The sequence below is a fragment of the Stegodyphus dumicola genome, chromosome 11, assembly GCF_044657685.1.
Source record: "Stegodyphus dumicola isolate Sdum_Otavi_A_Nest chromosome 11, ASM4465768v1".
Classification (NCBI taxonomy): Eukaryota; Metazoa; Arthropoda; class Arachnida; order Araneae; family Eresidae; genus Stegodyphus; species Stegodyphus dumicola.
This window is the reverse complement of record NC_140778.1, coordinates 148,414,533-148,558,711: the sequence shown is the minus strand read 5'-3', so window position 1 is coordinate 148,558,711 and position 144,179 is coordinate 148,414,533. Positions and strand designations below refer to the sequence as shown.

Sequence of the window (144,179 nt, the reverse complement as noted above, 5' to 3'; positions counted from 1 at the left end):
ATTTGCATCTTATAATACATTGACGCATTTGTAACAGCAGAATGATGTTGCTAGATTAATTCATACATGATTTAACTCAAAATTTTCGAATAAAAATTACGTTGGAAAAAAAACCGTTACATAATCACAGTAATAAAAAAGAAACTGTTTTCTTACCTCAGGTTAAAAAATATAGAAGATAGTCAAATAGCATATTGCCCTCTAATATTATTTTCTATAAAAATATTTGTTAAGAATAGACGCAGTGACTTTCAAGAAATAGTGTATTATACAAATTAACTGCAACCATGTAGTGGAAGATTTCGCTCTGGTTCATATTGTACGTTTTTTTTTAGCCCGAAGGAGCAATTTGTCCAGAAGGCCTATTTTCACTTTTCAAATTGTTGCTACCAAATATTAGAGCCCTGCGTTATATATAAAGAAATTAAATAATGAAGGATCTGAATGAATACATGCATGTTTTACGCATTGTGAAAAACAACGATATTTACAGACATCAAATTTTGAATAGCATAGTCCTCCACACGAATATGGGCATCTTGAACCTAAGTTTAAAATTTGTTTTACTATCTATTTCAAATAGTGTAAAACTTTTACTAATCTTTGATTAACAAACTTACCAATTTCAAAGCGATTAATGGCAACACTATGCGGGAAAAAATTTTTATCTCCAGCGCGCGAGAGACTATGTATCGGAAATTCTAAAGATATACTCTTTTTAAATATTTTGTCATATTGCTGTTGAACTGAATTTTATGGTTTAAGAGAGAAAAACATGACATTTAATAAATGAAGATAATACACAAAACGTTTAAAAGAAAGGCCCTTTGGGCGTAATATGAAATCTTAAAGCTTTGCGACTCCCCCCCCCCGAAAAATGTTTGGAAATGATACTTCGCTTTGCAATCAGCGCTCGTTTTATTCTGTTTCCAGTAAACTTTTACGTGCAAATATATAAATAAAGTCTTAAAATTCAATTTATTGAGATACTTTATTATCGTTTGCTACGAGGAATTTTTAGATATTCGAAACATCTATAAAAATGTAAGAAGAACAAGAAGAAGTAGAAACGCTTTTTATTTTCAGATGTGGGTTTTTTTTTATAGGTTTAATTTCAACTTAGCAGTATCATTTATTTACGATAAAAATCCTTGTTAAAAATCTATTTCTTAGGCATTAAGAATTTCGAATCTTGAACCTGAAAATTGTGTTTTTATTTATAATTCTAAAATCAAACCTTTTTGGTAAACTTTTAAAAAAAAATCCTCTTGCAGATTTATTAGGATTTTTCAAGCTGGAGACAAGAAAAATGAGCAATGCCCTCGCCGGGATTCGAACTCATCCCTCTCGAATACGCGCCGTTACACCCCGAAATTGTGAAGAAAGGAGAGAGAAAATGCCTCATATACTCATATATACCTCTTTATATATATATTATAGATTTAAAATTCAAGAAAAAGCAAACTCTTTACTGCGCGGAATGCTGAAAATATCAAGCATTATGTGGAAGAGTGTAAATTAACAAAAGACCTTAGGAGTAGCAAAAAGGATTTTAAAGATTTGACAATGAAGCAAAAACATAGCAAAAGAGATCATGGAAAGAATTAATATAAATCTGGTCGTAATTGCAATAATAGACGGACCGGAAAGTAATGTCGTTTCTGCGCATAGCGGAAAGTAATGTCGTTTCTGCGCATAGTTCTGCGCATAGTGCGCATGAGTTCCGCGCATGAAGTGGAAGCAAATCCATGTCAAACACTCTTAACCAACCTTGGTCGACCATCCAATAACATTTAAAGCAGAATGGAAAAACAAGCAAAGCAAGTGTTTGAGTCCCCCATAATCTGTCCGAAAAGAACAAAGCCAACCTATCCATCGCATGCAACGTATTGCTTCAACGGCACCCTCCCTACAGAACCGTTTTTTGATCTTTGATTAGTGGAGACAAAAAAATAAATCCTATGTGATAATCCAAAACTCAAAAGGCAGTTTTAATAGGGGTTACAAAGGGTTTACAAAAGGCGCTTCTGGGTATTTGAGGGAGTATTCGCGGAATTGTTCATTTTGAATTGCTGAAACCTGGACAAAATGTTAATGCAGACTTTTATTGTGAACAACGGGATGGAGTGAACCAATCTTTAATCGAAAAATATCAATTGTCAACAGAAAAGGCGTCATTCTGCAACACGACAATGCAAGACCGCACTGTGCAAGACGAACACTGAAAAAAAATGAATGAATTGGGGTGGGAGGTATTGCCATACTCACCCACCATACTCGGCCGATATTGCAGCATTGGATTTCCATTTATTCGGATCCTTACAACATTTTCTTAGTGGCAAAAAATTTGAAAATTTGAATGATGTCCAAAATGTCCTCTCGAGATATTTTACTCAAAAACCAATTGATTTTGATCGGTCCGGGATTGAAAATCTGAACACTAGATGGCAAAAGGTTGTTGATAACGAGGGTGATTATATTATTGATTAAAAATAAAAACTTGTTAAAAATGTATTCGTTTGAATTTAATGTAAGAAAGCGACATTACTTTCCAGTCCACCTATTAGAATAATGTCAAAAAATGCCCAATATGGGACTTCCGCTGGAGACTTCATTTATTTACGTTGTGTTGTCCTATATGTTTCTTCCTTCGTGGCTGCTCTAGAAAAGCCATAATGCGAGTTGTGACTTGCTAGGTGGGTGGACCGCACCTTAGCTACATACCTTATATACACCCCCTTTGAAGGGCGACAGGGAATTAAGGGACCCAATCGCCAAATTCTGGTGGTGAAGAATAATCATTCACCAGCTTTTAGTTCGAGCGCCACTGTAAGGTTATTAGGATTTTTGAAGGAGACATTAAAAAGGGGAAATGTCCTTGCCAGGACACGATCCTGGACCTCTAGAATACGCGCCGAGTGTGCTACCGTTACACAACGAAGGCAGGCCGAAAGGCGGGAGAAGATACCTTATACCCTAGGTGACCCAAACGAGATCATAAGGTATATTTTTAGACCAGGTGGGTCGGGTAGTATTATTCTCATTTGTAACCTTATGCCCTATTCCTCCCTAGGGAAAAAAAAAAAAAAACTTGACTCAGTGGAGAAGTGGCCTTTAAGAACTTGTCCAATTACTTCATAAATATTATCTGATAAATCCAGAAATACGGCATTTCATTTTAAGTCTTTTAACTTAGAGATTTAAATTTTTAATTAATTATCGTATACGCAATTAAGATTAAAATATATATCAACATTTCAAATCTAGTAATATTTTCTTTAAGATTGATTTTTGAAGTAAAATTAAGTACTGCTTCACTTTGAACCGATTTGCTGTTTGCAGTGCGTAAGAGGAAATTGCTACTTTGATGCATTAAAAATTCCATCAAAAGTCTCTTTTTGGTCTTCCTGTCCTTTCTAGGGTTTCAGTCATAAGCCCATTAAAAACTGTGATCAAAAATACAAAAATAACATTTGAGATTATTGAGTATTTAAGATTATTGATTTGAGTGTGAAAAGTATGAATATTTCATCAAAGGTTTCTAGCTTAATCTAAGAGTTGTGCAACAGAATATAAAAATTGCCTTTTTCCCCCTATAATCTACGAAGTAATAAAATGAGAATTGTAATCAAAAACTATAGCATAGATTTGCTTGTGTGGATTCACTATAAACGACGAATCACTTTTCAATTTGTTGCCACCAAATATCAGAGCTTTTTATTATATTTAAAGAAATTAAATAATGACTAATATGCTTTAAATGTACGTATGTTTCTCACACTGCGATAAAACAGCGGTACCTAGAGCCATCAAATTTTGAATAACGTACGACTCCACTCGAATATGGGCATCTGGAAGGCGGAATTTGGAATTTGTTTTATTATCTATTTCATATTTTGTAAAGCATTTATGGGTTTTTGATTAAGTAGCTTACAGATTTCCAACTGAGCAATGGCAACACTGTACAAAAAAACATTTTCATCTCTATCGTGCGAGACTGTGTATCGAAAATTCTGAAGATCTGTTCATTTTAAAATTATTTTATGATGTTGCTGTTGAATTGAAGTTTATGGTTTAAGTGCGAAGAACATGATATTTAATAAATAAAGGTAAACACAAAACGTTATAAAAACGCCTCTTGGGGCGTAATATAAAATCTGAAAGCTTTCTGATTTTTGTTTATGTTTTTATTTTCAGTTACATGCTTCTATAATTATGTATATAATTAAATAAATTTTTATACTCAAAATACACATTTAAAGAAACTTTTTTGAGTTCTTCAGTTGCGTTAGATATGCAGTAAATATGCAATATTATTGTCAGTAGAATATGACAATAATACATGAATTAATCAATTATGTTGATGTATACAGTACAACTCTGTTATAATGAGCTCTGATTTAACGAAAAGCCGGCTTTAACGAGGAACTCAAACGTGCTTGTTTGCTGCAATATTAACTCTATGAGAGCGTGACTCGCTTTTAACGAGCAAACCCTGGTTATAGCGACCAATACTTTGGTAATTCATAAAGTTTCTATTGACTTCCACCTCTCCAGCTCAACCAATCATTTCTTTAGAAAAGTTCTTTAACATTCCGATGCCAACCGAAAAGTGATGATTCATAAATCCTGGGAACGTGTGACGGCGGCCTTTTTTATCTTGAGGAAAGATTAGGATTGAATTTTTTCCAACGAATTCTACAAGTGTTATCCAACCCATGGACCAAGGGTTCATCAGTAAGTCTTAAATAAAATTTTCGGTAGCACTCGATCTTAATGCTTCTCGATAGAAACAACCTCAAATGCTAATGTAAATGTACTCGAAGCAATGCGTTGAATGAACGACGCATGGTAAACCGTTACATAAGCATGTATTATCAATTGTTTCCGTAAGGCTGAATTGGACAAGAAGGGTAAATCACTGAAGAAGGATGTCTTGGAAAAATTGGAAATGAGTAGAGAAGAAGACATGAAAATGTGCAATGCCTTCGTCGAAACTCGAACCTGAACCTCTCCAATACGCGCCGAGTGTGTTCCCCGTTACACCAGGAAGTCATGCAGAACTGTGATCTTCCTGTTCTTAAAGGATTGTCCGATTGGGGATTAGGGGGACCCAATCGCCAAATCCTGGTGGTGAAGAATCATCATCCATCACCTTTTTTAGTTCGGGCTCCCCTGTAGAGTCATTAGGAATTTTTTGAAACATGAAATATGAGCAATGTGCTAGCCGGGATTCGAACCTTGACCCCTCGAATATGCGCCGAGTGTGCTACCGTTACGCCACCAAGGCAGACAGAGTGTGTGTGTGTATTTAATTATGGCAAAGCACACTAGGGCTATCTGCCTAAGGGGAAGGGTGCCTTCGTGGAGGACTTTTTAAGGGAAACTGGCTCGTATACACGTTACACATGGGGAAAACCACGAAAACACCCATGCAGCCAGCCCGTTCGCGGGATTCGAACCTCGGACCGAACTACCAGTGTTCAGCGACTTTATCGCTCGGCCGTCCAAGGCAGACAAAAAGGAGAGAAAAAAAATGCCTTATAACACTTCCGACTTTCCTACCCCCGAGGATATTGTAGCTAAAGTAGACACGATGATAACGGCAAATGTGAAGAATTTCAAGCTGAACAACCCCCAATATACTCAATGGCTTCGGAGGGCGCAGAAAAATTTTCAAAGCCAGGGGTGCAAATGAGAATGTTTTTGGGTCATGAGAGTTCTCCGAAGAACAAGTAACGCAAGAAATAAATAATAAGGCAGTTTAAAGCAAATTAACCAACGTCTTTTGTGCAGTACAAAAGTAAAAAGTAAATAAAGTATATATAATATAGTAAGTATGCATGAATTTTTATGACGAACACTTTTTTTTTACGAACTCTCGGTTATAACGAGCGAATATCGCCGTCCCTTCACCCTCCTTATAACCGAGTTAGATTGTATTACCTTTTTTTTTCCAGTCCTTAATAAAGTTATATTCAGAAGCTATTCCAAATATAATTTTCTTATTTCTGAAATTTTGAAGCGACATTTTCATACAGGCATTCTGACGCAACAGTTTCGCGCAATTTTAGCCTGTGCAGTTTTCATATGGCACTTTTCGTGTAACTTTATCTTATTTATCTTTAATAACGTATGATATAAATTTCTCCTAAAATTTGTATTGCGAATGTAAATAAAAATTTGAGATAAATCATCGCTTATCATGAAATTGTAAGCTTATCGTGAAACTGTACAATTTGAGATTTTCGCTTATCATGAAATTGTAAAATTTCATGAAAAATTGAATGAAATTTCATGAAATTAAAAAATTTCGCTTATCATGAAATTGTAAAATTTGAGATAAATTATCGCTTATCATGAAATTGTAACATTCCGGAATATGCTAGCCAATTTAAAATACTTTATCTATCATTCAAGAGATTTAATTATTAGCAAATAACAACATTTTAGTTACTTTAATCTATTTTTTACATTAATGACAATTTTTTACCTTACATATTTTACATATAAGTATACCTACTTTCCACGTTTAGAAAAATGGTTTCTCGATTTATTAAGCATGAGTACAACGTTATTTTAAAGCATAAATCATGTAAAAAAAAAACGAAATTTGATAGTGATATGGTATTCTAAAATAAATAGTTTTGTAAGATATAAATAAATAGCATTGGTATAAAGATGCGGTTAAGTGCGTTTTAATGTAATTTTAAAAATTTTGTGAATTATTTTTTGTTCTCTCAGAGGAATAATTTAAATATCTTATTTTAAGCATCTTAAAATTTTCTGCATACAAGTTTTAAACTAGATTCTGCTTCCCTTTTAATAGGAAATATTGCATAGAATATGCACTACAAGAAACGTTTCAAAAATTCTTTTTACATTCCATATGACCGGATGAAATTATTGTAGTCTTTCCTGCAATGGAAAAAATCCATTGGAAAATCAATCTAATGGGAATAATGCAAGTGTAAAAAGTGTTCTTTAAATTAAGAACACTAAAATAAAATTTTCAAAACTAAATTATACACTGATTTATAATCAACTACGAACTAATTGGAATTATTGTTTGATGGTCATTAGAATAAGCAAAACCATTAATGCATTTTTTCCCAAAACCTGATTTAGGAAACAATTCAAAAGTTTAAATGCTTTGATCGAGAGGGGGGAAGGAAAAGTTTCGCATATTGCTCAAATATAGCACAATTAGCGACTTAGATATTGACAATTTTACGTAAACGCTTTGGTTTTTGCGCCCGAAAATTGTTGATTTTATTTCATTAGTATGTAAGATAAAATTTTATTTATTTACTGAATTTGATAACCGAATTTTCCCAATATTTAATTCAAGTTCTTATCTATTAAATGCAATTTTACAATAAAAATTGAAAACGTTCCACTAATTTGAATTACTGGTGGTCGTTCGAATAAAATTTTATTTATTTACGTAATTTGATAACCGATTTTTCCCAATATTTAATTCAAGTTCTTATCTATTAAATGCAATTTTACAATAAAAATTGAAAACGTTCCACTAATTTGAATTACTGGTGGTCGTTCGAATAAAATTTTATTTATTTACGTAATTTGATAACCGATTTTTCCCAATATTTAATTCAAGTTCTTATCTATTAAATGCAATTTTACAATAAAAATTGAAAACGTTCCACTAATTTGAATTACTGGTGGTCGTTCGAATAAAATCTTATTTATTTACTTAATTTGATAACCGATTTTTCCCAATATTTAATTCAAGTTCTTTATCTGTTAAATGCAGTTTTACAATAAAAAATGAAAACGTTCCACTAATTTGAATTACTGGTGGTCGTTCGAATAAGCAAAAACATTGTTTGCTTTCTAGAAACTCATTTAGGAAAAGACTCGAAAGTTCTAAAGATCTGACCGGGGGTGAGACTTGTTTGCCATATTACTCAAACATAGCACAATGAACAAGACTTAAATATTGATTAAATTTTCTGTAACAGCTTTGGTTAAATTTGTACCAGAAAATTGTTAATCTTGTTCCATTAGTATGGAAAACAATCTGTAATAAAATTTTATTTATCTATTTAATTCGATAACCGATTTATCCCAATATTTAATTTAAGTTCTTAATGCAATTTTACAATAAAAATGGAAAGGTTCCATTAATTGGAATTAGTGTGTGTCGTTCGAATAAGCGAAAACATTATATGTTTTCTAGAAGCTAAATTTAGGAAAACGTTAAAAAGTTTTGATTGCGGGGAAAAATATTTATGCATAGAGCTCAAACATAGCACTTGACTTAATTTTTTGTAATTTTATATTTGACTTTTCTTGACTATTTTGATATATTGACTTAATTTTCTATATCAGCTTTGGTTAAATTGTACCAGAGAATTGTTGATTTCTTTCCATTAGTACGTCAGGCAGTTTGTAATAAAATTTTACTTTTTTACTTAATTTGACAACCGATTTATCCCAATAATTAATTCAAGTTCTTTATCTGTTAAATGCAGTTTAACAATATAAAACTAACTGGAATTACTATTGGTCGTTAGAAAAAGCAAAAACATATGTTTCTAGAAACTCATTTAGGAAAAAGTTCAATAGTCTCAAAGATTTGATCGGGGGTGGCGTAGGGAAAATTGTTTCCCAGATTGCTCAGATATAGCTTAATTAATAACTTAAATATTGATTAAATTTTCTGAGGTAATTGCGGGTAAATTTGTACCAGAAAATTGTTAATTTTGTTCCATTAGGGTGTAGATAATGTGTAATAAAATTTTATTTATTTACGTAATTTTACAACCGATTTATTCCAATAGTTTATTCAAGTTCTTTATCTGTTAAATGCAATTTCACAATACAAAGTGGAAAAGTTACTGGAATTATTGTTGGTCGTTAGAATAAGCAAAAACATTATATGTTTTTGCTTATTTAAAAACATTATATGTTTTTGCTTGTTTGCTAGTTTGTTGGTCGTTAGAATAAGCAAAAACATTATATGTTTTTGCTTATTTAAAAACATTATATGTTTTTGCTTATATAACGACCAGCAAAAACATTGTTTTTGCTGGTCGTTATATTTTCGTTAGAAATATTTTCGTTAGAATAAGCAAAAACATTATATGTTTTCTAGAAACTCATTTAGGAAGAAGTTCAAAAGGCTAAAAGATTTGTCCGCGGGGGAAAGGGATTTTTTTCCAGATTGCTCAAATATAGCATGATTAATAACTTAAATATTGATTAAATTTTCCGTAGCAATTTCAATGAAATTTGTACCAGAAAATTGTAAATTTTGTTCCATTAGGATGTAAGATAATTTGTAATAAAATTTTAATTATTTGCTTAATTTGAAAATCATTTATTTTCCATCTTCCACTTACTAAGATTGTACCATTCCTTATGTATAATTTGAGACAGCTTTTGTGATTTTGGAAATCAAAATATTAAAAAGCCATCTTCATTATTGTGATAAAGAACGTAAATTCGTAAAAGAAAATGCACTAGTTATGTTTTTGATTGTAACTTTTCCATTTTTTAATGTAAAATTTCATTAAAAAGATAAAGAACTTGAATTATATTTTGAGATTAAGTCCGTTGGCAAAGGCTGTGAATAAATAAGATTTTATTACAAATTATCTTACATACTCACGCAACAAAAGCGACAATTTTTTGGTATAAAATTTAGCCAAAACTGCTGCGGGAAAGGTGTAAGTAATAATTTACATTTATGCGGTAATATATGTACAAGAAATGTGATTCGAAAATGTGAATATAAATAATGTTAATAAAACATAAATTCAATGATCCTCAGGTAACTATGAAATTGTTTCAACAAATACTAAGTACATGTTAAATAAGACATTTTCCAATTTTAAAGTTCATATCATCTGACAAATAAATTTCTGCAACTTCACCAATAAAGTTCTTAATATTCTTACCTTGAGATAGCTGGCGTAATCGTAACCGTATCGATTTTTCGTCTGCAGAACTTCTCAAGCAGGTAAAGATGCAACACATTAGGAAAGGTAGGTAACCAACTAAGATGCTTCACAAAGCGATTTTCTTATCTGCAATTCCGGCATATCACGTGGGTTTTTTATCTGCCACCGTAACTGCTTGGTGTGTGCTGCAAAGAGGGCGATGAGAGTTCTATCGTTTGCTGATCGCTCAATGATTGTATTTAGTTAGCTTCCAAGTGTCATCGCAGAGATGTTCTCCACAAGATTCGGTTCAACGATTTTTACATGTGTGCTGCCATCTAGCGACAAAGAAAATTATTCCGATTTTGAAGCAATTATTTCATTTGATCAACATATCTAATTTGAATATTATTCGAATTGATCTCATTTTGTCAAAATCATATCATATAGCAATAAGAGAATGCCAAATTAGTGATTTTTAGTATTTTATTGTAATGAGTGTCAACATTTTAAGAAACTGAGCTTGTTAGATGAGAATTTGAGTGAGAAAAATTATTCTTATTCAGGTTCTGTTATCTAATATTAAAACATAAAACAATATTATTTATTTAATGTTTTTATTAAAAGAGAAAATTTTGCTCAGTTAATTATTAGCCCAAAGGACGTTAGCCCAAAAAGGCTATTAATTTCGTTTGGCATTTTGAGTCAATTCACTATAAAAGGCTTATCACTTTTCAGACTGTTGCCACAAATATTAGAGCCCTGCATTATATTTTAAGAAATTAAATTAGAAAGAATCTGCATAAGGGTATGTATGTTTCTCGCGCTGTGATAAAACAGTGGTACGTAGAGACATCAAATTTTGAATAATGTTATCCTCCGCTCTAATATTGGCAACTGGAAGCCCTAATTTGGAATTAGTTTTATTATCTATTTCCTATTTTGTAAAGCTTTAACGAATTTTTGATTAACAAACTCAACGATTTCAAAGCGAACAATGGCAACACTGCACAGGGGGGGGGGAATTATCTCTAGCGCGCGAGACTGTGTATCGGAAAATCTAAAGATATGCTCTTTTAAATATTTCCTGATATTGCTGTTGAATTGAATTTTGTGGTTTAAATGAGAATAACATGCAAAATGTTAAAAAACGCCCCTTTTGGGAGCAATATAAAATCTGAAAGCTTTCAGTTTTTTTTTTTTTTTTTTTGTTTTGTTTTGTTTTAAATATTCTGATCGGTCTTCCGTCACTGAATGCTTACAAGTCTCCCGTTCTAATGTTAATACTTAACATAAATGATTTCCTAATTGGTACACACAGAAAATGGCAAAGATTGCAAATTGTTGTTTCAAATCCAATAAAATCTAACTACATCAAAATCTGAAAATGGTTACAAGGCGACATGGTAAAACCGAGGAGACCAGTGAAAGTTTCAACGGTAATATTACACAAATATAGAGTCTAAAAAATCTTTCTGATCATCCGGGCATTGAGATTTGCTTTCAAACACAATAAAATTTTATTTAAAAATATGTTTCCTAGTCTATTCCTCATGCCGTATGGCGGTAGCATTTCCTTGGCTTCAGTTTTGTGACGTCCATCTATTGTAAACTCCTTGGTGAATGCAATATTAATCACGAAACGGTATTTTGTGCTGAAATCACTATAAACGGCTTATAACTTTTCAAATTGTTGCTGCCAAATATTATTGCTCTGTATTATATTTAAAGAAATTAAATAATGAATAATCTATATAAATGTATGTATGTCTCTTGAATTGTTAAAAAACAAACTGTAGCTCAAGCCATCCAGTTCTGAATAACGTAGTCCTCCACCCGAAGAGGGGCAACAGGAAGTCCAAAATTTTGCATTTCGAATTTGTTTCAATACCTCTTTCATATTTTGTAAATCTTGAACGAATTTTTTATTAAAAAAACTAAATGATTTCAATGGAAATTCTAAAGATACGCCGATTTTTAAGTAATTTTAGCCTAACGGGAGTTAGTCGAAATGCTCTCGAAACATGTTTGTGTTATGCATGTTTGTCTCGAAACATGTTTGTGTTATGCATGCTTGTCTCGAAACATGTTTGTGTTTGTGTTATGCATGCTCGAAACATGTTTGTGTGTGTCTCGAAACGTGTTTGTGTGTCTCGATTAAACGAGAAATAGTCCAAATGCTCTTGAAACATGTTTGTGCGGGTAACTGAAAAGAACGCTTCTTTGGAAGTAATATGAAAGTTGAAAGTTTTTCAAATTTTTTTTGACTTCACTGTAATGAAATGCCATTTAAATGAACACTTTCTTTTTCTACCATATTTATATGAATAATTTTATCTCGCTTTTACTTCCTTCTGCGAAGTGAAGGATATATTGTAATCGCGAAAATTTTCGGGTATCATATTTGAACGAAAATATCCATTTTGGCCGATCCTGAATCCATTTCAACTACGTTTTTGCGTGACATCTGTACGTACTGACAGAATAAAGGGTTGTTTCTTCCAAAACGGATTTTAAAATGAATTAAAATGGATTCAGTGGAGATCTTTTCGTTACGTCTGTACGTACATACGTACGTGGGTACATACGTACGTACCTCGCGTAACTCAAAAAACGAGTAGCCTCAGAGCGTTGAAATTCTATGTAAGGGACTGTTATAACATGTAGTTGTGCACCTCATATATTGGTTGCAATCCTACGAACCAAAAGTATATATATATATATATTATTTAAAAAAAGAGAACAAACTAAAAAAGACCTTTGTGGTCAAGAATTTTGCGCATTGATCTGCAAAAATTAGAAAACAAGCTAAAAAGAAAATTCTTTGTGCATTTGCTTAAGAGTCGTTGTGATAGTCTGGTTCCGGTGAATAATTTTAACACAAGTTAAAATAAAGTGCAATGAAAAGTGTAAATACAAGATAAATGAAATTATCACTAGAATACTTACAAATTTAAAACTCAAATCAAATTGGAAGTAATATGTTGATTAAAGTTAAAACCAGCTTTAAACATTTGAATAAAAATACAATGGTTATATAGGACATAAACAAAAAATACAAAAAAGAGGTAAATGGTAAATTAGTTTAATTCGAATCTCAACTCTTCAAGGGAAATGCATAATGGTTTTCGAATTGAGCTAATTCCATATCGCGTTTCGTCAAAACAAGAAACCGAGACTGTATACGAAACTTTTTCTTTATTTAACGGATAAAATAATGTTATCCTCCGCTCTAATATTGGCATCTGGAAGCCCTAATTTGGAATTAGTTTTATAATCTATTTCCTATTTTGTAAACACAAAACTAGCTTTTGTAAAGCTTTAACGAATTTTTGATTAACAAACTCAACGATTTCAAAGCGAGCAATGGCAACACACCACGGGAAAAAAAACCCATTTTTATCTAGATAAAAACTTTAGTCTCAATTATATATACTATATATATATATATACAGAGGATGGACAAAAATATGGAAACACCTTGTGAAATGCATGTTTGAAAAGAAAGATTGATTTTAATGAAATATGTAGGTGGCGTTGGTGTTTTTGACTACTGACGCCACCTATACAACTTCGTAAATGTGCTAAACAGTTCAGTTGTTGTCGGAGTACTGTTATGTGAGGTTGTCATTGCATTATGTCAGAGTAAACAGACTTCGAACGTGGGCAAATTGTTGGAGCACGTATGGTAGGTGCTTCCGTAAGCAAGGTAGCCGGTATTTAGTGTTTCAAGAGGTACTGTATCGAAGATTTATTTCGCATATTTGAAAAGCGGAAAAACATCATCTGCTAAATGACAGCGCGGACGAAAGTGTGTCCTGAGTGATCGTGACAGACGATCATTAAGGGCAATTGTGACGAAAAATAAGAACACCACAGCTGCAAAAGTTACTGCTGAAATGAATGTTGTGTTACCGAACCCTGTGAGTACCAAAACAATTAGAAGGAAGCTTTATAAACAAGGAATTGCTGGCCGTGCTGCAATTGAGAAGCCACTCATCAGTAATGCTAATGCCCGTAACAGGAAAAGGTGGTCGTAACAACAGTCATAAAGCCTGGACTATAGAGCAGTGGAAGCGAGTAATATGGTCTGACGAGTCTTCTTTCACATTGTTTCCCACTTCTGGCCGAGTTTACGTCTGGAGAACGCCATCTCAAGCCTATAATACAGACTGTTGTTGCCAAGAGTGAAACATGGCGGAGGTTCTGTTATGGTTTGGGCAGCCATATCGTGGTTCTCTGCTAGCCCCATGATAACTGTGTCAGGGCACGTGACTGCCAAGACTTATGTGAACATTTTGGCCGATCAAGTTCATCCCATGGTACAAACTTTGTTCCCCGATGGTGATGGTGTCTTCCAAGGCGACAAAGCCCCTGTTCACACAGCTCACAGTGTCCAGGACTGGTTTTCTGAGCACGAGGATGAGCTGTCCCATCTCCTCTGGCCACCACAGTCACCAGACCTGAATATTATCGAACCTTTGTGGTCTACATTGGAACGGAAAGTGCGTTCTCGTTATCCACCGCCAACATTGTTATCTGAACTCGCCACCGTTTTGCAGGAAGAATGGTATACTATTCCCTTGGCAAACATACAGGAACTGTATTTATCCATTCCGAGAAGACTGCAAGCTGTTTTGGATGGCAACGTGTTTCCTACACCATATTAAGCAAAGAAACATGTTTTTTTAAAGGTGGTTCCATATTTTTGTCCAACCCCTGTATATAAAATGTAATGATTTCGAAGCACAGTCGCGAGAGCTGAGTGATAGAGAGGAAGATCCAGATCATCTTTATTTCCAGATTTCCAAGCACACTAGAATAATCCCTCGTAGACAACATACTCTTTAATCATACAATTACGATACTTTCTAATACACATTGGTTTTTTTAAAAAGAATGTGGCAGGCATTTTAAAGAAGCAAAGCGGTAAGATATTAGCAATTTAGAAGCTAGCAGAATAATGACGTAATTAGCTCACCAGAGGTATTTGTACCAGTATAGGTGCGATTCTAGAGACAAACTATGATTGGTTAATATTAGGTTTAGTTGCGTTTTTCCAGCAGCGTTACATAACGTAGAAAGATCTCTAATTTGGGAGAACTTATAAATTTAGGGGAGATCACCAAATCTAGAATTGTCAATTTTAAGGCCGCTAATCGTATTTTGTTATATCTTACATATCTATATCTATATCTATATATACTATATAAAACACTCTGTTACCCGACTCAGTAAGCTCAGTTTATTTATTCTTGTATATTGGTAAATTGTACATTTTTTGTTTTAGAAGTGATTGAATTATGTTCTTCTTATGTTGCGTTTAAAGTTTTTATTCCTTTAGTTAAAACCCTTTGTTGCATACAAATAATCTAGAGAAGTTAAACGAAAATGTTTGTATTTTTTCTATTTAAAATAACCTTAGTAATAATAAAAAAATTAATTTTATTCAAATTTCGTTTTAAATAATGGCTACAGTTTGTTCATTATAGTGGTCAGCAAGCATATACGTACATGCATACAAATCTCTTCCCAACGATTTACGGTTATTGCATTTGAAATCATTTCCTGCCTTGTTTGCAGTGATCATTACCATCTTCTAAATGGTAAATCTACAACTGATATGTACATTTCGTCGATTGTGATTAAATTCCTTTTGCTACGATTTTGTAACCTGTACCTATTGGATTCAAATGTCAAATGTTCTAGAAATTCCTTGCCAAACATAAACATTTCCAGTGGTGTTTTGGCTTGTTAAGCAGTACATTTGGGTTTCAATTCACTTTTCGGTAGATCTGTATCTACCCACTCCACAATTTTCTCAAACTGACATTTAAAATAAAATGTCTAAAATTACTAATTATGAATAAAAAATGGCAATATAAGAAAATGTATGTCATTTTCAACTTGCCCTTAGGGATGGGTTAATTAACTTCGAATAATTCGAGGAAATAAGTTTAAATGACGTAAAATGTGTATAATTTAGTAGGTCGTACTATTATAAGGCATGTCTCCCACTTTCCTAGCGTGCCTTCGTGGTGTAGTGGTTCTGCACGCTGGGCCGGTACTCCAGAGGTTCGTGGTTCGATTTCCGGCGAAGGCGGGTGCTAATTTTTCATCTCTCTTGTTCCCAAAAAATCCTAATGTCTCTACAGTATAAAGTCAGGTAATGTCTACATTAGACTTTTTAAGGTAAATATTCCATTCTAATTTGTTTGAGTTCGTTATTCTCAAAGTTAGTTTAAGCCTCTTATAAATGTGCTGCACTTTACAGGAAAAATCTGATGTGTACACCACATGAATTCCTTGTACGGAATATTAAATTATATGCATTTTTTCTTGCATTTCGTTTAAACTTATTGGATTGAATTAAATCTACTTCGCCGACAGCGCATAAACCACAATAGAATAAATGCATTCTTTAAAATTCACTCTAGTATTTGTTTGCCATAGCGACACTCTGGCGCTAGATTCACTTAACAGTACTATATTTCGTTCATATTATAACTCATAATGCACAAAATTTATATCATTTAAAGAATTATCTAATTGCCACATGTTCTATTCAAATACTATAATAAATCCAGAACGATGTATAAAAGAAATTAAGCAAACAAAACAAAAAAGACACAGTTTTTCACAGACGATTGAGTATTTTTCATTCAATTAATTCAGTTCTCACTTCGCGAGAAGGCAAAAATACATAAAAACTCAAAATATCTATATTAAAAATTACGAAGTAGATGTCAAACGCTTATTTCCTAGAAAAAATTCCAGAAAGGATAAGGATGATTTAACTGGGACTAATAAATGAAGGCGTTATCTTTGTTGTTGCGAAGCTAAGTTTCTTGGCAACAAATCCACTAGTCTGCTGTTTCAAATGTAAACAATCAATGGCCGCCATGAAAAAAAAATGGCTTAGCGGTACTTAAACAACTTTAAAGTTGTTGATATTTCTAAAAATATTGCATACATATTTACTAAAGGCATAAAAACCTTAACCGGAAGATGAAAACAACATAATTCAATTATTTTTAAAGCAAAAAATGTACAATTTACAAACATATACGAGTAAAGGAACTGAGCCAGGTAACAGAGTGGATATATATATAAATATATTTATATACGTTTGGTGCGGCCGATTGCAACCAAAATAAGAGGTGCACATCTAAATGTTATAGCAGTCCTATATACAAAATTTCAACGTTCTGAGGCTACTCGTTTTTGAGTTATGAGAGATACATACGTACATACATACGTTCGTACAGACGCCACGAAAAATTCTCTTCATAATTCATTTTAAAGCAGTTTTATAATTTTTTTGAAGGAAAAGAGTATTTTATTCTGTCCTTACGTACAGATATCGCGCAAAAACATCGTTAAATTGCATTCGATAGCGGTCAAAATGGATATTTTCGTTGAAATATGCTGCCTGAAACTTTTCGCGATTACAATACTTCCTTTTTACTTCGTACAAGGAAGTAAAAAGGGTGGTAGGGAACTAAACGGCAATTAGATATCCATTTTGGTATAAATCTTTTATTTATGCTTCAATTTATACAATGGTTCCCATCTGTTTATCAGAAGTTACTCAATGCGATGATGTCAGAAGTCAAATCAGTTTACCAAACGTGAGTCAATGCAACGATGTCACCGCTGCATACAGTTTAGCAAAAGTGAGTCAATGCCAATTGATATGGAACAGTTCGTTATAGTTTGGAAGAGCAAGCGTTCTCCTAAATAATTTATTAAGGCGTATATCCATCCAAATTATAACAAATTTAAATATTACTATAATATATATTTTGCAATGGAAACATGCTTTGTTAACATTTATGCTGCCCGTCTATGTAATGCTAGAAGCTTTCAATGCTATCTAGTATATGCACTTGTGGTATACAGTCCGGTTTAGTAGTTTTGCTTTGTTGAGAATTAGCGACGTTCTCAAAATTAAAAGATAATTATAATAGTAAAATATTGTAAAAACCAAGGTTTAATTCAGTTAGTAATATCATATCTGATAGCGTAGTTTTCCCTTTCGCAAATATTAGTAAAAATATAATATAGACATCACATGACTTATTTGTATGGGCTATTAAACTCTACGTATTTTTTTGCTACATTTCATTTAAACTTATCTACTCGATATATTTCTCATTCAATTAATTCGGTTCCCACTTCGCAAGGTAAAAATACATAAAACCTCCATTAAAAATTAAAAATTACAGAAAATCGTAAGATACCCAATACGGTTAAAACAATTAAGAAACAGTTTTTACAAGTAAAAATGGGAGTTTCTACGCCAAAACAGGCAGCGGGCAGGAAGACAGATCCACTGGTGCACATATCTGAATGTTTAATTTTGGTGCCAATAAGCAAAAAGATGGTGCAGAAACTGACTTGATTAAACATTTGTTGCATCATATCCACTCTAGTAGACAAAAGTTTAAATTTGTTTAGTCTTCTGTAAATGCCTTAACAGATTGCATTCCTGTGTTTATTCATTCTGTATTATTAGAACTTTCAACTATCGATCATAGATGGCTGTATAGCATCACTAAGTAAAGAATTGCTATTTGGAAAAATTCTGATAATAAATGTTCCAGTCAATTTTGTGGTACGGGGGACAAACTTCTTGTATTTTTAGTTTTTCAAAACGAGTATAAAACTCCTAAATATAAGTATAGGATCCCGTACACAGCATTAATAGTTGAAATTCAGGAGATAATATAATCACTTAATCAATATTGTTTAGGAAATAAATTATTATTAACTTACTTTGCAGCAATTGCGCAAGTAGTAGTAACGTGTTTTCGCACTAAATGAATTTAACATTATATATATATATTTCATATAAAATACGATAGCTGTTTTAAAAAAACATAATAATTGGTGACCCCAAAATTAACATTCTAGATTTGGTGATCTCCCCCTAAATTCATCTGTTTTCCCAAATTCAAGATTTTTCTACGTTATGTAACGCTACTGGAAAAGGGCAACTAAAACTAATATTAACCAATCATAGCTTGTCTGTAGAATCGCACCTATTTTGGTATAAATACCTCTAGCGAGCTAATTCGCTTTTCTAAAATGCCTGCGTCATTTCTTGTTAAAATCCAATGTATATAGAAATTTATCATATTTCATTACGATTGAATCATAGATATGTCTTGGATTTCATTATGATTGGATAACTATCTACTGAGGTGTTTTTATATGCGTGGAAATAATGACTGTGAATTCGGCAAGTTCATGTTTTTGTATCTTCATCTGTAAGCCACACTGCAACCTGATTCCTCTTCTGTGCTTCAACATTAGAACATATATATATATATATATATATTTCACGTAATATATATATATATATATATATACTGCCGATAGCTATAAAAAGGGAGATGCACAAATAGCTGTTATAGCAGTCCTATCGTTTTCTACAACTAATCGTTTTTGAGTTATGAGAGATACATACGTTCGTATGTGCACACGAAAAGATACCTTTTGAATGCTTTTTGACATAAATAGTCCTTTATTCTGCCCGTGCGCAAACATCACGCAAAAAATAGTCAAAATGGATTTAAAAACGGTTAAAGTGAATATTTCTGTTGAAATCTATTAACCGAGGTTTTTTTTTTTTTTTTTTTTTTTTTTTTTTTATAAATTAATTTATAAATTTTAATAAAAACAGTATTTTTTAAACTTACAATTCTAGGGTTTGCTCTCTCGGAAAACTGATAATAAGTTACTTTATATCAAATTAACCCTTCATCACTTTTCACGTAATATCTAATCAGAAAGTTCGTCAACAGCGTTGCAGCTCATACCTCTATGAGTTTTAGGCAATTACGTAGCGTATTCGAAAACTAAGTACCGTTTCATTCTAGCGCCGTCGCAGCGCTGTGGTAGGCGTCCCGCGCATGCGCACTAGTTTTTCTTGTTCACTGACTTTCAATTGTCGCCATTTTGGTTGCTCTATGTTGTGTTTTCAGTTTGCTGTGCCCATTCAAAATGTTTAAGGCAATTAGTTCTCCCGCTGACTGTGAGATTCGTGCCGTGAATAAATTTTTGAACTCGAGGAATGTTAAACCGGCCGAAATTTATCGTCAAGTGACAGAAGTTTACGGTGAATACTCGATAAGTGATGGAATGGTGAGAAAGTGGGTAAGAATGTTTAATTCAGGTCGAACAAATGTCCACGCCGAGGCTCGGAGTGCTCGGCCTTCTGTTGTCACCCATGATTTGGTAAGGAAAGTTGATGAAGCAATTCATGAGAACAGACGCTTCACAATGACAACTCTTTCAGAGGCATTTCCACAAATTTCGCGTACTGTTTTGTTCGAAATTGTGTCTGACCGCTTGAATTATCGCAAACTCTGTTCCCGATGGGTTCCAAAAATGCTCACTGGTGTTTACAAAACAAAGCGACTTGGTAGTGCCCTGACATTTCTCACGCGGTACAGTGATGAGGGAGAAAACGTTTTAAACCAAATTGTGACAGGTGATGAAACTTGGGTGTGTCATTTCACACCAGAATCGAAACAACAATCGATGCAGTGGAGACACACTCATTCTCAGAAAAAACAAAAGTTCAAAGTGACAAAGTCATCACAAAAAATCATGTGCACTGTCTTCTGGGATAGGAAAGGCGTTTTGCTTACTCAATTTCTTCCCAGAGGTGAAACCATTAATGCGGCACGATATTGTGAGACTTTAACAAAACTAAGGCGTGCCATTCAAAACAAACGAAGAGGAATGCTCAGTAAAGGAATTGTGTTGCTCCATGACAATGCTCGGCCCCATACTGCTGGTGTCACTCATTCTCAGAAAAACAAAAGTTCAAAGTTATTCGACAGTTTCATTGAGAGCAATTCGATCACCCGCCTTACAGCCCGGACTTGGCGCCGTCCGACTATCACTTGTTCCTGCACATGAAGCGCGAGCTTGGTGGCAAGCGCTTTGGATCTGACGATGACACGAAAAATGCTGTGGTGTTCCTGGTTATAGAAACTGGCGGGAAGTCTCTTTGACGATGGTATACAAAAACCGGTCACCCGCTATGACAAGTGTTTGATTATTGGCGGAAAGTATGTTGAAAAATAGGTTAAGACATGTATTTTCATGTAAAAATAAAATTGGATTCGAAAAAATTGTTTCACTATTTTTTTTTTTTTTTTTTTTTTCCAAAACGCTACTTCGTTTCCGAATACGTTTCGTATTATACTCTGTATATTGATATCACGAGTCTCTTAACTTGTATCATGCTAATGCTATGGAACTTATACTATTAGCATATTATTACATTATATTGTTGCTTGCGTACGAGTTTGTAATAAATTGAACGCACAAGTTCGATGAAAATTGAAAAACAAATTGTTATTACTACAAAAAATAAAACAAAATGCTTAAATTTCCTCAGATATTCGTACAATTTTGCAATATCTCACAGTAGTTATCTTTTAAACTGCTCAAACTTTCAACAAAGCCTTATTCAAAACGGAGAAAGCTAATCAGATTCTACCACGAATTGGCTACAGTAAACGAAACTGAGTTGAGATTTCCTCTCTCTGCCTTTTAGAGCTTTTTAAATCGGTCGCACGAGAGAATTCTAGCAATTTCTCGAAAGCAAAAAGAATAGAATTATGTTAGCAGTTAAATACACTAATCAATTACATTTATTCGAATTAAATATAAATTAAAAGAGATAAAAATTTAAATTTAAACAAATTTAAATTTAAATTTTAACAAACACGTATAAAAGTAAAAAAAGGAAATTTAAAGCCAAAATAAAGAAAAAAAGAAAAAAAATTTTTTTTAATTTTTAAGAAAATGTGCAAACATATAAAAGAATTAATTCTCGAACTAATCTACAATACCATTTAAATTCAGAAGCATAAGCAAATCAAGTGCAAAACCAATCCATGAAAATAAATTCACTAATTTAGCAAATTAAAATTAAACCAAACAATTTTTTTTTAAATGCATAAGTGAATGACTGTTGAGTAGGCAGGAGACAGACTTATCAAGGGGAAGTTGCCTCCAAACCTAACTCTCCAATCATTCAATTCGTGTTTCGTCATTCATGCAGGCAAGGGTAAAAGTCAAAACCAAAAGTAAAAAGAAGTACCAATAAAGTGGTACCCTTAGAAATTAGCATTTAAGAATTAAAGTTCTAAAAGGAAAATACTAATGAAGTCTTTTGAGAAACAAGCAAGTAAAGTCAAGTATTAAATTAAACTTTTTTTAAATTAATTTTTTATAAAAAATAAAAAATAATCTAGAAACCAACGTATTTTAGAAACCCTTGTCTACAGAAACCTCCCCGACACGAATATGCATATCAAAAAAGATTAATTAAAATTACACGAATATGCATATCAAAAATATTAATTAAATTAAAAGAGATATTTATTTATTAAATGTTAAATGCGCGTTCTCTTGTATTTTAAATTTTCCTGTTTAGCTTTTTTAAGATTCGTCACGCGCTGCACTGCACGGGAAATAAAACAATTTAGTTTGTAATTCTACTAACATTAGCTATTTAAATACTAAATCCGTAATAATATTATTGATTATTATTTTTGTCTAAAATATATGTAAAATATTGTACTAATGACAGTCAGTTTATAGAGCCATTAGGATTATTTTGAAGCAGCAGACTTGAAAAATGGGCAATGCGTTCGCCGGGATTCGAACCTCGGACCTATGCTCCGAATACGCTCCGAGTGTGCTGCCCATTACACCACGAAGGCATGCTAAGAAGGCAGGAGAAATACCTTATAAGATTACTACCTTGCGCTCTGTGTAATAAATTCGACCACAGCGAAAGGGTTAAAAATAATTTAATTGATTTTTTAGAAACGCGTCATTATACAGGGACGTTGCCGAACTTAACAGGCTGGTCTGTCAAGAGATTTATATAGGAACCTGTGTCCGAAAATGGGTACGGCGATGCTAGAATGTTCGCAGGCTTATAGGAGAGTGGGAGGTGTAATCATTTCAGGATGATTTGGTTTAAAGAAAAAAAAGCAGAAAGATGAATTGGTTTTCCAACTCAGTTCTTTATGGACATTTTGTGGGAAAAGTATTGTCGGCTCTGGTCGTTAAAGTTCCAGCAGCTATATGCCTAAACATCTGCTATGAGCGCCTTCATATTAGCAGCCCTCTGCGTGAATACCTCGACAGGATACATCCTGATCGCTGAGTTGGCAAAGGCGGATCATTCGCATGGCCACCACGATCTCCCGACCTGACTTCTTAGCAGTCTACCTGGTAGGATATGTGAAGGCCATAGTGTACGAGACGACAAGAACATCGGACATGGATCTCGTCGCCAGGATCGTGGAATCGGCGACACGTGTCGGTGACACACCTGCCCATTTTGAATGGGTCCGTGAATCCATGGGTCGATGTTGTGAAGCATGTATTGTGGCGAATGGAAGGAATTTTGAACATCTTTTGGTATTTATCCATGTTCTTTAATAAAATGTCATATTAACAAGTCTTTCGACATCCTTTCTTTCTTCCCTCTACCCTGGCGTTTCGCATTTTCGGACGCAAGTTCCTATATAAATTTTGTTTGCGATACTATGACAGGCCAGCATGTTAAGTTTGGCAACGACCTTTTGTGGCACCCTGTATATGTGAGTGAAAATCCTATAAAATTAAAAATTTGGATAATTAAATGCTCTTTAAAAGGTGTATAAGCAAATTTTTGCTCTAGTCAATCAACCAAATTTTTGCTCTAGTCAATCATGCAAATTCTCTCTCTAGTCAATCAAGCAAATTTTTGCTTTGATTAGACCAAATAGACTGTTAGGAAAAGGCATTAGAAACCAATTAATAGGTTTCTTGTATTATATAGGATGGATACTTCTGCGATGTTTTAATGTGAATTCAAGTTCAATCAGGCAAATTTTTGCTCTAGTCAATCAAGCAAATTCTTGCTTTGATATGACCAAATAGTTTGTTAGGAAAAGGCATTTTAGAAACCAATTACTAGGTTTCTTGTATTATATAGGATGGATATTTCTGCGATGTTTTAATGTGAATCTAAGTTCAATCAAGCAAATTTTTGCTCTAGTCAATCAAGCAAATTTTTGCTCTAGTCAAACAAGCAAATTTTTGCTCTAGTCAATCAACCAAATTTTTGATCTAGTCAATCATGCAAATTTTTGCTCTAGTCAACAATGCAAATTTTTGCTCTAGTCAATCAAGCAAATTTTTACTTTGATAAGACCAAATAGACTGTTAGGAAAAGGCATTAGAAACCAATTAATAGGTTTCTTGTATTATATAGGACGGATACTTCTGCGATGTTTTAATGCGAATTTAAGTTCAATCAGGCAAATTTTTGCTCTAGTCAATCAAGCAAATTCTTGCTTTGATAAGACTAAATAGTCTGTTAGGAAAACGCATTAGAAACCAATTAATAGGTTTCTTGTGTTATATAGGATAGATACTTCTGCGATGTTTTAATGCGAATCTAAGTTCAATCAAGCAAATTTTTGCTCTAGTCAATCAAGCAAATTCTTGCTTTGATAAGACCTAATAGTCTGTTAGGAAAACGCATTAGAAACCAATTAATAGGTTTCTTGTATTATATAGGATGGATGTTTCTGCGGTATTTTAATGTGAATCTAAGTTCAATCAAGCAAATTTTTGCTCTAGTCAATCAAGCAAATTCTTGCTTTGATAAGACCAAATAGTCTGTTAGGAAAACGCATTAGAAACCAATTAATAGGTTTCTTGTATTATATAAGATGGATATTTCTGCGATGTTTTAATATGAATCTAAGTTGAATCAAGCAAATTTTTGCTCTAGTCAGTCAAGCAAATTTTTGCTTTGATAAGACCAAATAGTCTGTTAGGAAAAGGTATTAGAAACCAATTAATAGGTTTCTTGTATTATATAGGATGGATGTTTCTGCGATGTTTTATTGCGAATCTGAATTCAATCAAGCAAATTTTTGCTCCAGTCAATCAAGCAAGAATTTGCTTGGATAAGACCAAATAGACTGTTAGGAAAGGACATTAGAAAACCAAGTACTAATAAGTTTCTTGAGTATAGGATGGATGTTTCTGCGATGTTTTAATGCGAATCTAAATCAATCCAGCAAATTCTTGCTTTGATAAGACCAAATAGACTGTTAGGAAAAGACATTAGAAAACCAAGTACTAATAAGTTTCTTGTTTATAGGATGGATGTTTCTGCCGTGTTTTATTGTGAATTTAAATATTTCTGCGATGCTTTATTTACGGAAGATCTTATGAACCAAGAAGCACATAATTCTTTGGAAAGGGAGTTTCTTTCTGTTATAGATTATTGCGTCGCATGCTTTTTATTTTGACGTATTAAACATCATTTTCCAAATCTTCATGCGAGGTTTGTTCTTCCCGACAAAAACTTTTAGAGCGTATGACGTCACTAACGCATAGTCTGATTCAAAGCAACTGCCTTTGTGTTATTATTTCACTTCTATAAGTCAAATGACGTCATTGAACTCAAACATTGGGAAGAGCATAATCTTGTTCGCCTACTGAACAGGGTCAGCGCCAGAGCCAGGCGCTTGCACTGAGCAGCGGTTCAAAGAAACAGGATACTTTTTAGAATTTAGAGAAGCACGGAGCACCAAAATTTAGAGATGACAAAAATATTAAAACTTACGGAGAAGGCTAGCCTTCAGTTTATGCGTAGAAAAGTTATCAAAAAGTAATTTTCATATTGACATTTTTATTTTGCTATCAGCTTGCCATTTTGTAAATTAGAACAGGAGGTTTTCTGATTAGTGTTAGTTGGAAGAAGGGCGAGATAATGCTATTATGTTTTCCTCTTTTGCAAACACCAATCCTACTAACACAGCCATTACTAGGTGACCAACCTATTAATCTAATTCATTAGGAGCATATTACGCAAAAGGTGTGTAGAATTTCCATCTAGGGAATGCAGGCAGCCGGAATATTAATTTTTGTTTTGTCTGCGGCGCAGTGACCAAAATCAAATGAATACTTTGGTAATATATGTTACAATACCTATAAGACTTGCTGTTTTTATTATAAGCTGAATATAAATGGGAGTGTAAACATATGCAAATCACAGAAAATTCTTGATGTACTTCCAAATAGAATTTGCAGATTTCCTTACTGCCTCTGAGTTAATGAGATAAGAGACAGTAATGCACGCTACCTAGCGGAATTGAGTACAGCATACTGATTTTTTATCTTTATTGGGGTTTAGAATGAAACACTGCAGGCTTCCAAAGATTTCCAAAGACTTTTTCATACCACCAACGGGCGTCAAATTTGCTTGCTTTAGGTGCGGAAATTGCTGTTTTCGGTCCACACAGATTCTTGCCTAAATATCTTGATTATAAGCTATTTCTCCCATTTCCCTAGCGTGCCTTCGTGGTGTAGCGGTAGCACGCTAGGCCGGTATTCCAGAGGTCCGTGGTTCGATTCCCGGCGAAGGCGGTTGCATGTTTTTCATCTTTTCTGCTTCGAATTAACCTAATGACTCTACAAGATGAGAGAAATCTTCATTAGATCTTAAACTGAAAAATAAATAAATAAAATAAAAACGTGGAAAAATATTTAAAAAAATCAAGAGAAAGGTTTCAGATTTTAAATTACGTCCAAACTGGCGTTTATTTAACGTTTTGTGTGTTACCTTTATTTATTAAATATCATATTCTACGTACTCAAACCATAAAATTCTGTTGAACAACAATCTCGCAAATTAATTTTAAAATGAGCATATTTTTAGAATTTCCGATACACAGTCTCGCGCGCTGGAGATAAAAAGGTTTCCTTTTTTTGTAGAGTGTTGCCATTGCTCGCTTTGAAATCGTTTAGTTTTCCAATCAAAAACTCGATGAAGTGGTACAAAATCTGAAATCGATTATAAAACAAATTTCAAATTCAAATTAGGGCTTCCATATGCTCTTATTCTATGGAAGATTATGTCATTCAAATTTGGGTGGCTGTAGGTACCGTCGTTTTATCACAATGCTAGAAACATACATATATTCATGCAGATTCTTCAGTATTTAATTTCTTTAAATATAAGACAGGGCGATAATATATGGTGGCAACGATTTGAAAAGTGATATAGCCTTTTAATGTTTTCAACGCAAAATGCCAAAACGAAATTAGTAGTCCTTCAGAGCAAATTGCCCCTTTGGACTAAAAAATTATATTACGCCCATAGAGGCATTTTTTTCATTTACATCCACATATACCTTTTGAGAACATTTGGGCTAATGTTCCTTTGGTCTAAAAATATTTAAAAACAGCCTACCTTTAGAATTTCTGGTAGACAGCCGCGCAAGCTGGAGATAAAAATGTTATATTTCATACAGTGTAGCCAGTGCTTGCTTTGAAATCGTTGTTTTTGTTAATCAAAACTTCATTAAAGTTTTACAAAATTTGAAATAGTATTTAAAAAGAGCATATCTTTAGAATTTCCGATATGCAGTCTCGCGGGCTGAAGATAAAAATGTTTATGTCCCGTACAGTGTTGCCTTTGCTCGCTTTGAGATAATTTAGTTTGTTAATAAAAATTCGTTGAAGTTTTAAGAAATACGAAATAAAACAAATTTGAAATACAAAATTTGGCCTTTTCGGTGTCCATATTCGGGTGGAGGACTACGTTATTCAAAATTGGATGGCTCTAGGTACCGTTGTTTTTTTCACAACAAAGCAAGAAACAAGCATATATTCATGCAGATTCTTTATCATTTAATTTATTTAAATATAATACTGGGCGATTATATTTCGTGGCAATAATTTGAAAAGTGATTCAGACTTTTATAATGATTCAATGCAAAATCCCGTTTTGCCCTTATGCTCTTTCAGGTTAACACTCTTTCAGGTAATAGCTCTTTCAGGTTAACACTCCTTTGGGCTGAAAAAAAATGAAAGTAAAAGAACATTTTCACAGTCGTCCATAAAATATAATAGCCGTCATTTTTGTCACAGTTCTATAACGTAAAAGCCATTAATTGCATTTTATATCTATAGAACAGGGTTTGGCTGCAGCCAGTCGGAGGAGATAAAGTTGCACATGCGCAAATATGCAACTTACATTGCGAAATGGTCGACCGAATGTCAGTTTGTGTTCCTTTCTAAGAGAGGTCGGTTCTTATTTTCGGTTGGCATGAAACTGAACAGCTATAACATATAGAAAATGTCCTTCTGACAGTTTACGAGACACAATAATGTCCTGTTGTTTAGCAACGAAACTCTGCTTAATGCACTTGCACCTACTAAAACTTTCAGACGAACATACTAAAAGGAATTTCCATTAAACCTCATTATAGTTTGTTACTTTAGAAAAGACACTTCAAGGTCATTCTTTCCGTTCCTAGCTTAGCTTGTAAAATTTGGTAACGACTAGATGGTGGAGTCTTGTAATTTGCTAAAGTCGTGTAATACCCTGTGTGCTGTGATTACGACACACATTACGATCGTAAATGTTGGGAGGATTGATACGACCTTGAGGCGCCTGTTTAATATAACAGAGTATAACAACAACAAAAATGTTTCGTACGCATTTTAAGCAATAGAGGATGCGTTTTTAAATAATTAAAATACCAAAAATCAATGATTACATTACATCACATTACTGTGTTAGTTTGCATTTATATCAAGGTGAATGCGACGGGGAACTGTGTTTAGGGCGTATTGAAATACAAAATTAACTATTTTAAAATGTTTACATGAAGTGAGGACACTGACTGTATATATATATATATATAATGTTGTATGATCTTAAATCCATTTAGTGCGAATACAAGTTATTATTACTTCGCAATTATAAGTTGGATGACTGTCAGTTGGAAGATTTGTATATAGTGTAATTACTCAATTGTATATATTGTAAAAAGCTAATTGTCTTCAGACATATACTGTTACTATACTGTTACTAAAAAAATGGGCCTATTTCATGCCTTTAGACTGTCTATTAGCTCTTGGACAGTGAAAAATGCCTTTTTCCTTTCTTAAATTCTTAATCATTGCGACACGACAATTAGCCGAAAATTAATTAATTTCCATTCACTAGTATTTTCAAAAAAATCTTAACAGACGGTCTCTCTCAGATAAAAACTCCACAAAATACATCCCTCAAGAATTCCAAGTCCCACCCACTACCATAAATTACTTTACCCAAGTCTTACCGACTGATATTATTCAAAGCCCCTACTGCCGCTAAGAATTTTCGGACACCCTACACTTCTGAGTCAGACACGAAGAGAACACTTTGCCAACTCCCCCACTAGAAAGAATGTAAGTTACTTAATACCTTTTCTGGCCTTTATATCTTCATGTACATTCACTGATCTTATTTATATTATTTTCTATATTATTTTTTATATTATTTTTATATTGTCTTTGATTTGTTTTTACAAAGTTTGCATTATTTATCTTTTTTTATAATCTTCTATGTTTATTTCAACTTTACTTTGAATTCGATTTCATAATGACAATTTCCAATGTTTAATTTCTACAAATAATATAGTACTCAAATGCATAAACATGAAAGTGTCGGGGACGGTTACTCGAGTTAAATAGGATTTCTCTACAGTAATTGATTTTTACTCCAAATTGAATTGACTAAAATGCTTCATAAGAATAAGTTCTTTGAGTATCAGCATTGGTTCATAATTCCTTCTATTCGCGGAAATATTTGGCCTGACTAGAATTGCCGGTTTGGCTTTAACTTATAACTCGAGTAAAGACGAAACACTTTCGTATTTACGTATTTTTATCAATTATTGTTCATTGAACGGGAGTTGGTTTGTTCCCCTTGAAAAGTCAACTAATTTCCGATCAATGACAATAATTACATGTTTTAATTTTTCCTTTTACAATTGAAATTTTATTCTTCGTGATGATTTAACTCCAGTCCCCGTTAAAACATTATTAACATTTTGCTTTCAAATTACTTCAAAACATCTTTCAAAATATAACTTACCAGTATGGATTCACACTTTTAAAATAATTCTACTTTACTTAAACTTAGGAGATAATATAATCAATTAATCAATACTGTTTAGGAAATAAATTATATATATATATATTCTTTTGCTAATTAGAGTTGATTTAGATCAATAGTTCGCAACCTGTTTTTGCTCCATGCACGTCATTGCTAAAGATCTTGCCTTCCTTTCCAAAACTCGAAAAATGCATATGCATATGGTTTCATTTAGAATATTTTTTAATATGTTTTATAAATTGAATAGCAAAAACTAAAGAAAATGTTGATAAATAACCGAAATTTGAATGAAAGTAGTTTTTTATAATCATAAACTAAACTTAGTTGCTAACAGCTAAACGGCTTAAAAACTTAAACAGCTACAACCAAACAATTCCAGCTAAATAGCTAAACGGTGTAAAAAGTTAAACAGCTGCACCTAAACAATTAGAGCTTTAACTAAACAATTGCAGCTAAACGGCGTAAAAGCTAAACAGTTACAACTAAGCAATTACAGCTAAACGGAGTAAAAGCTAAACAGTTACAACTAAACAATTATAGCTAAATGGCGTAAAAGCTAAACAGTTACAACTAAATTACAGATAAACAGACAAACAGCGTAGAAAGCTAAACAGCTAACAGCTCTAAACAGTTACAACTACATTTTAATGGCTAAATTTCCAGCTTATTAGCTGACGGTCTACGCCGCCTCCCTGAAACTATGAAATTCCCTCCCCCGAGTAATATTCCTTGGTTGAGAATTTCTGATCTAGATAGAGTGTACTTAGAATGTGTTCTTGGAAACTGCAGCTACAATCGCGCAATTTACCATTGTTAATAAAAGATCATTTGCGTCCGCTTTATAATTGCTTCTTAATTACAACTGATCGAATATCATTGCAACTTTGAAAGGTGTTTATTTTAAACTCGTACTCTATGTGCGTGTACTCTATGTGTTAGTTTCCTACCAGCTCTGATAGTTGTAATTATTCGGCTTTGCATTCTATCGCTGCCGACGCTTTGATTTTGAAGCTGTTGTAGAATTACTGAGCCAGCCTACGGTAGTATTTAATTGTGTAGTGTTTGACTACTCTTCCCCGTTTAACTTAAATTCCGTTATTCCATTTAGTTGCAAACACCACGAACTGTGGCTGATATTGTTGCACTACAGCGCCTTTATGTTCTGAATTATATTTAAATAAAAAGGTTAGTTAAACCTACTCAAAACTTTGTAGTTACTTCAAACATAGTGTTAATTAGGCATAACATAGTGTTAACATAGTATTAACTTAAAAATAGTGTTTTCTGTTTATTGGATTAATTAACATTACAAGAGCAACACAATTTGATAATTTCTTCATTGCAATGTCACGGTTGCCTTGAATCATGTTCCCTGAATCATGTTCTGATAAACAATCATAATGGGACTAATTATTATGGGACAAAACCCTTGTGCAAGATATCTAGTAGTGACTACTATACTAATTGTTTTCGAAGAAGTTCATTTTAGGAATGGTGTCGTGGTGTTGTTTCAGTTGAGTTTACAAAGAAAAAAAAAATGTACTTACTTTTTTTTTCAGTTCTACGGAAGAGTGAACTTGGAAAACTCAATTTATTAGTTCCGCTGAATGATTTTACCCAACTGGGCTACCACAATCATCATCATTTACTTCAATTACGTTTATTGATAACAGATTGAGTAACCGCTATAGATTCCTTGATAATGAACCCTTCAATTCTTCACCTACCTTGTATAGTTATGCTAAATAAAACGATAGGGCACTAATAAAGTTACTGAATTCTGCAGACGATCATGAAGCATAATATGAATTTAATATGAGGGAATAACCCAAACCGTATTTCCTTGTGCATTTTTACCCCTAGCTGTCGAGCGCCAGGTTCTGAAAACATGAAAAACGTTTTCGTAATTTCCTCCTTCTTCAGTGCGTTCAAAGAAAAAGCTCCTCCTAAATATTAAAAATGGATTTGCCCGTGTAGTCATTCTACTCATCTTACTTGCAAAGACTAACCCTCGTAAACTTACTGCAAACGACATGTTGAAACTTTCCTTTTTAACTGTTGAACTTTATGCCAGCCTAATATAACAACCGACCTGTGGTTCGAGCTACGCATTTTGCCACCCAATGCAGTATTTGTGGTTTCTAATTTCTGCGGCCAGTGCTTCCATATATTACAAAACTTTTCTCGCCCGGTTCTTCCGTATGGCTACGCTGGCTGCGGCGCCGAGCCCGAATTTGCCAGTTAAAGCGAGGCAAACACGCACTAACATTCAGTTTACGATTTCGCTGAAGCAGCTGCACATTCACCGTCAACCAGCTGCATCATTAAGTAACATAAAATGCTATGTATGTATTTTGTATTTTTATGTTTCATGTATAGGAGCTGTCTTACATACAGTATGTAAGACAGCTAGTAACACGTATTATTGTGTACACATGGTGGTGAATTATTATATTCTAGCCATGTATTTTCACGTCTTACCTATAATGAATCACCATATAGGGTTCTAGAATAACCCTAAATATTAGTATCACCCTCGTGTAACATGTAAAATGTATAGTGCATGTGAATTACATATTATATTTTCACCTTATACGAATGACATGCCATGGTCATGTGTAATCAGTTTTCATGTACGTATTATGTATTTTATGTTTCATGAATAGGAGTTGTATTATGTATACTGTATGTAAGACAGCTAGTAACACATATTGTTGTGTACATTGTAGTGAATTTTTATGTTTCATGAATAGGAGTTCCATTATGTAGGTAAGACAGCTAGTAACACATATTGTTGTGTACATTGTAGTGAATTTTTATGTTTCATGAATAGGAGTTCTATTATGTATACTGTAGGTAAGACAGCTAGTAACACATATTGTGTACATTGTAGTGAATTTTTATGTTTCATGAATAGGAGTTCTATTATGTATACTGTAGGTAAGACAGCTAGTAACACATATTGATGTGTACATTGTAGTGAATTTTTATGTTTCATGAATAGGAGTTCCATTATGTATACTGTAGGTAAGACAGCTAGTAACACATATTGTTGTGTACATTGTAGTGAATTTTTATGTTTCATGAATAGGAGTTCTATTATGTATACTGTAGGTAAGACAGCTAGTAACACATATTGTTGTGTACATTGTAGTGAATTTTTATGTTTCATGAATAGGAGTTCCATTATGTATACTGTAGGTAAGACAGCTAGTAACACATATTGTTGTGTACATTGTAGTGAATTTTTATGTTTCATGAATAGGAGTTCTATTATGTATACTGTAGGTAAGACAGCTAGTAACACATATTGTGTACATTGTAGTGAATTTTTATGTTTCATGAATAGGAGTTCTATTATGTATACTGTAGGTAAGACAGCTCGTAACACATATTGTTGTGTACATTGTAGTGAATTTTTATGTTTCATGAATAGGAGTTCTATTATGTATACTGTAGGTAAGACAGCTAGTAACACATATTGTTGTGTACATTGTAGTGAATTTTTATGTTTCATGAATAGGAGTTCTATTATGTATACTGTAGATAAGACAGCTAGTAACACATATTGTTGTGTACATTGTAGTGAATTTTTATATTCCAGTTATATATTTTCACGTCTTATCTATAATTAATCATCATGTAGGGGGTAGCATTACCCTAAATATTAGTATCATCCTCATGTGTAATATATAAGGTGTGTAGTGCATGTGAATTACATGTGATATTTTCACTTTATACGAATGACATACCATTTTTATGTGTAATCAGTTTTTATGTACCTATTATGTATTTTATGTTTCATGAATAGGACTTGTATTATGTATACTGTAGGTAAGACAGCTAGTAACACATATTGTTGTGTACATTGTAGTGAACTTTTATATTCCAGTTATAAATTTTCACGTCTTATCTATAATGAATCATCATGTAGAGGATAGCATTACCCTAAATATTAGTATCACCCTCGTGTGTAACATACACTGAAGTCACAAAAGTCATGGGATACCTCCTAATATTTTGTCGGTCCTCCTTTTGCCCTGCGAATTGCAGCAACGTGACGTGGCATAGACTCAACAAGTCGTTGGAAGTCCCCTGCAGGTATATTGAGCCATGCTGCCTCTATAGACGTCCATAATTGTGAAAGTGTTGACGGTGCAGGGTTTTGGGCACGAACTGACCTCTCGAGGATGTCCCATAAATGTTCGATGGGATTCATGTCGGGCGATCTAGGTGGCCAGATCATTCGCTGGAATTGTCCAGAATGTTCTTCTAACCAATCGCGAACAATTGTGGCCCGGTGACATGGCGCATTGTCATCCATAAAAATCCCATCGTTGTTTGAGTACGTGAAGTCCATGAATGGCTGTAAGTGATATCCAAGTAGCTAATGGTATCCATTTCCAGTCAATGATCGGTTCAGTTGCACCAGAGGACTGAGTCCATGCCATGTAAAAACAGCCCAGACCATAATGGAACAACCACCAGCTGGAACAGTGCCTTGTTGACAACTTGGGTCCATGGCTTCGTGGGGTCTGCGCCACACTCGAACCCTACCATCAGCTCTTACCAACTGAAATCGTGACTCATCTGATCAAGCTACGGTTTTCCATTCGTTTAGGGACCAACCGATATGCTCACGAGCCCACGAGATTCGCTACAGGCGATGTCGTGCTGTCAGTAAAGGCACTCGAGTCGGTCTTCTGCTGGCATAGCCCAAGGACTACAAATTTCGCCGCACTGTCCTATAGGACACGTCCCTCGTACGTCCCACATTGATTTCTGCGGTTATTTGACGCAGTGTTGCTTGTCTGTGAATATTGACAACTCTACGCAGACGTCACTGGTCTCGGTCGTTAAGTTCAGGTGGTCGGCCACTGGGGTGTCCATGGTGGAATGTTATGCCTGAAATTAGATACTCTCGGCACACTCTTGACACTGTGGATCTCGGAATGTTGAATTCCCTAACGATATCCGAAATGGAATGAGCCATGCGTCTAGCTCCAACTACCAAACCGCGTTCAAAGTCTGTTAATTCTCGTCGTGCGGCCATAATCACGTCAAAGCCTCTTCACACGAATAACTTGAACACAAATGAAAGCCCTTCCAAAACACTTCGCATTTATACATTTTCTACGCGATACTACTGCCATCTGTATATTTGCATATTGCTATCCCATGACTTTTGTCACTTCAGTGTATAAGGTGTGTAGTGCAGAATTGCATATGATATTTTCGCCTTATATGAATGGCATACCATATTTATGTGTAATCAATCGTTATGTAAGTATTATGTATTTTCATGTTTCATGTATAGGAGTTGTATTATGTATACTGTAAGTAAGACATCAAGTAACACTTATTGTTGTGTACATTGTTGTGAATTTTAATGTTCCAGCTATGTATTTTCACATCTTATCCCTAATGAATCATCATGTAGGGTGGTAGTATAACCCTAAGTATCGGCATCACCCTGTGTAATATATCTGAAAAATGTGTAATGCCTATAGCCTTAGTATGGTACTGTATTATATCGTCTAATCATTATAAAATAAACTCCCAATGCTGTTCTTGTCCGGGGGTCCTGTCCGGGGCACAGGGAAGGTTCAAATCAAGACAGCTAGGGGAATATTTCGGAGGTTTCCCGAATAGTCTATGAAAGCCGCCCGGACACTGCTTTCACCTGTTCACTGCAGATACACCTCTTGTAATATTTTGTCCCCCTTTTAAAGGGAATTAGGGGGCTCAACCGCCAAACACTAGTGATGACAAATTATAGTCAACCACCTTTTAGTTCGGGAGTGTCATATAGTGTCTTTTAGAACGTTTTGGTACTAGGAAACTGAAGAAATCCGCAAAACACTCGCCTGAACTTGAATTCCAGAGACTTCCCAATTACCAGACGGACATACCTCCTTTTATACCACGAAAGCACGTGAAAAGGAGGATGCAAGTACCTTATATGTAACACTTTTTGAATGATATGAGGCCTAAGCAGTAGCAGAGACAACAATAAGGGCGGACGGAATCCGGAAGTTATAGACAAACAGAGACGAAGATATCTTATAAGATATTGTAATGTTTATTAATATTACTATGTGTTTATCCTTATTGGAATGATGTATGTTTTAAAAATATAATATTGTGACAGTTACGTATGGTTTATCCATGACCACTTATATTTCGTTATGTGCTTACTGTAACCGTGTCCTTCGGGATTCAATTAGTCGCATAATTTTCCTGTCTCGATTTTCGTATGATAAAATTAATAAAAACAAATCTGATGGGGATGTTTCGAAATTAATTACTGGGTTAGTTTTTGTCGTATGGGGTTCAAACTTGTTACAAATTTACTCTTTCATAATGAGGATAAGACTTTTCCAAATGTAAATTTAATAAGATTTAGTTTATCAAAAGAAGCACGTCAGAAGTTCAGAAATTTTCTCCAGGAGCACACGAATAGGTGTCCACAATATCAAATAGTAAACTCAATAGTTATACTTCAAACTACTAAGAACTTTAAACGCACTTAAAGAAGCGCGCTTAAAGAGAAAGCTAGTTCTGAGTTACCTCAGCCCACATTAAACTAACAAATCCCAGTAACAATGATTCAACTACCACTGCTTTCTCTCCGGCCTTATACATTCTTCAGCCGGCCACCAAGATATTTCTAGTACTTTCTGCTTCTCGAACTTACTGGAAAGTAGTATGACGGTCGAATGACGGTTGCAGCTAATATAATGATCAATGATATTTATTCAATTACCTATTGTGGTGGTACAGGGACCGGACTAAAACGTGGCCAAATTCTCGCCGAATTTTGGGCGACATTTCGCCGAAATTTGGCGTCGAAGTAGTGGTCAACTTGGCGATATATCGCCAAATTACCGAGATAACTATTTACTCATTGTTAAATGGGCTTGCCCTTGTACAGTCAAAAGTCTTTAATCCGAACTCGTCGGGACTTCGGCGATTCCGGATTATCGATTTTTCCGGATTATAGCTCATCAGTTTAAATCTGGTAAGATGGCATGCAGAAATTATAAAATTAAGAATATGAAACCTTAATTTATGAAATAAAGAGAAATTATGGTCTAAAGGGTATCAAAATTTACAAAAAAAAGGGTTTAATATTTATTTGTTTACTTTATTAAACATTTCTTTCAACGCGCGCATGCGTAAAGCATACATTAAGCATAGCCGAAATTAGAAAATTTCAACCGGAAAACTATTTGATTTGTATTCGTGATATTTATAATGATGAGGAATTTGATTTAAATCATATCAAAGACAGAGTACATCGAGATGAAATACTACATTTAGTAAGGAATTATAAGCCGAATAAAATTAAAACATCTGCCCTGAAGATAAGGATAGTGCTGACAGATCAACTTCTAGTTCATTCTGCCCCACGACGTTCCCCCTCACCCCCCCTAGAGCAGCGAGAAATTGATAAACAGATTTCGGAAGGGTTAGAGAAAGAAAGGAGCCTTTATCCAATTTATGCAGCAATTCCACTTTTTGTTTGGTGGACATCGAAACCTGCTTTCCCTTTGTAGATCCTTTGGCAGCTCCAGGCATCAGAAATTCTATTTGGCATAATCGAAATTTTCCAACTTGCTTTTATAATTATAAAATTGCTCTAACAGTCTGCAAAAAATAATAAGCCGGATCCAGTTCGAAGATGAAGGAACAACGCAATCTGCAACATTAACTGAAATAGATAATTAGATAATTTTAGCTTAGCTTATACCGTCCGTTATACATTAAACGCGCATGCGTAAACGTATTATGCACCTGCATAAAGGTATTACGCGCATGCGTTGACGCGTGCGCAGAAAGTTTGTAGCTTTAAGGTCCGGATTATAGATCATTCCGGATTATGGGTATCCGGATTAACGACTTTTGACTGTATTGTTACCTTTCCGACATCTTGGTTTTTTTCATGTTACATTATCCAGCAAAATACAATAATTTCTCATATAATTGCACTAAAATCATCTATATATGTACAAAATAGGCAACAATATATATATAGATAGATAGATAGATAGATAGATACTTTTAGTACTACCTATTGTAATAAAAAGGTTAGGTTCACCAACTAGATGTTATAGAAGTCCCATAAACAAAATATGAACATTCTATGGCTAATCATCTTGTTTTTAGTTATGCATGACACATACATACATTATCTACGTACGTAGAGACGTGACAAAAAGAATATCTTTTGAATCAATTTTAAAACGTGTTTTGGGAAAAAGAGTCGGTTATTCTGTGCGTACGTAAAGATGTCACGGATTAAATTCGTCCAAATGGATTCGGAAATATCTGAAATTTTTCATTATTACAATACTTGTTTTGTACGAGAAAGTCAAACAGGGTGAATACATGAGGAAATATGGTATTTGCAAATATTAGGAGATATTTGACCTAGAACTTGATAAATTGCCTTACTCTTCTACATTATATGTTCTATGCCTTACTCATGTATTTAGATAAGATGTAGTACTTTAAAAAAATTAAGTTTTACACTGTCGCTTTAATTTTTTTTTTTTACACTGTCGCTGAGCTTGCAGTCTAGCAGGCTGCTGTTACATTCATTCCTACTAACCCATATTTTTTTGTCATTTTAGCTTTATTATTAAGCGTCATTTTCTTTCAACAGCAAAATTACAAAACCTTTAATGCAACATAGCAGTATACATTTAGAATACCCGATGCAACATCAAGTGTTGGCATACATTTTCTGGGTTTTTTTTTTTTTTTTTCCCAGTCTTTTCTTCTTAGTTCATCGCATCAATGTCCAGCTTTCTTACTAACATGGCTTTAGAAAACTTCTTTTATGTCTTTTTATGATTAACGTTTTGTGCGTTTAGTTATTAAATGTCACGTTCTTGTTAGTTATTAAATGTCACGTATAAGCCACATAAAATTCGCTTCAACAGAAAAATCCCAAAATATTTAAAAACAGCACATCTTTAGAATTTCTCCGGTAGACAGTCTGGCGTGCTGGAGATAAAAATATTCTATTCCGTACAGTGTTGCCCCGCTCTCTTTGAAATCATTAAAACATTCGCCAAAAAATTTGTAAAATATGAAATAGGTAATAAAACAAATTCGAAATTCAAAATTCGTGCTTCCAGGTATCCGTGTTCGGGCGGAGGACTACGGTTTTCAGAATTGGTGCTTCTAAGTACCGTTGTTTTTTCACAGTGCGAGAAACATACATGCATTCACCCAGATTCTTTAATTTCTTTAAATATAATGCAGGATAATAATATTTGGTGGCAACAATTTGAAAAGTGATACAACACATTGAAGTTTTTCGGCACAAAATGGCGTTCGGGGACTAATATTCCATTCCGGAATAAAGTCTCTTTTGCGCTACTAATACGAAATCTTTAATCAATACCTGATGACACAATTTTCATCGAGCGACAACATCACTGTTGAGTGAGTCTTGGTTTTTTTCCTTTTTTTTTTTTTTTTTTTTTTTTTTTTTTCTAGTCCGAAGGGGAATTGTCCCTGAAGGATTATTGTTTTCCTTTTGCGATTTTGCTTTGAATCACTATAAATGTCGTTTTCACTTTTCAAACTGTTGCCACCAAATGCTAGAATCCTGCATTGTATTTGAAGAAATTAAATAATGAAAAATCTTCATAAATGTATGTATATTTCTCGCATTGTGATAAAACAACGGTACGTAGAGCCATCGAATTTTGAATGACGTAATCCTCCTACGAATATGGGCATGCGGAAGACCCAATTTGAAATTTGGAATATGTTTTATTATTGATTTCATATTTTGTAAAACTTTAACGAATTTTTGACTAACAAACTCAACGATTTAAATGCGAGCAATGGCAACACTCTACGGGGGGAAAAAACCTTTTTATCTCCAGCGCGTGGATATTCTAAAGATATGCTCATTTTAAAATTAGTTTGCGACATTGCTATTGAACTGAATTTTACAGTTAAGTGCAAAGAACATGATATTTAATAAATAAAGGTAACACACAAAATGTTAAAAAAACGCCCCTTTGGACGTGTTAACATTCCACAATTTAATTTTTTTTTTTTTTTTTTTTTTTTTTTTGGCCACTAACAAAACTGGCAAAAAAAAAATTGTGACAAAAACAACGTAAAAATCTCTGAAAACACTTTAATTGCCGCTTCTGCACGTGATTACCCATGCTATTCGCCAAGCTTACACATGTTGTGGTCATTGAAGTAAAGCAAAGTTATTAAGCGTTTGACGTCATTATGACGTCACGAGGAATTTCGGAATCGTAAGTAGCTCAGACGATAAACGGAAATGATTGTTTGGAACAGCAAACTTGAAAACCTTTCGTGTGCCAAACTGAAAAAAAAAAAAAAAAAAAAAAAAAAAAAGAGTTACAAACAACACCTGTCACTTGACATGTCGCAAATACGTTACAGCAACAGAAACTCAGAAAGTTTCGCGTTAAATAATAAGTGTTCTATTTAAAACCATAATACGTTGACATTAAAATAATTAAAAGATTAAAAGCAATTCAAATTTTTGCAGTGTTTGATGATAAAGAAATCAAAAAGTAATATTTTTAGATAATGGAGAGAAATCATAAAATTGTGCAGCAAACAAGGAATAATTTCCAGCAAGCATTTAATATTTCCCTGCTCGGTTATCACGTTTCCTAATTATCAGTCAGTGCGAAAATGGAATACCATTAAATTCTAACTATCCGGAGGCTTAGTAACCGAACTTCGAATAAGCAGGCACTGCCTCCCCACACACACACACACAAAAAAAAAAGAAAGTGTTAAATTTATTTATTTCGGAATGACGGAAAAGTTACTACTAAACAATTGTGTGAAGCAACGGATAATACAAATGATAATAACACATTATATATAGAAGGTGTTTTTATTCGCTATATTAAATAGTTTAATTGCATGTAATTCGGAATGCAGCCAACTCCATAATTCAGATTTGAGCTCGGGCCGAACTACTAGTATTCAATGGTTTTACCATTCCTCACACACAAATTTTCTTTATAAATTCTGTAAATATTTTAACAACAGTTGAAACAATATCAAGAAAGATTTTAGGTAAATTGGAAATGGTGTGGAATTATATATATAATTTCTTTAGAATTTTCTATCAAGTTTGAATAAAAGATAAAGAAAATAATTTTTAAAAAAGTCTGTAAGCATTGAAATTTTAATTTTACGCCAGAAGTTTTCTAAGACTCTGCTGTGATTCTCTCGTGTATATATTAGCTTTATAGAAATAAGTTTTAAGAGCTATAAGCGACCTACGTTATCATCTGAAAAGCCAACATCCAAGAACGTGATGTTTTTAACGTTATAAGCATCCTTCCATTATTTGAAAAACGTGATTCGATAAAGTGATGCCGCGTTATAAATGTTATCAGCACTATACGTTTTCGTCCAAAAAGCAAATTTTGGGGTAACATGGTATTTTTTGAGTTATGAAAATAAGTCATAAACATCATAACAAGAAGTTGTACGCTGTAAACGTGATTGGAAGCAAAAGTGACAATAAGTGATAACCGTTATATGCATCATTTGACTAATCATTTGACGAAAAATTTCTAAAACGTTATAAGTGGTTTAGGTGTTATAAGCGATACTATCATCCGAAAAGCAAGCATTCAACAGCCTGATATTTTTTATAAGGCTTTATAAGGCCCATACGTTAAGTATTATAGTTTAGGTTAAGTTATTTTAATATGACAAAGCAATGAGAGCCATCTGCCTAAGAAAAAGGATGCCTTCGTGGAAGAATGTCTGAGGCAAATTGCTCGTATTCACGTTACCCATAAAAACTATACAAACCAACTATGTAACTAACTCGTTTGCCTACATTCGAATCCAAGCCAAGTAGAACTACCGGTATTCAGCTGCCTTAACCATTCAGCCACTGCTGTGGTCTGATAAGGGTTATAAAAATAAGTTATAAACGTTTTATGCATTATAAGTATCGTTGATGAAATTGTAACATTTACAGAAATTTAAGAACAATATCGATTCCATTAGTGATTCTACAGCGCGGGAGGGGTGGTGAAATATAAGGAACTAATAATTAAATCAAAAATTAAATCAAAAAAAGGGTTAACAGTCTAAAGGGAAGTCTAACTTTTCTGCATTAATTATTTTCAGAATTTTTACTTATTTTACTTTCAATAAATTTCTTCTAAATAAATATAAAACATAAATATAATACAGGACGCTAATATATAGTGGCAACAATTTGAAAAGTGAAACGACAATTTATAGTTTTCAACTCAAAATGCCAAAACGAAATTAATAGCCCTCTTAGACTAACGACCTTTGGGCTAATAAATAATAATGTTATTATAATAATAATAGAAAAATCATATAAGAATGGAAGGTTAATAGATTAAAAAGAAAAACGGAAAATTAAAAAAAAATGCCTAAAATTGGAAAAAAATAAATAAAACTTAGTTAAGCAATTCAAATAAAATAATTTCAATGGAATCTGAAAAAGAAAATAAAACCTTTATGAAGCATAACATCCACATAGCCATGTACCGAGTAATCCTCGAGAATACATCTCAAAGGAAAGAGTCGAGTTGAGCTGCACCTGGGAAGTCTGAGTAAATGTGGGGAGGAGAGAGGGTATGAAGTGAGTAGAGGTGCAACAATTTTAGTCTGTAAAACTGAAAAAATGAAAATATTGGAAACTGTAAACTTAATGTAAAATTGGAAATTGTATAATAATTAATTTTTAAAAACAGATTAGTTTTTAACAATAAATAAATTTAAAGTAATTTAAAGTATGAAAATCGAGGAAATAAATTTCAAATTTAACTTTTAAATTTGATTAAAAGATGGAAATAAATTTTTAAATTTTGATTTAATTTTTTAAATTTTATTAATATAAGAATAATTTATTCACCGCAAAAGTGACTCATCACAAAAGCAAGAATCGAGAGCAAAAGCCCCTCTGTTGCCAATAAAAATTCACCAATTAATCCAGTTCTTTTTATCTACCGAAAACAAAACAAATTTTGCGATATTCATTTTCGATGGACTAATTTCTAAAAACAGAAGGAGTAGAATATCTTTGATAGAACAATAGCTTTTAGGTTGGACAACGATTTCATTTTCCCCAACGTTTTACACCATTGTTAACTTATGTATCTTCTAAAACATTTCGTGCCTTGCTACACAAGGAAAAAGCAAAATCAAAACACTTCTAAAAGCACTTTTTCAATCCAACAAAACAAAAAAGATTAGCAAAACAAATTCATTTCTCTTCCTACCGAGATACATAATCATTGCAGAATTTTTATCCTCGCGAAATTTAATAAAATACCAATAAACGAAATCCAAGCAGCTTTCGACCTTGAAATAAAACTCCCGCACCAAGATGAGAGGAGAATAGAAGACGCCGCAGACGATTCGAAAATGGAATGAAATATTCAGAGCATAAAATCTGGAAATCACGGCTATGCTTTCTGTTAGCAGCAGTAAAAGTTGTATGGCATTGTGACCTGAATTCTAAAGTTGTCCAAGCACGCAGCAAGGAGTGTGGTATTTATCGATCTTCTTTTGCGGGGTCCTAGAAGAACGTTAAGCTAGTTGTATTTTTTGGATTCGCTTCGTTGGATAGTATATATGTTAGCGTAAAAATTCGTAATGATGAAGTAAAAAAGAATTAAACAATAACAGTATAAGAAAAGCTTAATGATGATCTGTTTTTTATAGCGTGGAATATATTGCAGCAGCCGCCGTCTAATGGTCCAGGACATCATGATCAAAATGGCTTAGAAATCAAATTCCGGAGTTATTCAGAGATTACATTCTGCAGAATGTTTTTGGAGTAGTATTTTACATAAATCGGAGTTTTCCTGGATTTTTATGCTATATTGTTGACTGCGAAAACTACTGTGGACCAATTTCGAGTACCAAAAAACGCAAGTAAAAGGAAGAACTGGACAATTTTAGATTTTAATTTTTTTTTCATTGGCTTTGATAACATACAGGAGAGGCAGAAACAGATGTTTTTCCAATGGCAGGCACTTGCCTATAACGATATTGGGCACTCCTAAAGGTAGAAATGGTGGCCATTTTATTTCACCCGTTTTAATATACATTCATGCTCGTTTTTTGTAATGTTTCACCTATTTCAAAGGTTATAGGTGAAAAAGCAGATCTGAAATTTTGCAGCTATGTTTCACAATATAACTTCCCATCCTTGGAACAGTTAAGACTTTCAGAAGTCCTAAGCACTTAACAGATTTTGTCGCCCCCATATATATTTACGATATAACGTCTTTTTCCCCCTCATTACTACTCTTTCGTCTTGGTTTGGGGCCCACCAGCGGCCGAGCGGTAAAGACCCTGAACACTGGTAGTTCGGTTCGAGGTTCGAATCCCGCGAACGGGCTGGCTGCATGGGCGTTTTCGTGGTTTTCCCCATGTGTAACGTGTATACGAGCCAGTTTCCCTTAGAAAGTCCTCCACGAAAGGCATCCCTCCCCTTAGGCAGATAGCCTTAGTGTGCTTTGCCATAATTAAATACACACACACGTCTTGGTTTGGCTGCACGGTACGTATATTTCACAAGTGCACATCAGCGTAGCGACTGAGGAAGGGGTTTCGAAAATGAACCAATGAGCTGCTATTGCTCTTGTGACGCTAAATCTTCTTGAGTGTATGTTGTTTACATTTTAATTTGCATTTGTTTCGCAGTTGTAAATATATGGCGTAACAGTAGAAAATCTCGTAGTGCTTTCGCTTTCTGAGTTTGATTAATCGCTGACAATTCACTTTCGCGATTTTTATTATGCATTAATATTAGGATTGATGTCCGCGGCATATTATGTGGATTAAGAGAATTCAAATGTATATATATATATTTTAATTCATCTGAGAATGACTGAGTGTTACAATGAATCTAGCGTGTTCTTATTTCAGTGCTTGCATTCTTTTGATTTTAAAGTGTAAGATTCAGAATACATATGATCTGACTATATTTATTGTTAACATTAAAAGTTATATGTGAATAAATTGAATATATTCGTTGTGAATACGATAAATTCACTCTGTTTCATAAGTTTTTATTGTGTAGACAGTACATTTAAGAGTGAGCAGTTATTAAATGCGAAACTTAACACACTAAATGAATAAGAATGCAAATTAGTAAAGTCACTTTGAATAAAATTCTGCATTGGCTATTATTATAGAACAGCTTTTTCATATAGACTTCAATAAAAAATGCTGACTTCTATTTACATATATAATTGGTATAAATATTTTTCTCATATGCATAGTTTTATATAAAGATAGCATTTGGGCACAGATGTTTAAAACATATTTCTTTCTTCATCTTATTTATCACGTATTAAGTACTATTTCACGTGGATATTATTTTTGAGGAGTATCCAATATGTGGTTGTATTTTTCTCAAATTTTTTCAACCAAGTAGTGAAATCGTCACAATTGGTTATATTTGTTGCACAATAGTCACAGTTGCTTGTATTTGATCTAAATTTTCAAAAGAAAGCGACGATGCTTTAATTATTTTGTACAGAAAATTGCGTGGCAAAATATTTTCAACGATCTTGCTTAAATCTTAGAACGCGATAGGTAATGTGACATGATAAAAATATTACTGGATGCCCATTGGTCCATCCTATAAGCCACTGCCTCGGTGGCTATACACATGTGCGTTTGGGAAATATGCCTCCAGGTGCGGATTTTTCGTGAGTTGCGGAGCTCAAACAGCTCACACTCAACGCTATACGTGAGGGTGTGAGAAAAACAAACACATGCTAGTCAGAGCATGGTCGAAAAAACGCTGAATTGTGTCTTTAGATTTAGTTTCAACAATTCCTCGTACAATTCGTCCTGCATGTGTGGAAGTCGAAGGTTTCATTTTAGCTTAATTACTGAGATTTTTTTCTCATATGTATTTTCTTTCTAGTATTTTAAAATTTGATTTATTTGCAGTAAGTATGAAGAGAAATAGTGTTGTTTTAACAAAAATCAAAAATTACCATAAAAATTTTTTAAAAAAATTATATTAACCAAAATATTTTAATATTGCTAATCGAGTAAACCTCGCTGAGGAATATGAAATTGGCGCATAAACGTTTCGTGATATTGTTAAGAAAAAGCAAGAAGTTAAAAAAGAATTCATATAAAAAAATCTAACTTCTTTCAGATTTTACATTCCGCCCAAAGGGGCATTTTTTAATGTTTTCTGTGTTACCTTTATTTATTAAATATCATGTTCTTCGCAGTTAAACAATAAAATTCAAATCAACAGCAATAAGCACTGGAGATAAAAATGTTTTTTTTTTTTTCATGCAGTGTTGCCATTGCGCGTTTTAAAATCGTTGAGTTTGTTGATCAAAAATTCGTTAGAGTGTTACAAAATATGAAATCTGTAATAAAACAAATTTCAAATTCCAAATTAGGGCTTCCAGATGTCCATATTCGGTGGAAGATTAAAGTTACTCAAAATTGAGATTTTTAATTCTTCAAAAATCTGATTTTGATGATTTTGAAGCTTAGTTATTCAAACTTTGTTGGCTCTAGGTACCGTTGTTTTATCACAATGAGAGAACATACATAGATTTATGCAGATTCTTCATTATTTAATTTGTTCAAATATAATACAGGGCTATAATATTAGGTGGCAACAATTTGAAATGTGATTGAGACATATAAAGTGATACTTATACATGAAAGACCACTTCAACGAATTTTTGATTAAAAGGTTCAACAATTTCAAAGCGAGCAGTGGCAACACTGCAGGGAATAAAACAATTTTATCTCCAACATTTTGCGAGACTCTCTAGGGGAAATTCTAAAGATATGCTGATTTTAAATATTAGTCCAGACGCTCTTGAAACATGTATGTGTCTGTTATAAAACCCATTTGGGAATAATATATAATCTGAATGCTTCAGATTTTTTTTTTTTTTTTTAATATAGTTATTTGTTTTGAGCCTGAGAAAATTTTTCAGTTTATTTTGAAAGACATCGTAAAGCTAGAAACGATGTCAGTATTTTTTCTCTATTATTTGAGCTTTTAATTTTTCTGTTTATCTTACATTACTTAACTCTTCTTCCCAAAAGATTATGATTTTAGTAAATATTTGAACGGTTTATTTTTAATCTTATTATTCATGTATTTTTCAATATCATCAAGCCCCCCCCCATACCAAAAAAAAAAAAAAGGCGTGAAAGTCAGAATTTTTTCTTTCATTGACAAAAGTGAGCCTCTAATTTACTTTGCCCTTAAAAAAAATAATAAAGAAGGTTTCAAAGATAATGCAGTTACGAAAGACCACAACAATTTGTCTTTAGAATCGGGAATATTAATCTCATAAATACTAAAACTTTTAGTTTTTACACTCAGTTAATCAGCTAAATCAAAATTTTAATTAAAATCAAAAGAATATATTCGCATTCAATACTATCGCATTTCTTGTAACAACAAATCAAAGCAAATAAATAAAAATAGAAAAAGGTAGATTTTTTATTAGTATTTTTTATTCGTGGCTTCTTATTCTCTTCTTCAGATCTAACAAAATTTTAAGTCAAAAAACTTGAAATTCTCTTATTAACAGGAATCAGTCAAATTGCGTTACCTCTATTTTTAAAATTAAAATAAAAAAATAATTAAATTCAAGTTTCATTTATTTTAAGTTATTCCTTTTTTAAAACTTTCCTTTAGGTATAATTATTTTCAATTTACTCCTTGAAATATGCAAAGTATTTTCTATCTCCTTACGTGTGCTTTTGTGATGTAATTGGATAGCACGTCCAACAGACAATCGTAAGGTCCGGGGTTCAAATTCCAGAGAAGACATCGAATATTTTTCGTACCTATTGCATGCCCCCCCCCCCAAAAAAAATACAAATCTGAAAGGATTCAGATAGTAGAATTCGTTAGAGAGTTTATCTGCTTTATTTCGCAAAGTGTTGCCATTTCAAATCTTAGAACCTTTCAAATCGTAGAGTTTGTTAATAAAAAAAATGTACATTTTACAAAATATGAAATAAAAATAGCATTGCCAAACATTTAATATTCCAAAAATTCCAGATTTCAAAAATTCCGGATTCCAAAAATTCAGCCATTTCGACTGTTTCCCATCTTCGTACGACTTTTACTCAGCCAAGATATTTGTTAAAAACTTTGAAAAGGCTAATTTTCGCGCTCATTTTTCCGAGTGGCAACATTCACGCGAGCTGCAGATAAAAATCTTCTCTATTTCTAAAGGTGTTGCCACTTCTCGCTTTCAAATCCTAGAATTTGTTAGTAAAAAATTTGTAAGCTTTAAAAATATGAAATTTAAAAAAAATCTTAAAAGATTTCAGATTTTATATTACACCCAGAGGGAAGTTTTTTTAACCTTGTGGTATTTTTATTTTTAAATATCATGTTTCTTTTATTGAATTCTTTTATTGAAGTTGAGAAATAGTTGTCATATTATATAAAATTTAATGCATTGCGTCATTCGTATTAACCAGAAGAGTCAAAAGTTTTGTTTTCCGGTTTGGCAACATAAAACGTTTACGAATTGGTTGTTGCTTGAAAAGAATGAACTGAGTTCATTCATATTGAAATGTTTTTACATATTTTTGCTTTTCAAGAGTACATAGAACTGATAAATTTTGCTTTATCTGTAACCCGCTAGGTTATGTTTAAAATTTGCAATTTTTGATGTCATTTTCAAGTTGCCGTGAGGAACCGGTTTATTAAGTTAGAATAATTCAAGGCAATAAAGTTAAATGAAGTGCAGCAAAAAGTATATATAAATTAATAGGCCATAAAAGGAAGTCAGTAGTTTCCACGTCATTTTTTTAACATTATTTTTATGGTCAGTCATTATTGGTTGTCATATCTGTCGAGAGAAACAGTAGTAATTGATACAAACTACATGTAAGCCATCATCTAAGCTTGATAATTTCCCACAAAAGGTGTTATTACGAATCTTCCAGCCGTAAGGTTCAGTAAACTGTCTCGGTCTGGATGTTATCGCCGTCTCATCAAATTAAGGTTAATGCTTTCATCGAAATGTTTTAAATAGGAAGCATAAAAATGCTGAATTGAATTTAAAAGTAAGAGAAGAAAGGTGATTTGTATTTTCTGATGGAAATTTCCTAATATTTTATTCATAAATAGGAATGTTGAAATTATTTCTTTTTTGCTTCGATGGAGTCATTTTTTCTTTTATTATTTATCGTCTGTCGCCGACTAGGTCACGTGACCAGCGGCGGAGAAAGAATGTAATAATAACTTTGTTTTGAGTGTGATGCTTGAAAATGATCTGTTCTTGACCGCATAGCGGTAATGAACAGTTATAATATTTGTTTTTAATAAAACTAATCTTGGCCCTATGGTGGGGAATTTTATATTACAGGTGAATTTCGTGCTTGAATAATGTACATATTGTAAATAGTTTTTTCATTAAATCTTACTGTGTTGCAACTGGAACTTTTCATTCTTGAGTTCTTTACTTGAAATATGTTGACTCTTGATATACTCGTATGTTCTCGAATAATTTGATGCTCTCAAAACTCATGAATAAAATAGAATCGTGAAACGGGATCACAATGTTTAATTTTTGCATATTAGAAACTGTTTTAAATTGGCTTTATGTTTTTTTTTTTTTTTTTTTTTTTTTAGAATTAAAAAAATAAAATTTAAGAAGGAGCTGTAAATATTCCAATTCTAAGTAAATGGAATTTGGAGAAATACAATCGTAGAGTGAAAAATTAATACGGGTATTTTGCTTCTTTTTACTTCATTGTGCGAAGTCAAAGAAGTATTGTAATCACGAGAAATTCCGGGTACCATATTTCAACGAAAATATTCATTTTGACCGCTATCGAATGCAATTTAAAGATGCTTTTGCGTGACAGATGTACGTAAGGATAGCATAAAGGACATTTTTTTAACCCAAACGAATTATAAAACTGACTTAAAATGAATTCCAACCTACATATGCACGTATGTACGTATTTCGCATAACTCAAAAACGAATAGCCTCAGAATGTTGAAATGTTGTATATACGACTGCTATGACATGCAAATGCGGTCCTCCCGTTTTGGTAACAATCAGCCTCACAAAAAGTATAAATGTATATATATATGTACATATATCCACTCTGTTACTCTGCTCAGTGAGCTTTATTCTTATATGTTTGTGAATTGTGCATTTTTTGCTTTAATAATGACTGAATTATGTTGTTCTCATATTCCGGGTAAGGTTTTTCTGCCTTTAGTTAACCTGCATGCTATAATTGTAGAATTATCAACAATTTAAAAGTTGTTTAAGTGCGGCTAAGCCTATTTTTTTTACTATAGCAGCCATATTTGCTTACATTTAAAACTTAGCAGAATAGTGGATTTGTTGCAGAATAGTGAATAGTGGATTTTGAATAGTGTTGCCAATCTAAAGAAACTAAACTTCGCAACAACAAAGTAACGTCTTCATTTATTATTCGAATTAAATTATGCTTAATCCACTCTGAAACTATCATTTAAATTATTAATATATAATAATAATTTAAATTATTAATATATAATATATCCCATATATTGACTAGCATAGCGTCCATAAGGAATTAAGTTGGTTTCTGCGCCTTCAGTGTGTTTTTGCCGAGTGAGACCAACTAAAAGTTAACTTCATTTTTGTGCACCGACAAATCTGCCTTTTTGCCCGCTGGCCAAATTGCTTGGTTTTGCGTAGAAACTGTAATTTTAATTGTAAAAAAAAAAAAAAAAAAAAAAAGTTTTAATTGTATTTCGTGTTTTATGTTTTTCTATTTTTTAATTTTTAATATAGATATTTTGAGTTTGTGTGTATTTTTGCCTTGTCGCGAAGTGAGAACTGAATTAATTGAATGAGAATATATCTCTAATGAAATTCGAGGAAATAAGTTTAAATGAAATGCAGGAAAAATGCGTAGAATTTCATATTTCGTACAAGAAAACCATGTAGTTTTTTCTAATAGTAATTTTTTTTTTTTTTTTTTTTTTTTTTTTTTTTCCTAGCCCAAAGGGCGTTAGCCAAGAAAGGCTATTTTTGTCGAAACGACACTTTGGGTTTAATCACTAAAAGAGCGAAATGACTTTTCAAATTGTTGCCACCAAATATTATCGCCCTATATTATATTTAAAGAAATTAATCATAGAATAATCTGCATGAATGTATGTATATTTATCGCACTGTAAGAAAACGATGCCATCTAATTTTTAATAGCATAGTCATCCACCCGAATGTGGGCAACTGGAAGCTCGAATTTGGAAATTGTTTTATTAACTATTACATATTTTGTAAAATTTCAACAAATATTTGGTTAACAGTATTAACGATTTGAAAGCAAACAGTGGCAACGCTGCAGGGGAAAAAACACTTTATCTCCAGGGCGCAAGACTGTCGTCAGAAATTGTAAAGCTATATTGTTTTTAAATATTTTGTGATATTGCTGTTGAACTGAATTTTATGTGGTTTAAGTGCGAAGAACACTATATGTAATAAATAAATTTAATATACTGTTGCGTACGTACTGGTTCGTAATAGATTGAATACACAAGTTCGATAAAAAGGTAATAAAATGTATTCCTATCACAAGAAATGTAACAATGCGCTGGATTTTCCCTCTGAGATATTCGTACATTATCAAAGTATCACGCAATATAATCTGTGGCTATATTTTAAACTACTGAAACGTTAAATCGAACGCAATCCAAAGCTCAGAATCCGTTCATCTATCCATTCATCTATAATAACAATAAGCTAATCCATTCATCTATAATAAAAATAAGCTAATCCATTCATCTATAATAACAATAAGCTAAGTAAACAGCTGGAGCTAAGATCTCTCTCTCGGCTTTTTAAAGCTTTTTAATCGGTCGCGAAAAAGTTCTGGTAATTTCTTTTTTCTCGAGATTTCTGGAAAGCAAAATTGTAGAATTACGGTTACAGCTAACACAATATTCCATTACATTTATTTAATTTATGTATAAATTATGAGATATCTATTTATTAAATGTTAAATGCGCATGCTCCTCGTATTTTTACTTTTTCGGCGTAGCTTTCTCTTAAAATATATCTCGTGATGCGTTGCATGAAGATAAAACAATTTTAATTATAATTCTACTAAAAATAGCTAACTAAATAGAAAACTCATAGCAATACGAAAAGTTAAAAAAATGCTCCTTTGGGTGTTAATATGAAATCTGAAAACTTAAGGATTTTTATTTACTTATCTCTCTATATATTTTTGCTCGTGAAAAAGAGGGACTTGAGTTTAGTTCTCCTCAAAATGGAGAGTTTTATTTAAATTCTAAGCTTATCTAAGGATTTTGTTCACTTTAAAAAAAGTTTTTAAAAAAAATCAAGTTCAGTTGCCGGTTACAGTTTAACACCTCAGAAAACTGTTTTCTGAAGTACAGTCTAAAAACTCTCGTAGAGGTACTTTTATTATAAATAAATACAGTAAACAATACTATTAAATAAATTGCATTTAAACTAGAGATCACAGTATTTTAATGTATTTTAAAAGTTTTATGAAGTAGAATTTAACAGGAATTCATACAGGTACTTTCTAACAGTAAATACAATACAGTTTAACTCCTGGAAGAAGTATTTTCTGAAATGCGGTTGATCAGAAATTTCGTACAAATACTATTTTTCATAATGAATCCAATAAATATCTTTTTTAAAATTAACAGGTTTTTAATAACAGCTTAATACGAGTTTTTCAGCTTTATAATTTAGTAGAGAGTTTAAAAAGTTTGGGGTGAATCTTCGGATTATGGTAACTCGGCGATTTTTTGACGAAACTTTGGCGACCAACCCTGCTAGTTTTTTTTTTTTTTTTTTTTTTTTTTTTGACGCCATTTTGTTTTCACGAAGGGAAGACATGTTTTTTTTTTTTTTTTTCCAACATTTTTTTTTAACAATCTGCTAGCCGAATTACGCTTATGCTAGAACTTTTATGGAACAAAAGTGCTTAATCATGACGAAGATTAGGTGCGAAATTGGGAGAAAGCGTAGAATAGCCCACTGCTTGCCGCGTTTTTAAGAATTGCAGATACACGGTTTCCATGTGCACGTCGACCTATTTTCACTTAAAAAAACAACCCAGAATTGTACAAATATGGCATAGCGCACACTCTTGACTTTATCCATGTACACATCGACCTATTTTCACTTAAAAAGTCAAAGAAAATTGACAAAAATCCAATTCTTCTTACTCTTGTAAAAAGCGCTAAACAAATAAGTGGGCTATTCTGCACCTTTAGCAGCGAAATTGTTTCTAAGTGCTTATTAGCTAAAATCCCGATTGGAATTTTCCGGAAAATGTCACATAACATGTCTCATGATCTCTCATTTCTCTGAGACAAAATAATCTGTGATTCGAACTGTGTACTTCTCCGATTATTGCTAAAGTCCTAGCTGGTAACCTTTATCGCCTTACCAAAATGTCGCCAAACTACCTGTTACCATATTCCAAAGATTAGTCAAGTTTGGTATAGTTCTTTTTTTGTTTCATTGAACAATAAATAAAATAAAACCTGAAGCTTACAGATTTTACATCACGCCCAAAGGGAATGTTTGTTTAACGTTTTGTGGGTTACCTTTATTTATTAAATATCATGTTCATCGCACTTATACCATAAAATTCGGTTCAAGAGCAATATCGCAAAATAATTTTAAAATGAGCATATGTTTCGAATCTCCGATACACACTCTCGCGCGCTGGATATACTTTTATGCGGATTCTTCATTACTTCATTTCTTTCAGTATAACACAGTAACAATTTGAAAAGCGAACCGATATTTATAGTGAAGCAACGCCAAATGCCAAAACGAAATCAATAGCCCTTCTGTTTTAACACCCTTTGAAATAGTACGAAAATTTTTTTGGAAACAATTTTTCTTCATTTAACAATTTATTCAGCTAATTTAATTTCAGCTGACAGTTTAACATCTAGTCAAAGAGAATATCCACCCAATTTTGAGCATACATTTTCCTCCACTTGAACGTATCCACAGAATATTCAATTTCGATTCTGTTTACGTCGCATTGTGTGCAAATTTATTTAAATCTTGAATAACAAATTCCCTTGTTTAAAAGTAGTGTATTGCCAGACGGCGAGCATAATATATTTATCTTTAAAATTTAATCGGAAAACTTGACGATTTAAAATAGATGTGTTGCCATTTAGCAAACGGAAAGATATTTTTTCTTTCAAATTTCATCATCAAACTCGAGTGATTTAAAATACATTGCTCTTGCTTGAAATGAAATATTTGTATCTTCCACGTAGCAGTGTGTTGCCATTTCGCAAAGCTTAAGATATTTAATTTTTTTTTTTTCAAATTAAATCAGTCTGTTTTTTATCAATTAAAACTCAGTTTCTTTCGATTAAGTCGAAAAGTCTAACACCTCGAAGTTTTCTGAAACACCTCGAAAGTCTAGCCGTTAGAAGTTTTCTGAAACACGATCTAATAGTAATTCGTACACGTATATTTTTGAGTGATAAATGCAATAAAACATTTTTTAAATTCCAGTTCAACTATAAATTACAGTTTGACTGCTGTTTTTTCACAAACATTAGTGCATTTCATAATTTGTAAAACTTTAACGAATTTTTGATTAACAAACTCAACGATTTCAAAGTGGACTGTGCGGAATAAAACATTTTTATCTCCAGCGCGCGATACTGTGTATGGAAAATTCTAAAGATCTACATTTTTTAAATATTTTTAGCACAAATGCTCTCGAAACGTATATGTGTGCGTAAATGAGAAAAAGAAAAAAAAAAAAAAAAAAAAAAAAATAAGTAATTAAAAAAAAAAAATCTGAAATGTTTCAGATTTTAAATTACGTCCAAAGGGCCGTTTTTTAAGATTTTCTGTGTTACCTTTCTTTATTAAATATCATGTTCCTCGCACTTAAACCATAAGATCCAGTGCAACAGCAATATCGCAAAATAGTTTTAAAACGAGCATATCTTTAGAATTTCCGATACAGAGACTCACGCGCTGGAGATAAAAATGTTTTTTCTGCACAACGTTGCCATTGCTCGCTTTGAAATCCTTGAGTTTGTTAATCAAAAATTCGTCAAAGTTTTAAAAAATAGGAAATCGATCATAAAACAAATTTCAAATTTCAAATTTGGTCTTCCACATGCTCATATTCGTTGGAGGATTACGTTATTCAAAATTCGATGACTCTATGTACCGTTATTTTATGACAATGTGAGAAATATACATACATTTACGGAGATTTTCATTATTTAATTTCTTCAAATATAATGCAGGACTCTAACATTTTATGGCAACAGTTTGAAAAGTGAACCGACATTTATCCGTCCGACGCAAAATGCCAAAACGAAACTAATAGTCCTTCGGGATTCAAATCCCTTTGGACTAAAAAGTCTTTGGGCATAATACAATATCTGAATAGCTTTCAAATTATTTTCTTTTTCTTGTTTTTCTTTCTTCATGTATTGTTTTCGTATTTCTATGCGTTGAGTTTTCCTTCCACTGTTTTGTATCACTTATGTTTTGTTTTCCACTGTTTTGTATCACTTATGTTTTGTTTTCCACTGTTTTGTACCACTTATGTTTTGCTTCCATTGTTTTGTATCACCAGCAATGCGATTTGAATTTCGTACTTACTCTTTAAATGTTCATGGATGTATATATGTATATATATAATTCAAAAGCTAACAAGTACTATGTACATATATATATATACTAAAGAAATATTGATTATATTATCTCCTAATATAAATTTAGAGAGAACTAAGTGAATTTAAGATTATACAACATTTTATATATATACATAATTTATTTATTAAAGAAATATTGATTATATTATCTCCTAAGATTAATTTTAGTAGAATTATCTAAAAATAGTGAACCCATAGTAAATTTAATTCCGAAAATTGTTTTAAAGTGTTAAAAATGTTTAACGGGGACTTGAATTAAATCATGAATAACAAAATTTCAATTGTAAAAAGAAATTAAATTAAAAGCAAGGATTAAATTAAAAGCAAGTAATCATTGTCATTGATCGGAAATTAGTTGACTTTTCAAGGGGAACAAAACAACTCCCGTTCAATGAACAATAATTATGAAATTAATACGAAGGTGTTTCTTCCTTTACTCAAGTAATAAGGCGATCCCAAACTGGCAATTTAAGTTAGGCCAAATATTTCCGTGAATTGATTACTTGCTTTTAATTAAATTTTTTTTTACAATTGAAATTTTTTTATTCATGATTTAATTCAAGTCCCCGTTAAACAATTTTAACAATTTACATTCGAGTTACTTTAAAACAATTTTCGGAATTAAACTTACTATAGGTTCACTATTTTTAAATAATTCTACTAAAATTAATCTTAGGAGATAATATAATCAATATTTCTTTAATAAATAAATTATTATTAACTTACTTTGCAGCAATAGCGCAAGTAGTAAAATAACTCGATTTCGAACTAAGTGAATTTAAGATCATACAACATATATATATATATATTGTTGCGAATTTTGTGCTTAGATAGTTAATTTTAGTAGAATTATAAGAAAAATTGTTGTATTTTCTGTCCAATGTAGCGCGAGACAAATTTTAAGAGAAAGCTATGCCTGTAAAATAAGAATACAAGGCAAGTGCATGGGTATCTCAGTAATTTGACGAAAAATTGCCAAATTTGGCGACATTTTGGTCCGATCCCTGTATTACCGTAATGGGTCTTGAAATTAAAAAAAAAAAAAAAAAAAAATGCAATTGATCGCTATGTTAGTTGCAACCGTAATCCCACACTCTTATTATTTTCCAGTAATTTCAAGAAGCAGAAAGTACTAGAAATATCTAGGTGGACGGTTGAAAACTATAAAAGCCCGAAGAGAGAGCGTCTGAGTTCAGTTGCTTCGTTACTGAATTTTTTGTTTTTTACCTGAATCGTAAACCCACAAAGCTTATAATACTGATCTGAAGTTAAGTATTCACAATTTCTCTTTTAGCAATAGATGAATTGAATTTCGTGTAATGATAACAATACCATTCTTCCAGACGTTAATAAAGAACACATTTCTGTTAGAACAATTTTTTATATACATTTTTACTTTTGCATTCAATAGATGGCGCTACGTGTCAAATATTTACTTTGCAAGAAAAGGTGTGCTTGATTGTGGTTCTCTTACACTGATTCGAAAATTCATATTATTTAATAATAATCATAGAGCATAGACTAGCCGGGGACCCCATGCAGCCTATCGAACTTTTGTTATCTTTTACTCAATGGTAGCAACTGTATAGATGTAATTCAAGTAAGGCTACTTGCAGAGTCGTAGCTAGGGTTTTCAGCGCCCAGGGACAACTGAAGATTTCGCACCCCCTACTGCTTGCCAAGAATGGAAAACATTTAATTCTAAAATGTCGTAACATCAGTTTGGCACCCCTTCGACTCTGCGCCCGGGGATAGATGCCCCCCTTGCCCCCCCTAGCTACGGCCCTGGCTACTTGCATATTATCACAACCACTCTAGTTGAAGAGGACAAACGTTCAGAATAACCCAAATATTAACTAACGGTCATGCTCATAACATTCCTTGACTAAAGCAGCATCGGTATTTTCTTATTTTTACTTTTTGTTGATAAATCTATAAGTTTCAATAGATTTTGTAAACAAATCTTAATACTTTTTTACCGTAAACTATACTTTTTTAACATGCGCTTGGGGAAATTTTCAGTAATGAAAAAAACTGCTGTAAATTTTCTGTAGGAATTCAGTATTTTGCCGCAAAATTGCTGAAGGTGATTATTATGAAAGCCGTTTGTTAGATACTCGGTGCACAATGGCAAGACTGTCCGCTATGCGCTGTGCCGAGTTGTGCAATTCTTTGATGTTTTTTGAGAGAAAACAGATCGTTGAGTACATGGGCAGAAGAATACCCCCCCTAAAAAAAATACTTCTGAAGGAATTCGCGAAAAATGTAAATATTTTATTTTTTAATGTATCACATTAAATTTTATTAGTAATTAATATTTGCAATAGCTGTAGTGTGTTTTTCCTTTGATACGTTGATAACGTTTGCGACTTATAATAAATATGGATAACTGAAAAAATAATTTTTTTTTAAAGTAGCGAAATTCACAGTTTTACATTAATCTTTTACTTTTTCCATCAGAAAAAAAAAAAAATTGCCAAATTTCCCTAAGGTGGTTTCATTTATACGCAAGTATCTATTATTATCTATTATTATTATTATTACTTTGTATTTTATTTTTTTAATAACTCGAACTTTAAATGAGAAATTAAAAAAAATTAATAATGCCAGAGAAATTGAGAAAAAACCTATGTAACACTTGAGAATAAAAATATGCAAAAGAACATATTCATTCAGAATTTTTTTTTCCCTTTGAAAAGGAAGAAGATGGAATAAATATGAATGGAATAAATTAAATAAATTTCATAATTTTTAATGTCCTTTTAAATCTTTTAAACATTTTCTAATTTTTAAACATACTGTAATACTGTACGTTTTTAGTTTGAAATGTAAAATTTTAATTCAAAGCTAACATTTCAAATACGAACAGTTTTGAGTTAGAAAATAAATAAATGAACTTATTTATTTAAAAAACTAAACATCCGCCTATAATTTCAAAAATTATTCTCAAACAATATTTTTTATTTTTATTTTTTCTTTTGTTTATAGAAATCAAATGACAATCAAACTTACTTTGGTACTATTCGGTTTCGAGGGCCGTAAAAAAATTGCAGCGAAAATGTACGCGCAAAAGCGCCAAATCTAGCAAACGCGCCCATTTTTAACAGCGCGCCAAATCTAGCGTACGCGTTGATTTCAGATTGCGTAAGTTTATATAGTTCTACATTTCTTAAGACCCCATTGAAATGCTAGTTTAATTTTTAAATCCTTTTTTGATTTTAAATCCTTTTTTGATATTCTATGGATTAACAATTTGGGAGTTGCCCATGACGAAAACTCGGCAATAGAATTTTGGGTAAAGTGCAGAATCACCCACTGCTTTAATTTAATTTAAAATTAGTTTTAAATTATTTAATTATTTATTTTAATTTAAAATTAGCTTTAATTTAAAATTAGTTTTTAAGAATTGCACATACTCGGTATCCATGTGCACATCGACCCGACATCACTTAAAAAAAAATCCTAGAATTATACAAAAATGGCACTGCGCACACACCCTTGACTTTATCTATGTACACATCGACCTATTTTCACTTAAAAAGTAAAAGAAAATGACAAAAATCCAATTGTTTTTACCCTTGTAAAAAGCGGCAAACAAATAAGTGAGCGGTTCTGCACTTTACCGAGAATATTTTCAAAGAAAAGAAATCATTCATTATAGAAAATTACGTTTGAACAACGAACGAGATGAAATTATGCTTTAGCGATAAGTCGGTAGCGAAATAGCGATGCAGGCATCCATTCAGTTATGTTTAGCAATTTTTATATAAATTATAATAATGATCTGAAATAGTTATTTATGCTTCCATTCAGTCATGTTTAGCCTTTTTCATATAAATTATAATAATAAAAAAGTATTATATGAAATTAACCTTTCATCTAAACTAAAACATCAATCTTAAATAGTTATTTACTATTATACTTCCTTCTTGTCGCAATTATTAGGCTTGCCGCAATTATTTTTGGCAGCATTGGCATCAACAATAGTTTGGCGATTTTTTACGGCCCTCGAAACCGAATAGTACCCTTACTTTTAACGCATTTATAATTATATACTGAATAATGAATTTATATATTTAATTTTTGACATAAAGATAAAATTGAAATAATTTAATGAAAAAATATTAAGGAAAGAATAAAAGCAACATATCTTATCATGGTTAAATGAATTTAAATAGTAGTGTACATAAAAAAAAAAAAACTTCATAACATTAAATTTCAAAGATACTAACTTTTAGAAATTTAGAAACAGGCCAAATTCCTAAATGCGGGAAGTATACCATCAAACGAAATAGAAAGAATTCTGAAAGTAGAAGTTTACTTTTGCATTCAATAGATGGCGCCACGTGTCAAATATTTACTCTGCAATAAAATGTGTGCTTGATTGTGCTCTTATACTGATTCGAAAATTCATATTATTTAATAATAGTTATAGAGCATAGACTATGCAGCCTATCGAACTTTTGTTATCTTGCAACTCAATGGTAGCAACTGTATAAATGGAATTCAAGTAAGGTCTAAAAATATTCTTAATGTCCTAAAATAAAACTACTTTTTGTTAATTTTTAAATGTTCTAAGAAAGAAATAATCAGAATTATTTTATTTTTCAAATAAAAGTTTGAATATGAGAGCAATTTAAAATGAAAGAAATGTAGCATGATAAACAAAAAACAATGTAATGATGTCAAATGTAATTGCGTATTAGTGTGGATTATATTTTCGATCCTGAATGTGTTCCCATGTGGTCTAGTGGTTAGGATTCCTGGCTTTCACCCAGGCGGCCCGGGTTCGATTCCCGGCATGGGAAGTTGGGTTCCATGGTGTAATGGTTAGCACTCTGGACTTTGAATCCAGCGATCCGAGTTCAAATCTCGGTGGAACCTGAATTTTTTGATAATTATGCTTTTAATTTATATTTTATTAATTATTACTTGCCTATATCCTTTTTTTTTTAACCTATGTAGTCTCGAAACGTAATTTTCCATTGATTCGCTGATTCGGTTCTGTCCGTTGTGAATGTCTTGGTTCACCTTTCATTCCAGTCTGTTGCCATTCGGCAAAATGTAAAATATATAAACTAAGCTATTTAAAAATAATAGAAGCAGTTCTTAAAAGTATTATTTTTAATATGACATCGAATTAAATAAAAATTAATTTAATTCATAATATACCTAATTAAAACATACAGTATTATTATAAAATTGCCTTATATATTTTTAAACTTTTCAGTTATGAAGAATTTCTTCAAAAAGACTTTCTTTTTTTAAACGAAACATACAATTTTTTTCAAATATTGTTTTGTAATTTTTTTAAGGTCTTGAAGAATATACTATCACTTTAAACTGATAATTTTTTCAGAAGTCAAACAACAAAAATCAGCGTTAATTTACAAAATTTTCACAGGACTAGTTTCGATGGTTTTACCGAACCATCATCTTCAGCTGCAAAACCGCAAAAATTTTGCGGCATTTTTGCGGTTTTGCAGCTGAAGATGATGGTTCGGTAAAACCATTGAAACTAGTCCTGTGAAAATTTTGTAAATTAACGCTGATTTTTGTTGTTTGACTTCTGAATTAGTATTTATTCGGCGTGTTATTGTGTCTTGATAATTATTTATTTATTTATTATTATTATTATTATTTTGGTTCAAGTCTGTTATTTGGTGGAACTTATACATTTTTAAAAATTTAAATCAATTTTATTCCTCAATTTTTACTAATATAGTACGTAATTTTTTTTATTTATTTAGCTTTATTTGAAAGCTTGAATAATCACTCAAAATACCCTTTTCTACTAAAGTTTGTCAACCCGAATGATATTTTATTTTATTCATTTTAATTTTCATTTACGATACACTATTACTACTAATTTTCAAAACTGGAATTGAATTTTTGATTTACATATATTATAGTTCGTGTTCATTTCTTGAAGTTTCAGAATATTGTCTCATAAACTACACTAATATATATTAAACAATTTTATAACGAATTTGCTTACGAACTCTTGAAGTCAGCTTATGGTTTCCACTAAGTAAGAAATGAAGATTTTGCTTGCAAGAAAACTCCTTTCTAAAAAATAACAGTAATATTTTGGTAGTTAACCAAGAAATATAGCTTTTCTTTATCTTTTTCATTGCGGTAATTATGTGCATACTTTAAAAGCAATTTGTATATTCTGTGACAAATATTACCAGATTCCATACTAAATATAAGATCAATGTAGAACTTTTTGGTGTCGAACATCGATCATTAAATTTCTTTTTAAAGCATGCATTATCGTCTGCATTAAATTTAAAAACTAATGATGAAAATAAAAATTCTGCAGTAGCGCATATATTGCACTTATCTATACAGGGGTTATTTTATTCAAATAATAATCTAAATTTCAACAATAGGTTGACACATTTCTGGTTATATCTTTTCGCGTTCAAAAAAAAGAAATACAGAGAATACTTTCTGAGTTGTGGTTAAAAGAAAAAATTTGTTTTTATCAGATGGCAAGAACATGACAATATGTTTTGCTTAAGAAGATTGTATTGAATCGTAACCAAGAAAATTTTGAATTTTACTTGCGTTTATAATTCTACTTTTTTTAAACTTCCATCTGCTTTAAAGCAAAGTGAAAATTTACATATAAAAAATAAAATCATTCATTCGTCCTTTCTTTATTATGAATTTATAGGAAGAAACTTACAGATTAAAGGATGAAAAAGAAGGAAGAAACTTACATATTAAAGGATGAAAAGGAAGGAAGAAACTTATAAATAAATTACTTTCTAGTTTAATTACGAAATCACCTCGCTTGATAACCTGATAAGTGACATTTGACAGGATAGTCTAGAATAATAAATGTAAAAAGGGAAAATAATTATTTGCCGAAAGAATTAGCATCTCAAATTTAAAGAATATGATCTTCGAAATGTTGTTAGGATAATTTAAACATTTAACAATTGCTGATGGCGCCATCTATTGGCTAAAAGAGTAATACTAATAAGATATATAAATCTACGACTTGTTGAATAAACAAGGAACAATTTAATTTAAGCTATTTATTTATTTAATTACATTAGAAACTATCAAGTTAATTTTGAAATAGATATAAACGTTTTATATGGAACAAATCTTTCTTACTTTTTGCATTCCAAATGCAGACAAACGAACCAGTTTGCAGTTTAAACAAACCTACCATAGTACATAAACCAATGGCGCCATCTGTAATCAATTTGTAAAACAAACATTCGACAGCATTCTACTAATGGAAATGATGCATCAATAACGAATAATCTAAAATCTGCTATATTGTGCTTCATATTCTTCCCTTTGATCTGTAAAAAAATCTAATTTTCTTTTTAAATTCATACATATGAATCCGATCATTGCGTAAACAAAATAATAATCATATAACAGCAGAATATGGTCATTGGAAGAGAATGGCTAATAATTCACTTCTGATAATGTTTAGATGTTATATTTTCTCATAGAATGTTTATACAAATTTAGCGTATAATGGGAAGATTATTATATTCCAGTGTTATGCTGTAATTTAATATGTCGATTCATCGTGATTGAGAAATGAAAACTAAAATGACTTTCACATGTTTAATGCAATAAAATTCATAAAATTTATTGACAACATGGCATCATAATTATAATAATTTGTGACATACATACAAAATGGTACCAGAATTATACGAATTTTGCAATATTATTATGACAAAACTAAATGTTTCCTCATAGTAGTATTGATGCAACAGGATATTATTTTAATATCAGAAATCTCTTAAGGGAAGTAATTTCCATTTTCTCGTTGGGTGATTCAAAACCGACAGCAATTTCTAGGTTGCGTTCCATGGAATGAAAATTCAAAGATAATCCGGAATTTGAAAAACAGTATAAAGATTTCATACGTGAATATGAACAGTTAGGACATATGACTGTGATTAATGATGATTTATCTAACAGATCGGATATAGAAAAGTTTTATCTTCCTCATCATGCGGTAATTAAACCTTCTAGCACAACGACAAAATTAAGAGTAGTTTTTGATGCATCCTGCAAATCTGAAAATGGTATATCATTGAATTCTCTTTTAGGGGTAGGTCCGAAATTACAAAGAGATATTTTTGAGATTTTGATTAATTTTCGATTTCCTAAAATTGTTTTCACAGCCGATGTGGAGAAGATGTATCGTCAGGTGTTGGTAGCCCCTGAAGATCAGAATTATCAATTGATACATTGGCGATACAATTCCAGTGATAAAATTTCAGCAACTCGATGTCTGAAGCAGATAACTTTAGAGTCTAAAGAGGAATCAGATGTATCTCGTATATCACAAGAGGATATGTATATGGACGACTTATTGTCGGGTGCAAATACAGTTGATGATGCAGTATCTGTCTGCAAGAAAATATCTTCAATTTTACATGCACGTGGTTTTGATTTGAGGAAGCGGAATTCAAATTCTGTAGAATTCTTAACTGAATTTAAGGAACATTGTTCATTGAATACTCATTTTGAGATATCTCCTAATTCGAGTTCGAAAGTCTTAGGACTTTTTTGGAATTCAACTACCGATACCTTCAGTTTTAAAGCTACACTGCACATCAACGCACCTATGACAAAAAGACGCATATTAGCAGAATCTGCTCGCATTTTCGATCCTTTAGGTCTCTTATCTCCTTGCACTATATTGATTAAAATATTCTATCAAAAACTATGGTTAGTTAAAGGCGACTGGGATTCAGTTGTTCCCCAGCATATCTCAGATGATTGGTTTAAATTTCAAGAGACATTCAGTCAAATCAATAATTGTGAAATTCCGAGATGTGTCATACTTACAACGGACAGTGTTATCCAACTACATGGATTTTCTGATGCACCTTCGCAGGCTTATGCAGCAGCCATTTACTGTCGCCAAAGGTGCAATGGTACGGTTGAGGTTAATCTTTTGGTATCAAAGACTAAAGTCGCGCCTATAAAGCAAGTATCCATTCCTCGATTAGAACTCTGTGCTGCGTATTTGTTGACCATATTAATGCGATCTCTATTGAACATTTTAAAGAAGTTTGATTTGAAATTTTTGCGTGGACGGATTCCAAGGTAGTTCTGTCTTGGCTATCAGCTCATCCACGTAAGTGGAAAACTTTTGTGGCAAACAGAACATCTCAAATCATATAAGTGATACGTATTAAACATTGGAATCATGTTCCCTCTAAACAGAATCCTGCAGACATTGCTTCTCGTGGTATTAAACCTCAACTCCTACCAAATTGTACTTTGTGGTGGAATGGTCCACCATGGTTGCGTCAGGAAGAGGAAAAATGGCCTGAATATGAATTAAAATCTGAAGATGATGCTGAAGTAAAGGCCGAACAAAGATCTGATCCTATTTTTATTTCTCATATACGTGAATCGAATGATTTATTAGCTAATTTGTTCGAGCATTATTCTTCGCGTTGTAAAATTGTTCGTATTCTGGCTTACTGCCAAAGATTTATTACTAATTGCAAGAAGCATCATGTTACTCAGATCATTTCACGTAGTGGCATTAACTCCAGCTGCCTTATGCCGCTAACATTTCTAGAGATTCGAGTAGCAGAAAATTTCATTATTCGTCGGATTCAGAATCATTATTTCCAAGATGATTTATAAAGTATTAAAGAAGAGAAACCTTTACCCAAGAAGAGCCAACTACGTTCTTTGTATCCATTCGTAGATAAAGATGGTCTCTTACGGGTGGGAGGACGTCTTCGAAATTCATCTTTAGCATTTAACTTCAAACATCCTGTCATACTTCCTTCTCGACACAAATTTAGCGAATTACTAGTGAAAGAACTTCATATTACTTACCTTCATGCTGGTCCTTCTTTATTATCACACATCGTCAGACAATCTTACTGGATAATTGGAGGAAAGAAACTGATACGCAGTTGTGTCAACCATTGCTTAATATGTCATCGACTTAAAGATGCTTCAAATTCGCAATTGATGGGTGACTTACCTGAACATCGTGTGACTTTGGAACGACCTTTTTACGCATCTGGTGTGGATTACGCTGGTCCTATTACCATGAAATTTAATAAGGGTCGTGGCTCTAAAACAACGAAAGGCTATATAGCTCTGTTTGTTTGCTTGTCGACTAAAGCTGTGCATATAGAAGCAGTCAGTGACCTGACGGCAGACTCGTTTATCGCTGCACTTAGACGTTTCATTGCACGTCGCGGTGCACCACGGCACATTTACAGTGACAACAGTACCAATTTTGTGGAAGCATGCCGAAAACTACAAGAACTAAATCAGATTTGGTCTTCCTTGTATGCAACGGAATCGGTTTCCCGAGAACTAACTAAGTCATCTATTGAATGGCATTTTATACCGCCTGCTTCGCTCCACTTCAGAGGAATATGGAAAGTCGGCATTCGCTCAGCGAAATTTCATCTGAGAAGAGTATTGAAAGAGACTCTTTTAACCTACGAAGAGTTGTCAACACTACTTACCCAGATCGAGGCTATTTTGAATTCACGTCCACTTACTTACGTGAACGATACTGATATTGACTGTATTAATGTTTTAACCCCTTCTCATTTCATTACAGGTGATACTTTAACTTCCTTTTCAGAAAGCCATCAGACTTTACGCACAAGGAGTTCTAGGTGGGAACTTGTACAGAATCTACGTCTGGGATTCTGGAAGCGATGGAAAAGGGAATACTTGACTTCGCTTCAGCAGAGATCCAAGTGGCAGTACAACAGACCCAATCTAAAAATCGACACGGTGGTTCTTATCATCGAAGATGGATCTCCACCGCTAGCTTGGCCTATTGGACGGATCATCGATGTCCATCCGGGCAAGGACGGCTTAGCTCGCGTAGCCACTGTCAAAACTAAAACTGGTGTTTTCAAAAGAGGAATTAATAAACTTTCACCGTTGCCTGTGTATCAGGACTAAACCTGATAGGGTGGGAGTATGTTCACTTCCACGCCTGCCGAATTAATTTCTACCTTTTCGTTGCCCTGCGTTGGCAACACGCTTTTGAGATTTGTCGTTCGTAGGATTCGGTCGCTAAAAGCGTAGCTGGCCTGTAACGGTTGTAATTCTTATTTTATGCTTATCTGTACTCCTGAATTATTACTAAATGTTTACGTGTGAATGTTTTATTATTAAATGTATTCAGTTTGGTTGAAATAGACCGAGAGTGACTGAATTTATTAAGGATATTAAAGTCGAAACTGCGTCATCCATGTCGGCGCCATTCTAATACGAGGTACGTAAACATCCTTAATAAATTCAGTCACTCTCGGTCTATTTCAACCAAACTGAATACATTTAATAATAAAACATTCACACGTAAACATTTAGTAATAATTCAGGAGTACAGATAAGCATAAAATAAGAATTACAACCGTTACAGGCCAGCTACGCTTTTAGCGACCGAATCCTACGAACGATAAATCTCAAAAGCGTGTTGCCAACGCAGGGCAACGAAAAGGAAGAAATTAATTCGACAGGCGTGGAAGTGAACACTCGTCATGATAATGTACTTCGTTAATTTTTCTATTCGCGACATATTATATAATTCAGTTATAACAGACAAATATTATCTATAAATCAAACGTACTTAATTTTATCTTAAAATTAAATTCACTTAAAACCCATTAATTTAATTTGAGAAATATATTTATTATAAATGGTAAAAGACACTTTTAAAGCTATGTATTAAATGCATAACTCAAATACAAAACTCATTCTTTCAGTTTGTGGTGTTACCAATCTATACTAACTAAATTACTGGACAGTATAATTATAAAACATATGTCATCCGCGTAAAATTTGGAAACATATTAACCAGTTTGCAGTTTATAGTGTTGTTACCGATGGCGCCATCTGTAATCAATTTGCAAAACAAACATTCGAAAGAATTCTGCAAATGGAATGATGAATCAGTAACGAATAATCTAAATCACATATGTCTGATTTTATTTATTTATTATTTACTTTTATATTTACAAGAAAAGTAATATGACAATTAAAATGACCTTTTAGCTTTTATATTGTGAATGATAATTGAGAAATTATGTACAGACAATGAATATGCACTAGATTTTATTATGTACAAAACAAAAATAAATTTAAATACTACAGACATCAAATAAGTATTTAATTATTCAATTCAATTTCTCATGTAATTATAATTTAGACAATTCTTTGAATATGCTCTAGATTTTATTATGTACAAAACAAAAATTTATTTAATTACTACAACCATCAAATAAGTATTTAATTCAATTTGTCATGCAATTATAATTTATTTTGCGATTTTTTTCCAAAATTTAAAAACTGCAGACATAAATTTTAAATAACTAAAATTGTATATTGCAGAATTTATTTTTCAACTTACTGCAAAATAGAATTAGGAACAAATTCATAAAGGAAAAGATTAAAAGATAAGGGGCCTATAGAAATCGATAATTTTCTTCGGAGGAGTGTGCAGTTGCTTGATGACATTATCGAGTTTGACATGAGCTATGTAGATATCGTCACCAACAGGTAGTCCACCCCTCCTTCGTCCCGATTTGTTGGCTGCTTCGTATGGCTCTGGACCTAAATAGGGTCCTTTGAAGGAACTGTCTTTTTCTGACTGCAATAAATTAACAATAAACTTTTAAATATTTGTTCCATATACTTCAATCACATCATGGAGTCTTAACATATAAATAGCCTTAATTTGGAAACTTAAAAAAAGCAGTTCCTTTATGTTCTATATGGGCCGACTGAGGAAATTCAAATATAAGACATGGAAAAATGTCTCGAAAGCGTGATTTGGAGTATATATTAGATTTATATATCACATTGTTCTAACATAGGTATTTTCACATAAAATCTGACTTTTTCTGAAATAACATGCCAATTGTTTTTCCATAGTTTGATCCTACGACTCATTACTGCCTAAATACCAATTATATGAATATTATTATTGACTATTATGCCTAAATACCAATTTTGTAAAATTTGGCGCGAAATTTATGGGGAAATTTAAAAATTTATCTTGGCCTTTTTTTTTTTTTTTTTTTTTTTTTTTCCAGTTTTGCGCCAAGAATAATTCACTTGGCGAACTTTTTTATTTATAGCAACCTATTTTCCTTTTCTTTTTTTCATTGCAGACGAGCGGAAAAAAGACATCGTTCATACTTTCAAATAATTTCAACGAAGTGTGTAAACCAATATGTAAATCACGTAACGCGCTAATATGTAAATTCCCGCATATCTTAGGAAATTTTGAATAACAAACTCTAATTTTTTGCGGGTATGCTTAGAAATACATCTGATTTAAGACGATGGTAAAACTTTTATGGGTTACAATTCAATTTGTTTTTCGAAAAAATTATAAAAATGATTTAATACAAATTTTAAAAATAAATCAGAAAAAATGGGCGAATTTTATTTGGAATGAACCTAAATTTCGAAATGTAAAAGGAAGCATCAAATAAACTTAATAAAAATGACATATTAATAAGTATATGCAGTATTCAATTAACATGGAGGAGTTAACATTTTTAAAGCTATTTTTTTAAAAACTACTCGTGCGATTTTTACAAAATTTGGCAGTTTGGCATAATTTGAGTCGTAGAATCGAAATATGGAAAAAAATTTGGATTTCATTTCAGAAAAAGTCCTATTTTATGTCAAAATACCTATATTAAAACAATGCTATAGATAAATCTTATACATATCCTAAGTCGCGCTTTCGATACATGAAAAACGCAAGCTGAATTCCGTCAAGTGGCCCAGAAGAACGGGAGATATAGAACCGTCCTTTTTTTTTTTCTTTTTTTAAATCTTCAGTTAGAGTTCGATCACATGAAATTTTTATCAACTGTTCTTTTTCCCCCCCCCCCACAAGATTTTTGAATTTAATAGATAAAAATACTCTATTTCTTTGCATACCACCCTTGAGAATACCTACTTGAGAATGGCTGCTGTAAGCTCACAAACTCATTAACCAACTGAACTGACAGCTGATACTTGAGTACTAACTAACAAAACTAATAACTGATAATATAGTACTCTGAGCTAAACTCTGAACTCACTAAATAACTAAACTGTTAACTGATAATTCAATACTCTGAGCTAAACTCCAAGCCCTCTATTTAACTAAACTGATAACTGATAATATAGTACTCTGAGCTAAACTCTGAACTCACTAAATAACTAAACTGGTAACTGATAATTCAATACTCTGAGCTAAACTCTAAGCACTCTATCTAACTAAACTGATAACTGATAATTCAGTACTCTGAGCTAAACTCTGAACTCACTAAATAACTAAACTGATAATTGATAATTCAATACTCTGAGCTAAACTCTAAGCACTCTATCTAACTAAACTGATAACTGATAATTCAGTACTCTGAGCTAAACTCTGAACTCACTAAATAACTAAACTGATAACTGATAATTCAATATTCAGAGCTAAACTCTAAGCCCTCTATCTAACTAAACTGATAACTACGGTTACAATGCTTCCCTTACTTCGCACAAGGATGTGAAAAATTACCCTTTTCTCAATTTATTATAATAAACTCTCTAAAATATTTACTTTTTGTTTATATCTCCGTATTGTTACATACTTACCAATTTCCCAAGTTCAAATAAGCATCTGGTTACTTTCGGCAAATTCCTCAGCAACAGCAAATCCTCAGGTTCGAATAGGAGTTCCTTGGGAACACCGTAGTCTTTGACGGCTTTTAGGAACTTGACAATATTGTCCCGTTTGTGCTTTAGATTACCGCCTGTCTTTATTTCCCCCGGGATCGAACCTGACTTGATATAATTCATTAACCTGTGGAGGAGAAACATAATAACTTCAAGGTATAGTAACTGTATATAGTTTGAATTTCTTTGCTAGCCAAAACTCCTAACAGACTATTTCGCGAATTATCGCGATGTCTGAAGATTTTGATAAAGTTAATTAATCTTTTTATCAAATCGTAAATTTAATAGAAGAGCATGTTGCCTCGTACTTCACAAACTATAGTCAATTTAAAATTAAATAAGCTAATAGTCAAGAACTACACAATGCAATCCAACGCGAAGTTGGCTCACAAATCTGACCGGCATATATATTCAAATTCGTCATCAATTATGCAAAGCCGAGTAATTCAGGCTATCAGATCTAGGAGAAACGTAACGTGCACGCACGCCAGCAGGAACACGCTCTGTTTCATAATCTGACAAACCTACGCTTTAATAATCAATCTGATTTGCATTCTGGTGAAAAACGGAAAGAGAAGTGGTGGTAAAGTTCTAAATCATAAAAATAAATAAACAATAAAATATTGAAAAGGTTCAGATTTTAACGGTCGTCCAAAAGTGTTTGTTAAGGTTTTTTACGCTCTCGTTGACCTCGCAGTCTACATAGCAGTATACGTTTAGCATTCCCAATACAGAGAGCTATTTGTCTGCATACATTTTTTCTGCTTTTTACATTTTCCTTCCCCCCCCTATTGTTTTCTCAGTTTGTTATATCAGAGGTAATTTTTTTACTAAGATGGCTTTAAAAAACTTTTTTTTTGTCTTGTTTGTACAGTCATCAGATTATTTTGATGCTGGAAACATGAAAAATACGCAATGCCTGCGCCGGGACTCGAATCGGGACTTCTCAAATACCCGCCGAGTGCGCTACCGTTACACCTCGAAGGCATGCAGAAAAGAGGGAGAAAATGTCTTAAATACTCCCTCTTTTGAAGGATGACTGGGGATTAGGGGACTCAATCGCCAAATCCTGGTGGCGAATAATCATTATCCACCACCTTTTAGTTCGGGCGCCATTGTTGAGAAATTAGATTTTTTTTATGCAGGAGATATGAAAAACGTGCAGTGCCCTCGCCGGGGCTTGAACCTGGATCTCTCTAATTACGAGCCGAGTGCGCTAACTGTTGCACCACGAAGTGTAAGCACAGCCACGTTTTGTGAATTCTATTCCTAAAATATTGTTGCGACATGCACAGCTACGGTGAGACTGCTTCCCTGCAAAGGACGGTGTTAAGTCATTAAGACTATTTAACTGTAAGATTACGTCATTTTTTCTCTTCTTGGCGCCTTGCATGGGGCAGATGTTCATTACAGCAACCCTGTAAACGCTTACTCAGTTTTTTTTATTGCTGTTGTTATTAGTAGTAAGTCATCGCTTGAAAGATGACACGCATTTGATTAAAGTTGTTGAATAAAATATTTAGTACAGTCCACTTCTAGTTAATTTGAAATTGTTGTATAACAACGCACGCATCGCATGAACACTTTATGGCCCGCCGAGCCACAGGTAAAAGACATCGTTGCTAAAATTAACTTTTTAGAACATTTGTAATACTTTCGTTTAGTTGTATTACGCATAACTTCATATAGAGTGTTTGGAATGCTTTCGTTTTCGTGTGGATTACGCAATTAAGATTGGATACTGTGTCATCGTTCATTTCCGGTGTTGCTGTCGAGAAATCTGCAATCACGGTAAGTGATAAATTATTTATTTGTTCATGATGAGTGAATTGAAAGCGATTAAAGCTAACAAAAAAAGTTTAAAATGCAGTATCAGAAAGTTTGAAAATAAGGTAAATTCTACAGTGGATGAAGCAGATATTTCCTTATTGGAGTTATACGAATCAAAAATATTAGAATTTAAAAAGGAATTAAGTAACATTTTCGATTCTTTATTTGCACATTGTGAAGAAAAGGACACTGACGAATTCATTAAGGAAAAGGAAAACGTAGTAGATAATCTCGATGAAATTCATTTGAAAATTAAAAGAAAAATTTCTGAGATCCGTTCTCAAAGGAATAGCTGCTCAAATGAAAACGGTTCGAGTAAAGACATAATTGTTTCGGATATAAAATTGCCTAAATTGTCTCTTCCAATATTTAGTGGGAAAATCGAAGAATGGATTGAATTTGAGGATTTATTTTCCGCAGCTGTGCATAAAAATAGCAAATTAACTAATGCGCAAAAATTGCAATATTTAAAGAGTTCGTGTAAGGCAGACGCTTTAAATATTATTCAGTCCATTCCAATTTCAGATTCGAATTATGACGTAGCATGGAATCTGTTGGTTGATCGCTATTGCAAAAAAAAAAAAAAAAAAAAAAATTGATCAATTCTATCATAAAGAAATTAATTTCTATACCTCAAACGAGTGATTTTACTTCGTCACTTTTAAAATTTATCGATAAGGTGCATGAATGTTTACGATCCTTGGAAGCATTGGAGCAAAAGGTGGAAGAATTTTCAGACACGTTCATTGTTTATTTATTAGTTGAAAAGTTGGATAGAAATACTCGGTGTTGGTGGGAAAGGTCACTTAAAAAAGACGAGATAGGAACGGTTAAACAACTGACATGTTTTTTGAAGGAACACGCTCGCACCCTATCACATTACAAACCTCCGCATGGGGAATCGAAACGTTCATTTAATACCAAAGCTCTTACATCACTTTCGGAAAATTCAAAAAGTTGTCCTTATTGTAAAGCTGATCATTTATTGTTGAAATGTGCGCAATTCTTAAATCTAAGAGTCAAGAAACGATTGGAATTTGTAAAGACAAAAAAACTATGTTTCAATTGTTTATCTTCGGTCCACACAATTAAGGACTGTAAAAGTTCTAATACATGCAGAAAATGTCAGAAATTTCACAATTCGCTCTTACATTTTGATCGAAATGAAGAAAATTTCGATAAAGCAAATGGCACATCGAATCAAATCACAAACAAGACTAATAAATTAAGCAGTAATCTTTCTCCAAATGCTGATACATTTACTCCAATGGCAAGCAGCCAAAAGGTTAGTGACACTAATGAAACCAACCAAGCAAAGTCCATTAACGGTACTGCGCTGAATATTTCCAGTTCTTTTAATCAACAAGTTCTACTTTCAACTGCAATTATTTTCGTTAAGGGTAATGATGGAAAATTTATCTCGCTGAGAGCCTTGCTGGATTCCGGTTCTCAAAATAATTTCATTACTAAAGAAGGTGCTGAGTTACTGAATTTGAAGAAAAGAAAAATAAACGCTTCTATTTCAGGTATCAATGGTACAGTTATGAGTGTTAAGGAAAAAGCTATAGCAACATCGCTAACGCTACTAGAGATTTTATTCGTACCTTACAATTTTTTGTTGTTCCAAAAATAACTCGCGTAACGCCTGCTAGATATATAAACATTCCTGATGTTAAGCAGTTGCAACTCATTGGTTTAGCTGATCCAGAGTTTTATAAACCTGGTCAAATACATGTTTTATTATCTAACGAAATATTTTTTTGATTTACTGGGGACAAATAGAATAAATATGCAAGACCTGATTCTCCATCAGTCAGTTTTTGGATACATCGTTAGCGGGTCAGTACGCATGCCGCAGCAAGGCAGTGTTGATAATTTTTGTGGGTTTGTGGAAAATGGGGATAATTTATCTGACAACATGAGAAGGTTTTGGGAAATTGAAGGTATTAATGAAGCAAAAAAAGTGAAAAGTCAGGAAGAGGAATTTTGTGAACAGCACTTTCTTCGTACACACACGAGGCAAGATGATGGCAGATATGTAGTGGAAATGCCAATTAAGGAGGAAGGACTTAGCCTTTTAGGGGAATCTAGAGAAAACGCTAGCAAAAGACTGAATTATCTACTTAAACGCTTCACTCGCAATCCCGCAATGAAACACTTATACGAAGATTTCATTAAGGAATATAATGAATTAGGCCATTCCGAAGAAATTGATGAAGGGGATAGCTCTAGTTTCTCATATTATCTTCCTCACCATGGGGTTTTCAGGCCCGAGAAACCTAGCACTAAACTTAGGGTAGTGTTCGATACCACTGCTCCTACGACTACTGGAATTTCGTTAAACGATATTCTGCTGAATGGAGGGTTAGTTCAAGACGAACTATTTGATATTATTTGCAGATTTCGAACGCATAAAATTGCCTTCACAGCAGACATTGTAAAATTGTGTCGTCAGATTTTGATTAAAGAACATCAAAGAGATTTATTACGCATCTTATGGAAGAGTAGTGAAGAAGAACCAGTTAAGGTCTATAGACTGAAGACTATAACTTACGGTACTTCCAACGCACCATATCTAGCAACACGCACACTTAATAAATTAGCAGAAGACGAGAAAAATAATTTTTCGTTAGCAGCGCCAATAGTACAAAGGGATTTTTATGTCGATGACGTACTCACAGGAGCCCATACTCTAATAGAGTCTAAAGAATTACAGTCGCAATTGATTAACCTATTATCACGTGGAGGAATGTGTCTGCACAGATGGTGTGCTAATCATCCTGATCTTTTGCAGTTTCCGGATGGACAAGAGGAATATTCTTTCAGTAATTTCGATGACGATCAGAGCATCAACACTTTAGGATTATTATGGAATCCAAAGATAGATTGTTTTTCGTACAAATCAACGATCAAGAAACCAACTACTTACACAAAGAGAACAGTGTTGTCTGATATTGCTCGCATTTATGATCCATTAGGACTGCTTGGTCCAGGGATAAAAAAAGCAAAAATCTTCATCCAAAGACTTTGGTTATTGAAGCTTGATTGGAACGATCCGCTACCCGAAAGCATAATTAATGATTGGCAACTTTTTATTGATTCAATGCAATCTATCAACAATTTGAAAGTCAGTAGATATGTTTTACAGGATAGTTTTTCTGATATACAAATTCATGGATTTTCAGATGCATCAGAACACGCATACGGAGTAGCCATCTATTTACGCTGTAGAAGTGACAATAATTTATCTTCACATTTGCTTTGAAGCAAGTCCAGAGTAGCTCCACTAAAACCGCTGACAGTACCTCGACTGGAACTCTGCGCAGCTGTACTGCTAGCACAGCTTGTTGCAAAGGTGGTGCCTTTATTGAAATTGGACATCAGCAAAATATGTCTGTGGTGTGACTCAACCATAGTGTTAGCATGGCTTCAGAATCCTCCGCATGTACTAAAAACTTTTGTTGCTAATCGAGTGTTGCAGATCCAAGAGCTAACACATACATGCCAGTGGAATTATGTACGTTCAGAGGAGAACCCAGCAGACCTTATTTCCCGAGGACTGAGTTTTGACAAGCTGCATGATGCTGATCTGTGGTGGAAAGGTCCTCCATTCTTGAGTGAGGGTGTCATACCTAACAAGAACATTGACTTTGAACAATTAGAAAAAACAGAGATATTTTCTAATGAACTGAGAATAAGAACTGACATTGCTTGTTTATGCACTTTGCCTTCAAAATTTATTGATAATGTCCTAGATATCACTAACAATTATTTAAAATTATTACGTATTGTTAGTTATATTTTCAGGTTCATTTGGAACTCTAGGTGTTCAAAACAGAAAGGAGCACAGAGAAGAACAGGAGGAGTAAGTTTAAAGGAGTTAAATGAGGCAGAATCCTTTTTAGTAAGAGAGGTTCAAAAATGTAGTTTTTATTCAGAATACAACTCCCTCGCACAAGGTAAACCCATTAATAATAAAAGTAATTTACTTTCTTTGAACCCTTTTTTGGATGCAAATAATGTAATGAGAGTAGGAGGCCGATTACAAGGGGCCAATGTAATGTTTTCACAAAAACATCAAATGATTTTGCCTGTTAAATGCAAACTAACTAAGCTGATTGCTGAGCATTATCATCAGACATATTTACACGTAGGTTCGCAAGCATTATTGTGTTTTATGAGACAGAAATTTTGGCCATTACAAGGTAGGAATTTAACTAGAAAGATTACCCATGAATGTATAATTTGTAGTAAAAATAAACCAGTCACTATCGAACAAATTATGGGGTCATTACCTGCAGAGCGCGTAAATCCAAGCTGACCCTTTAATCATGTCGGCACCGATTTTTGCGGTCCATTTTTTATTAGGCACAAGGGACAGAGGAAAGGAACTCTTCATAAGGTATATTTAGCTCTTTTCATTTGCCTTGTAACAAAGGCAGTGCATCTCGAACTAGTGAGTGAACTCACCACTGACGCATTTATTGCCACCTTAAAGAGATTTATTGCTAGGCGCGGAAAATGCTCAATCATTTTCTCAGACAATGCAAAAAACTTCGTTGGCGCAAATGTCGAATTGCAAAGAATTAACAATTTAATTAGAAATCCTGACAAAAAATTAGCAGATTATTTAGGTGAAGAAGGAATAGTATGGAAGTTTATTCCCCCACGGACACCTAATTTTGGTGGACTATGGGAATCTGGAATAAAATCCGTGAAATATCACTTAAAGCGGATTGTAGGTAATGCAAGGTTGACTTTCGAGGAGTTATTAACTGTAGTAACTCAGATAGAGTCTGTTTTAAATTCTCGCCCTATTACTCCCTTATCTTCCGATGTAAATGATTTAGAGGCATTAACACCAGGCCATTTTCTCATTGGAAGACCCTTGAATGCTATAGTAGAACCCGAATTAATTGATATACCTGAAAACAGACTCTCAAGATGGAAACGAACTACCAGATTTGTCCAGTTGATATGGAATCGTTGGCATAGGGACTATTTAAACACACTACAACAGCGTTCAAAATGGAAGGTAGAACAAACGAATATTAAAATAGGTATGCTAGTACTAGTTAAGGAGGATGAGCTTCCTGTTTGTAGATGGGTGTTAGGGCGCATTACAAGAATTTTTCCTGGAGTTGACGGTAAGGTTAGAGTAGTAGAAATACAGACAGCAAAGGGCATCATTAAGCGTGGAATTACAAAAATTGCAATTTTACCCCAAGAAGAAGCTTCCTAAGTTAGTTAAGTGTTAGCTTATTATTATAAAACTTGTATTGTACATTGTATTGTGTATAAAATTTTGTATTGAAAGTTGAATATTATTATATTGAATTAAGAGATGTTATTCGTATTGCATTATTGTATAAGGTAGTAATTGTACAATTTTGTGGGTTATTATGAGTATTATCGCACGAAATTATTGAAGTAACCCTTCAATGCCGAGGGGTATGTTAAGTCATTAAGACTATTTAACTGTAAGATTTTTTCTCTTCTTGGCGCCTTGCATGGGGCAGATGTTCATTACAGCAACCCTGTAAACGCTTACTCAGTTTTTTTTTATTGCTGTTGTTATTAGTAGTAAGTCATCGCTTGAAAGATGGCACGCATTTGATTAAAGTTGTTGAATAAAATATTTAGTACAGTCCACTTCTAGTTAATTTGAAATTGTTGTATAACAACGCACGCATCGCATGAACAGACGGTTAGGGTTTATAAATTTGGCGTAAAATCGTCCATTTGGCGACAAATTGGACTATATATCATGGACGGAGTGAGAATGTTGTAGAACGATTCTTACTGGTTTATCCCAAGAATGTTCTCGAAGCCAGGTCAAAAGCTATATAAAACCTGCCTGTACCAGGATTAGCAGGGTATCATGAGAGTTTATCGTGAAGTGTATCTTGAGAGTATCTTGAATTTAGTAGTAGTGTCTTGAGTTCAGTCGACCGAGTCGGGAGCTGTACTTTAGTGCTTTGTCGTGTAGCTGTCTTCACGGTTATAGCCTGAAGGCTGTGTTGCTAATTGTTTCAACGTATTTGTCTTCGTTTTTCGGCGACTGTGACGCGTCTCTGGAACTTTCCTGTGTAATACTGATGAAAAAATTGTTTTGTTTTCTCCTGTGTAATACTGATGAAAAAATTGTTTTGTTTTCATTCTTCATGAAGTCTTGCCTAATATCTGAACTCAAGACACTCTACTACACACACAACTTCGCAGGCAGAGTATATATATTTTTAAGGGGACAGTGGACGTTTAAATACTTTTTTTAAAATTATTGTCATAGAGTTACGAAACTTTGCATGTATGTATATTTTACTATAATTATATCAAATATCTCTGAAAAAAATTTCTGGATCATTGAATTTTAATTTTTTTAAAAATTTCTTTTGAATTTTTAAATTTTTTTCAAAATGCTCCATGCGACTTAATTTTTTTTCTGTTTCTTGTTATTTTTGATTTATTTTTATTGAAAATACATTGCAAACGCAACCTAGTGCCAATTAATGAATTAAATAACATTAATTAATATTTCTTTCACATATACCGGAATTTTGGACAAAATTTCCCGCTTTTCTACACGTTAAATGGACTTCTAGCCTCTTAATGAATTCGCATTCAAAAATACATACTAAGTTTTATTACATGTATAAATGGGAACCTAAATTACATATTACAGTCATTTTGAACATAAAATAAAGCGCATGGAGCATTTTGAAGTTGTAATAATCGGGAAAATTTCATATGAGAAAAATACAATTTAATAATATTTTTACGTTGACTTATAATATTTACTTTTCAGTATGTCCTAATATATGATTTTATTTAATATAAAATATTTTAACATCGTTTTACGTATGCATAAATAATGTTTCTACTAATAAAATCGTAGAATGGTAAGAAATACTTAATATTATTTTAGAAATTTTCTCGAACACTTTCAGTAAATCCAACCAAATACTTTATTCTAACCCCTTCGAGCCGGGTAGCGAAAACGCGCGCTTATCGCGGAGGGCGGCAGTGTCTTCCGCGAGCGTCTCTCCAGGGCCGGGGGCTTTTTTGATACTAAGCCTAAATCCATGAAATTTCCGAAGTATCAACGCATTGTTTAATAATGCTCTATAGAGTATTTAGACGGCTTATGCTTTATAGATATTTATATATATATACTTTAATTACCTTATTTCTTGTTTAAATGCATATTTTACACATTTTATTTTAATTACTCACCATTTTATGACTTTTAACATTATACATCTGAAAACTAAATATATTACTTAAAATTCTCTTTTCGTATGAAAAATTTTAAAACAGGGATCTACACACAGTCCTACGTTACATTCCTTGAACTCGCAATAACTCGTTTGTCGTTTTGGAGGATTTTTCCGGGAATGTGAACAAACGAAGCATCGTCGTCTCATTTTCTTATCAGTCTCTTCTGAACAAAGTTTTGGAAAATGTCTTTCAGTTAATCTTTCCGAATCAATATCAGAATATCAGAATTTCAGAATCAATATCTGAAATATTTTGCATCATTTCTGCTATTTCATGCTCTGTTAAACATTTTCGACGCTTCGACATTGAAACGGTAAAAACAGAAAGAATTCACGTCTACCAAGATCTAATTATTTTCTAAAAACTGAACTGCAAACCGAAATACTCAATGCTTTAGCGCATATAAAACTTCTACTTACAATAAACAACTACCACGTGCTAATAAAGTGCGATTTAAAGAGACGTCATAAATCACGCCATTCGGAAACATTTAGTTCCCCGTTTGTTTATATAATCAAAAACACGTGTATGTGAGTCATACTTCTCTCATGTGGAGTAGAAGGTCTAATGTACATGTATCTGAAACCATATGGGCATACAGTGCCATCTTGTGGCAGAAATTATAGTTTGAAAAACGTTCCAAGGTACTGGCACAAATACGTGACAGTCGGTAGAAAACGCAACAATGCTCTGGCACACCTGCGTGTCGGCCGGTAGATAAGTGCGTTTGTTGCTGGCACGTATACGTGACAGTCGGCGCGAAGGGGTTTTAAACTAAGAATCACTTTAAAAACGTCCTGCACCATATGTTTCCCCTTCCTTATTTACATTTTCATTATGTTTACCTACCTTACACAGTTTTTTTTTTTTTTTTTTACTCAAAATTTTTTCCAACAATTTGCTAGCCGAATTACGCTTATACTAGAAATTTTATGGAACAAAAATGCTTAATCATGACGAAGATTAGGTGCGAAATAGGGAGAAAGTGCAGAATCGCAAACTGCTTGCCGCGTTTTTAAGAATTGCACATACACGGTATCCATGTACACGTCGACCTATTTTCGCTTAAAATAACATCCCAGAATTGCACAAAAATGGCATTGCGCACATTCTTGACTTTATCGATGTACACATCGACCTATTTTCTTGTAAAAAGCGCCAAACAAATAAGTGGGCGATTCTGCACTTTAGCAGCAAAATTGTTTCTAAGTGCTTTTTAGATAAAATCACGATCGGAATTTTTCGGAAAATATCACATTACATGTCTCATGATCTCTCATTTCTCTGAGACAAAATAATCTGTGATTGGAATTGTGTACTTCTCAGATTATTGCTAAAGTCCTAGCTAGTAACCTTTATCGCCTTACCAAAATGTCGCCAAACTACCTGTTACCATATTCTAAAGATTAGCCCGTTGCCTAAGAAACAAATGGTACTTGAATTAAGACACAATAACACGCCGAACAAATACTAATTCAGAAGTCAAACAACAAAAATTGGCGTTATATTTTCAAATTTTCACAGAATTTAAAAATATAACGCTGATTTTTGTTGTTTGACTTCTGAATTAGATAACGAAATATTGCAGTTTGACCGTGGTAATAACCATATTTTTTCGGTCTATTTGAATAATATTTTTTACACCGATAATCCAATATGTGGACGCTACTTTGTATACAACATTAAGAAAGCATTGCAATTGCACTAACCTGCAAAAAAGTACTCCATCTCTAACGTACTGGTCAAAATCGAAACAGCTATTTTCACCCAGGCAGTTCCATATCCACAGTAAAATCTGACTCTCTTTCGTATTGTCTCTCTGCGGAAATAGGAAAAAAACAAAGCAAAACACATCCAGCCATTAATGGATATATTTTTATTTTATATGAAATACTTAAAGATTTTCAACAACTTTCCAGATTTTAGGAAATAAGAAAGTTTTGATCTATCAGTGCATTTAACTTCCGCAAAACATTGTTCAACAATTGTGTAAGTTTTCATAAATATACCAAATTAATAAAAATATGTTTGGAGTTCATTTCAGTGTAAACAGAGAGGTTAAAAAATTATTATTATTAGTTCAAAGGAACTCTAACCCAGACGGCTAAGTCTCAAAACGGCATTTTTCGTCGGTTTTCCATAAACGGACGTTTTTGAGATGCTTCCACCAAGTTTTATCGCTTTGTATTATATTGTAAAGAATATTGTACATAAATAGATAACTTTAGTGCAATTACATTTAAAATTGTTCTATTTTACTGCATAATATTACATGAAAATTCTAAAGAGAAAAGTTATGCCGGAAAAGTAACAATACAGGAGCAAGTCCATTTGACGTTCACTAAATGGGTATCTCGGTAATTTGATGAGATATCGGCAAGCCGGCAGCGGTTTTGGCGACTTATTTTGTCGGAAAATTTGGCGAGAAATTGCTAAAAGTCGCCAAACGGGAAGTCACTTGACGTTGACTAAATGGGTATCTCGGAAATTTGTTGAGATATCGGCAAGCTGGCAACGGTTTTGGCGACTTATTTTGTCGCAAAATTTGGCGAGAAATTGCTAAAAGTCGCCAAACGGGAAGTCATTTGACGTTGACTAAATGGGTGTCTCGGAAATTTGATGAGATATCGGCAAGCTGGCAACAGTTTTGGCGACTTATTTTGTCGCAAAATTTGACAAGAAATCACTAAAAGTCGCCAAATTTGTTAACCATTTGGCGGCATTTTATTCTGGTCCCTGTATCCCCGTAATAGGCATTGTAATTAAATAAATTTAGTTGATCACTATATTAGCTGTGAGCATAATTCCACTACCATATTGCTTTCCAGTAATTTCGTAAAGCAGAAAGTGCTAGAAATATCTCGGCGGCCGCGTGAAAACTATATAAAGCTGAACAGAGCATCTGCTCTCAGTTGTTGTTAGATGTTAGCCCAGCGGGAGTTTTGACTACTATCCCCGGATTAGCTTCTCTTTAGCCGCGTTTTGCATTGCCTTGTGTTTAACGTTCTTAGTAGTTTGAGGTGTAGCAAACTGATTCTGCTCTGTGATACTGTAAAGAATTGTACCAGTATTTTTGTGGAAAGTTTTAGAACTTGAAGTGTTTCTTTCTATGAAATAAATTTTATTAACCTATCGCCGAACCTGTGTGCATGCAATCTATTACACACCCCATATGCACGCAACAGTATTTAAAGAAATTACATACGGAAGCATCTGCATGAATATATGTAGGTATGTATCTCGCACTGTCCAAAAATGGACGGCACCTGAAGACATCAAATTTTGCATAACGTAGACCTTCACTCGAATATCTGGAAGCCCAAATTTAGAATTTGTTTTACTATTCATTTCATATTTCGTAAAACTTTAACGAATATTTGATTAAGAAATTCAACGATTTCAAAGCGAGTCATGGCAACACTCTACGGAAGGAAAAAAAAAAAAAAAACATTTTTATCTCCAGCGCGACAGACTGTATATAGGATGTTCTAAAGATATGCTATTTATAAATGTTTTGTGATATTGCTGTTGAATGGAATTTTGTGTGGTTTAAGTGCGAAGAACACGATACTTAAAGGTAACACGCAAAATGAATAAAACACGTCGCTTTGGACGTAATTTAAAAATCTAAAAGCTTTCAGATTTTTTAATATATATATATGCATACTTTATTTTTGGTTTGTTGAATAGAGAAATTTATCAATCTAGGACAGATTAAATTCAATTAATTAGTGACCAGATTGTAAATTAAATTAATTAGTGGCAAATAATTAGTAAGTTGTAATTAATGCATTTACATGTCTGATATTTATTTTTTTATAAGATTTCATTTAGTTTATTCAGAAGGTTGGCTGTAATTTCAAAAGTTTGTCAGCGATTTTTAACACACTTTCTGATAAACTATCGCCTTCATGTAAATCGTTTATGTAAAGTAATAAATTTTTGGTAGAGCCTGTTAACATAATTTCTAATTTTTTGTCAAAACTGCACAATTTTCGTTTCCCCCCCCCCATTATTTGACATCAAAAATGTTGGAAGTAAAAGTCTGATATTGTTGAAAACCGATTTTTTAGTTTAATTACTTGATTGATAACACATCATTGAGACTCAAAAAATAAAAAATTAAAAAAAAAAAAAAAGAAAGAAAAAATCTGAAGGTTTTAGATTTTAAATTACGTCCAAAGGGGCGTTTTTTAAATATTTTGTGTGTTAAACACACACACACACACACACACACACAAAAAAAAAAAAAAAAAAAAAAAAAAAAAAAAAAAACGGCGGTAGCTATAGAGCCATCAGATTTTTAATAATATAGTCCTCCACCCGAATATGGGCACCCTTGAAGAGACATTAGGTATTTTGTGGTAGCAGGAGAGATGGAAAAATTAGCAACGCCTTCGCCGGGAATCGAACTGCGAACCTCTGGAATACGCGCCAAGCGTGCAGACCACCACAACACGAAGGCACGCCAAGAAGACGGGAGAAATACTTTATACCCTACTAAAGCCCGAATTTCGTATTTCCAGTTTTATATTTCATATTTTAGAAAATTCTGATGAATTTTTAACGAACTGAACGATCTGAATGTGAACAGTGGGAACACTGTATTAATTAAAGCATTATTATCTCCAGCGCCCGAGATTGTTTATCGGAAATTCTTAAAGATATGTTGTTTTGAAATATTTTGTGATTTTTGTATTCAAATGAATTTTATGTGGTGTTAGTGCATAGAGTAACATATTTAATTAATGAATTTAACTCGAAAAACATTTATAATAAAAAGGCAACAAAAGAGGTTTTAAAAATCATCTTTACTAAGAAAACTGTAGATTGATATGGTAAACTAAGAGGAATATAGGAAAGTGTAAGCTAACACTTAACACTTTATCTGAAATTCTAAGCACATGCTACTTTAAAAATGTTTGTAATTTTGCTGTTGAATTCTATATGGCGTAAGTGCAAAGAAAATGATTACAAAAAGAAATGGGTTCAACAAGTAGACTGCGAGCTTAGCGAGAGATCAGAAAAACCTTAACAAACCCTTTTGGGGGACCGTTAAAATCTGAAATGCTTCAGATTTTCTTATTTTTTTATTTATTTTGTGTTGAAAGTTCATATGCTTGTTTGAAAGCTCAAACTATAAACTTTTAGTTTTGTGCACCGAAAAATCTGCCTTCTTGCCCGCTGGACGGTTTGCTTCTTTTTGCGTAGAAACTCTCATTTTAAATCGAAAAAATTGTTTTAACTGTATTTGGTGTTTTATATTTTTACATAGCTTTCAATTTTTAACAAAGATATTTTGAAGTTTTATACATTTTTGCCTTTTTGCGAAGTCAGAACTGAATTAATTGGATGAGAAATATATCTCTAATGAAATTCGGCGAAATAAGCATATCGTATTAGCAGAAAATATTACCGCCAGTGTGTCTCGGACAGAGCACAATGTTTACAAGTAGCGCATGCGCATTAGATAAGCGGCGGTGAATCGTCTGTGAATAACTGTTTCTCTTTTATTTGTTTAATTTCTATTATACATCGTTTTAGATTTATTATGGTATTGAATAGAACATGTGGCAACGATTAGATAATTCTTCCGATGATATAATTTTTGTGTATTCTGAGTTATAAAATGAATGAGATGTAATGCTGTTAAGTGAACCCAGGGCCAAAGTGTCGCTATGGTATAGTGAATTTTAAAAAGTGCATATATTCTACTGTGGTTTGTGCGCTATCGATGAAGTAGATTTAATTCAATTCAGTAAGTTTAAATGAAATGCAGTAAAAAATGCGTATAATTTAATATTCCGTACAAGGAAGTTATGTGGTGTACATATGAATTTTTTTCTTTGTCTTGCAGCTGTTAACAATGAGAAACATTTAAATCAAAAGATTTTATCCTTGATTGTTATGAGCCTTAAGATTCCAAGTGATGACAAAATCTGATTAATAAATTAAATAAATCTAAATGAAATTAATGTAATCTTGACGACGTGAAGGATACTTTACTGCTATGCTCATCAGCAGAAACAATTTTGCTGCTTTTTGAGGCTTTGAGTTACTTTACAGCTTACTAGAGACTAAAAAGTATAATATCTTATAAAGAGATCATAAAATGATTTTTTTCAGTTCTTTAATGATTTTTTTATTTTTAAATGAAAGCATATTTTATGGAAAAACATTAAAAAAAGTGTTTTACACGATATTTTACCCTACTACGCCTTACAGGCGATTATTTGAACTATAAATTAGGCTTTAAAAATACTAGTAATGATATATGTATAAAGGAGCTAGAGATAAAAAGCTTTCGTATTTGTTTAACCCCCTTTTTCAGCTGTCACGTGACCTCTTACGTAATAGGGAAGCAAAGCAACAACTGCGTTAAGGTGGGAGCAGGAAGTTATTTTAGTCGATTTTCATATTGGCAGACACCCAAACAACATCCTAAACCTAGTTACGACTCAAGCTCTCAGACAAACTCAGCTGTTCCCACTCAGCTCACAGGGAAATTTTATTTCAGGAGATTACAAACATAAAGGGAAAAAGAAAAGAAAATAATATCTGCAATCACACGGTAAAAAATGATATGATATAGATCTTACCGTCTTACATAATATCAAAAGCTGGCAGTTTTATGAATGCAGATTATTGTATCAAGAGAAATATACGTTTGAGGAAAAAATCACATACCTTTTAGATTTTCCACATATTTATTAATTTTAATACATTATGATATTTAATATATTACGTGAAAAATTAATAAAAAGAAAATAAAATCTGAAAGGTTCCAGATTTTAAATTACGTTCCAAGGGGCATTTATTTAACGTTTTGCGTGTTACTTTTATTTATTAAATATCATGTTCTACGTACTCAAACTATAAAATTCAGTTCAAGAGCAGTATCGCAAAATAATTTTCACGTCGGTTTGTTTCGGAAGAACAACTGTTTGGAACAATTTTTCTGCTTTGTCACAACAGCCGATCACCACAAATCGCTTTGGGGTTAACACAGGGAAAACTGGTTCCCCATTACAAACAAGTTGATAGCATTCGAAACTGATAGCTGATTGGTTGAAAACGAACAACTTGCTATTTTTTTGGAAAGCAAGGAAAAAGTCGCACGTTTTTCTTTGAATAGTATACCAGGCAGAAAAATTGTCCGAAACAGTTGTTCGTGTGAAACAAACGCCGTGTGGTATGGAAGGGGATGCCTTCGTCGAGACGATGGCTTTGCTATGTGCGAACACACAACCTATAATTAACTTTCCGCAATTTCAGGATCTTCGTCCTAGGACCAGTACTTTCGAGAACATTCTGGCATGTTATATAACCGCCTAATGTAAATACTGAGTACGCGCCATTTTTCGTCAGACTGCTTTCTTCTACAGTTGCTACAAGACCTCGTTGCTGCTCATCTCATCTTTTTTCCCTTTTTTTAGAACAGTTATGATGTAGATAGCCTAAATTTAATCTTACTTAGTTTAAATCACTATTGAATATGTAATTTCGAGAATTTCATCTAAAGGAGCAATGATCTGCTATGAGAACTGAATAAAGATGTGGAATCTAAAAAGTTAAATCCTTCTTTGTCGTCACTTTGCAGCCTTCTACTCAGCCATAACAACGCCCTAACTATGATGCAATTATATCGTCAAGCTTTGTCATTCCTGTGCCTGCCTGCCAAAATATTACATATATATAACTAATTAAAGTAAAAAGAACAAACGATAGAAGACCTATGTGGTTTTGGCAAAGTTTTTTCAATTAATTTATAAAAAGTGTTTCGTATACAGTTTCAATTATCTGTTTCGGCGAAACGCGATATCGAGTTAGCTTGATTCGAAAATCATTAAAAATAATTTCCCCTGAAGAGCCATAATGAGATTCGAATTAGGCTAATCCACCATTTACCGCTTCTTAGTTTTTATATTTTTGCTTAAATCATTTGTCGCACTTTAAATCTAATGTTTAAGATCTGCCTTACTTTGATTAGCATATTGCTTACAATTAGTATTGAATTTTATTTGTAAATATTCAAGTGTTTGTATTGTTTATTTTATCTCATAACACATTTCATTGCACCTTATTTTATTTATGTTAATATTTTCACGGAACCACAGTATCTAAGCAACTTTTTAGCGTGCGAACTAGGAAATTTCTTTTAAATATAAGCTCGCACACACATATATTGTTTATACCCACACATATATGGTATTCAGTCGTCCAAATTTGCATATTTCCTCCCCTTTTTCTAGTAATTTTAACATTCGAAAACAGGTAAAGCAAAATGCATGGTGAATGCTATTTCTGAAGACTAGAAAAAAAAACTTTCTGAAAGACGTTAAATGATAAGATTAAAAAGCACGCATTATTACTTAATTAAATTAAAAAGCACGCATAAAGCACACTATTGTTACCGTATGGAGCCTAGACGATATAGTGGTTAGTTAGGGAAGGTAAACCGCTGAGTTGGCTTCCGACCCAGGTATAGATATATCCATGCAGAATTTGTTACCAACACAAAGGGAGTTAACCACTAGCTGCCAGACCGCAGGCCTGGGCCGCCCCGGCAGACCAGATGACATTTATAAAATACAAAAATAGTGGTTAGGGAAGCCTACTTGTGGTACGGAAGGGCTCGGGTTCGACGGGTTCGAATCTCGGAGAAGGCATGGATGTTTTTAAACGTATAGTGTCCGAGCGGCATAGGGGCACTCTAAATATGCGGCGAGCCGAAAGTCCTTTCGAGAGGTTGATGGTAGGGAAAGAGGGGGGGGAGACCATCAACCTCCTTTGTTCTGCAGCAAAACTGGGAGCGAAACTGGCCAAAGTGGTACTAATTGTTATTATTATAATTACTTTCAAAGAACTCAACAGTTTCAGTAATTTTCTTTTTACTTGCAGGAACTAACTAATTTCTATTTAGGAATACATTTTACATTGTTATAAAAAAACAGAAGTTTCTAACTCATGTGCATTAACTTATAGTTTATCAGTGGATGGATATGTGTTTAGATTAACATGGGAGCGTTATATATCCTCTGTATATTTAAAAAAGTGAAAAAAATATATAATGAATTTCTGAAAATATTTAATATTTTTAATTAGATACAATATGAAGTAAATGAATTTTTATTTAAACAAATCAGATTAAAATATAAAAAATGTTAATATATTTAATGATTTTAATGAGATATGTCATGAATTCAATGCATTTTTAATTAAATAAGATTACAAATTACAAAAATATATTTAATGCTTTTCATGAGATACATCATGACTTAAGTGCACTTTTATTTAAAAGTATCAAATTAAAAAGCAAAAATATATCAAAGTGCTTAATGATTTTAGATATGTTGAGATGTTTTATTTAAATCTATCAGATGAATATCTGACGCAGAGACCACATTGGCTTCCCTGAACAGCTTTTTAAACTATACACATTTTCTGCATTTAAATATATTTCTCCAAATTTGATTAGAAATATATTTCTCACTCAATTAATTCAGTTCTCGCTTAGCGGCAAGGCAAAAATACATAAAAACACAAAGCATCTTCATTAAAAATTGTACAATACAGAAAAACATAAAGCACCAAATACAGTTAAAATATTTTATAACTAAAAGTAGAGTTTCTATGTAAAAACAAGCAATTCGGCCATCGGGCAGGAGGACAAATTTTTTGGTGCACAAAACTGAAAGTTTACATTTGGTCCCAGTCGGCAAAAAGACAGTGAAGCTGCTGCAACAAACTGACTTGATCTCTATTCTGCTAAGAGTTTCAAATGCAAAACAAATAGTAGCCTCGTTAAGCTTAACAAAATTTAATTTTTAAATTGTTGATATTTCTACAACTATTGCATACATATAAACTAAAGGCATAAAAATCTTAACCAGATTAACGAGAACATAAGCACAACATAATTCAATCACTTTTACAGCAGAAAATGCACAATTTACCAATTTATAAAAAAAAAACCCGAGCTCACCAAGCCGGTACAAATTGGGTATATATATATAGATATATACATATATCTATATATATATACCATATAAAATTGTGTTACTGTATATATATATATACCATATATATATATATACAGTAACACAATTTTTTTTAAATTTAAAAACACTTATTCCACGCATTTTTACGCAATTTACTGCTGAATATTGAGCAGTGTAGTCAAAAACTAAGAAATTTAGAGCGAATTTTACACAAAGACCCAAAAGAAGTGAAATTCACTAGAAATAAATTTCAAAATAGCCTAAAAATATGCAAAATAAGAATTAAAGAAATGTAAAACTAAAACCTAAAAATTATGAAAAACCTAAAAAAATATACCAAAACCAGGTTTTGTTTAGCCTAAAGGAGCAATTTGCCCAGAAGGACTATTAATTTCGTTTTGGCATTTTGCGTTGGTTCACTACAAGCGTTGTTTCACTTTTCAAATTGTTGCCACCAAATATTATCGCCCTGAACAAATTAAATAATGAAGAACCTGCATAAATCTATGTATGTTTTTCGCATTGTGATAAAACAACGGTACCTAGAGCCATCCAATTTTGAATAACTTAATCCTGCTGTGAATATGGGCATCTGGAAGCCCAAATTTGAAATTTGGAATTTGTTTTATTATTGATTTCATATTTTGTAAAACTTTAAGGAAATTTTGATTAACAAACTGAAGGATTTCAAAGCGAACCATGGCAACGTTGTACAGAAAAAAAAAAAAAAAATAAAATAAATTATCTCCAGAGCGCGAGTCTGTGTATCGGAAAGTCTAAAGATATGCTCATTTTAAAATTATTTTGCGATATTGCTGTTGGACTGAATTTTATGGTTTAAATACGAAGAACATGACATTTAATAAATAGAGGTAACAAACAAAACGTTAAAGAAACACTCCCTTTGGGCGTGATGTAAAATTGGACTTATTTTTATTTGTATTTAATTTATTATTTCTGCTTTATTTGAATTTTAAATTCAGCAAAAAATGTGTAATTTAATTCTTTTGCTTGATTTGACACTGGAAATTTTACCCTTCGCCGGGAAGGACTTCAAAATTTTCAGATGAACTGTTATAATTAAATGATTATCCTCTTTATATATATATATATATTATATATACATATATATATATATATATATATATATAGGGGGTTGTATATTTTTCAGGTTTTTATGATGTATAGGTTTTCCTTTCCCATTTCTAATTCTTATTTTGCATATTTATAGGATATTTTGAAATCTATTTGGATTTTTCACTTTTTTGGTTTTTTGCATAAAACAGGTTTTTAATTTCTTATTGTTTCCCTCTATATATAGGCCCACCAGCGGCCGAGCGGTAAAGTCGCTGAACACTGGTAGTTCGGTTCGAGGTTTGAATCCCGCGAACGGGCTGGCTGCATGGGTGTTTTCGTGGTTTTCCCAAGTATAACGTGCATACGAGCCAGTTTCCCTTAGAATGTCCTCCATGAAGGTATCCCTCCCCTTAGGTAGATAGCCCTAGTGTGCTTTGCCATAATTAAATACACACATCTCTCTATATATTTATATACGTTTGGTGGAGCCGATTGCAACCAAAACGGGAGTTGCATAACTATATGTAATAGCAATCTCAAATAAAAAACTTCAGCGTTTTAATGGAGTTACGAGAGATCCGTACGTGTGTCATGAAAAAAATGTCTTATGAATCCAATTCATTTTACAAATCCATTTTGGAAAAAAGAGTCCTTAATTCTGTCCGAACGTACAGACGCCAAGCAGAAACATTGTTCAAATTAATTCCCTGAGCTGTCAAAATGAATAATTTTGTTGAAATATGATGTCCCAAATTTTTCGCGATTGCAGCACGTCCTTTAATTGGTGCAAGAAAGTAAAATGTAAAAATATATAAACATATTTAATTCTTTTAATAAGATATGTCACGAAACGCATGCATTTTATTTAAATCGATAACATAAAAAAATAAAAAATCTGATGTGTATACCACATGACTTCCTTGTACGGAATATTAAATTATACGCATTTTTTTCTTGAATTTCATTTAAATTGATTGCATTTAATTAAATCTACTTCGTCGACAGCGCATAAACCACAATAGAATAAATGCACTCTTTAAAATTCACTATATTTGTTTACTATAACGACACTCTGAATGCACAAAATTTATATCATTTGAAGAATTATCGTTGCCACATGTTCTATTCAAATACTATAAAAAAGCTAAAACAATGTATGAAAGAAATTAAGAAAACAAAACAGAAAAGAAACAGTTTTTCACAGACGATTGAGTATTTCTCATTCAATTAATTCAGTTCTCACTTCGCGGCAAGGCAAAAATACATAAAAACTCAAAATATCTGCATTAAAGTTTACGAAGTAAATCTTAAACACTTATTTCCTGGAAGAAATTCCAGAAAGGATTAAGCATGATTTAATTCGTAATAATAAATGAAGGCGTTATTTTTGTGTTGCGAAGCTTAGTCTCTCTAGATTGGCAACAAATCTACAATTCTGCTGTTTCAAATGTAAACAAATATGTCCGCCATGTTATTTAAAACTTAACCGCACTTAAACAGCTTTTAAATTGTTGATAATTGTACAAATATTGCTTCCAGAATTACGAAAGGCATAAAAACCTTAACCGGAAGATAAAAACAACATAATTCAATCATTTTTAAAGCAAAAAATGTACAATTTACAAACATATAAGAGTAAAGAAACTGAGATGACTGAGCCGGGTAACAGAGTGGATATATAAATAAATATATTTATATACGTTTGATGCGGCCGATTGCAACCAAAATAAGAGGTGCACATCTACATGTTATAGCAGTCTTCTATGCAAAATTTCAACGTTCTGAGGCTACTCGTTTTGGAGTTATGCGAGATACGTACGTACGTGTACGTACATACGTTCGTACAGACGCCACGAAAAATTCTCTTCAGAATTAATTTTAAAGCAGTTTTATAATTTTTTTGGAGGAAAAGAGTCTCTTATTCTGTCCTTACGTACAGATATCACGCCAAAACATCGTTAAATTGCATTCGATAGCGGTCAAAATGGATATTTTCGTTGGAATATGTTGCCTGAAACTTTTCGGGATTACAATACTTCCTTTTTACTTTGTACAAGGAAGTAAAAATAATATAAAAATATTTATCGTTTTTACCTAGTTATATTATGAATCAAATACATTTTTTTCTCAGATTAAAATGTAAAAAAATCTAAATGAAACTAAAAAGTCTAAAAAATCTAAATATTTAATGTTTTGAATAAGATATATCACGATTTAGATGCATTTTTATTTAAATCAAGCATATTAAAAACTAAAAAAAGCTTCAAAATATTTAACGATTTTAGATAGATATAAGAATTTTTATTTAAATCAATCAAATAAAAAGTAAGAAATATTTCACTTTTTTTATGAGATACATCACGAATTAGATGCATTTTCATTTAAATCAATAAAACTAAAAGGTAAAAAAATAGTAATAAATAGACTTAATGTTTTTAATTAGATATATCATGAATTAAAATGCATTTTTTTTAAACTTAACCAGATTAAAAAGTAAAAAAAGAATATTCTTTGAAACTGTATTTATTGCTTTTAAATAATTTAATTTCTTAATCCGTAGTAGATAGATAATATATGAAAGAATAATATGTTACATTTTCCTGAATGGCAACAGACTTTGATAAAATGTGAAACAACGTATTTACATTCCACTACGGAAAACAACGTTTCGAATTAATCGCCCGTTTGGTTTGAAAAGTTCTATCACTTGCTTTCAGAATCAGCATTGGCAAGCTTGCAGTTTGGGTTTGAGGTTACCGATTCACATAAATGGTTCTTTTTTAGTATCGACAAGTAAACATTAATATTTTATAAACAAAGTATTGAAATTACATAATATCATGCAATGTATTTACATACTTCATGTGGTAACAGCTCGGGTATTGCTTTCGTTTCTTCGGTGACGACCATGGCCTGAAATACAAACAACTGATAAATAAAATCTGTAATTGAATAAAGAACGTATAACGTGCACGAACTTCGCAACTTCGTAATCGAAACTCCGTTGACAGCTGCACTGAATTCTGGGTAAGATCCTTAAATTACACAGCTTGCAAAACTTCAGATCGGATTTATGTTGGAGCGTCTTTCTATCGCGATAGGGGCCATATCCAAGCTTAGAATTTTAAAGCGTCACTTCCGGTTTTATTATCATTCGAAAAGAACAGTAGAAAATTTTAGATTACTCGTGGTTAAATTTATCTTTTTTCTTCCATGTGATTGAATGAAAGTTAAGAAATTTATGTTCTATTTCTTTGCGAAAGAATATTTTGTTTGCAAATGAATAATTTCGCAGTTTTCACCAAAGTCCTGATTTTTTTCACCAATTTTTTTTTTTTTTTTTTTTTTTTTTTTTTAAATCCTGTTAATTTTTTTCAGCTCGAATTTTGTGTCCTTGCAAAAATTAAATTATTGCCAGTTCACTTGCATAAAATACTTGTTGAATGCAATGATCGCAAACGATCTAGTGAAAAGATGATTAGATAGCTCTTGAATTTAAAATTGCGAAAGAATGTTTTGTTTGCAAATGAATAATTTCGCAGTTTTGACCAAAGTCCTGATTTTTTTTCACCATTTTTTTTTTTTTTTTAAATCCTGTTCATTTACTTCAGTTCGAATTTTGTGTCCTTGCAAAAATTAAATTATTGCCAGTTCACTTGCATAAAATACTTGTTGAATGCAATGATCGCAAACGATCTAGTGAAAAGATGATTAGATAGCTCTTGAATTTAATAAAAAAAAAGAATTAATAATAAATTATTATTAGTCCAAAAGGCGTTAGCCCAGAAGGCTATTCATTTCGTTTTAGCATTTAGTGTTGACTCACTATAAATGTCGGTTTACTTTTCAAATTGTTGCCACCAAATATTAGAGCCCTGTACTATATATAAAAAATTAAATAATGAAAAATCTGCATGAAAATATGTTCTCGCATAGTGATATTTGAATAACGTTATCTTCCATAAAATATGGACATGTGGAAGCCCTTATTTGAATTTGAAATTTCTTTTATTATCAATTTCATATTTTGTAACATTTGAACTAATTTTTGATTGACAAACTCAGCGATTTCAAAGCGAGCAATGACAACACTGTACGGAAAAATCATTTTTATCTTTAGGGTGCGAGACAGTCTATCGGAAATTTTAAAGAGATGCTCTTTTTAAATATTTCGCAATATTGCGGTGAATTGAATTTTATTTGGTTTAAGTGCGAAGAACACTATGGTACATAAAGGTAACACACAAAACGTTAAAAAACGCTCCTTCGAATTTCAGATTTTTTTTTTTTTTTTTTTTTTTTAAATATTTATTTCCTTTTATAGGAACAGAAATTTTCACCAAAAAGAAAGGTCTCATCGTTTGCCTTTTAATATACATCGCAGCCTCTTACATGAAACTACGCTTTAAAATTAATTGTAATAATTCATGAGAGATGCAACATGTTTCATCCCAATTTGCTTCATCTGGAAATTTTCAGTATGATGTTATTATATACAAAAATACGTTTTAGAATAAACTACGAGAAACTCTAAGATACTGGAGAATTTTTAAACTTTTACTGGAGATTTTTTAAGATTTTTTAGAATTGATTGCTTAGGTATTAATTCTAAATGAGAGTTTTCGTTTGCGAGAAGTTAGTTAATAAGTTTTGCCAGCGTTTTCAGGTATACCAGTTTAAATTGAAACCCATCAAAAATGGGAGAAACATCATGTACAACAATATAATTTTTTACTGATGAAAAGTAAAAAATAATGTGGATTAAATTGAAGTCAGATGTACTGAGAATAAATGTTTTTGCTATTACATTTGTTATTATTGTTTATCTATTTATTCAAAAATTAGTGGAAAATAATCAAAAGAACTTCATATAAGAGGAAATCAATTAACATCAGTGCCACTTCGTCAGGAGGAGGAACATTGAAATCAATTGAAATTTCTCTTCCACAAAAATCCTTGCCTTTCTGTATCCAGAATCAGCCGATGAACCATTTCAGTGTATTTTAATTATAATAGTTCACCTGAAAAATGGGACCAGAACTTTCGTCGGATTGTTTCACTTGTGATTTTATACGCAAGATAATTAAGTTTTGAAGTGCCAAAAATACATTTTGCAACATTGATGCATAAACCCTAGTCGTTTTAACTTTCTTAAAACTGTGTGTAAGTGCTTAGGGTGTGACTCTTTGTTTGGAAAAGCGATTAGTATGTCATCTAGTCTAATCCTGATAGTAACATATTGTTACGTTTTTTCCTAACACCAGTTCTTACGCTATTTTCTTCCTTCACGTTCGTACTGGTTTCGTAGATTTGGAGTGAATAATGACGACATTTGATGATGAAGTATCGTAACACACTTTATTTACCAATATCAATCAAGACAGCTTCAAAACACTTTTACAGTCGTCGAAGATCTGCTATAAACACGCTGAAACAATCAGCGACACAGCCTTTATACTGTCAGGCAATAACGGTGGAGAGAGCTTCACTGCAAAATACCAGAGTACAGCTCCCGACTCTGTTCGGTCGTTCTCAGAACTCCACCTACTCTCGAGACTCTTTACGCTACAGCTCGCGATGCACTCGACGACAGACAGAGCACAGCTCCCGACTCTTCCGTTCAGTCCTTCTCGGAGCTTAACACACGCTCTCGACGATGCACTAACCGCGATACACTAAGAGACTCTTCGATGCACTTGGCGACCCTCTCGGCATTCGCTTCCCGGCTGTCAACTCGATCGTCTCCACGCGGACTAAGTAGATGAGAGACACTAACTCACACTCTAGACGAGGCACACTAGCTGACTACGGACCGGCAGGGTTTATATAGCTTTCGGCTTGTGTTCGAGAACATTCTGGGCTAAAACGGTAAGAATTCGTTCTAGAAGGTTCTCCATCTGTCCATGGTATATCGTCCAATTTGTCGCTTAATATCGCCAAATGTGGTAACCTTGCCTTTCCTTGTCATTTTATGGCAACCCTAAAACTGCTTTGCGGGGAAACCATCTTACCGCACCTGTAAATTTCGTAACAATATCATTCTAGATAGAATTATCTATCTGACAGTAATTACCTCCACGTACTCTCGAGACTCTCCACGCTACAACTCGTGATGCAGTCGACGACACACAGAGCACGGCTCCCAACTCTTTGGTTCAGTCGTTCCCGGAGCTTAGCACGCTCTCTCGATGATGCACTAACCGCGATACATTAACAGACTCCTTCGGTGAACTCGACGACCCACTCGGCACTCGCTGCCCGGCTGTGAACTCGATTGACTCCGCAGGGATTGACTCGCTAGACGAGACACCAACTCGATACTAATTGACTATCAGCTCGCCAGACGAGGCGCACAATCTGACTCGCCCTCTCGACGAGTCACACATTTGATGAGAAACACACACTAACTGACTGCGGACCAGCAGGGTTTATATAGCTTTCGGCTTGTGTTCGAGAACATTCTGGGCTAAACCGGTAAGAATTCGTTCTAGAAGGTTCTCCATCTGTCCAAGGCATTATGCAAATTTTATCGCCAAATGGGCGATTTCTCGCCAAATGTGGCAACCCTACCTTCCCTTTCCATTTTATGGCAACCCTAAACCCGCTTTGCGGGGAAGCTATCTTAGCACGCCTGGACATTTCGTAACAATATTCATGGACCGCTGAAATGTCTCTGCCGAGTTGCGTAAACCAAAAGTCAAGAATGGGAATCCAAACAGCCCAAAAGGAGTTATAATGGCCGTTTTTGGGATGTCATTTTCGTGCACTGGAATTTGTTGATAAGCTCCAATTAAGTCAATGGATGAAACAATCTTCTTTACGTGGGGAATATAGCCACAGTCGGTTAGGGACGATAGAGGATATCGATCAGGAGTGGTGATATTATTAATAACCTTACAATCTCCACATAGTCTCCAGTCATCTGATTTCTTTAGGGTGAGATGTAGAGAACTGGCCCAACAACGTTTGAAGGCCTTTAAAGAACTTTTGCAACATAAACTCAAATTCGGCTTTTGGTGCTTTTAATTTTCGGCTGAGGGTCTTCTGATCCTAGTCGTAAGAGTTTCAATGAAATGTTCAATGTTAGGACTTTTGATTTTATTATTGACGAGTCTTGGCCGCAAAAGATCTAGAAATTGTTTGAGGATTACTTCGTACTGATTCTGTACTGCATGAACCATTGGTGAAACGACACCATAGGTGAAGTCACCAATAGAAGATAATGAAGTGATGCCATCAATTAATTTACGATTCTTGCTGTCAACCAAAAGGTGAAAGTGAGACCAAAAAGTCAATACTATTTTGTCAATACTATTATTGGTGTATTTACACCAACTATCACAAGAGGCCAATCAAATGCCCTTCTCAGACACAAATCAAATTTACTAAGTTTTGTCCAACAGCTCTTCTTTTCTTTCGATAATGGGGGAATCACGGAAATTTCTGCGCCAGTATCGATTAAAAATTGGATGGCGCTGTCCTTGTCACGACATAAAGCAACGCCATACCTCTACCCCCTTGGCTCTCCATCGTTTGCGAGAATTGAGAATTTCGTTTTCCTGTGTGTGAACTTTGGTCTTATCAGACCAATTGCAAGGATTATTGCATTAAGCAAAGCCTTATCGCTGAACCTTGAGTGATAATAATATAAGCTTTCATATTCGCTACTACGCCTATTAATAGAAGTACTTCTAGAGCGGTATTAGAACTGTTGACCTCTAGAAAAATGTCTTCTCCTCAGTTCGCTTACTTGTAGGGATCACTCTGAAATCTGCTCTCGTAGATTAACTAAAACATTGTCATCTCTAGGGCAAGCTATAGCTGGATTCTGGTGTGACGTGGGTTTTATTTCCCACATTTTATCGGCCATTGTCGCCAATTTGGCTAAATCATCGCCGCTGATGGATAAAATTCTCGAGATTGGCATGGGTAATCTTTGAATCCAGAGAGTTTTAAGAAAAGTTTCACCTAACGTATCTGAAGCTAAATTCTTCATTTCTAGTAACAACTGGAAAGATTTTCTTTCACCCAATTCGACCTTAGTTAATAATTTTTGGGTCTTTTGCGTTTGGGTTTCGGCGAAGATGCAAATTTGTTTGTTTTTAATAACCACGTACTTGTTCGTCCCTTGGGGGACTGATCAAAATGTCCGACATTTGTGATAATATTTCAGCTTCAGTGGAACTCACGACATAATCGTATTTCGTTTGATCTGTCGTAACTGAGCTTTCAATTGGATAAACCATATCTTTGTGTCCGTTTTCCAAACTGCTGTGTCTTTTAGTGCTAACGCTAGCGATCAGCTTAGCACGTTTAGTGCTAACTCTAGCGATCGATGTTAGAAGTGTCGCTTTTGTTTTAGCCTTCCGTACTTTTAAAAATAAGAGCTTTTACTGCTTTCCTACTTCTACTACTACTGCTACTGCTACTTCCGAAATGCCATTCAGAGTTAGAAAACAGTATGTCTTCTGACCAGTACAATTATGTTATATGATACAATATTTGCACAAATCATATTTAGACCATATTTTAAGAAAAACAATTTTAGGTGTTATAGTAATAAATGATGACTAAATGTTTGGTAGGTTTACTAAACTTTGTTAAAGAATTAATCTGAAAACGTTGTAGACGTAGTCTGTAAAACCAGAGAATAAATTTCCGAATTCGAAAAATTTATTGATGTAGTTCGACCGGCTTAAACGCAACCTTGGTTGGCATTCTGCCAAAACACATAGACTCGTCCGAAAGGGGCGTTATTACTTGTTGAGACTTGAAAGTTGACGTGAGTCTTCTCTTCTCCGGAAAAAAGAGAATTTATGTGCTCGAGGAAAAGAAAGTCCCCATCCTTCCACCCTATTTTGAAAATAATTCGGTCCGAAGGGCGCATGCGTGTTAGCGCTCATGGTTGCGTATGAGCCAGTCGTTCATTACATTGTGGATCATTCATTACATTGCGTTCGTTATATTACATTTATTACATTGCGCCAGAGTTCATTACATTGCGTATCTACTTAAGAAAGACCATTAATAATGTTTCCTGAGGAAGATTCAAAATCTCTAGGCACGGTTTGAAGTGATGCGTAGGGTATTGAAGTGAACGAGAGAACGGGAACGAGTGAACCTGGTGAAGGAGAAGATAAATAAATACCCGTTATGACACGAGAGCTACAGAACATTGATTGACTGAAGCTCACAAGGTGTGGTGATGGAATCCGATTTAACAGAAAGGGCTTTCACGTAAACTACAATAACCCAAGCACTACTCTTACACGATTGTAAATAGTCAGAACGACGTCGTAGTTCGGAACCGTAATCCATGAAATCCTAAGCCTAAAATCATTCATTACGATAGGCTGGTCCCTTACTTTGACTACACTACGTAGTCCCCATATTGTATATAATACAAATAGTGTACCAAGACCATGGTCCTATTAGTATACGCATTTATAAAATCGTGCATTTATTGATTTAATATGTTTTATGTTACAGAAATTATTATTTTAGCATTCGATTGAATTGCCAAAGTTGCAAATATTTCTTCCTGTTCAGGGACTACACGAGATGTGCAATCCTTAGGAAAGGACGATATTACAAATTTTGTATATATGTAAATAATTTTAACGAAATTATATATGAAATTTTAGTATCTTTTTGTATAATACATTGTTGCGGGAGTACTGGTTCGTAATAGAACGAATGAACAAGTCTGATGAAAAGTTAATAAAATTTATTCTTATCACGAGAAATAAAACAAAATATGGAAACTTCTCCTCACATATATTCGTACAATATCATACAGTAGTTAAACTACTAAAACGTTAAATACAACACAATTCAAACGTAGAGAAAGCTAATCTGATACAATCAACAATAAGAACTAAGTAAACAACTGAACTGAGATGTTTCCCTCCGGTTTTTATAAGCTTTTCAATCATGCACGAGAACATTCTGGTATTTTCTCGAGGTTTCTGGAATGCAAAAGAGTACAATTCAGCGATTAATTTTTGTCGCTAAATTTGGCAACAAATCGTCAAAAGTTGCCAGTTTCGGCGACCAAGTGGCGATATTTAGGTCGGGTCCCCGTGTAACTGTAATTGATCACAATACGTAACTGTAATCTTATCCGACCTTTATATATAACTTAATATATATGCTTTCCAGTAATTTTGAGAAAAAGCAATCACTGGAAATTTCTCGGTTGCGGGGAGAAAAGTACATAAGATTGTATATAGCATTACATTGCTAAATTCGCAATATCGCGATATGACATTGCCGATACCGATATCGATATTTCTCAAAGTAGTTGTTAGTTCAGAGCTGACTTCGGAGCATTGAGATATAGGTTAGAGCTTCCGCTTTAATTAAAAGCGCTTTGCATTACGTTGTGTTTAACGTTCTTAGTAGTTTGAAGCGTAATCGCTGACTATACTCTGTTATCCCGAGAAGAGTTTTACGAATGCTTTTAGGGAAACTTCCAGAACACTAAATGGTTCCTTTAGGAAAATATACTTTATCAAGCTATCATCGGTTGTGTGTGCATTCAAGTCATTACGAACCCGTACGTACGTGACAATCCGTATATACACTGCGGGGGAAAAAAAAAATTTGAAATGTTTCAGATTTTAAATTACGTCCAAAGGGGCGTTTTTTAACATTTTGTGTGTCACCTTTCTTTATTAAATATCATGTTCCTCGCACTTAAACCATAAGATCCAGTGCAACAGCAATATCGCAAAATAGTTTTAAAACGAGCATATCTTTAGAATTTCCGATACAGAGACTCACGCGCTGGAGATAAAAATGTTTTTTCTGCACAACGTTGCCATTGCTCGCTTTGAAATCCTTGAGTTTGTTAAATCAAAAATTCGTCAAAGTTTTAAAAAATAGGAAATCGATCATAAAACAAATTTCAAATTTCAAATTTGGTCTTCCACATGCTCATATTCGTTAGAGGATTACGTTATTCAAAATTCGATGACCCTATGTACCGTTGTTTTATCACAATACGAGAAATATACATACATTTATGCAGATTTTTCATTATTTAATTTCTTCAAATATAATGCAGGACTCTAACATTTTGTGGCAACAGTTTGAAAAGTGAACCGACATTTATGAGTCCGACGCAAAATGCCAAAACGAAACTAATAGTCCTTCGGGATTCAAATCCCTTTGGACTAAAAAAAAAAAAAAATGGGTTTTTTATAGCTCCCGTTCTTCTGGGCCGATTGACGAAATTCAAATTGCGTTTTTCATGTTTCGAAAGCTTGACTTAGGATATGTATTAGATTTATATATAGTATTGCTCTAATATAGGTATTTTGGCACAAAATCGGACTTTTTCTGAAATGGCACGCCAATTTTTTTTTTTCATATTTCAATTTTACGACTCAGATTACGCCAAACTGCCAAATTTTGTAAAAAATCGCATGAGTAGTTTTTTAAAAAATTAGCCCTCAAAATTTTAGCTCTTCAGTGTTAATTGAGTTTGGTATATGTTTATAAATATCTCTTTTTTTATTAAACTTATTTGATTCTGCCTTTCACATTTCGATATTCAGGTTCATTTCAAATGGAATTCGCCCATTTTTAATGATTTATGTTTTAAATTTGTGTTTTTAAATAATTTTTGTAATTTTTTCGAAAAACATTTTGAGTTATAATCTATAAAAATTTTACCATCATCTTACAGTAGACGTATTTCTAAACATATCAGCAAAAGGTTACAGTTTTATATTCAAAAGTTCAGAACATATACGTGATTTTATATATTGGCGCGTTTTGAAATTTGGCATATTTGTTGAAAGGGATAAAACAGGAAATGTGGTTTAGACACTTTGCTAAAATTATTTAATAAAAGTAGGAACGATGTGACTTTTTTTCCGCGCATGCAAAATGTGAAAAGGTAGGAACGAGGTGCCTTTTTTCCATCTCCGGCATAATGGAAGGAAAAGGAAAATAGGTTGCCATATATTAAGAAGTTCGCCAAGTGAATTATTCTTAGCGCAAACTGAAAAAAAATTGCGCCAGGATAAATTTTTGAGTTTCTCTGTAAATTGGCACCAAATTTTATAAAATTTAATATTTAGGCGTAATTTGAGTCGTAGAATGAAAATATGAAAAAAAATTGATATGTTATTTCAGAAAAAGTCCGATTTTGAGTCAAAATACCTATGTTAGAACAATGCTATATATAAATCTAATATATATCCTAAGTCGCGCTTTCGAGACATAAAAACCGCAGCTTGAATTTTGTCAATCGGCCCAGTAGAAAGGGAGATAAAAAACTGCCCCCCTCCGCTTTTTTTTTTTTTTTTTTTTTTTTTTTTGCGCAATGTACTTAAATATTATACTAAACGGTGCATATTCTGAAGTGAATGGGTCACAAGTCTTGGAACTTTAATCAAAACTCAAGATGCCTGCATAAAAAGGCAATAGCGTAATCTACATGCACGTTAATTACAGAAAAACAAACAGAAAATGTTTCACGTAAACAGTGGATTGCTAAAGAAGATAATACCAGGATATTTGTGAAGCCATTTTTTTAAGATTAAAAAAAAAAAAGTTCTTCTGCATAGAGGATAAATCGTCTGTTGTGATAGCTGCGATAATATCTCCCGTATTTCCTTAATTCCTCTTTTTTATAAGTAATTAATGTTACACTTGATTCCAGTTTTGTGTGGAAAAGAATAGCTTTTGATGTGTATCACTGCAGGAAATAATTGACCTTTTGATATGAATAATGATTAGACTTATACATAATTGCAACAAATTTGACCTTCCATATAAATGACGCGTTTTTACAATTTTTTTGTCACACTATTATTTTTCCGAGTTAACTCGCACATGATCATTTTGGGCATTCATGTTGTTTACGATTACTCGTTCAAAGAAGATCGAAAACTTATGTCGCTTTAAGAAATTTTTTGCTGAATTTGCTTTTATTTGAAGGTCATCGTTATAGTATTTGATGTAAATGTTTTAAAGTTGGAATGTAATTAGTACCAATGGAGTTTCTACCATATCACCTCGATGGATTAACGCCGGAGTTGATAAAGAAAGCAAAAATAGAACTTGGGGAGACGTCTGATGTCAGAAAACAGGCTTTGATATTCTTCAAACAGCTTATAGAAAGTAAGTGACATGTATTCTGAATGATTCATTTTTGCTTCTTTGCACGAAGTAAAGGAAGGATTGTGTTGTACCTCTCGCATACAGCGAGGATAAGTCTGGCAACAGCTGCAGGAAGAAAAAATTGGCAGTGCTGGACTGGCAACAGCGGATGATATTCTATAGATTTTTAATTTTGATTTTAAGTCGATTTTTTTTTTCTTTGCGTATTTTGCGATACTATTGCGTTACAAAATTTGAGTTTTGGGTGAATGAAATGGAATCCGCTGCCCCGCTGCGGATATTAGTAAAATATATTTAGAAAATTAGCTGCGTTGAAAAGGATGAAACCCTTGTGTTTGAATTTGCGGTATTTTACCTCCTAAAGTTGCGCCGAGTTCAGAAATTATGCCAGGCTTATTCACGCTGGTGCAGATAAGTTAAAATTTTTGTTATTGTGTTTATAGTGTATAACTTGCAAATATATGAATAGAATTCTATTAAATAAACATTTAAAATTCTGGAATGGTGTTTTAAAATTTTAGATGTAGAGTATTCACATTGCTATGTCGGAGCCACTGGCAGTCAGGTGTAAAGTAAAATTGTTTTTGCTCCACGACATGAAAGATTGTAATAACGAAAATTTTCGGGTATCATATTTCAAAGAAAATATCCATTTTGAACGCTATCGAATGCGATTTAGCAATGTTTTTGCTTCACTTCTGTATATAACGACAGAATAAAGGACTGTTTTCCCCAAAATGAGTTGCAAAAAGGATTTAAAATGGATTCAAAAGAGTTTCTTTTTCGTGACGTTTACGTACTCAAAAACAAGTAGCCTCAGAATGTTAAAATTTTGTACATAGGACTACTATAACATGTAGATCTGCACCTCGTATTTTTGTTGCAATCGCCCGCACCAAACCTTTATAAATATATTTATATATATATCCACTCTGTTACCCGGCTCAGTGATCTCAGTTTCTTTACTCTTATATGCTTGTAAATTGTACATTTTTGGCTTTAAAAATGATTGTATTATGTTGTTTTTATCTTCCGGTTAAGGTTTTTATGCCTTTAGTAAATCTGTATGCAATATTTTTAGAATTATCAACAATTTTAAAGTTGTTTATGTGCCGTTTGCCATTGCTTGTTTACATTTGAAACAGCAGAGTAGTGGATTTGTTGCCAATCTAAAGAAACGTGTAGCTTCGCAACAACAAAGACAGCGCCTTCATTTATTATTGCGAATTTAATCAAGCTTAATCCTTTCTGGAATTTTTTCGAGGAAATAAGTGTTTAAGATTTACTTCGTAATTTTTGATACAGATATTTTGAGTTTTTATGTATTTTTGCCTTGTCGCGAAGTGAGAACTGAATGAATTGAATGAGAAATACTCAATCGTCTGTAAAAAACTGTTTCCTTTTTGTTTTGTTTGCTTAATTTCTTTTATACATCATTCTAGCTTTATTATAGTATTTGAATAGAACATGTGGCAACGATTAGATAATTCTTTAAATGATATAAATTTTGTGCATTCTGAGTTATAATATGAACGAAATATAATACTGTTAAGTGAACCTAGCGCCAGAGTGTCGCTATGGTAAACAAATAAAGTGAATTTTAAGGAATGCCTTTATTCTACTGTGGTTTATGCGCTTTCGGCTAAGTAGGTTTAATTCATTCCAATAAGTTTAAAGGAAATGCAAGAAAAAATGCGTATAATTTAATATTCCGTACAAGGAAGTCATGTGGTGTATACATCAAATTTTTATTCTTATACGTTGGTAAATTGTGCATTTTTTGCCTTAAACGGGATTGAATTATGTTGTTCTTATTTTCCGGTTAACGTTTTTAGCCTTTAGATAATCTGCATGTAATTGTTGTAGAATTATGAACAATTTAAAAGCTGTTTTTACAAAAACAGCCATATTTATTTACATTTGAAACTTAGCAGAATAGTGAATTAAGTCAGTTTATGCACCTTGAGTGTCGTTTTGCCGAATGCAACCAAAAATAAACTTTCAGTTTTATGCACCGAAAAACCTGCCTTATTAACCTGCTGCTCGAAGTGCTTGCTTTTGCGTAGACACTCTAATTTTAATTGTAATATTTTTAATTGTTTTAACTTTATACGATGTTAATTCAGAAGTCAAACAACAAAAATCAGCGTTATATTTACAAAACGCTAAAAATAACGCTGATTTTTGTTGTTTGACTTCTGAATTAGTATTTATTCGGCATGTTATTTTGTCTTATTTATACGATGTTTTATATTTTTTAGTTTTTAATAAAGGTATTTTGAGGTTTTGCATTTTTGCCTTGCCGCAAAGTGAGAATTGAATTAATTGAATGAGAAATCTGTTCCTAATAAAATTCGAGGAAATAAGTTTAAATGATATGCAGGAAAAAATGTGCATAATTTAATATTCCGTACAAGGAAGTCATATGGTATATTTTAAGATATTTTAACATTATGTTACCTTCATAATCTGCTCGGAAAGTCCTCAAAGTGCAGTTCCCTTTCAAACGTGAATAATTACTATCTAATCACTTTTAAAAAAATAAAGAAATACAAAATAATAATAATAATAATAATAATAATAATAATAATAATATATTAATAGATAAATAAATAAAATCTGAAAGGGCCCAGATTTTAAAATCTTTGATAAAAGTGTGTAAGTTTATATTTAACACAGTAGATAATAAACTGAAACCATAAAAACAAAACATTCAAAAAGGTGACATATTTTTTTCGTTAAATAGCAACAAATTAAAATTGTTTAATAATATAAGGCTGTAAGGATCCTAAGTTTTACTAACGTTTATTTTATTTTAAATCTTTACTATCACTTCTTATTTTCTACTTCCGGCCAGAATTAAAAGCTTTAACTTATTTATGCAAATTTGTCTTGCGAACGCCAAGTACTTAAGTTGTGGCTTTTTGCCAAGCAAGAGAGAGGAAGGAGTTACTAGAAGCAGGCCGCTTGCCATAGTAGTTTTACTCGGTTGCTGGTTGCCTTCAAGGCCAGAGGTTTAATCCTCTTGATAATTTTAAACGTATCGTAGTGTTAGCAGATCTCTGTACTACATACGGCTTTTTGTTAATATACGGCCAACCTTTGAGTTAGGAACTTGTTTGATTAATCCAAAGTTAGTTTAGTTAGAGTTTAGTTAATATTTTTATATTCTTACGTTCAGACGACAAGTGGTTGGTCTCTGTATTCCTAAGTCCGGAAATCATTGTAAAGAGAGAAGAATAAAGGGTTTCGTATACCCTTCCTGTGTGTATTGTCTACTTCCCAAATTTATTGAACATAGCTTTAGTAAGCTCCCTGTTCCGAGTCAGGACAGTTAATGTTCCCTAAGCAAGTAAGGAGGAACACAGAACCTGATAAGGCTAGTTCACAAAATACTTTATATGCGAATGTACTGTACATTATTTACACGAATAATATCATTAACATCCATTAGTGACATCTGCCAGATTCAAAACATCAGATGGCCTCCAATATTGTAAATCGAGTCCTTTTTTAACGGTACCAACATCATTATACTTAGAAAATAGAGCTGGTTAATTTTAACACCATTAAATGCTACAATGTATTAAATGTATTAAATGTGTATGTAGGAAGTTATGTGTTACAAATATAGATTACTGATTTCAAGAGAAGTTAAATATTCACTGTATTACCATGATTGTTATTAGTGATACTTTGATCCAGTATTTATGCTTTCACATACACTGAATGTGTACTCATAATTAAACAAGTTAATAATCTTTACTGAATATCCAGTAATATAATTTCATCACTGTATATAACAGGTAACAACTGCTAATGCCTAATTGAAAGTTTCTAAGTATTTTACGAAATTGATCTCAATTAGCAAAAATATTTTTCAAAATATACTTCACTTGATAAAACGTTCACTTTCCACTGGCGAAAAACTTAACATAAATACATATTAATAATCCTTAGAAAACCCTTTAGCCAGGTATTTATTTCATAGCAGCCATCTCTTGAATGCTTTTGTGAGGTAAACATTCAACTTGATTTAAAAATTATGTTATTTTTTTTAAATTTTTTTTCCTCTCCTATCTTTATATATCTTCTACAACAGGGATTTTCAACCGAGGGAAATTTCAAAACTTCAGGGGGAAGAACATGGTCAACCTTTTAGTTATGTGTTAAGTATTTAGTTTTAGTTTATGAATATCAAAATCTACTTTTGTTAAAGTTTTGGCACTTATCAACATTTTCTACACTTTTGTTGTTTAATTTATAAAACAATATGAAACGTAATCTGAATCTAAATAAACGTATATACATTTTTCAAGAGCTGGAGGGGGGAGGATTTTCTAGCAATGGCGAAAGAGATGCATGGAGCAGAATATATTGTTTTAGTACTTTTAATACATCTATGGTATAGTATTTATTATAACTAAAGCCATGCTTTTGAGATACTTTTATAATTGATGAATCAAAGTAATATCCTCTTAATCCTCATTCAGAAACACATTACCATCAATTACTCCTCAATTACTGCAAATGCGCGAACCTGTAGAATGCAGCAAGACAAAACAAAAGTTTTGTAAGCCATCTTATTAAAAAAAACTAAACATTGATATGATAAATTGCGAAAAAATGCTGAAAAAAGAGACAAGACTAAAAAAATGCATGGAACACTAATACTCCATCGGAAATTCTAAATATATCTTTCTATGTTGCTTTTAAAATTTCGGTAATTTTTCTGTTGAATGTACATAGCGTAAATGCGAAGAAAATGATGCTTAATTATAAAGCTAAAAAGACAAAAAAAAATAAAGAATGGGTTAGTTGGAGGTTAGTAGGAGATTGGTAGACTGCAAGGTCAGCGAAACTGTAAAAAGCCTCAACAAATTTACTTTGGTGAATTTAAAATCTGAAAGCACAGACTTATTATTATTATTATTATTATTATTATTATTATTACTTTCTCATTTTTCAGATGAGCCAAATTTTTATCCCTTCATGGATGATACTTTCTTCTTGATGTTTCTTCGCTGCAAGAAGTACGACGTCCAGAAAGCTTTCAACTCATTCTTAAATTTCTATCGCTTCAAGAAAAAATACTCGGGAATTTTTACAGACTTCTTGCCATCTGATTTAAGAAAAGTTATGAGTATGAACAGTTTTAAAGACTCCGAGCTCAGAACCAAGGATGGTGGTATAGTAGGAATTTTACTATTAGGTGAGATGTTTTTATATAGTTTATTTAACTTGGCTTTCTGCTTGTTTCTTTGTATTTTATTTAGCTGTATGGGTAAACTCTTGAAATTATTATCTGACTCGCTTTCAACCGAGCCGATTTTTTTAAAATTTTTCGGACATGTTTTCTACAATAAAAATATGGTGTTGTATAATATGTCGATATGTTTTCTAAAATGTACTGCTCACTTCCTCATATATTCGTTATTAATGATAAATTTAAGAGGGTGTTCGTACATTCTTCAGATCATTTTCATTGTATTTACAGAAATATTTCACTTAAAATGTTTGCATTTTAAATGCTTTATTTGATATCCTTATTCTGCACTATCTTTCTACACAGTAATTTCCAAGACAATAAATAATCAATGGTTTTATAGTACCGGAAGCGGAATGTTTTTCAAAGTCCAAAGAAGGTTGTAGGTCAACATTTGGACAACCAGCCTTTATACAAGTCCAAATGCGCAAAACCCATGGGTGATAATATCAAGAGATTTAACAGGAATATGAGCCTTGATACCCGTTTCTTGTTAAATGTTTTGCCGGAAATTAACAGTGAATGTTCGGGTAAGGCTGTTTGATTTAACTCAATGCAATTCTATTGATTGATGACACTGAGGAGAAGGGTGCCCTCAATTCATCATTTTCTTAGAGTCATATCAAGTAGCCTTTATTTTTCGTGTCAAATCAAGTAGCCTTTATTTTTCGTGTCAAATCAAGTAGCCTTTATTTTTCGTGTCAAATCAAGTAGCCTTTATTTTTCGTGTCAAATCAAGTAGCCTTTATTTTTCGGGTCAAATCAAGTAGCCTTTATTTTTCGTGTCAAATCAAGCAGTCCTACACAAAAATTTACTGTTGATTTCTTGGAAAAATGGAACAAGAAACGGGTATCAAGGCCTCACTCATATCACTATTAAATCTCTCGGATTTTTGTAATTTCGACAAATACTAGAGTTTTCTCTGAGGCTGAGTGAAAAACTATATATGACCGAAAAGAACATCTGCTTTCAGTTGTTAGTTTGTAAGGATTTTAAGTTTTACTAAAGTTTATTTTATTTTATTTTAAAACTTTGCTATCGTCTCTTATTTCCCATTTCCGGCCACAATAAGCGCGAGTAGAATTGTTTATGCTAACGAGGTTGCAAACTGTATAGGTACTTAAGATGTGGCTTTTAGGCAACAGAGAGACTTCTTGATGCCTTACTACGCGCTTGCTTTTCAGTTAGTTTTTGTCTGCCTTTAAGGCCAGAACATAGTTCTCACTGATACTTGAAGAGATATTGCAGTTTTTTGCATTTCGCTCACTATATATGTAGTGTCAAAAGGCCAATCTTCGCGTTACTACTCTCTGTAGAGCATCTAAGTTTAGTTCTTATTTAGTTAAGTTAGTTTATTTCTTATTTTCTACGTTTTAGGCCATAAGTGCTCTGTAGCCCGAAGTGCGGGAATGGCTGTACGCTGTGAAAAATAAAGGGTAAATTTAACCTTTCTTATTGGTGCTGCTATGTGTCCTACACACACGACCATAGTTTGAGTAAGCTCCCTGCTCCCATTCAGGATTACTAAATGTGCTTTCTTAGTGGTGTTATTTATCCTGCACACACACAACCATAGTTTGAGTAAGCTCCCTGCTCCCATTCAGGATTAATAAATGTGGTTTCTTAGTGGTGCTATTTATCCTACACACACAAGCATAGTTTGAGTAAGCTCTCTGCTCCCATTCAGGATTAGTAAATGTGCTTTCTTAGTGGTGTTATTTATCCTGCACACACACAACCATAGTTTGAGTAAGCTCCCTGCTCCCATTCAGGATTAATAAATGTGGTTTCTTAGTGGTGCTATTTATCCTACACACACAACCATAGTTTGAGTAAGCTCCCTGCTCCCATTCAGGATTAATAAATGTGGTTTCTTAGTGGTGCTATTTATCCTACACACACAACCATAGTTTGAGTAAGCACCCTGCTCCCATTCAGGATTAGTAAATGTGCTTTCTTAGTGGTGCTATTTGTCCTACACACACGAGACCAGAGCTTGAGTAAGCTTCCTGCTCCCATTCAGGACTAGTAAATGTTCTTTCTTAGTGGTACTATTTGTTCTACACAAACACGACCATAGTTTGAGTACGCTCCCTGCTCCCATTCAGAATTTGTAAATGTGCTTTCTTAGGGGTGCTATGTGTCCTACACACACGACCATAGTTTTAGTAAGCTCCCTACTCCCATTCAGGGTTAGTAAATATGCTTTCTTAGTGGTGATATTTATCTTACACACATAACCATAGTTTCAGCAAGCTCCCTGCTCCCATTTAGGATTAGTAAATATGCTTTAGTAATGGTGCTGTTTGTCCTATACACACACGACTATAGTTTGAGTAAGCTCCCTGCTCCCATTCAGGATTAGTTAAATGCTTCTATGGGCAATTAGAAGGAACAGCAGTCCTGACAACTAATTCGAAGATTTGTCTTAACTTTTCGAACAATGGTATACTAAATTGAGAAGCGATAAGGGTAAAAATATATGTGCGGGTTAAATGCTTGAGGGAGTATATATTCCAGCAAAGAAGGTTAATTGTATTCAATGAAGTTGTCCAAAAGAATGCTATTATAGCGTTTCTAGAAAAGGGGATATAATTTGGAGTAAGAATGCACTTCCAACCTGAATGAATTCGTGTAATTAGGAGTTGGCTATTTTCTCTTTCTGTTGTGAAAGTCGTGAGTTTGAACAGAAAATCGAAGGCTTGAGTTAAATATTATTTGTTTTAGCTGAAATTCTGTTGACCTAGTGATCCTTTTAATAGTAAATATGCCTCCCGAGAAATGAAACAAACACAGTGCTGCTTTCAAATGCCTAGCCATTCATTTTTCGAAAGAAAATGGAAGTCCTGCTGCAGTAAGAATGTTTGGTGTTCGTGAAAGATGGACCGGATAATGATTATTTATTAATGGATCAAAGTAACAATGATTGGGAAGATGAAACAGAATTCGATAAGATATAACAGAAGACGAGCATAGCGAATTTTTCATGTTATCTGATAAAGAAAATGTTTAATTTCATAAGTTAAGTCATTTCTTTTAAACTAGCAGGGTTCTGTTGCACGTAAAAATCTAATTTTTTCCTTATGTTTAAGCTGTCATTATGTATTATATATAACGAACACCTGTAAATTTTGGTCGATGTTTTTGTGCTAAAAGTGCGCGTTATATCCCGGAATATTCGGCTTATAACGCGCACTATTTATTTGTACATCAGTACGGGCTGAGAATTCATAGGTGACCTCTAGCGGCAAACACAGAGATTGCGCCGAATAACAACAGTTCCAGCTACGCCACACATCAAGGAAAGTGCGATGTTTTTGTTTTAGCTAGAAAGGATGCTTGATCATGATTAAAAAAGAAGGTGCTTGTTTCATAGTTGCGCTGCGATTAAGTTTTCTTTTAAATTTACGGAAATTTCTAATACGATTAATGAGTATTTGGTGTTTATTCTTAATTTAAAGATACACATAACTTTCATTGTTTTCACGAAACATAAATCTGATTAGAATCAGCAATGGCCAAGGCCAACGCAGAAGTTACTCAAGTGAATTCGTAACTTCGCAAGTACTGAGTATGATTTTGGTAATTAGATTATTTAAATCTTGAGGTGCTTTGTGCAATCTTACGTCGATCTGATAGTGAGTTATTTTTCCCAGGAAATTATTATTTGGTAAACTAATTGCATGAATTAAAAGAGTTTTGAAACTGTGAGCATCTTTGAAAATGGCAATCACATTCGATGTTCAGAGATTTGTACGAGAAAACGCAAAATTATGTTTACCTGCCACATGTTTCGAACGTTTCCACGTCTCATCCCCTTTGGAGACATCTGTTGTGTTGTGAAAAACAAGATCCGAAAAAAAAAAAAAAAATGGCAGCAACTTTGGGATGTTCAGCTTCAAAATAAATTAAGACATGTAAAGCCTAGAATTGAGCATTGGGAATTAACCAAAAATCGTAAGGAGGAAGTTCTTTTGACTCCCCTCAGAATTGGCCACACTAGAGTAACACATAACTACCTTTTAAAAGCTGAGAATGAGCCTGTTTGTTCAAATTGTAATGTTTGTCTATCTGTCCATCATATTTTAATTGAGTGTCCAAGTTTTAATAGTCTTCGTCAGAAATATTTTAATAGCTGTGACTTACCTCTCGACCGTTTAATCGGAAGAGAGGTCAATATTAATTTATTTTATTATTTAAAAGAGACTGGCTTTTATTATCTAATGTAATTTGTTTTGAAGACTGTGTCTTGAATTTTAATGTGTGCTTTTAACTTGTTTTTATATGATTGAAGACTGTGTCTTGAATTTTAATGTGTGCTTTTAACTTGTTTTTATATGATTTCATCCTCTGGATTTGGTACATTTGTATACTTGCTTTTAATTATTGTATTTTAATTTCATCATTTGTAATCATCCCATCTCGTGTTTGGCGCGCTATAATCATCTTTGGTTTTGCGCCATAATCTCTCACTCACTCACCCTCACCCGAACGTTTCCTCTTACGTAAAATAATTCCAGTTTTGATCATTTAGAAAGTGATTTGTTAAAATTTTTTGGAAGAGTGGAAAATTTCCAGAATGGTAATTTGACTGGTGTAATCATTAATTAATCATTATTCGATTAATTAATCCAGAAATTAATCATATTTCAAAACTCAAAAAATTTTTTTCAACAAATAGATTTAACTTATTGGTATAAAAAGAGATACATAATTAGCATGTACATAATTAATAATAATAAGTACTGTATATAATAAGTACTGTGTATAAGCAACTGCATATGTACGCATATCATTTACATGCTTTTCATGATTCTTGTCTGAAGAGAAATCTATTATTCCTGTTGACTTTGGTTAATCCACTGGTTGGCCCATTGCAAAATATTATGTAATATTTACAAGGTGACTGCGTAATAGAATGGTGGTGATATCTGCTCAAGTGATCTAAACGGATTTTCTCAGAAATCTTGCAAAATAAGACGATTCTTCTCTCTTTGAAAGAAATTGTGTTATATCAAGTGATTGGCCACTATAAAGAAAATGGATTGAAACATTTCAGTGTCCTACAAAATCCAAACATTTGCTTTTCTGTTTCCTTGGAGGATAAACTTTTTGTACCTGAAGCCTGGCCTTAGAAATGTTTCTTTATTTTTGTCATAACTATCGAGACCTATTTAGAAAATCGCCCACTTGTCTTCCTGGTCGGGAGAATTTGTATTTTGTGTGTGTTTTTTAGTCTCTTAGCTCAGGATTTACACGTTGACTGCAGGGCGCATTTTACATGGTTTACCCATGGCCTCACAACATAAAGTTTTCATTATGCGATGTATATTATATTGAAATGTTATCTACAGAAGATAAGAATAGTTATATAATCGTTATTATGTTGAAATATTTCAATATAATATCGTTTCAAAAGAATAAATTGAGTTTAATTAAAAAAATTAAATTTAAATACATATTTAATTAAATATTCTTTGCGCCGTTGCTGCAAGGAATGAAATTTAAATTTAAACAAATTTAAATTCTAAACAAATACTTATAAAAGTAAAAAAGTAGAAAAGCAAATTTAAATTCTAAAAAAAGGAAAAAGCCAAAATAATTTAAAATAATTTAAAAATATGCAAACATGTAAAAGATTTAATTCTCGAACTAATCTACAATATCATTTAAATTCAGAAGCAAAAGCAAATCAAGTGTAAAATCTCAATTTTCACACAAAATATCTTTCACTTAATTTTTTTTATCAATTTTCACAATTTTTCAACAGAACACACATTTCAAATTACATACAGTTTACATTTTTTTCACATACCACATCACTTTAATTTCCTTCAAGCAAACATACATCTCTTGATTGGCTCAGTTACTTAACTCCCTAAATAATTAATATTACTACCTTTAGGATTTTTAATTTAATTTAATTTAATTAATATTAATATTTACAAAAAAATTTTTACTATAACAAAGATAACAGCTTGACACTCAACTTTACCTACATAAGCGCCATCTATATAATTTGAAGAACACACTTACTTCTCTTTCACAACACTTTTGCGGCACTTTTGCATATTTATTTTAAAAATTGTGAATTAGTTCTTTTTGTTACTTTTTGTTTCTTATTGGTTTATATGGATTATGTATAGTTCTTTTATAGTTTCTTTTTATTGATATGCATATTCGTGTAGGGGAAGTTTCTGTAGACAAGGATTTCTAAAATACATTGGTTTCTAAATTTTTTTATTATTTTATAAAAAATTAATTTTTAAAAAATTTAATTTTTTAAGAAAAAGTTTAATTCTTGACTTTACTTGCTTGTTTCTCAAAAGACTTAATTAGTATTTTCTTTTTTGAACTTTAATTCTTAAATGTTAATACTTAAATGTTAATTTCTAAGGGTACCACTTTATTGGAATTACTTTTGGTTTTGACTTTTACCCTTTCCTGCATGAATGACGAAACACGAATTGAATGATTGGAGAGTTAGGTTTGGAGGCAACTTCCCCTTGATAAGTCTGTCTGCTGCCTACTCTACGATCATTCACATATGCAATTTTTTAAAAAAATTGTTTAATTTAATTTTAATTTATTAAATTAGTAGATTTATTTTCATGGATAGATTTTACACTTGATTTGCTTATGCTTCTGAATTTAAATGATACTGTAGATTAGTTCGAGAATTAAATCTTTTACATGTTTGCACATTTTAAAATTATTTTGGCTTTTTTCCTTTTTTTTAGAATTTAACTTTGCTTTTCTACTTTTTTACTTTTATACGTATTTGTTTAGAATTTAAATTTGTTTAAATTTCAATATATTATGTTGAAATATTATCTACAGAAGATAAGGAGAGTTATATAATCGTGTTTAATGCATTTTTCGCGTTGGGGGATCACCGGTGACCTCCGAGGCGCTGTAGACCATTTTTTTTATTTATATTTAAATTTTTTGAAATTAATTATACTCCATACCCTTATAGTAACAGTGGTACTTTTTATAGATTTATCAGTATCGATATTTACTTTAATTATATATTTTTACTATTGTTCGCGTCGGTGGTCACCGGTGGACCCTACGGATCTGTAGCCAAGTCGAGTGCTGGCCACGGGTGACCCCCACTGTTAACAATGACAATACTCCAAAGTCACGCTTTCAAATGAGCAGTAGTTCCATTGCATTAGCAGCTGAAAAGGAACTAGGATTGCATTGCTATTTACCGTCTTTGTATGTGAGCTTCCCTATGTGTGGTACTGATATAACTCTGCTGTGGAGAAAGCGTAACCAATTAAGTCATTAGCCACATGATTTCATCTTCGCTGCATTCTGCGGGGGGGGGGTGAAAAATACGAATCGATGAGTGACTCTCGGGGTAACGATCCAGGCACCATTGAATCCCGAGGAGTGTGGGACGTTGCTGACGCCTGACGATTATATTTAAATCGACAATTCTATCTCCAGGGAAACGGTGAAGTGGTCAGTATACTTTTATCAAAGGGTGAATTTTTGGGCCAAGTTCTTGTAACTGAATTGTTAAGGTGTTTTTGAAATAAAATAAAAACATGAAATTCTGGTTCATAGTTTCAAATTTTATTCCGTAGCAATGAGCACTCGTTATCTTTTCGTATCTGCAGGTAATCACAAATGGGAGCAAGCCTCTATCGAAGATATTGTGGCTACAATACTGCATATTGGTCTAATCACTTACAGAAGGGAGGCAACTCAAATATCTGGAGGTAGGATCATAATAGACTTTCGGAATGTTACATGGCATCAGTTTCTGACATGTGCTTCGCCCACGATGTTAGGATTAGTCTTCAGTTCTGTGGAGGTAAGTGCTCAGACAGATCAAGTATACAATGTCTGTGTATTTCATTCTACATGCAGGATGAATAAATCCTCGTCACCTTTTAAATTTTAAATGTGTTACGATGGCAGTACAGTTTGTGAAAGCAAGGATGAAGACGCTTGTTTGCACACATTTTAGGCGATTTTGATTTGCTGTTAAAGAAAAATTCTTCTGCTTTGAATTTTTCTTTTAACTGAAATTATATAATTTCAGATTATAAGTTACCGTACGTTTGACAATTTTGTTTTTTCGATTTCAAATGAGCAGTAGTTCCATTGCAATACCAGCTGAAAAGGAACCAGGATTGTATTCCTATTTACCGTCTTTGCATGTAAGCTTCCCTTTGTGTGATCCTGATATAATTCTGCTGTGGAGAAAGCGTAACCAATTAAGTCATTAGCCACCTGGTTTCATCTTCGCTGCATTCTGGAGGGGGATACGATAGGTAACGGTGTAAACAAAAAAGAGGGGAAAACGTCCAAATTTAGCTTCAACTGGAAACCTTTTTCTAAACATATCTTCAAGGAAAAACGGAATGCTTCAAATGTTGCAAAAGTAAGGTCCTAAGACAAATAATCCTTTCCGGCACGCTACCTTTTAAAGTCGGAGTTTTGATTTAAAAAAAAAAAAAAAAAAAAAAAAAAAAAAGGTAGGCAATCTAATTAGGCCGAGAAGAGTACACAAGTAAAATTTTGTGAAGATAGCACATATCGTTTATATTCTGTGGGTGTGCCCAAAGTGGCACACTGATTGAACAGAGCTTGGAAAAGAGTGCTGAAACGAGCATTGTTGTCAATGAACTGACCGATGAGATACGGAGAAACAAAGAATACAGATTCACAGTTGTCCTAGATTATCGCTGAGCCCGGTCTGGGCACACCTAGGGTTCGTCGTTTGATTTTAGGCAAGATTTCAAGGTAAAAATTTAAAACTAATATAGAATAAGGAGATTAGCATACAGCCAAAAACATAACGTAGAAATTTCTTTTCAAACAATTCCTTTTATACCCTAAAAAAAAAAAAATCTGGAAGATTTCTTTGAAAAATGAGGGTCTTAAAAAACTAAACATGGCTAAAATATATGGACTGGTTTGTGTTGAACTGCCATCTACTATAAATAAAGAAGGTTCAGAGTAACCTATAGTAACTTATAAATCCTTTTTCCTTCAATTTTTCTGTGCATACAGAAGGAAAGTTTTAGGTGTGTCCAGACTGGACACACTGAGCCGCAGATGGTTAAAAGGTTTTGTAAAGTCATCTGAGTAAGAAAGCTGAACATTGATATGATGAACTGAGAAACGATAATAGTAATTTCCCGTCTTCAGCCGGCGGAAGTGACGTGACGCAGTCATGTTTTGAATGACGTCATCAAACTTTTGTTTTTATTGTTTGGCAACGATCTTATATTTTCAAAGTTTTTATTTTTTGTTGCAACGACCGACATGTGCAAGAATCGCTTTAGTGTCTAAATTATTTATGAGCAAGAACAACTGTAATGTCAAATTATTTATATGTCAGTACAGTTCTAATATCAAATTATTTACTACTCAGCACAGATCTAATATCAAATTATTTACTACTCAGCACAGATCTAATATCAAATTATTTACTACTCAGCACAGTTCTAATATCAAATTATTTACTACTCAGCACAGATCTAATATCAAATTATTTACTACTCAGCACAGTTCTAATATCAAATTATTTACTACTCAGCACAGATCTAATATCAAATTATTTACTACTCTGCACAGATCTAATATCAAATTATTCACTACTCAGCACAGATCTAATATCAAATTATTTACTACTCTGCACAACTCTAATATGTAACTATTTACTACACAGTACAGCTCTAAAGTGAAATTATTTACAAGCCTTCACAGCTGTAGTGTCGAATTATTCACAAATCAGCATAGCTCTAATGTCAAATTATTTACGAGTCAGCGCAACTTTAATTATAGAAAACAAAAGACGAATATGTATGTATGAATATGTAAGACGAGACGTATGATAGGATGAGATTGCCCATTTTCTTCCCTGAATTTACATTCTCTCTCTTTTTTTAAACTCACTTCATTCACTCTGAATGAAAAGACGAAACAGTAAAATTTCAGAAATGTTTTAACACAAAAATTAATGTGTTAGTTAAAATAACCTTGTAGTTTAAAGTGTGTTAAAGGTCGAAGCTATAAAGCTCAAATCAGAATGAAAAATCGGAAATGAAATTCCTCACTTACAAATGAGTATTATTTTCAAGACGTACTTTTTCTAGAATTTTTCCTTTGCTGTATTTAAAGGACTTTTATGACCTTTGCAAATTTTTTTTAACTTAATTTTAAGTTATTTACTTTGCCGCCTGAAAAAATGATCATTTCAAAGATATTGCAATAAAAATTCGACTATCGTAATTGTCTATTGTACCTCCTTTTTCAGAGCTATATTAATATTTTTTCAGAACTGTTGGCCGTACCGTCTAAAAGCTATACATCTAGTGAATGAACCTAAAGCTTTTAGCCTATTCTTCAGCATGCTGAAATTTGCCATGCCGAAAAAGGTACAAGAAAGGGTAAGGAAATTTTAATTGCTTATTATGCAGTTTTTGTAAAATAAGCTTTTATTTAAGATTAATAAAACAATTAATGAACAAAAAAGTAAAAATTATTTAAAGGAAACAAGAGATTTAATAAGTCTGTTTCAAAATTCATGGACAAATTTATGTCGCGAATAAAACCTGTAACGCCCATTATAAATTAAAAACAATAATGGCTTTTACATTTTATGATGCAATTAAATGAATAGATTTCTTTACTATTTATTTAGGTGCCCACACTTTTGTCGCTCGCAGAAAAAAAATGTGGAAGAATTCCGTAAATAGAATTTATTTAGGTGCTCACGCTTTCGCGATATAAAATTGCAGAAGAATTCTGTAAATAGAATTTATTTACGTGCCAGCGCTTTTGTTATTCGCGATATGAATTGTAGAATTATGTTGTTATGAATTTTGTATACATGTTAACTACACGTATACAAAATTCACAACAACATAATTTTAGTAAAATTATGCTGTCTTTCTTGCTATCGAATTGCTCGTTTTGGGTAAAAGCTCTAATTTTAATTTAATTAAATTTTTCAACTGTTTTTAACTGTATTTCGTGTATTAGGATTTTCCATGTTTTACAATTTTTGGTAAAAATGTTTTGACTTTCTACGTGTTTTTGCTTTATCGCGAAGTCACGACTGAGTTGGTTGGATGAGAAATATACCTCTAACTAAATTCGAGGAAATAAGTTTAAATAAAATGTGCCAAAAAATATGTAAAATTTTATAGGCCGTACAAGGAACACATGTGATATCCAGATCTGATATTTCATAGAGGTGTTTATTTTTTATATAGAAGTGCTGATCTTTTAATTTTGAGTGTAACAATGTCTAAATTTTAAAAGTAGCTCAAGTAGATCGTAAGATAAAGCAAATATTCTCCTAATGGACATTGGAAAATTTAAAATTTGATAAAAAATGTTAAAACGTCGCCAAGTTGGCGACAGAAAATATTGCCAAGGACCGGCCAGAACTTATTTGCTCATACGAGGGTTGGAACTTTAATAGTGGCAACTATTTATTTACAAGGAATACAAAAGTGATTCATGTCACCATGTTTTACAGTCCTTCAATATAGTCGCCAGCATTGTGTACAACCGGTTTCCAACGATGTGGAAGTCGCAGAATACCTGTAGCAGCGCCTGTTTTATTGATAGTTTGAATGGACCGGTCTACTGCCGCAAGAATCTCAGGAACAGTTTGGAAGCGAGTGCCACGAAGTGGTTCCTTCATCTTAGGAATTAAGTCATAGTCACAAGGGCTTAAATCTGGGGAGTATGGTGGATGGTAAAGCACTGCCAAGCCCCATCGCTTAAACAAATCAGTCACAACTTGCGCTGCATGCGGCCGAGCATTGTCATGCAAAATGAGAGGAGCGTTCTGCAGAAAGTGTCGCTGTTTTTTCTCAAAGCTGGTCGGAGATTGGGCTCCAAAAATGAGCAGTAATACTGCGCAGTGACGGTCTGCTGTGGGGGAACGGTATGCGTTAGGATGACACCATCGCAGTCGTACACGAGAATCACCATAACTTTCACATTGCTGGGGTTCTGACGAAATTTCGAACGTTGTGGTGACCCTTCAGTTCTGGCTGGTACGATCGGGCCCAAGTCTCATCCAGCATAATGATACGGCGTAAAAAAGCATCTTCTTCGCGCTCATAGCGCTCCAGGTGGGTTCGGGCACCATCGTATCGTAGCCATTTCTGCATGTCCGTCAATTGATGTGGAACCCATCGTGAAGCAATTTTTCTCATGGACAGGCGTTCTTCAGAATGTGCAACACAGTCGTATGCGCTAATCCTGTTTTGTCCAGCCAGCTGACGAATCGTTTGGCGGCGATCACTGTCCATTAGTGCGGCAACAGCTTGCACGTCTGCATCACTGACACTCGGACGACCTGGCCGCAGCATGTCCGCCACGTTTTGGCGTCCTTCATTGAATGCTTTCACCCATCTTGCTACGGTTCTGGAAGGCAATGAAGATTCCCCGCAAGCCCCCACTGTCGTGCTGTATGACCTCTGGCACATTCAATTTTTATCCAACATCGTTGTTTTTGTTTTGAAAACATCCTGACAACACTTACTTTAGACCGCGGGCTAATACAAGGATTCGTTCTTCGCGTCACTCCGCATGCGCGTGACGTAGGCAGGACGAGTCTTTTTGCTGAGAGGTAAGGTAGGTATGTAGTTTACGTGTGGTATACGCGATATTCTTTGGTTTTGTAGCGTAGCGTTTTTTCAGCTGTGTTGCCACTATTAAAGTTCCAACCCTCGTATATCGCATTCTATTTGAGCTATTTTCGCAATTAAGAAATTGTTGGATGCAGACTTGAAGGCCCTACAGTTCTGCACGAGAAATTAACGCATATATGCATAATGTGTAAATTCAATTACAGTCAAGATAAGTACAAATATTATTTATCTCCTAAAATCAACAAATAAATATATAGCTAAGTAAAACAATATACGATACACAAAAGCAGCAATACAGACAAAAGAATTTAAATATTTACAGAAATTTACAACAATATTTTCATTATGGCAGAACATTTTTTACATCCACTTACTGGTCGTTTTTGATTCTTTTTTGCCGCTGGAAAATGTTAATGAAAGCGAATCTTTGATAAGATATTTTCAGGCTTTTATCCTGAGTGATGTCATTTTAAGCCCAAAAGAAATACTAGGCACAAAATACGATTCTTATCCTACTATAAATGCGGTTGTTTCATTTTTCATTGAAGTCTGTCGCCATTCAGAAAAACGTAAAATATTACAGAGGCTGTTCCCACACATTTTACATGATTTTTGCATTGCATTTACAGGAAAATTTTTAAATGTTCTATTTTATAATCTTTTTTTCTTCGTTATCTTACTACATCGCAATTTTTAAAACTATTGTAGAATCAGAAGATATATTTTATCCCAGCCCTCATGGACAGTTTACGAAAGTCCAAGGAGGGTTATAGCTCACCTTTCGAACAATCCGCTGTTTAAAAGTTAAAGCGCGAAATCCATGGTCGCTACAGCAGGATATTTGGTATTGATATGAGTGAAGGGTGTGGCGTCGATACCTCTTTTTAATTCCATTTTTTTTTTATGTTAGTGGATTTTGTCATGTGGTCCTTGCTTTGTCTTGATGCAATTCTACTCATTAATGACACTGCGGTAAAGAAAAGGTATTTTATATTTGAAAAATGGGTACGAAATATGTTCTTGATAAAATGTGGATTTGATCTTCACATTTCTCTTCATTCTGTTGTTACATATGTCTTTATTGGAAGCATTAATCTAAACATATAAAACAGCTCAAGTATCATACATGTACAATGATAAACAATAAAAAGAACCAACCTTTATAAAGTACGAATCAGAATCAATGAACTATAAAGTGTTTCTCTCGTCTACTTACATGCCATCGTAGTGTAGTTGTCAGCAAGCTGGTCAGCGGGTATCCCAGAAATCCGTGGTTCGATTCCCGGCCGTTGCTCATTTTTCACTTCTCCCGCTTCCGAAACAATCTAATGTCTCTACAGTAGCACCCGAACTAAAAGGGTGGTGGATGATTCTCCACACTCAGGATTTGGCGATTGGGTCCCCTAAAACCCAAGTCGCCCTTTAAAAGAGGAGCAGTATATAAGGTATTTCTCCCGCCTTCTTAGCGTCCCTTCGTGGTATAGTGGTCTGCATGCTGGACGCGTATTCCAGAGGTCTGTAGTTCGATTCCCGGCGAAAATGTTGCTCATTTTTCACTTCTCCCGCTTCCGAAACAATCTAATGTCTCTACAGTAGCACCCGAAGTAAAAAGGGTGGTGGATGATGATTCTCCAACTCAGGATTTGGCGATTGGGTCCCCTAAAACTTCAGTCGCTCTTCAAAATGGGGGAAATATATAAGGTATTTCTCCTGCCTTCTTAGCGTGCCTTCGTGGTGTGGTGGTCTGCATGCTGGATGCGTATTCCAGAGGTCTGTAGTTCGATTCCTGGCGAAGACGTTGCTCATTTTTCACTTCTCCCGCTTCCGAAACAATCTAATGTCTCGACAGTAGCACCCGAAGTAAAAGGGTGGTGGATGATGATTCTCCAACTCAGGATTTGGTGATTGGGTCCCCTAAAACTTCAGTCGCTCTTCAAAATGGGGGAAATATATAAGGTATTTCTCCTGCCTTCTTAGCGTGCCTTCGTGGTGTGGTGGTCTGCATGCTGGATGCGTATTCCAGAGGTCTGTAGTTCGATTCCCGGCGAAGACGTTGCTCATTTTTCACTTCTCCCGCTTCCGAAACAATCTAATGTCTCGACAGTAGCACCCGAACTAAAAGGGTGGTGGATGATGATTCTCCAACTCAGGATTTGGCGATTGGGTCCCCTAAAACCCCAGTCGCCCCTTTAAAAGAGGAGAGTATATAAGATATTTATCCCGCCTTCTTAGCGTGTCTTCGTGGTGTAGTGGTCTGCATGCTTGTCGCGTATTCCAGAGGTTCGTGGTTCGATTCCTGGCGAAGGCGTTGCTTATTTCTCACTTCCAAAAAATCTTAATGTCTCTACAGAACATGGGAACAAATGTAAAGCGTTAAAAATTTAAACAACAATGAAAGGAAGATAAGAGATGCAGTCTTTACAAGGAGTTCATGAAAGCTCTTTTTGACAATATTACCTATCATACCTTTAAATATTAAAAAACCATGGCTTTACACCGTTTTTTTAATAACTAGATACAAATAATTTTCTTCGGAAAGAGCACAAACATAGCCCTCTATCCATTGCTTCTTTAAAAGCGTCATTCTGCATGAAAACAAAATTGTCAAGTAACAGACGATAAATTAAACTTTCAAAAATATAGTTGCAGTTAAATAAAATTTTAAGCAGACGAGTTGTTTTTATAGCAAAGCAAAGTCGACTAAAAAGCAAGCGAATAGCACCTCTAAAATCATATTTAATCTATTTTGTTATTAATTAACAAGTTAAATTACTTAAAAACAATAGATGCAGTTCTTAAAGATTATTATTTTTTATTTTTTAATCTGATTGATTTAAATAAAAATGCACTTAATTCATGTTAATTAAAAAATTGAATATGTCTTACAGAATTAATGTTACATATTTTTTTCACTTTTCAAGCTTACGGAAGTTATATCATGTTCCCATGTTAGTCTAAATGCATATTCTTCTAACAGTCTATAAAATGTTTCGCTATTCCACCTCTGTAGAGAATTTCTACTGGAAACGCATACGAAGGTTGCTATTTATATTTCTGGCCTTGGCAACAGAAAGTGTTGCTAGGCGACCGCAGACGGAAAGTTTGATATTTTAACCATATCTACTTAAGAACGTTTTGCCATTTTGGCGTAATTTGTATGGATTGTTCACGGCAAATTGAAAAACTCATCTGGGGCAAAAAATCGAATTAAATCGTGAACATTTTCTTGCGACTATTCTTCATAACTTTCGACGTGGATTATCAAGACGAGCGCTTTAATGAACTTAATTCTTTATACAGCGATAAAGCACCAACCTACGGCTCTGTCAAAAGCTGGTACAGTACAGCTTTACTTATCCGAACTCCGACTATCCGAATCGCTCATTACCCGAATCACTTTCAGAATTTAAGAAAAAAAAATTAAGACTGAAAAATTTAAGAGTGTGGCCACATGCAACTTCTCATTGTCAAGCTGATTCGCAATTTGGTTACTCGAAAATGGTTGAAGACAGTCAACACATTTGACCAAGATGTTCAGCAAGCAATGACTTCAGCACTTGTAAGTACTCTACAGTATGCTATGTAACATGTACGTAAAAGTGTTGCATTTCCGTTTTAATTAATTTTCTTTAACTTTGTCTTTAAAAATAGTTTTTTCTCCCATCTTCAACATGCAGTACACACAGTAATTACCGTATTTGCCGGCGTGTAAGAAGTGCTGGCCTATAAGATGCCCCCTCTCTTTTTTTATACACATTTTTGAAGGATAAGACTGATCATTATAATGAGTTTACGGTATTTTAAATATGAGGTAATATAAATACAAAGTAATACTTTCTGCAAATACCCAATCTATCTGGAAACGAACACCTTTTAATCTTCTTCGTCAAAACCCAGACACTCATCTCCAGAGCTAAATGAAGAATCACTTGAAAAACCTCTTCTAAATTAGCATCTGAGTCCTCATACAACAAATTGTCTTCTGTACTCTGTTTCCATGTTGTTTAGCATACGCAATCACACGTAGCTTCTATGCTATGTTATAGCAACTTCGACGTTGTTTTTGAGCCATAACGTGACAACAAAACATAACGTGTAACAAATTTAAGAAACTTGAACAGGTACTGGTAGAAGCTGGACCAGCACCTCCGTAGTACCACAGGTAATTGAGCTATTGCTAAACCTAGCTAACTGTTAAACTTTCCACTCCAATTTTGAGGAAGAATACCCCGGGGGTGGTTCTAGGTTCTCCAGCCCCTCCTTTTTACCATCAACCCGTTGAGAGGACTTTCTGAGATAACTGACTTCTTGTATTAATAGTGTACACAAATTATATTGAGAAAAGACTGACCTTGAAAAGTTCAACTGATGCTTCCAAAAGTCTAAATGTATGAACAAATGTCCTTTCTAAGGCGGAAGGTGTAATAAACAAGTCTTTGGTGCTCCCGTCCATCAGCATTGCGTAGAAAAATGAAATTGTTGGAACATTTGTATTTTAGAAATATATGGAGATGAATAAGCGTTAGATATGACAAATATCCAGTCCGAGTCTTTGGATATGTATAAGAACGTCTCTGATTTTAGTCCTAAGGTGTCTGTTCTTTATTGCGTATTTCGTAAATGGTATTAGATTGTTGTAAGGCTTAATCAGATGCTTGCCGTCTGTTAGATTACAATCAAAAATTTAATGATCAGGGTCACCCCTTTCGCACATATGCAGAGATCTATGGGGCACGTGCCTCTGTTATGGAAGTAGGTGGGGAAAGGACCGTGCCCTATGACATACTGATTCAGAACATGGTCATAGTGTAGCACCTCTTTGCCAGTTCTTGGGAAAACATCGGGAACTCTTCTGCCTTGCAAAGCAGAATCCCATTCTTCTTGCCACTTTGAGTCGACAATTGCATTCAGTGTAAATTTTGTATAGGACTTTGGCCACTGGACAAAGGAACTTGAAGTCGTTCACAAAAACTGGAAAGTTTAACCTTTTGAAGACAGGATGGCCATTATAATGGTCATAGAGTCCCCTCTTTGAAAAGACGGGGTTGTCCACTTTAGTGGCCATGTCTTTTTCCCTCATTTTACAGGCTGAAAAAGCGGTGAAATGTCAAATTTGACGTCCCTAGGGTTTTAACAACTTATCTCTTTCAAAGGTCTTCCTTCTGCGACGTAGATACACCCCTCTGAGAATCCATTAAACTACACACAAGAATCTTTGTTGCAGATAGGAGGTGATTTCTTAAAGGAGGGAAAGCATTCGGTTCAAGATTCCCCATCCTTTGGTAGCTTTTACTTCTGCCAAAGCCTCGGCCTCAAAAGGTTAAACGAACCCAGCTGTGATCGTCGATGGCAACGCAGGCGCATTCACTGAACTCTACGTAACTGTAATATTCCAACAGTCTGCAAGGAAACATGAAAAAAATCGCATATAATCAAAAACTGAGTATTGACATATAAGACGCACTCCGTTTTCCAGACCTATTTTCAAAGGATAAAAGTGTGTCTTATACGCCGGCAAATGCGGTGATTAAAGGGTACGTAGACCCTTTCTTAGGAAATCATCCAGTTATCCGGATGGTGTTCGGTCTCAATGTATTCAGATAATTGGAGTTCTACTGTGTAACGAATTCAGTCGTGGTGGTCGACATTAGCTCCAGGACGAATTCCGGGAAGGTCGTCCAAAATCGGTTGTTGTGCCAGAAAATATCAATCCTGTGCGTGAACTGATAAAACAAGATTGTCATGTGTAACACCATGAGATTGAAGTATCTTTGGGCGTTAGAATGACAAGCATCAGTAAGGTATTGCATGAACATATTGGCTGTTAAAAAGGTTTGTTCGCGTTGGATAACGCATAACCTGGCAAACGCTCAAAAGATATCGATTGGTGCCAGGAAATGTTGGAAAAATATCTTCAAGGTACATCATAGGCTGAGTATAACACCTGCACAGGTGACGACACATGGATCTATGCATATGAGGCCGAAATAAAAGAGTGGTCGACTTATCAGGACTATTATTTCTTCTAATTGCTTTTGCAAACATACTGGAGTCCTGAGTAGAAAAGGGAGTTTACTAAAAACTATGTCCCTGCAAGTGTAGAAGATAGGACACGAATAGGATGGGTTTCATTACTCTTTATTCTTCACAATTTATAGCTGTTCCCGCACTTCGGGATACAGACACCAGTACTTACGGTCTGAAACGAACAAAATAAGAACTACAAACTATAAATAATTAAATAAGAGCTAAACTCAAATCCTTTACAAAGACTAGTAATGCAATGATTGGCCTTTTAAACTTTACGGATGCAGTAAGCAGAATGCGGGAACTACAATACGGTTGAGTTTTTCTTTTCTGACACCAGTTGTTACGTTATTTTCTTCCTTCACGTTCGTACGGGGTTCGTGTGGATTTGGAGTGAATAACGACGACACTTGGTGAAGTATGGAAACACACTTTATTTACCAGTATTGTCAGAACAGCTCCAATAACATTTTTTACAGTCGTCGAAGATCTACTATAAACAGGCTGGAACAATCAGCGACACAGCCTTCAGGTTATCAGGCTATCACGGTGGAGACAGCTTCCTGCAAAGCACCCGACTCTGCTTTCCGGAGTACAGCTCCCGACTCTTCGGTTCAGTCGTTCCCGGAGCTCAACACGCTCTCTCGAAGATGCACTAACCGCGATACACTAACAGACTCCTTCAGTGCACTCGACGACCCACTCGGCACTCGCTACCCGGCTGTCAACTCGATCGACTCCGCAAGGGATTGACTCGCTAGACTAGACACACTCTCGACGAGGAACACACACACTAACTGACTGCTGACCAAGCAGGGTTTATATAGCTTTCGGCTTGTGTTCCGGACCATTCTGGGCTAAACCGGTAAGAATTCGTTCCAGAAGGTTCTCCAACCGTCCATGGTATATCGCCAATTTTGTCGCCAAATGGGCGATTTCTTGCCAAATATGGCAACCCTGCCTTCTCTTGCTATTTTATGGCAACCCTAAAACTGCTTTGCGGGGAAGCTATCTTACCTCCTCTGTACATTTCGTAACGATACGTTTTCAAGTATCAGAGGGAATTTTCTGGCCTTAAAGACAGACAGCAACTGACTGAGAAGTATAAAATATCGCGTGAGGTAAGGTAGCGAAAAGTCTTTCTTTTTAACTCCTTATTGGCTAACAGCCACAGCAGTTTGCAAGCTGAATTTGAATAACCAAATAAGCGCGTTCAATCTGGCCGGAAGTGGAAAATAAGAGAGACCAGTATAGTTTTAGAAATAAAATAAACGTTAAAATCCTTACAGACTATATGGGTCTTCCAAGATGAGCCCAATATAACAAAAGTTGTTCGCAGAAAAAGTAGTCGAAGCAAATGTTGCCTGTTTCTTTGGTACTACCTGTGACCTGGCAGCAGTGGCGTCAGAGCAATGCAGGATGATCAATTCCGAATAGTACACGACCATTTGTTTGCCAGAAGTCACCAGAAAAATTCGAAAAAAAGCAGAAGAAGAGGTGAATCCTTTTTCATCATGACAATGCGAGCTCTCACACATCGGCTCAAAGGAACTTTTGGCAGGCCAAAGCATCGAATCGATGAGTCATCCGGCTTACAACACTGATTTGGAACCCAATGACTTTTTTTCATTCCCGTACATCGAAAATAATTTACTTAGTTACCGATTTGCAACTCCCGAAGAAGTGGTTAATGCATTCAAAACGCATGTTTGAGAGTTACTTTAATCGGAGTGGAAAACGTGTTTAAAATTGGTTCAAAAGGATCTTCATGGGGAATATTTTCAATATATTATAATATTATTTTCAATATATTATATATTACAATATTATTATAATATTATTTTATTATTTTCAATATTTCAACAATAAAACCAATTCCGATCATAAATATTTGTTTTTCTTTATTACGCCAGAAATATAAATAGCAACTCTCGTATTAAAATGCAAAAGATCCCTTGTATGCGATCATTAAAATCTAAACCCTTTGAAATTTTTTTGAACACACAAGAAAATTTTCACTTTTTCAAGCAGTGTTTTAACTATATATTTGTGTTTTAGTTCCACATGCATGGGAACGATCTTGATGGACTTCACAAATATATTCCAACAGAAATGCTGCCAGAAGAGCTGGATGGAACGGCAGGACCCATGGATAATACTGAATATTACAAATACATTCTCAGCCACGAAGATCTTCTGAAAGAAATGAACAAATGTGGGTTTAAAAGTGAAAAATGAAGAATAGAGATTAAATGCAAATAAACGTAACTAGGCAAATGTATTCTTTTAGTATATTTTTTCGTATACTCACAATAACAAAATAAACAAGTCACAATAACTAAAGCTGAAGGATCCAAATGTGCCATAGGTACAACTTAACGAGGTGTCCAATTTCAGTTACCTTTAGTACCACAAAATGACATATTTTCATGCCTTCAAATAAAACTTTTTTTTATAATGTGTGTACTTTTTATAATGTGTGTATTCCTCTGAGAGGCACAGGTTTTTGGATTTGTCATGAAGATCTGTATTTATGCAGCATTTATCAACTAAATTTATGTAATTTCTTATTTTAGCCTCTATATTTATAAACTTACATTAATTAAGATTTCATTTACATTATTAGAGAAAGCAAGAAAGCAAAATATAGTAAGTTGTGACTTTATATGTATCAAGTGTCAAAGAATCTTATGACCGGATAAAGTCGGTCATGCCGCTTAGAGGGTTAATATTTTACAAATATTTTAGTTTGTATACAATGTTCTTTTAATAATTGCTTGTAAATTATGATAGATAACTGTTTACCTTTCCTAATAACATCGATGACTACTTAAGTTTTCTAAAAGTTTATGACTATTTAATTTATGTATAATTTTCTATTTAATCACGATTTATCACTTTTGATGATCGATGAGTACTTAAGTGTGCTATTTTCTAATCGATTTCTAACCGATCATACCGTGATTTCCTATTTGATTTATCATATTTATCCTATTTGATTTATCAATATTTTTTATCAGTTTTTCCTTAAAATTTACTTTGCCAAAAAGATTCTTTGTAATTTTTATTGTAATTTCCTTCTGATGTAATCATATTGTACTTATCATTACATTTGAGTAATGCATTTAGAAGTTGTGCTGTAAACACAGGCTCAGTGACTCCATATAATAGAGATAAAAATACATAGATTAAAAAATTGAAGGTCATCGAAAGAGATTTTGAATCACTAGATCGTGCTTCATTATAAACTAATCTTTACATCAAAATGATTAGAAAGCTTTGATAAGCACGGCCGCAGTAACCTTGGACATGCATAGAAATTTTGCTCATAAGTTTTCTAACCTTCAGCTTTCAATTTTTCTCAAAATATATATTGTATATATTGAGAAAAATGAACAATTGAGAAGATAATTTTCTATGATATTGCTATAATTTTTTTATTACAATTTTTGCATCTCAATTTATACGCATCTCCACTACTATTAGCTAGAGCTTGTACTACAGTGTTTTGCATTTGTCATTTTCCTTTTACAATATTCCAGTTCGTTTTAAATGAAACCGATTTTTTAAAAATTAAATGAATTTTGATTTTACCTTTGATTTTTCTTACTTCCTTTTTCAGTTATGACTTTGCTAATTGGAATTTATGTAGTCTTCAAATTGCAATTCTTACTTTTCTTTTTTGGTTTTCTCAATTTTTACTTTATTGTAATTTTATGGAATTAATTTGATTATGTTTAATTAAATCATTGCAGCTTAGGCGCAGGATACTTAATAGTCCTTCCTTATGTTTGTGTTATTATCCATATATATATATATATATATATATATATATTCTTCACAAGAATAAAGTAAAGTTAAATTTAATTTTAAATAATTCTCTTGCGCCATTGCTGCAAGGAATGGATTTAAAAGCATTTATAACAAATTTAAAGTTAAGTTGTTTGAATTTAACAAACATTATCTATTCGTAAAAAGCAAATTTAAAGTTAAATTTAAATGAAATTTAATGTAAACAAATAAATGATTAATTATTGCTGCGAACTAATCTACAATATCATTTAAATTCTAAGAACACCTGCAAATCAAGTGCAAGTATCAAAATCGATGAATAAATATTACATTCCAAAAATTATTTAACCCTAAAAAATTTATTTATAAAAGTGCATAAGTGAATGATTGTTGAGCAGGCAGGAGACCGACTTATCAAGGGGAAGTTGCCTCCAAATCTAACTCTTCAATCATTCAATTCACGGTTCGTCATCGATGTAGAAAGGGTAAAAGTCAAAACCAAAAGTAATACCAAATGTGGTGAATTACTAAAAAGAAATTTAAACAAGTGGAATTTTGAGAAATTAAAAGACTAGAATTAAAATTAAAAAATTAATAAATAAGAATTAGAAAACCAAAGTAATTTAGAAACTCCTGCCTACAGAAACTTCCCCTACACGAATTATGCATATAAATCAAAAAGAAACTAGACATTATCTATAAAATAATACATAAATTATACTTAAATAATACCAAAAAGGCAAGTAAATAGTAAATTTTAATTTAACTTACCAACTATATTTGTTTTTGGGGAATGGAGAAGCTTTGCCAAACTAAGTGATGTTAAATAGTGTGTTCTGAAAACTTTAAATAGAGGGCGCTGATGTAAGGTTAAGTTGAGTGTAAAGCTGCTATCTGTGATAAATTTAAAAAACCTATTCTGTAAACTTTTAAGTAATGTAAAATGTGTGTTCTGTTGTAAAAATGTGTAAAAAAAATGTGTCAAAAATGTAAAATGCAAACTGTAACGTTATGTGAAAAACTATTAAGGAATGTAAACTATCAAGGATGTAAAAATGGAAAGTATTTTTGAAAAATTTAGAAATAAAATTATTTTGAAGTAAAATTTAATTTCAATTTAAATTTTGAAAATTTTTAAATTTAATATTTAAAAAATAATTCATTTTTAATTCATTAATATTCATTTATTAATATTTTAATTAATATTCATTCATTTTAATTAATATTCTCATTAACATTTTTAATTAATTAACATTACTCAATTAACATTTTCAATTAATACTCTCGTATATATATATATATATATATATATATATATGAGGTGTAAAAGCCATACTAAGTGTGTAGCTTGAAAACAGAGTGAAGTTTGCAAAACTGTTTTGGTGACGTCATGCCACACCTCCTCTATCCATGCGGCTAGTTTCGACGTAACCGACCACGCCAGTGGGGAGTACTGCGTCATTGAGTGAACACGTGCAACTGCATTCTGCCGGAAAAATGTCCGGCAACTGAGATAACAGTTATAATTTGCAAGTTATAATTTGTCTATCTGAGATAACAGTTATAATTTTCATGACAGTTGCTGGGGAAGTCTGGAACATACCTGGTATTTTGCAAAACATCAGATCTTCCTTGTGCCGGAGATGTAGGGCCTGCATCAGGGTTCAATCTCGTAATTTCCAATCCCTTCTTTGAACCCCCTGCTTCCTTTCGAAACCCTTCTTCCGTTAACTATTTTTGTTCTTATTTCTTGTATTCTGCTGTACTAAGCATGATAAGCATGTTTCGTCAACTTGCTCAGGTTTTTCCTTGTGTTCTGTATTGTCTGTACCGAGCCAGGAATGCCTTTTTGACCATGCATTCCTATGTTATTTTCTATCGTCTAGGTGCACTCTATCTCTCCTGCAAGTTTGTAAGAGAATTTTTGAAAACATCCTGTATACAGTAAGACCCCGCTTAACCTTTTGAAGACGGGATGGCCATTATAGTGGCCATAGAGTCCTCTCTTTGAAAAGACGGGGTTGTCCACTTTAGTAGCCATGTCTTTTTCCCCCATTTTGCAAGCTGAAAAGTGGGGTGAAATGTCAAATTTGACGTCCCTGTGGTTTTAACCACTTATCTCTTTTAAAGGTCTTTCTTTTGCGACATAGATGCACCCCTCTGAGAATCCATTAAACTACACACAAGAATCTTTGTTGCAAGTAGGAGGTGATTTCTTAAAGGGGGGAAAGCATCCGGTTCAAGATTTCCCGTCCTTTGATAGCTTTTGCTGCTAGAAAACCCCCGGCCTCAAAAGGTTAACGCTGTTTCGTTTAGCGCTGTTTCGGTTTAGCGCTCTTTTATTTCAACCCGGGGATTCCACGAAATCGCTCGCAGCATACGGGGATTCCCCGAAATATTATGCAGCGATAGGTTTCAAATACATATCCGAAAGAGTGTACTTGTATTTCTTGTTTGGTGCGGTATTGTACAGACATATTTTGAAGGGGTAAATGTGGAAGATGTCGAAGAAATAATTCAAGAAGCAGCGGCTAGTCTTTCTAATGATGAGCTCAAGGAATTAACTGAACAAGAAGAAAACAAAAATGTTGACAGCAGTGATTCAGAAGAAGAGCAAAAAGAACTTTCGATGGCGTTTGTAAAAAGGAGTTTGTCTACCATAACTGAAATAATGGATCAATTCATTGGAAATGATCCGAATTTTGACAGGAGCTCAAAAGTAAGGCGTGGTGTTAGAGATGCTCTATCCGTTTATGAAGAACTTTTAAGAGAACAACGCAAAAGAAAAAGGCAAACAACATTAGATGCTTTTGTCACAAAAAGGCAGAACACTGAAAACGCGGAAGGCTAACTAAATATGACTGACTTAAAATTTTATTTGTTTTTTTTTTTAAGAATATTCGTTTTGTTATTTATATTTTGTTTTTATTTTTGCAAGAAATAATAATGTGGTATTAATTTGGGCTTTAAGAAATAAATGTTTGGTTTTATTTTTATTAAAAAAACATACTTTTTAAATTTAATACCTAACCAATTTCCTAGCCATCTTCCCCTAACCCCAATATATACATGTAAAGATAGCCTCGTTTAGCGCTGTTTCGCATTACGCTCTACTTTGATGGAACGTATCCCCCGCGTTAAGCGGGGTCTTACTGTATATAAATTTCATTTAAATTTAAATTTAATAATTTCTGTTACTGTATATCCATATATAGTACATACGGTAACAGAAATTTAAATGACTTCTTCCAGTAACAGAAATTTAAATGACGCAAGTATTCATGCTTTGGGAATGGCAAATTAAAACATCTGATGTGTACGCCACATAAGTTCCTTGTACGGAGTATTAAATAATATTAAATTGTACTAATTTTTTCTTGCATTTCATCTAAACTTATTAAATTGAATTAAATCTACTTCGTCGATTGCGTATAAGCCACAATAGAATAAATGCACTCTTTAAAATTCACTATGTTTATTTACCACAGCGACACTCTGACTCTAAGTTCGCTTAACAGCGTTATATCTCATTCATTTCATAACGCACAATGCACAAAAATTATATCATCTGAATAATTATCTAATCGTTGCCACATTTTCTATTTAGTTACTATAACAAATCTAAAATGATGTGTACAAGAAATTAAACAAATAAAAAAGACACAGTTTTTCACAGACGATTCAGCGCCGCTTACCTAATAAGCATGCGCTACTCGTAAACATTTTCCACTGTTCGAGACAGACTGGCGAGAATATTTGCAGCTAACACTTATTTCGTCGAATTTCGTTAGAGATATATTTCTCATTCATATTTACGTACGTAGGTACAGGCACTATGAAAAAATCTCTCCTGAATCCATTTTAAATCGGTTTCATAATTCGTTTGGGAAAATAGAGTCCTTTATTCTGCCGTTATGTACAGATCTCAGGCAAAAACATTGTTAAATTGCATTCGACAGGGGTCAAAATGGATATTTTCGGTGAAACATGGTACCTGGAATTTTTCATGATTACAATACTTCTTTTACCTCGTACAAGGAAGTAAAATAACAATAAATAAATAAATAAAAGAATTTTCGGCAAATAACGATATCTAACTTTTGGCTCTAGTGTAGAACTGCGTGCTCCTTTGACTGGCGACAAATATTGTTCAGTTTTGGCAATGAAACCCCGTTTCGGGTTATCATGATAGCTTTAACTTGGTGTCAGCTTCCTGATATTTTTAAGTGAAAATAGATCGATGTGTACATGGACAAAGTTAAGGCCTAGTTTGTGCAATTCTCTGATTTTTTTTTTTTTTTTAAGTGAAAATAGATTATGCAATTCTTTGACTTCTATTTTGGTTTTGTGTAGCGGCCATCTTGAAATTATGCCTTCCTGAATTATGCCTATCTTGAAATTATGCCGATCTTGGCGTTCAAAAAGTCGCCAAAAAGACAAGGGGCACCCAATTGTAAAGTGTTACCCTAATTTTTATTGCGATCTCCCGGTTCCTATGCTGATATTTGGAAAGTTTTATAGTTGTCATGAAAAAATAAACTTATAAGAAATTTGACCCCGTACGACAAAATCGAGCGGAATACTTAATTTCAAAATTTGCAATTTTTATGCCATTTTCAATTTGCTCTGATAAATAGTTTTAGTTTTTCGTTTAAGTTTGAGGAAATAAGTTTAAATGAAATGCAGCCCCCCCCCCCAAAAAAAGTGTATAATTTAATAGGTCATACAAGGAAGTGACGTGGTGTTTACATCAGATTTTTTGATTACTGTCATTGTTATAGCTTGTGTCTGTTCTGCAAGAAAATACTAATAGCCCCCCCCCCCCCTAAATTAGAGAGCTATCACAACATCTCAATATTCGTAAGAAATATTACTGATAAAAGATGAAAAATAATACCTTCATTTGTTTGATATTCGGTTCGATACACATAACAATAGAATTACTTAGCTTTCAGAATGATTATTCTGTCATAAATAATTCTTTTAATTTATATACTTGAGTAATAATTCGTTTTTAAAACGAACAACAGATGGCAGCACCAAAATTAGCTTCCAATTGCCAAAGCAGTTCACTCAGAAGGTTTTTCAGTCAACAGACAATCATGTTTATGACGAAACATTTTTGACAGTGTGGTGTTTGACGATCCCGAAATTTGTATTTCACAAATGGCTGTTGTATTTCTGTTTTGTCTATTGATTAAGCAGATAACCTTTCATTATTCTGCGTACCATTTACGAACAATAAAATAATCTCGTAAGTTGTTGCAAGGAAAAAAAAAAAAAAAAAAAAATCTGATGTGCACACCACATGACTTCCTTGTACGGAATATTAAATTATACGCATTTTTTCTTGCATTTCATTTAAACTTATTAGATTGAATTAAACCTACTTCGCCGACACCGCAAAAACCACAATAGAATAAATGCATTCTTTAAAATTCACTTTGTTTACCATAGCGACACTCTGGCGCTAGGCTCATTTAACAGTATTATATTTCGTTCATATTATAACTCAGAATGCACTAAATTTATATCATTTAAAGAATTATCTAATCGTTGCCACATGTTCTATTCAAATACTATAAGAAAGGTAGAACGATGTATAAAAGAAATTAAGCAAACAAAAAAAAAAAAAAAAAAAAAAAAAAAACCACGCCCCCCCCCCCCCAAAAAAAAGTTTTTGACAGACGATTGAGTATTTCTCATTCAATTAATTCAGTTTTCACTTCGCGACAAGGCAAAAATACATAAAAACTCAAAATATCTGTATTAAAAATTAACGAAGTAAATCTGAAACGCTTATTTCCTCAAAAAAATTCCAGAAAGGATTAAGCATGATTTAAAAAATAAATGAAGGCGTTGAAGGATTAAGCATGATTTAAAAAATAAATGAATCTTTGTTGTTGCGAAGTTAAGTTTCTCTAGATTGGCAACAAATCCGCTATCCTGCTGTTTCAAATGTAAACAAGCAATGGCCGCCATCAAAAACATTATTAGGCTTAGCGGCATTTAAACAATTTTAGAATTGTTGATAATTCTAAACATATTGCATACAGATTTACTAAAGGCATAAAAACCTTAACCAGAAGATAAGAACAACATAATTCAATCATTTTTAAAGCAAAAAATGTACAATTTACAAACATATAAGAGTAAAGAAACTGAGATCACCGAGCCGGGTAACAGAGTGGATATATATATAAACATATTTATATACGTTTGGTGCGGCCGATTGAAACCAAAATACGAGGTGCACATCTACATGTTATAGCAGTCCTATATATAAAACTTTTCTAGGTTAGTTCTGAGGCTACTGGTTTTAAGTTATGCGAGATACGTACGTACTTCGTACAGACGCGACGAAAAATTCTCTTCAGAATTCATTTTGAAGCAGTTTTATAATTTTTTTGGAGAAAAAGAGTGTTTTATTCTGTCCTTACATACAGATATCACGGAAATACATCGTTAAATTGCATTTGAAAGAGGTCAAAATGGGATATTTTCTTTGAAATATGCTGCCTGAAACTTTTCGCGATTACAATACTTCCTTTTTACTTCGTACAAGGAAGTAAAAAACACTTTTCCTAGTTCTCCAAGAATAAAACTCTTCTTAGAAGAAAGGCCATAGCCTGGACTGAAATTTTCAATGAAAAGCCCTAGTGTAAACTAAAATTTGCTTTCCTTTACACATGTGCTTTGATTTCAAATAGAAGAGAAATATGCCTATGTAAAATATAATATTAGGCGAAAAAGCAACATTAGTTTCCCTAGATTTTGATTAATACTCTATATGTTTCGAGAGCGAATAGTCAAAGGCACCGCTGCTTCAGGAACAGAAGCACTTTTGTTGCTGTGTTTTACGTTAACAGTAAAGCTCATTAACAAGATTTAACTCCTCAGCTTTCTAGTGTTGATATATTACAGGAGTGGCAAAACTTCATTAAGACCCGCATGTTGCAGTTCAGGAAAGGTCGAAAGCTGCAGTTAGATTTTCAAAATGGTCACAAGTCCAATTACATTTACAACAATTTCAAAGCGGAGAAAGAGGTTTCAAGCAAAAAGAAACGTTCATATTTACAACATTTTAAAAGCATTGAAATATGTTTCAGATGGAAAGTAATGTCCACATTTACAGCATTTTAAAAAATTGAAACAGGTTTCAAATGGAAAGAAATGTCCATATTAACAACATTTTAAAAGCAGTGAAATAGGTCTCAATGGGAAAGAAAAGTCTACATTTACAACATTTTAAAATCAGTATAATAAGTTACAAAGGGAAAGACATTTCCATATAAACAACAGTTTAAAAGCACAAAATCTGTTTCAGATGGAAAGAAACGTTAATACTTACAACATTTTAAAAGCAGAGAAATAGATTTTGGATCGGGACCATATTTACAGCATTTCAAAAGCAGTGAAATTGGTTTCAAATGGAAAGAAATGTCCATATTAACAATATTTTAAAAGCATTGAAATATGTTTCAGATGGAAAGAAATGTTAATACTTACAACATTTTAAATGCAGGGAAATAGATTTTGGATCGGGACCATATTTACAGCATTTCAAAAGCAGTGAAATTGGTTTCAAATGGAAAGAAATGTCCATATTAACAATATTTTAAAAGCATTGAAATATGTTTCAGATGGAAAAAAACGTTAATACTTACAACATTTTAAATGCAGGGAAATAGATTTTGGATCGGGACCATATTTACAGCATTTCAAAAGCAGTGAAATTGGTTTGAAATGGAAAGAAATGTCCATATTAACAATATTTTAAAAGCATTGAAATATGTTTCAGATGGAAAGAAACGTTAATACTTACAACATTTTAAATGCTGGGAAATAGATTTTGGATAGGGACCATATTTACAGCATTTCAAAAGCATTGAAATTGGTTTCAAATGGAAAGAAATGTCCATATTAACAATATTTTAAAAGCATTGAAATATGTTTCAGATGGAAAGAAACGTTAATACTTACAACATTTTAAATGCAGGGAAATAGATTTTGGATCGGGACCATATTTACAGCATTTCAAAAGCATTGAAATTGGTTTCAAATGGAAAGAAATGTCCATATTAACAATATTTTAAAAGCATTGAAATATGTTTCAGATGGAAAGAAACGTTAATACTTACAACATTTTAAATGCTGGGAAATAGATTTTGGATCGGGACCATATTTACAGCATTTCAAAAGCAGTGAAATTGGTTTCAAATGGAAAGAAATGTCCATATTAACAATATTTTAAAAGCATTGAAATATGTTTCAGATGGAAAGAAACGTTAATACTTACAACATTTTAAATGCAGGGAAATAGATTTTGGATAGGGACCATATTTACAGCATTTCAAAAGCAGTGAAATTGGTTTCAAATGGAAAGAAATGTCCATATTAACAATATTTTAAAAGCATTGAAATATGTTTCAGATGGAAAGAAACGTTAATACTTACAACATTTTAAATGCAGGGAAATAGATTTTGGATCGGGACTATATTTACAGCATTTCAAAAGCAGTGAAATTGGTTTCAAATGGAAAGAAATGTCCATATTAACAATATTTTAAAAGCATTGAAATATGTTTCAGATGGAAAGAAACGTTAATACTTACAACATTTTAAATGCAGGGAAATAGATTTTGGATCGGGACCATATTTACAGCATTTCAAAAGCAGTGAAATTGGTTTCAAATGGAAAGAAATGTCCATATTAACAATATTTTAAAAGCATTGAAATATGTTTCAGATGTCCAAACTAAGAACATTTTTAAAGCAGTGAAACAGGTCTCATTTATATTTATAGCAGGGAAAGAAACAACAAACGGGTCAAACAGGGAAAGAAACATTTGTATTTACAGCATCTTAAAGCAGTGAATTAGGTTTCAAAAGGGGCAAAATATTTAAACATTTTAATAGCACAGAAATAGGTTTCAGATGGAAAAAAAGCCCAGATTTATAACATTTTAATAGCAGTGAAATAGGTTTCAAATGGAAAGAAATGTCCATATTTACAACATTTTAAAAGCAGTGAAATAGGTTACAAAAGGGGGGAAAAGTCCATATTTACAACATTTTAAAAGCACAGAAATAGGTTTCAAATGGAAAAAGAAACTCACATTTACAACAATTTAAAAGCACTGAAATAGGTCTGAAATGGAAAGTAACGTTCATATTTAAATCTCTTAAACATTTGCGGAGCAAGTTTCAAATGGAAAGGAACGTCTGTTTAAAAACAATGACTCAACTGTCTTCCCCCTGACAAAATTGATGATTCCAAATTTCCAAATGCAGTAACCAAACAAATAATCGACATGCTCCCCAAAGCCAAGACACCAGGCCCTGATGTAATCTGCAACAAAATCATCCAAGAACTCCACAGGAATTTCCCGGATATCATAACAACTCTACCGAACAAATGCCTCGCACTTCATGTTTTCCCAGGTTCCTTCAAAGTCGTAAAATTATTCTCTTCGCAAAGAAAGGACGAGACTCAAGAATGACCTCTTGAGTCTATCGATCCTACCGACCGATAAGCATACTACCTGAACTGGGAAAACTATTTGAAAGAGCCCCTGCGGGTCGCCTTCACTACACACACAGGATTCTGTGATCTCTTTGTACCTCATAGTAGTCAGGGATTATTTGTCATACACATGCAAGGTCTGTGTCGACCAGTTGAATCTCATACGGATGCGATAGGACCAACTTCGCCTCTGAGCAATCGAACATATGGCTCCAAGATCCCCTCTCTGTACCTCACTGCAGTCAAAAAGCCTTTGTCAAACACATGCAAGGTGTGCGTTGACCAGTTGAACCTCATGTGGATGTGAAGTGCTGTCCGTTAACAAGAAAGTAGGACCAACTTTGCCCCTGAAAAGTCGAAAATGGGGGCTTTAAGATCTTCTCTCTGTACCTCATAGCAGTCAGGGAGCCTTAGTCAAACACATGCAAGGTGTACGGTCGTCCAACACAATGCCTGCCACAACCATTGCACCTCCACCGTAATGATCTTTTTCTTTGATGAGGGAGTGTTCCACGCTGTCTTCAGATACAGTATGTAGTCAGAATCAGTGACCTCATGCACGGTAAACACCCCGGTGCTCCACTGAACTCTGGTCGAAGGAGCACTTTTTCTGCACCATGGTAAACACACTCTCATAGCGAAGCAGTGACCGGACGGAAATAGCATGATACAGCTCTATCTCATGACGCCTTTTGGGCAACTGTAGATCATGAAACTCGAGTTCTAGTGGCAGCATACAGCTTACGTGAGAGCTGTGAAGCTGCAGCTTCCTGTATCGCCGCTCTGAAAGTTCCCAACTCGTTCTTCGTTGTGGATCTTAGTAAACCATGTCCAGGTCTTGTCGATATGAATCCAGAGTCCTGAAACTATTTCCATTAACTATAGACGGCAGTGGGCATTACATTGAGTTCTACACCCGTGCTTATGATTAGCCTGCCTCCAAGCTACTGACTATTCTGCACATCGTTCTGCCATTCATACATTTGCGGCTATTCATTTTACCTTATAAAATTATCTTATAAAATTTACCCAACTATTGTGAGAAACACGGCGAATATCGGGAAGAAGTAGGAGCACACAAATAGCTGAAAACTCCTCCAACATTTATATCCCCTCTACAGTCCCAGCTCCACTTGTATCCTTATGTACTCGACTCTGAATATTTGCATAATACTTTGGAGTCATAATTAGTACTCTTGGTTCAGTACGTTTTGTAAAAATAGACATAGTTAGCAAATTTTCTCAATTTTGCACTCAACTTTAATAATAAATCTGGTTGATTGCTACGAGATTTGTTCTTAAGACATATAATATTATTAGAAAGTGTAAAATATATTATAAATATAACATATATTTTATAACTAATATATTAGTACAACGGTGTATCTACGGAAATGTATTCTACGGAGGAATTATCAACTAAAAGATATTCAATTAATGTTAGACGAACACCCAACTCCTACGTATTATATTGCCTTGCTCTTGGCTGAATTTAATAAAAGAAATTAAAAAACTGCGTAACAAAAGTAATTACAGTTTTATAAATAAATACTTAAAGTTTTGAGTGATCTAGCTCAGTTAAAACATAAAAAGAGCAATATATTTCTTTTGTTTCAGTTTGATCTCAGTAGATGGCAGCACTAATATTTCTTTGTAAAATCCGATTATTTTCTTGCTAATTTGATATTCTCTTACATGTCATACATGCCGATTAGGTTTTTACAAAAATCTAATTTTGCTAAAATTTGAAATTTGCTACCATCATTTGAAACTAGAATTTGTAAACGAATTTATAGTCCATTACTTGAGTCAAAAATTGCTTAATTAAATAAGTGATATTGTTAAGTATTGCGAAAGAACTTTATCGGTCGAGTTTGAAAGTAAGTATGCCAATGAAAATGAATAAAAACTTTGTCTTTTTTGTTTGGCTCGATTTATATGATCTAAATTGTAATAAAAAATATTAATCTTGATTCTAATAAACATATCACTCAATGACTTTTGAAGTCAGTGGATTCATAATAAATTTGAAACTTTTGGTTTTGAATTCTTCGGTTTGAATTCGCTTGTCCTGTGTTCAAAATAGTTCTAAAAAGTTTCCCTTTATTTAATATTTTCCCTAAAAACATTTTTCACCATGTGAAATTTTTTTTTTTTGGGGGGGGGGAGGGTAGGGGCAGGTCTGTTTTCCTTTGCCTATTTATTTGATTCTATTTTGTTCCTTTTAGACATGATTACCTTTTATTGTTAATAAATTGGTTTATATTGGTTTCTATTCCCTTGAATTTTTGCTTTAATTACTTAAGTGCTTAGCCTATAATGGATACAATATCAATAGTTCTTAAATAAAATTACTCCCAGGCATGGGTGGTGTAGTTATAGCTTTTGCCGCCGTGGGTGGTCCCTGAATTTTTTCCCCTTCTTGATGTACGAATAAGGTGAAGGCGGCATATACGGAAAGGAATAAAACTGCGTTTAATGTTGAAGAAGAACTTCATTTATTGTTTTGTTATCGAATCAAAATTATTATTGTTTGGTTTATGTTGCCATTTTAAATTATTTTGCTGACGTTTTGTTCCCCAAATCATCATTAAATTGAAGTGATCTATTTCACTGTATAAGGTATTTCTCCCACCTTTTTTGCATGCCTTCATGGTGTGGTGGTCTGCACGCTCAGCGCGTAATTGAGAGGTTCGTGGTTCGATTCCCGTCGAAGGCGTTTGCTCATTTTTAATCTCTCCGGCCTCGAAATAACTTAATGTCTCTATAACTGCTGTAGATGAAGTTCTGTAGACAGTATAGGAATAATTCATAACTGCAAAATAAACATTTGTTGTTTTGAAATATCTTTCAATGATTTTTATTTAAAAGACGTTTTCGATAATAGCAGCACTTCCAGTAATTTTGACGAGAGTTTGCAATAACATTACAATATTTGGAACTTTGAGTTTAACATTACAATATTTGGAACCGGAGTTTTCCCCAATTAATTTCCCCAATTTTATTTTCCCCAATTATTTTCCCCAATTAATAACATTACAATATTTAGAACATAAAAAGAGCAATATATTTTTGTTTCAGTTTCACCTCAGTAGATGGCAGCACTAATATTTCTTTGTAAAACCCGATTATTTTTCTGCCAAATTGATATTCTCTTACATGTAATACATGTCGATTAGGTTTTTACAAAAATCTTAATTCTTTTGCTTGTGGAAATTTTATTTACTTTGTTCGGTTTTATTTTGTTTGTATTAA

General features: G+C 33.3%; 2 protein-coding genes and 2 non-coding genes across 5 annotated transcripts; 3 read left to right on the top strand and 1 right to left on the bottom strand.

The window, feature by feature from the left end:
- Positions 1-60,378: 60,378 nt before the first annotated feature.
- TRNAE-UUC (transfer RNA glutamic acid (anticodon UUC)) lies at positions 60,379-60,450 on the top strand. Its single transcript has one exon. It is a non-coding gene; the product is annotated as a tRNA-Glu (tRNA).
- Positions 60,451-60,454: 4 nt separating this feature from the next.
- On the top strand, positions 60,455-60,526 carry TRNAQ-UUG (transfer RNA glutamine (anticodon UUG)). The gene has a single exon. It is a non-coding gene; the product is annotated as a tRNA-Gln (tRNA).
- A 7,203-nt stretch (positions 60,527-67,729) lies between these two features.
- Positions 67,730-93,558, bottom strand: LOC118186926 (muscle-specific protein 20-like). The gene is made up of 4 exons (XM_035357107.2): positions 93,400-93,558; positions 81,172-81,281; positions 70,274-70,481; positions 67,730-68,279 (listed from the first exon to the last, which is right to left on the bottom strand). The coding sequence occupies exons 1-4, from the start codon at positions 93,448-93,450 to the stop codon at positions 68,079-68,081; spliced, it is 570 nt and encodes a 189-aa protein (XP_035212998.1). The 5' UTR covers positions 93,451-93,558; the 3' UTR covers positions 67,730-68,078.
- LOC118186925 (alpha-tocopherol transfer protein-like) lies at positions 71,992-130,068 on the top strand. 2 transcript variants are annotated; one of them, XM_085827309.1, is made up of 5 exons: positions 71,992-72,145; positions 108,644-108,886; positions 116,573-116,769; positions 119,246-119,356; positions 129,665-130,068. In XM_085827309.1, the coding sequence occupies exons 2-5, from the start codon at positions 108,667-108,669 to the stop codon at positions 129,842-129,844; spliced, it is 708 nt and encodes a 235-aa protein (XP_085683435.1). In that variant the 5' UTR covers positions 71,992-72,145; positions 108,644-108,666; the 3' UTR covers positions 129,845-130,068. The 2 variants fall into 2 exon arrangements, with proteins under 2 accessions (XP_085683435.1, XP_035212997.1); XM_035357106.2 differs by lacking the exon at positions 71,992-72,145 and adding an exon at positions 103,281-103,674.
- Positions 130,069-144,179: the final 14,111 nt, after the last annotated feature.

Bases quoted from the DNA above. Each gene is read 5' to 3' on its own strand.
- LOC118186926 (XM_035357107.2), bottom strand. From the start codon at position 93,450: ATGGTCGTCACCGAAGAAACGAAAGCAATACCCGAGCTGTTACCACAT. The intron at 81,282-93,399 runs GTATGTAAATAC...CTATTTCCGCAG, and splicing joins CCGAGCTGTTACCACATGAA to AGAGACAATACGAAAGAGAG. The intron at 68,280-70,273 runs GTAAGTATGTAA...AATTTATTGCAG, and splicing joins TATTTGAACTTGGGAAATTG to TCAGAAAAAGACAGTTCCTT.
- LOC118186925 (XM_035357106.2), top strand. From the start codon at position 103,548: ATGGAGTTTCTACCATATCACCTCGATGGATTAACGCCGGAGTTGATA. The intron at 116,770-119,245 runs GTAAGTGCTCAG...ATATTTTTTCAG, and splicing joins TAGTCTTCAGTTCTGTGGAG to AACTGTTGGCCGTACCGTCT. The intron at 119,357-129,664 runs GTAAGGAAATTT...TTTGTGTTTTAG, and splicing joins CGAAAAAGGTACAAGAAAGG to TTCCACATGCATGGGAACGA.